The sequence below is a fragment of the Rousettus aegyptiacus genome, unplaced genomic scaffold (assembly GCF_014176215.1).
Source record: "Rousettus aegyptiacus isolate mRouAeg1 unplaced genomic scaffold, mRouAeg1.p scaffold_m13_p_5, whole genome shotgun sequence".
Taxonomy (NCBI): domain Eukaryota; kingdom Metazoa; phylum Chordata; class Mammalia; order Chiroptera; family Pteropodidae; genus Rousettus; species Rousettus aegyptiacus.
In genome coordinates, this window is record NW_023416308.1 from 22,508,138 (window position 1) to 22,634,017 (window position 125,880).

The 125,880-nt window shown below is 40.2% G+C and overlaps 3 protein-coding genes, 2 long non-coding RNA genes and 1 pseudogene across 18 annotated transcripts; 4 read left to right on the forward strand and 2 right to left on the reverse strand.

Moving 5' to 3' along the window:
- Positions 1 to 1,284: 1,284 nt before the first annotated feature.
- On the forward strand, positions 1,285 to 17,568 carry LOC107500146 (trichoplein keratin filament binding). 2 transcript variants are annotated; one of them, XM_016125055.2, is made up of 13 exons: positions 1,285 to 1,334; positions 2,809 to 3,002; positions 3,773 to 3,983; positions 4,585 to 4,641; positions 6,294 to 6,362; positions 6,977 to 7,150; positions 8,047 to 8,159; positions 8,340 to 8,406; positions 9,389 to 9,561; positions 10,336 to 10,417; positions 14,276 to 14,461; positions 15,135 to 15,278; positions 16,262 to 17,568. In XM_016125055.2, the coding sequence occupies exons 2-13, from the start codon at positions 2,809 to 2,811 to the stop codon at positions 16,292 to 16,294; spliced, it is 1,503 nt and encodes a 500-aa protein (XP_015980541.1). In that variant the 5' UTR covers positions 1,285 to 1,334; the 3' UTR covers positions 16,295 to 17,568. The 2 variants fall into 2 exon arrangements, with proteins under 2 accessions (XP_015980541.1, XP_015980540.1); XM_016125054.2 differs by lacking the exon at positions 1,285 to 1,334 and adding an exon at positions 1,341 to 1,467.
- Positions 17,569 to 17,683: 115 nt separating this feature from the next.
- On the forward strand, positions 17,684 to 19,747 carry LOC118602876 (annotated as a pseudogene).
- Positions 19,748 to 25,435: 5,688 nt separating this feature from the next.
- GIT2 (GIT ArfGAP 2) lies at positions 25,436 to 71,509 on the reverse strand. Of its 10 annotated transcripts, none has more exons than XM_016125029.2 (20): positions 71,315 to 71,509; positions 67,340 to 67,473; positions 65,701 to 65,813; positions 64,975 to 65,080; positions 63,331 to 63,417; positions 63,079 to 63,209; positions 61,065 to 61,159; positions 54,399 to 54,444; positions 53,236 to 53,287; positions 49,855 to 49,927; positions 49,507 to 49,604; positions 48,361 to 48,472; positions 45,655 to 45,797; positions 43,510 to 43,659; positions 39,627 to 39,875; positions 37,934 to 38,023; positions 33,949 to 34,031; positions 33,156 to 33,344; positions 29,264 to 29,327; positions 25,436 to 28,733 (listed from the first exon to the last, which is right to left on the reverse strand). In XM_016125029.2, the coding sequence occupies exons 1-20, from the start codon at positions 71,364 to 71,366 to the stop codon at positions 28,521 to 28,523; spliced, it is 2,280 nt and encodes a 759-aa protein (XP_015980515.1). In that variant the 5' UTR covers positions 71,367 to 71,509; the 3' UTR covers positions 25,436 to 28,520. The 10 variants fall into 10 exon arrangements, 8 of the variants coding, with proteins under 8 accessions (XP_015980515.1, XP_015980516.1, XP_036076338.1 ...); XM_016125030.2 differs by having other exon boundaries at positions 53,236 to 53,284; positions 71,315 to 71,494; XM_036220445.1 differs by having other exon boundaries at positions 43,555 to 43,659; positions 71,315 to 71,494.
- A 3,010-nt stretch (positions 71,510 to 74,519) lies between these two features.
- ANKRD13A (ankyrin repeat domain 13A) lies at positions 74,520 to 107,244 on the forward strand. Of its 3 annotated transcripts, none has more exons than XM_036220612.1 (15): positions 74,520 to 74,868; positions 84,613 to 84,759; positions 85,575 to 85,699; positions 87,895 to 87,940; positions 89,040 to 89,183; positions 89,838 to 90,027; positions 94,076 to 94,142; positions 95,457 to 95,538; positions 96,386 to 96,447; positions 97,856 to 97,986; positions 98,486 to 98,643; positions 99,295 to 99,420; positions 102,682 to 102,848; positions 104,397 to 104,455; positions 105,210 to 107,244. In XM_036220612.1, exons 1-15 carry the CDS (start codon positions 74,823 to 74,825, stop codon positions 105,403 to 105,405), a joined length of 1,746 nt encoding a protein of 581 aa, XP_036076505.1. In that variant the 5' UTR covers positions 74,520 to 74,822; the 3' UTR covers positions 105,406 to 107,244. The 3 variants fall into 3 exon arrangements, with proteins under 3 accessions (XP_036076505.1, XP_036076503.1, XP_036076504.1); XM_036220610.1 differs by having other exon boundaries at positions 84,627 to 84,759; XM_036220611.1 differs by having other exon boundaries at positions 84,627 to 84,759; positions 99,295 to 99,408.
- Positions 107,245 to 109,249: 2,005 nt separating this feature from the next.
- On the reverse strand, positions 109,250 to 113,572 carry LOC118602816. Its single transcript, XR_004950828.1, has 2 exons — positions 113,382 to 113,572; positions 109,250 to 110,565 (listed from the first exon to the last, which is right to left on the reverse strand). It is a non-coding gene; the product is annotated as an uncharacterized LOC118602816 (long non-coding RNA).
- A 108-nt stretch (positions 113,573 to 113,680) lies between these two features.
- LOC107507458 lies at positions 113,681 to 120,718 on the forward strand. 2 transcript variants are annotated; one of them, XR_004951003.1, is made up of 6 exons: positions 113,681 to 113,743; positions 115,423 to 115,512; positions 117,604 to 117,668; positions 118,595 to 118,665; positions 119,848 to 119,915; positions 120,171 to 120,718. It is a non-coding gene; the product is annotated as an uncharacterized LOC107507458 (long non-coding RNA). The 2 variants fall into 2 exon arrangements; XR_004951004.1 differs by having other exon boundaries at positions 120,174 to 120,718.
- Positions 120,719 to 125,880: the final 5,162 nt, after the last annotated feature.

Consider the following 125,880-nt stretch of genomic DNA (forward strand, 5'->3'; position numbering starts at 1 on the left):
TCATGCATGGGGACAGGGCAGACCTTGAGAAACCATGGATCAAGTAAAGGAATATGTGAAAGAACGTGTGCTTACCCAAGATGCTCCTAGGCACTTTCCATTTAAACCTTTATTTCCTCTGACGAGGGCAATCCTAGAAAGCAAGTTGTTGGTATTCTTGCTAAAAGATAAATTGAGGCACATCAAAATTTTCAAGAGTTTTTTGATCATACATCAGTTCAAACTGGGCAGTGCCAAACCTAAGGTGATTAGAGTCTTCCACCTATAGGCAAAAGCTAGGGGAGAGGTTTTCATAGAGAAGATGAGGAAGAAAAACAAGGAAATCATTTTATTGGCTATAGCTTAAGCAGTTGCCTTATTCAGGAAAGGCTAGTTAGCCGTTTGTGATCTTAGGCTGTTGTTCTTATGTTTAATTTTCTCAGATTTAGAGCATTGATTCTCCCTTAGGTTTTGGTTTGCTTGTGTAGGCCACGGAGGCATTAGAGCCACTTCCATCTAATGGCTTCCTTGTTCAATTACTTTAACATTCTATTTTCACAGATGAGGATGTCAAGAGATGAACCGACCCGCCCAACACCACACAACTAACATGGTGGAGGTTGAAATAGAGGCCGGGATGTTCGACAGGATACTATACTGCATCCAGGAAAAAGAGAAAGAGGAAAGAAAAAATAAGAGAAGAATGAGAAAAATGAAAGAAAAGAGAGTGAAAGAAAGAATGACAATTTTTCATTATCTTTTCAATGGAATAGTTGATACCTAAAATAATACACATAACACGGCGAGTCATAAAATGTACTAATAGAACCTTGAACCTGCAAGCAATCTAAGACAGTAGAAAGTTGCCAGGAACTTGTTTCTACTTACACCAGGGATTCTCCCGGCCGGTTGCACATTGAATGCACCTGGGCACCTTGGGCAACCACTGATCCCCTCAGAGAGCCTGATGGGATTTGCCTAGAGTTTGGCCTGGGCTTCTGGATTTTTTTAAGGCATCGGGATTTTTAAGACCCCCTCAGATGATTTCTCATGAGCAGCCAGGTTTGAGAACCACTGGCTTACACTCTCCTTCCCTATTGTATCCCCCTGACTTTCCCTACCCTCACCTTTATTCGCCCAAATAACCACCATCTTGAATTTTACGTAGTGAATGGATTCTTTTCCTTCATTTTTCCTTGATTTCAGGACCAGCGCTGTTTGCTATTGATCCCCCTCCCACCACCAGAGGGAGCCAGAGGGAAATAAAAACAGAGCCTTTTTTCTATTCGCGCGGTCTGTATCTTGCTGGAGGCCCCTTGGCCCTCGCGGCGCTCCGTCGGTGATCTGTCGCTCGGGTAACGAGCTGGGATACAGCGGGCTTTGGTGTAGCGCGGCCGGGGAAGGTGGCCGCGGGAACAAGTGGGCTTGGTTGGGGCATGCGGGAGCTGGGGCCGGGCACTCTCCGGAAACCCGGGGCCATAGAGAAACGTGAGTCGGAGCTTGGGCTCGGCCAGGAGCGGGTCTTGGGGGCTAGCGGAAACCGCGGCGGGCGTCCGGGACGCGAGCACGGGACGCCGTGGGGTGGGGGGCGGTCTTCCGGTCCATTCTGCTCCCGTCCCACTCTGGGTCCGACACTTTCTTCTGTGACTCCTTTTCTCCTGTATGGATGGATGTTGAGACCAAGAGAGGGACGTGACTTGTTCAAGGAGTAGCCTGGGTTGTTGGTGGCCGGTCTGGGACCGGAATCTTGTTTCCTAACACCTAGTGCAAAGGTTTATCCACGGGCATCTTACAGGGAAAAGAAAAAAGCATGTCAATCCTACTAGTCTCAAGGCAGAAATTATAAACAGGCAGTCTTAGGCTCAACTTGGCTCATAGACGCAGATTATTTCCCGTAGGTCTGGAGGACTCTGAATTTGAGACTTGGCTTGGTCTCGGGCCTGTTGCTTATTCAACAGACGTTTGTCAAGCAGTATCATAGTCAGTTACTGTGTAGACCCTGCACATGGGATCAACACAGTGCCTCGCTGTAATCGTGGTTCAGGGGAAAAGGTGTCCGGAGTGAGACTGCTCTCTGCTTTCAAGTCTTCAGTTATGTCCCAAGATTGCTCTGTGACCTGGGCAAATTGTGTACTCTCTCTGGGTTGCAATTTAACTGTTCGTAAGATGAGGGAGGGATCTGCCCTGCATGCTAACCCAGAACACTTTCAGGTGTGACTGACATCTGGACTAGGTCCCTCCTTGGAGGCTCCCAAAGCCAGGGCATGTTGGTCCCACAGGTAGCCTCTTGGGGTTAACAGAGTCTGGGTCCTGTGTAAATCAGGATCTCAGCTCTTTGATTTTTTTCTACTTCTAGGTTTTGTGATCTTGGGCAAATCACTACCTTTTTGAACTTGTTTCTTCTCTGCCAAATAACAGGGTGATTGTAATGGAAAAGGTCATATATATATATATATCAAGAGCTTGGTACACGTGTTCCTTAAATTATTATCCATGTTAATTCATGCAAAGCATACAAGTCCACAGTGTGCCTGGTCCAGCATTGCTAGGTCTGGTTCCCTGTCTCTGTCTACAGTGCCCTTGTTGATGTCTGGCAGGTTTAAATTGATAATTTGTAGCCCTGATGGCAAATCATTTTTAAAATGCTGATGCCTGAGGCCTACACTAAGACTTTTTGGATTTAATTGGCCTGGACTGGGGCCCAGGCTCCATCAGGCGATATTACTGTGCAGCCAGTGGGCGAGGACCACTAACTAAAGGGATGAGGCCAAGCTTGTGAGGATTCCCAGGGTGGCAGCAGGCTCATTTTCCTACAATTGGTGTTCATAGATGGCACTCCCCACGCTGCCCTCCTACTGGTGCAGCCGGAGGCTCCTAGATCAGCAGGTAGCACGACAGCGACACCGAGAGCAGGAGGCCCGGCTTCGGCAGCAGTGGGATGAGAACAGCCGCTACTTCAGGGTATCTGACATCTGCAGCTCCAAACAGGCAGACTGGAGCTCCAAGACCTCCTACCAGCGGAGGTAAGTGTGCAGTGACCACGGTTGGATGGAGGTGGGCGGTCACTTGCTGGTCAGGGGATGTGGCCTTAAGGACCTGGGGGAGCATGGCTTGACAGCATGTTTTCTTGAGGGAGTTTCTAGACAGCATAGATTGCCTGCCTGGTGATATTTTTCCAACTGTAGATTACAAAAAGGATCATCACTGAAGTAATACATTTGCATTGAAAAAGAAAATGATAGGAAATGTATTTAGAATCTGGAAATTTCCTTGTAACCCTACATCCCCAGAGGCAACTACAATTACCAACCTGATGCATATCCTCCCATACAGTCTTTCATTTTTGTTTGTGTGTAAATACACATACATCTGTTTTTATAAAAATATGGAAGCTAAAAGTAGAGGCTTTGGAATCAGACCTGACTGTGTTGCTTACTGCATAATTGTGCCTCAGTTTCCTTATCAGTGAAGTGAGGCTGAAACAGAACCTACTTTGTAGGGTTTACGTGCTGGTTAGTATAAAACCATCGTTTTCGCTGGTACATGGTAATTGCTCAAATTATATTTGCTAGTACAATTATCATGTGCATATATAAACACATTATACATCTTCTTATTGCAAAAACAAAGTTCTGTTATGCATAGTGTACTAACCTGCTCTGTACTTTGGCTAGAGGATGACTTCTTGTGTCACCATATTATACCTACCTCAGCCTCTTTACCCACACAGCAGAGCAGAGTGGTCCATATGGCTGTAGTATGACTGATTTATGGTGGGCTCCTTCTTACCCAGCATGCATGCCTACCAGCGTGAGAAGATGAAGGAGGAGAAGAGGAAGCATCTGGAGGCCAGACGTGAGAGACTCCAGCAGCTTCTGCTGGAGGAACAGGACCTGCTGGCTAGAGAACTGGAGGAGCTGAGGCTGAGCATGAACTTGCGGGAAAGAAGAATCCGGGAACGGCATGGGAATCTCAAGTCAGCCCGAGAAGAGCAAAGGAAACTGGTAAATTCTCATTGCCCTTAGTGTCCCCAGCCTGTCAGTGATGCACATGTGGGTCACTTCTGGGTGCTCTGGTCAGATGAGATGGCAGTTAACTCCAAAGCCAACTGGGAAAACTGCTTACTCTAAGTTGCTCTTCATGTGTGTGTTTTGGACAAATCATCTTTATTCTCTTTGGCCCTTTAAATCGTTACAGTTGAGTCTTTTTTCTTTATTACAGTTCTGTGGTTCCACAAAACCTGGGACTGGTATAATTTACCTTCCAAAGTAGCTGTGTGGAATAGTGAGCCCCAACCTGTGTTTTTAAGCCTGCTGTATGTTTTGAAGCAGATCTGTAGCATCTAGGGCCCATCTGTAGCATCAGACTTTGCCCCTCTTTCATCACTATTGTAAGAGTCATTTGTCAGTGTTGTCCAGTTCCACTCGGGTATCTGGCTCCTGGAGCTTGGGTGCAAGGCAAGGAGGTTTGAAGGGCAAGTGCAGTGCCAGTGTGCCAGTGTGTCAGCTTAGTCTGAGCTGACTTCCATTGTGTGTTACCCAAAATGTGAATGGATTTGTGATATCAGGCTTGCTTCTTTGTGTTTTTTCTTTTTCTTTTTGACAGATTGCTGAACAACTTTTATATGAACACTGGAAAAAGAATGACCCCAAACTTCGAGAGGTGAAAATCAAAATCTTCCCAATGATTTGCCTAAATAGATGAAATCCCGTTTCCCAGCCTGTTTTAAACTTGTATCTTATGCTGGGTTGGGACAGGAGGGGACACTCAAACTACCTGAAAAGAGCACCATGCAGGAGATCTGGGTTAATTTGGTTGTTTAACTGCTGTTTATTGAACATCTTACTGCCCTGTCCCATTGTGGGAATGTGGAGATTAGATGTGGTCCCCACTCTTAGGGAGCTCCTGGTCCAGTGGGGAAAACAGTGGGCAGCTTGTTAACAGTACAGGATACAGGGTGCCGGGCAAGCCTCGGAAGACAGGCAGTGTCCTCAGCTCAGTTAGAGGTTGGGGAGGCGTCCCAGAGGAGTCGCTGGGGTGGAGGAGTTTGGAAGGACATAGGCATTAACTTGATGGTGTAGAGGTCAGGAGAAGACATTCTGGTTCAAAGCAACCATACAAGAATCAAGCCTGAGTCATGAGAGCAGAATGAGTCCAGGGAGCTATAAGTGGCGGGGAGGCTAGGATGTCAAAGAGGGGAGCCCCAAGAACTGAGGCTGGTGAGACAGATGGAGCCAGACTTCAGGTCACCTTACGTATTTCCCCTGGAAGCATGAGGAATGCCGAGATGGTTTTAGGCAGGGGAGCCATAGGATCCCAGCCGCATCTCTGGGAGCAGCATCTCTGGCAGTTGAGGGTGTTACAGCAGCCTAGGTGAGTGATGGTGAGGGCCTAAACGGGTGTCAGGAGAAAAGAGGACAAATCTAGGACCTGGAGGCAGGGAGAGGGGGCGTGTCTGGGCTTGAGTGGCATTGTTCAGCAGTTTGGGCTAAAGAGAGATCCCATTACTGCATCTCAACTTATTTCAACTAATAGTTTTTGTAGACATTTGGAATGTTTGGTTTTGTATTCATAATTACATTTAGAAATTGCCAGTCACTAAGTAACGCAGCATCTTGTTGCTTTGGAGTGTATGCAGTTAGCACTAATCACAAGAAGATGCCTCTCCCTGGCTGTTTTGAGTCATGTACTCAAAAGGTTATTTAAAGTATTAAGTTAGTTGAAAATTTTCATATTTGTAAGTTGAGAAAAAAAATTTAAACTTTTATAAAGTTTCCCAAATGAAAGCTTTTGGACAGAGTACTATAATTCATTTTCTGATCCAAAAGATGCTCTAAACCCAAATCTCTTATTAACCACCCAGGCTTGTTGCATCTACTAGAGCATGCGTCTTGATACGGGGAATATATTTTCTCAGCTAATGCTTTGCAGTGGAAGTGTTGGGGAGCCAGGCAGAGTGTTGAGTGTACCCCTCACCACCTCCTGCTGCCCCAGGGCCTGGCATGCTTTAGATGACCAGGGTGGCCTTTGACATGTCTGCTGACCTATTCCTGCTCAACGTCAGGGGACCTGGGAGAAAAGTTTCTCTTACTTCATTCCAACTCTTGAGACTGGTTTAGAACTGCCTCGTCCTTTGGTTTTCTAATTGACTTGCATTCAGACTATATAAGTTGGGGTCATCCTGTACTAGACACCAGGGCCACTCCGAGTCCTTACAAAAGGACGTCATTCCAGTGTGTGGCACTGTGCGCCTCGGGGAATATGTCAGATGAACCACTGAAGAAATTAATTTTATGCCCTTTTTACATCCTTAGATTGAATCGGACCTTCACAAGAAGCATGTGATAAACTCTTGGGAAACGCAGAAAGAAGAAAAAAAGCAGGTGTGGTTTATGGCTCCAGAAGTAGTCCCATGTGCTATGGTGGCGACTGTCCCCATATCTTTGTTTTCGATGTTAATGACTCTAATCCAAGAATAGCCTCTTCCTCAGTTTACTTAACACATGTTAAAACGGAATGTTGCTCTTACATGTCCTAGAATCCTGTCATTCCCAGGGACAGAAGAAGGCCAGGTGAGCAAGGCTGGTCTATGGTAGGGGGAATGTATGTTTTAAAGGATGTTTTTGTTGCTGGCAGTCTCTCTTGATATAGTATGCATCATAAACTCTCAACCTTAGCTGATAGCTGCGCATCCTATTGCTTTGCCTCTGGGTTCACTTTGGGAAGTGTTTGTTGAGCCCCTTTTTGGAGCTAGGCACTATGCTGCAGCTCCGTCTCTCAGGGGAGCATCAGTCCCCCAGTTCCCACAGTGAGCACCGGTCCCTGGGTTTCACAGGTGAGAAGTGGCCCGCCCTGGTGTAGACTCAGTGGAATGAGGAACCAGGCCTGTGGCCGGCTGAACAGCTGTGAGAGCTGGGTCTTTGCTGGCAGCATGGTACAGATACTGACCTGGCAGCATGGTACAGATACTGACCTGGATTCATTTGGCTCCATGTAGCAAGAAGCCACAGAAGAGGAAGAGAACAAACGGTATGAAAATGAGTATGAAGTGGCACGAAGGGAGGCACTAGAACGGATAAAAGCAGAAGAGGAGAGAAGGCAATTGGAGGATAAACTCCAGGCTGAGGCACTGCTCCAGCAGATGGAGGAGCTGAAAGTGAAGGAGATGGAGGTGAGGCCTGCCCACAGCCACGCGGACCCTCTCGGCTGCTTGTTGTGGTAAAATGGCCATTTCAGAAGCTGTTATTAAAAGAGTTTATATCAGGGAGGTGGTTCTAAGAAAGGCAGCAATACTGGGTTCTCCCTTCTGACGTTTATTCCCATCTGTGATTTTTCCATTCTCCTAGGTTGTATTGTGAGCCCAGATTCTAGAATGTTAGCAATGGGAAGGTAATACCTGTTTTCTCAGACATATTTTGAGAACTGAGAGCCTTCTTAGGACTTTTAGTTGCCCATGCACTAAGCAGACTTGACTTAGTCTGATGTTTTAGCACACAGCTCTCCCTGGCTAGCAGGTTTTGGGTCTCAAGGCACAAACTGAGAGTCTTTGGTCCAAGAGGCTATTTTGAGAATACCGTGGTATTTTCTAGAGAGGGCTGGGTCTTACCATTCAGATGAAGGAAGCACCTCCTTCCCCAGACCCGAATGATTCAAGAACTAGATCTTTAGTACCCACTCCTTATTCTAGGTGCTAAGTAAGCACTGGGCTGGGTGCTAGAAATAACAGCTGTGAGCAAGGCCCACAGTCCTAGCCCTCACAGTAAGAGCAAGGCGAGGTTGAGGAGACAGGTGGTAAGTTGCAGTAAGGCATGGACAATACAGGGTCCTGTGGGTTTATCCTTGTCTGCAGGATTGTGAAAGGCTCTTGCAGGAAATGGCTCAGCTGAGTTGGGATGAATGAGTTAGCTGGGCCAAGAGGCTCAGAGCCCCCAAGGTAGGAGGGGATTATGATCACAAGGTGGCCAGGCCAGCCCTCCTTGCACAGTGTCTGCTGAAAATGAAAATGAGTAATGAAGGAAGCTCTGATTCTCATGGTCTTAATTGGGGTAACTGTCATTGTAACCACAGGCCACCAAACTGAAGAAGGAACAGGAGAATCTGTTGAAGCAGCAGTGGGAGCTGGAGAAGCTGGAGGAAGAGAGGAAGCAGATAGCAGCCTTCCAGCAGAAAGCGGAGCTGGGGTGTGTGTGAGAAGAGCTGCCCCCACCCCACTTTCTCAGAGCCTCTCTCTTTCTCGGAAGTGTCCCTGCTCTGGTATCTCTGAAACCAAAAAAGATACGACCTGTAGTAAGTAGCTGTCTAACCTCCGATTAACTTCTTATAAGACACTAAAGGCAACTCATGTTTTTCCTCATTTTTAGACGCTTTTTGAGACATCAGTATAATGTACAACTCCATAGACGTACACAGCAGATCCAAGAGGAACTGGTGAGCCTGAAGAGACAGGGTTTCTTTCACCCTCTTTTGAAAAACATGTTTTCCATTGCTCAGTAATGTGTCCTGGTAAGAAGCAGAGGTAGAACAAAGTGATTTCCCCATGGACCAGCCCCTGTAATCCCTGCCCCTCCCCAGAGTTGTCTGTCTGGCATGTATGCTCCCAGATGTATGTATATGTTATATACATAGACATATGGGCAAGTGGTGGCTTTTTAAAAAATGGACTTGAAGTCCATTTTCACCTAACAGTAAGTCTGTACTTCACAATCAGTCTATTAGATTGACTTGTTCTTTTTTGACTAGCTGCTCAGTATTCCTACCAAGTATTTTGATGGGCTCCCTCCCTGAGGTAGGGGCAAAGAAAGTGAACAAGCAAACTCCCTTCCTCCTATCCCTGCCTTCTGCAGTCAGGTGTCCTGTCATGCAGGCCCACCCTCCCTCCCCCTGCCCACCAGGACATCTTTCCCATTTCAGAGCCTCCAGAGCACCCTCATTCTTTTACAGTGTTCCTGTGTATAGATGTACATGATAGCTAATTCTTTACCTGTGAATTTTGGGTTGTTCTCGGGTTTTCTTTCTTACATAACAGCTACAGTGAGGTTTTTGTGCATGTATCTCTGTGTATTTGTGTTTCTAGTCTGTGTTCTTAGAAGTGGAATTGGTGCCAAATTGTGTTCTAAAAAGCTGTGCTACTAGACATGTCTGAGGACAGGGACTTGCATGTGGGTGGCAGAAGGGTCCCTTTATAGGCAGAGAACAGCTCCTGGGCCTCTGCGGTATCATTTTAAACCATCCCTAAGAGATTATACCCTGACTCTTCAGAAACAACTCAACGTCTTCCCATCTCTGCCTGAGAAGATCTGGCAGCGTTATGAATGTCTGCACCAGATTAGAGAGGGGCTGGCAAGAGTGGAGGCCGTGGCTGCCCAAGGGCTCTGCACCCGCCCAGTGTGCTTCCTCCTCCTTCCTCTAGGAGGCGGACAAGCGCATCCTGCAGGCACTGCTCCAGAAGGAGGAGGAGAACCAGCGTGTGCACTTGGCCAGGCGGGAGCAGGCTCTGGCTGATGTGGTGTGGATGAAGCAGGTCATCGAGGAGCAGCTGCAGCTGGAGAAGGAGCGGGAGGCAGAGCTGCAGATGCTGTTTAGGTGAGAGGCAGCAACTGTCTGGGCTGGACACTCCAAGGTTCTACTGTGGCACTTGGGATCCAGTGCAGGTCTCCATGAGGGTAATCAGTTGTTACTGAAACACTTGTTCTTGGTAATCTGTCCATCATTCACAAGGAGCACATCTTTGCAAATGAACTTGGCTTGTAGGAATGTTTCTCTTCAGTTATTTAAGATGGAAATCATTAGGGTTTAGAGTAAGGATCTGTTTATCTAATATCTTAGAAATTCAAAAGGAAATTGTTATAAATTATGGAAATGTTGAATGCTTCTTAGGTCTATAAAATGGGTGTGGATCCTAAAAATTAATCTTCTATATTAAACAACAGGTAACATTGCTAGATACTCGGGCCATGGAGACACAAGGAGGTCTCTCCTTTGCCCCAGGCCATAGGATGAGCTAGCAGAGACCCCAGGAGCATGGTGACAGAGCTCAGGCACCGGCAGTGGCCCTCCTCTCTAGAGTCCTGATGGTTTCATTCACCTCAGTGTTTAAATGGCCTGGGTGCAAATCATCACAAGTGCTTTTTGTAAGGAGATGGGAATATTTAAAAAGGTAACTTAAAGTACTTACCATAGGAATACTTTCTGTGAACTTGTCCTTAATCTGTTAAAAGCTTGTGTGGATAAAGTTATTTGAAGATTGGCTCCACAGATGTGTGCTGCCTGGTGCTTTGGAGCCCTGTTGGTTCTTTAGTTCCCTTCTGCCATCGGTGGTGCTAAGGAACCGTCTGTCATTGCTTTGTGTTTCCCTAGGGAGGAGGCCAAGGAAATGTGGGAAAAGAGAGAGGCAGAGTGGGCCCGAGAGAGGAGTGCACGAGACAGACTGATGAGCGAGGTAATCCTAGCTGCGACAGACACGGGCTGGCCAGTCCCAGGGCTGGGATCTGGGACTTAATGACCATGTATTGACTCTGCCAGATGTTCTGAGAAGAGAGTCCTGTGGTTATTTTAAATGGATTTTTAATATTATAAAAGTAATATAATCTTATTAGAAAAAATTCAGTAAAGTAAAAACAAAGTCACCTAGCCACACAACATCCGCATAGCCACGATCACTATTCCTTCCACTCTTCTGTTTCTGTGCAGAACGTTTTTCCTATATATTTCTTCCTATACTGTGCTATTTGATTTCAAGCATTTTAACAAATTATTACATCTTTGTAAATATTATTTTGACAGCTGCATAATATATCATCACATGGGTATACCATAGTTTGTTTTTCCATTTCCCTTTTGTGGGTATTCCATTTTTTTTTTTTTTCTAATTTTGAGGCATTATAAAAACATTGCAGTGAACATCTTGGCGCATAACTTTTCCATACTTAGGATTTTTTTTCTTGGGGTGCATAACCAGAAGTGGACTAAATAACATAAGTGTTTTACTTGTCAGTATTTAAGTAATGTGTATGAGACTCATCCCAGTTAAAAGGATATCTTTTTGGGAAAAAAGTCTTCATTATCCATGTATCGAAAGTTATCTTAAAGTGGTTTAAAATGGAGACAGCATCAAAATGGTGTAAGTGACAAGGCTCTGTTCATCTGCTCTTATGGTCACATCAAAGTTGTGATGGAAACATGGAGCAAACAGCAAGCAGAGTCACCTGGGATCTAGATGAACAAGCCTTACAACTAGGAAGAGAAATAAGAAATTACCCTGCAGTGATAGAAGGTAGGAGGGGGCAAAGATGCAAGTCTGCCCAGTCCCAAGCGCTGAGTAGGACAGAGGCTATGCCAGCAGGAGCCAGCAGCTGCAGACATTCCTCTTAAAGCAGCCATGTCTGTGACCGGACTTTTGCAGTGATGGACTCGCCCACTCTGAGCACCAGCACCTGGTTTGCTCTTGCAGGGGTTTGGGAGGGACTAGGGACCTATAGGGGACGCTGAGTTGTCAGAGTGAGGGCAGGAGGTGAGGCTTCCTCCTGGGCAGAAGTGCTGGCGGTATCCATTGTTCCTCTGTTGAGCTCTCCCCACCTCCAGTGTGTGGATGCAGCACTGCCATAGCTGAGATGTCCTCAAACTGGGTATTAGAAGTCACTCCACCCAGAGGATGCCCTGAAACTCCACCTCCCCAACGCATGGCCCCACCCAAGCCACACCCAGTTGTGTCCTTAGTGAGTCCTGTGCAACTTGCTGAGCAGTACCTAGACTTACACTGGTGGCAGCTGACTTCAGTTTATGATGTGGTTTCTTGAGGCAACTGTAAGCACAGCATCTGTGGATTGCTTGCTGAACCTTAACAGGTGGCCTTCGAGGGACATAGGCTGGGGCTAAACCTGGTCTGCTGCTGTACTCCTTTCAGGACTGTGCCTCTGGACACCTACTACACAAAGCTAATAAGACTGGGAAACTTAGGAGCTTTGCTTAGTACATAGAAACAGACAGCCAAAATGGGAACACAGAAACTATACAAGAGAACAGAACAGATCTAGGAATAATGGAGTCAAACAATCTAACAGATGCAGAATTCAAAACACTGGTTATAAAGATGCTCAATGAACTTAGGGGAGATGTAGATGAACTCGGTGAGAACTTTAACAAAGAGGTAAAAAACATAAAAATGGAACTGGAAATTATAAAACGGAACCAGTCAGAAATGAAGAACACATTATCTGATATAAAGAGTATTTTAGAGGGAATTAACACAGTGGATGAAGAAGAGGATCGAACCTCCAGTAGAGAGGTTGGGGAAGCCAAAGACAATCAGAACAGCAAGAAGAAATAAGCTAAGAATATAATAATAATTTAAGGAGTCGTTGGACAAAATAGGGGTACCTGAAGGAAGAGAGGGAAAACAAGAAGTGGAAAAGTTACTTGAAGAAATAATGATGGGAAATTTCCCCAGCCTGGTGAAGGAAATAGACATAAAACCCAAGGAAGCTCATAGAGTCCCAAGAAAGAGGAATAAGACTGGCAGCTGATTTCTCAGAAGAGACTTTGCAGGACAGAAGGGCTTGGCACAAAATATTCAAAGTGATGAAAACCCAGCATCTACAACCAAGAATAATTTATCAAGCAAAGCTATCATTTAGAGTTGAAGGACAGATAAAAACAGATAAAGAGTGTTTCAGACAAAAATAAGCTAACAGAATTTAACAACACCCAGCCACTATTACAGAAAATGTTCAAGGGACTTCTTTAAGAAGGAAAAACATGTATTGAAATCATGAATAAAAAATGGTAATAACTACTTAACTATCAACGACTACTTCAAATGGAAAAGAATTAAGTACTCCAACCAAAAGATAGAGTCGCTGAATGGATACGAAAACAAGACCCCCTTGTATGCTGCCTATGAGAGAGACACTTCAGATTAAAAGACACACACAAACTAAAAGGAAAGGGATGGAAAAAGATATTGCCTTGTTGGACCCTAGAGGGTATTGTGCTGAATTCAATGGGTTGGATAGAGAAAGGCAAATATTGCATGATTTCATGTACATGTGGAATCTAAAGAACGAAATAACAACAAAAGCAGAAATAAACTCATAGATACAGAGAATATTTTGAGGGCTGCTAGATGGGAGGGGGTATAGGAGATGGGAAAAGATACTGCCTTGATGGACTTAGAGAGTATTGCGTTAAATGAAGAAACACAGAAAATGACAAATACCATGTGATTTCATGTACATGCGGAATCTGAAGAATAAACAGTAACAACAAAAAAGGAAACAAACTCATTGATACAGAGGCTATTTTGAGGAGGACTAGACAGGAGGGAGGTTGGGGGGGGAGATGGTAAAAAAGGGCCTAGGGATTAAGAAATACAAATGGGTAGTTACAAAATAGTCATGGAGATATAAGTTTAACATAAAGAAAATAGTCAATAATGGTGCAATAAATATGTAAGGGGGAAGAGGGATACTAGATTTAGTCGGGTGATACTTGAACTCTAATCACTGCTGTACAACTAAAACTGATATGGGATGCTAACAGTAATTGAAAAAAAACTTATTGAATTGTACAATGTAAATATGAGTAACTTTTATTACAATAAAGCCAGAGGAAAAACATAAAGAGAAAGTGGTTTAAAATGGAAATTGTATTTTGTTTATGTCAGTATACTACATTTGGAAATCCATGGGAAATCAGGTCCCAATTTGTACCTTTTCATTTTTGTGAATACCAGATAAACTCCAGTATCTTTTGATTTTCCCCATTTAAAATGTTCCTCTTAGTTGTAGCCACTTTACATGCCCCTTCCAGAGACCTCACTGTTGAGTATGGTGGGTGGCTTCTGGCCATTGTGATCTCTGAGTCCTGGGCTGGTGGTGGGTCATAATCCTGCTCTGTAGCCAAAAATCAAACAGGTTGGGGGGATGACCTAGACTCCACCTCTGGTCATCTGTATGGCTTGTGGCTTTTTTCTAGAACCCACCAATAGGGTGTGAGACTCACCTGGTTGCTGTGTTTCTGTGCCCCTGTGGAGGGAGTCCATCCTGCTCCTTGGTGCTCAGCTGTTTCTCCATAAGGCCCAACCTGCACACTTTTTGAGTGTGACCAGGATGGGTGGATGTGTGGGCGATATTGTTTGGACCGATGCTCTAGTCTGGGCTTGTCTCCATGTGGCGTGTTTAGGCCTCAGGCTGAAGATTAGGCTGGGTCTTGGTGCAACTGCAGCCTATCTGTGGCTTGTAGAACAGGTATCTGTTAGAGTGAAGCTAAAATCTTTCCTTCTCTTTTCTGCTGAGGCTAGGTCCTGACAGGGAGACAACAACAAATACAAGAAAAGATTGAACAAAACCGACGAGCACAAGAGGAATCCCTAAGACACAGGGAGCAACTTATTCGAAACCTTGAGGAGGCAAGAGAGTCAGCTCGTCGTGAGAAGGAGGAGAGTGAAGAAATGAAATTGGCCAGGAAACAAGAGCTGGAAGCCCAGGTGCGGCCACCTCCATGGGTGGGAAGCAGCCTCAGCAAGGAGAGTGAGAGCCGCAGGCAGCAGGCCCCGCTGTGGTTGCTGCATCATTGTGGCATAGGATCCAGAGGCCCTTGATTTATTTCCACAGCCTGGCACTAGTACCTTGTCCGAGAAGCCCACGTGTGAGAGCCCAGTGCATCCCTTTTTATTTTCAGCTGAAATTCTGACTTTTCCTAATTGTAGTTCCAGCTTTACTCTAGGTCCTTGCCTCATGTGGGAGCAAGGCTGTCATTACTGTCTGCCGTCTCTTTTTCCTGTCTGCATCTGAAAGCATTTAGCTCACTGGGCTACAATTCAATTTGTGTTACTCTTCTCTCACTTTGTAAGTTACATAAATGTCTAATCACTGTTGTATAATTGAAACTAATATAATGTATGTATTTTGACGAATTGAAAATTTTTTAAATTAAAAATTTCCAAATACATGGCCACATCCAGAGCGTTTTATAAGGTACATATTACCACACATATAACCTCCCCCATACCGTAAATGCCCTTTCCAGTTACTGTCACTTGCCATCACTGTTACATCTGATTCTTCAGCTGGGGTAGATCCAGAGGCTTTCCCTCTTCATCATAGGCAGGGTTCTGCCCCACGGCCTTGTCTTATGGTGACTTTGCTCTTTGTGCCCAGGTTGCAGAGCGCCAGCTGCAGGCATGGGAAGCAGACCAACAAGAAGAGGAAGAAGAGGAGGAAGTGAGGCAGACACAGCAGCTCACTAATGCCCTGCTGCAGCAGGAGGCAAAGATGATGGCTGAACGGGGCTACCAGCCCAAGGTAGGGAGTCTACAGGTGACGGACCACCACTGCCACTGAGCCACTTAGCCTGGCCTCTGCTCTCCCAGGACTGTCCGTAGCCCTGTGCTCTGCTCTGTTTTCAAGCCAGCTCAGATTCTTCCTTGCTCTTCTTTTGTATTTTTCCTTTTCTTAACTGGGAACCTTGACACAGGGTCTGTTTCAGTGCTTGGTTGGGCTTCCTCTGGCCCTTGAGGTGATTCGCTTTGGCTCCTATCACTGCAGTCCAGGGTATGAGGTCCTGACTGCTAAGATGCATGCCTGTCAACCATGTTGGGGGACAGAGAGCAATCTAAGAAGAACGTTGGCCGTCGATGGTGAGAGGTGAAGGCAGTGGTACAAGGGCCTCTTTCCTTCCTGTCCTCTTGGCACCTGTGGTTGATCCTCTTTCCTCCTAACCTTCCTTCTTTCCCTGCTTCTCAAAGTACTTGAGTGACCCCTGTGCAGGACATCTTGGGGAAACAGAGAAACAAAGGCTGTCACCCCTGCTCCAAGGGAGCTGAAGGGTAAAGCACCCAGGAACTGACTGAGGGCCCAGCAGGCATGTCGCCTCTGCCCTTCCTTTAGCAGGGCCTCCCAGGCGCTCTAAAGTGCTGCAAGACAAAGAGGCTGGCTCCTTTGTGGTCAGATAACTCTGGGAAGTCAGTGACACGATCAGCAGGTACTACACCTATTATAGAACGTTAATGTCTTAACCACTGGGGCTCTTGAGGTACAGGGAACAAATAGCATTTTCTAAGCTTACTTGACCATGGGTCAGTGAGTGTCACACAGCACATGTGAAAGTCTTATTTAGGGCTGGTACTTAAAGTCATCGGGTGCCTCATTTGTGGCTTAGGGTCAAAGCTTTTTCAGCTGTACATGAAAACCATTTATACTGTGCTTTTAGCTCGTATTTAAAATGAGTTAATTCTCAGTGCTACAGAGACTGCTGATCTGATCAATCGTATGTTTTATTTTCTCAGCCTTATAGACATCCCAAAATTGCCTGGAACTGACTTCATTGGTACTGTAAGCACAGTGAACAAGGATGCTGAGCCCTTTGATGTGCAGCTACCAGACAGTTTTATAATGTTCTGTTCTACTGTTCATCGAGCCTATCAGGTCCGTGATTAAATGGATCAAGGGTCTGGCCGGACTTTAAGGTGCTATGGATGCGCAACACCCAGTAGGAGGCCCTTTCCTGCCCTTTTTTTTCTTTTTTTCAGGAAAGGTGCTTTTCTAGTCACAGGTTGACAGTGCTGTCACAATCTTGTGATATATTTATAAATAATATAAGATTCTAAATCAGCGCTAGGAGTACAAGTTGTGTTCCATGACAGGATGTGTGATCTCCTGTTGTCTTACCCTTAACTGTCAAATCCCAGTGAAGCCTCCAGCTAGAGATACGAGGGAAGTTTTCTAATTTTTAAAATTGCCATTTAAGCTATTCTGTTGAAGACAGACTTGTAGGGCTTGGTGTAAATTTATTTCAGGATTTATAAATCTAGTGATCTCAAAAGGATCACACCTTGTTTTCTGAAGAACTGTGAACCCTGAAACAGTCTGATGTAGCCCATGGATACTTTCTGGAAAGGCGGTGAGAAATGAGTCTTTCCTCCTTTAGGAAGCGTTTTGGTAGAATTTCCCAGAGCATTGTGTCAGGGGGAAGTCATCCCAACATGGTATGTTACTGAGCCCATAGGAGACCTCCAAAAGTCACTTAGATGGCTAACCTTTTGGCATGACACTTTAGACCTCGATGTCTTAGGAAGGTCTCAGCTACAATCAGCCTTCTAGGATTTATATGCCTTAAGGAAGAGGCACCGAACCTTAAAAATTAGATCGGACTCAAACACAAATCAGCCAAAAATTTCTCTTCCCACTGTTATATCAATGTGACAGTTCTAGATTAATCTCTACAAATAGCTATAAGTTCCTTGCAGCAATAATCATACTTTTATGGCTTGTATTCATATTCTTTCTCTGAGGTTTCAGTTTTCATAATATTATGTTCAAGATTCCATATCTTAGTAAATTACAGCTAATTACTGTTCCAGGTTATTAAGAACGAGTTTATTAAAAAATCCTGAGTTTAAGGGCTGCATTGCTTTCACTTCTATTGTTTGTAAAAACAAATTGAGCTGCAAACTATGTCCTTAATCTGTTTTTCATTTTCTTGTCTTGAATTTATTTGGATATGATCCCTGAGCACCATTTTCATTATGCATGCTCATATTTACCCTGTTGCAGATGTTCATTAATTGTGAAATAAAGTTATGGTTTGATGGCATCACTTCCAGGCTTTGTTACTTTTGCTTTTATTAATTGCTGCAAAGTGGGTTGTGTAGAATGATAGATTTTTACTAATTTAATCCACGTGTCTTACAGGTTTGTTCACATTTTCTAGGTTATATTCATTTTTCTTGTGAAAGTGGTGTTGTCTCCCCTGTCATTCCCATTGGAGCCTCTTCTAAGTAAACCACAGGGAACTAGCAGTCATATTGTGTGAGCTTCCAGTATAGAATCAATATGTACAGAATGCCTGGTATAGGACTGTGTACCCAAATATTTACTGAATATTTTTAATTTCTTGTTTTTGAAGCTTGCCAGTAATCGTCTCTATTAACATTAAAAACTTTTACACTGGTTCTTTACCCTAATATATTTAAATGTTTCCTCTCTAAAATATTTGTTTCTAAATTTAGAGCTTCCACTGTCTTACTGTTTCTGGTATAGTATACACTCTTATCTCGTATATATTTTGATCATGTTGTGGCTATATACATATATTGGGTTTATTGTTTTTAAGCACTTTTTTCTATTTATTGTAAAATTAATGATTTATAGATTATGCTTCTGCAGATTCTTCTACAAAGTTTAATTCCTTTAGAACAAATGGTGCAGAAACCACTACTGATATAAAATGATTCTTGTTTCTGCGTATATGATTTTACTCTTTCTGCTCATTCGGCATATACTTTCTCTAGGGAAGGATGCAGTACTAGGCCTGGGGAAGTTAAAAAGCTGAACAAGAACAGTGACAGGTATCAAACCAGTACACAGATGAGCAGATGTCATTGGCAGGCACAGAGCCAGTTGTAACTTGTGGGACCGAAGAGACCATTTGTGCAATAAATATACTCAGTACATCCATATTTCTTTATGGATATAATGAATATTTTTTCTTGATGTGGGTTTTTAGGTAGTTTTTAGTGTTCATAAAATAGAGAGCATCATACATCCCCTGTTTCTATGTAGAAACATTTAGAATAGAGAACACCGATGTGTGGGGATTTCTCATGTGTGTGATAACCTAAACTGTGTGGCACTGTCATCCGTCCATTGTGCTGACTTGTTACTCCTGAGCCAAATGGAGCATTCTGGTTTAGAGTTAACATGTACATTTCTTGCTCCATCTGGTTGACAATACAAATGGATTTCTTTGGGCGCTTTTGCAGAGTGAATTTGGCCATAAGGAGGACCAGCCTTTAGGTTCAGGCCTCTCTTCACTACTCAGGCCTTTCCTAGGTGATGTGAGCCAGACTTCTGGCTTACAGTGCCGTCTTCTTGTCAGTAACTCCTGGATCTGTATCTCTAATCCAGACTCCCATATCCACTACCACTTTGACATCTCTACTGTGTGTCTCAATGGTGACTCAAACTCAGCACAGGACTATCATAATCTCTTCTAAATTTCCATTAAAACAAAACAACAGACTCACTGGCCACATGTCCCAGCCAACTGAGTGATCTCTCCACATCTTCCGCCAAGACCTCACCAAAATGCCGTCTCAAAGGTAACAAGCCATGGAAACCATGATATTCACTTTTCACAAGTTTGCTGGCAATAAAGGCTACTTGACAAAGGAGGACCTGAGGGTGCTCATGGAAAAGGAGTTACCTGGGCTTTTGGAAAATCAAAAAGACCCTCTGACAGTGGACAAAACAATGAAGGACCTGGACCACTGCTAAGGTGGCCGAGTGGGCTTCCAGAGCTTCTTTTCATTATTTGCTGGGCTGACTGACCATCGTGTGCAATGACTTTTGTAATGCTCATGAAGCATAAAGGGAAGAACTAGGCAGCACTGAGTAATTCCTCCCACCTTAAGTAGAGCCCTCCCAATGGGTTGCTTAAGAAATATCTCTGCCCCACAGCTTTCCCCATACAAGGATTCATGAGTAGACTGGGACCCTTAGAAAATGTACACATAAAACGCCATTTTGACAAGAGAAAGAAAAACCAATTAAAGCCAGATAAGCTTTTGATTTTTATATTGCTTACATCCCCTTGCCCTCAATAAACAAATTTCTTTAGTTCCTAAAAACAAAGCAAAACGACAACAGAAAACATCTGGCAACATCTGGCCCTTCTCCAGTGTTCTCAAACAAGTGAATGGCACCACCATCAGTCCTGCCCACGCAGGAGCTATAAGCTTAGGGGCACTGAGTCCTGCCGCTTTGACCTGAAATCTAATCCACCACTTTGCTCCCTCTCACCACCATCTTTCTTGGCTACCGCCAACTTCTGTTTGAAGTCACCCATCTACTTCACTTTTTCTTCCATCCTGCAGTCAGAAATATTTTATAAACATACACCTGAAATGAAAATCTTCCATCTTCGATGGTGTGCCTCTGCACTTAGGACCAAGAGTCAAATACTTCTCTGGCCTATCAGGCCCCATCCTGGCTGGCCCTCAATGAGTCCTCCTGAGTATGCCATGCTGCCTCCTGGCCCAGGAAATATAAATAACAATCAGGTACAAAGATATTCTTCACAGCATCAGTGTTATTAGCAGCAAAAACTGATAATCTAGATGTCCAACACTCGGAGGCTTTTTTGAGTTTGTGGTTTTATTCAGCGCATTAAAATGAAATGAAATAGAAAGCCTTTTTTTTTTTTTTTTCCTTAAGTTCTGGAGAAATGTTCATGCTGTGTTAAAAGTTCGAAAGCATTTTTACATAATTCCATTTTTAAGAAATACTTTGTGGATGTTTCTAAAAGTTGAGATAATAAATATTTTCTATTTTGGGTGGTTTTCTATATTTCACACAGAAAACATAACCTTTGAGATGAGGGGAAAATGTTATTTAAAAAAATAAGGCAAATACTAGAGAAAATTAATAAAACTACTAGATAAAACTAAACAAGTCAGCCTCTATTCCTTAAGGAGATACTTAACCCCCTCTGGCAGGGAAAATTAAAGACTCATTCCCACATATGGGTGTGGAAGGTTTCTTGTTAGGGCATAATCCTATGATGATCTCCGGGACCTCAGTGTCCAAACAACTTGGGGTGTTATGAAAAAAGCCAGTCTTAAAAGGTCACAGCTATATTATTCCATTTATATAACATTTCTGAAAGGACAGAATTATGGAGATGGAGACCAGGTTTGTGGTTGCCAGGGCATAGGGTGTGACTAAAGGGGCAGCACGAGGGATGTCTATGGTGAGGTAGCTCTGTATCTTCACTATAGTGATAGAAACCGACATATTTAATAAAATGGCATAGAACTGCACGTCCATGAGTGCATATATATAAAATCCATGACATCTGAATAAGGTTTGTGATTGTAACAGTAACACTGTCCTGATTTTGATACTATACTACAGTTATGTAAGATGTTACCATTGAGAAAAATTTAAGGGCACAGAGGACCTCTCTACTATTTTTGCAACTATTTTGTGAATCTATGTTTATTTCAAAATAAAACATAATAGTAATCTAGTGTAGGGGAGGTTTCTTAAGACACGAAGAATACTAATTATAAGGAAGAGTGATAAATTTGACTACATTAAAAAAGTTTATCTTCAAAAGACACCTAAGAAAAGGAAAAGACATGCCACAGAATGAGAAAGGATATTTATAATATAATCAACAAAGGACTACTGTTCAGACCATATAAAAACCCCTACGAATAATAATAAAAACAAAAACAAAAACAGAACCTAATGGAATATGGATAAATCCTCAATCAGGCACTTCACAAAAGAGGAAAGAAATTTAAATGGCTAATAAACATGAAAAAGCACATAACCATATTAATCAGAGAAATGCAAATTAAAACTAAGAGATACTACTACAAACCCAGTGGACTGGAAAACTAAAATGGCTTATTATTCCACTGTTGACAGATGCAGAACAATGCGAAATCTCATATTCTGCTGGTACACCACTTTGGAAAATGGCATGAAAACTGATACAGGTGTGGAGATGCACATACTCTTATGACTCAGGAGTTCCACATCGAGTTATAGACCCTACATAAATATAGTCATACATGCACCAAAAGACATACTTATCATAGCAGTTATTTTCATAAATGCCAATGATTAAAAGTAACTGAAATGCCCAACAATACTAGATAAATAAATCAGGGTATATACATTCAATCAATACTACAACAATACTACACAACAATGGAAAATGAACTAACCAGAGGTACACACATTGGCTTATTTGAATCTCACAATGTTGAGGGAAAGGAAAGACTACATCAATAGGGTTCCATTTACATGTTTGAAAACAAGCAAAACAAAAGCTCTTAGAGGTTAGTGCACATGTGTTGAACCAAACACAAGGAAGCAATTAGTACTAAAGTCTAGGGGAAGGAGGAGCCCATGGGACCTGGGTAGTGGGTATACAGATGGCTATGACATGGATGTGTCTGATACATTTCTGTATTTAGAGTTCACAAGTGGGGGCAGAAGTGTAGGGGTGAAGAGCAATGGCTGTGGCCCAAGCTGGATGGGGTTCTAGTCCTGACATGCTACCTCTTAGAGGCCAGGTGACCACTCTTTGGACCCCATTCTTCATCTGTGAAATGTGAAGAATGACAATGTGCAGATGAGGTAAAAAAAACTACAGAAAGCTCAAAGCTCAATTGGACCTATTTTTCCTGCCAAGAGGATGCCACTTCACATCCAAGAAATATCTTGTCTATGGGAGAAGCATCCTTTTTTTAATTGAAGAAGGAGATCAGACTCAGGTTATACTCCCTCTCAACTGAGTCAGGCTCCCACACCTAGTTGGGGGAACTCACCCCCTACTCTTGAGGATGGGGCGGACCTCCCTCATACTGTGCCCTAAACGGAGGCCTCCTGCTTCTAGTAGCAGGCACAGGGCTGCTCCTTCCAGAATGGCAAACTTGGGGTGAGTCAACGTGTCTGTGAAGGCTCCGAATCACTGAGATGGTTGAATTAGGCAACATCGTCTACACGCAGAGCAGTGTTACCAAGTGTCTCAATTTGAAACAGAAAAGATAAAGAATATTTGTGGCAAAAACAAAGAATTGGAAGACAAAACACAAACTTGGCTACCCAGGCTCTATTTTAAGCCCCCCACTTCCCACCCCTACTCACAAGGCAGCCAGAATGGCATCCCACTTCTCCCTCCCACCTTACCTCTGCTGAGGTCGAGGCCATGGCCATTCCTCATTCTCTCCAGCTTCCAGAAGTTCTGCCATCAGCCATGTTCCTTCAGTCCTCTTTATCCTGGATAGTTCACCATGCCAGTAGAATGCTGTGGCTAAGAGCACAAGTGTTGTGCTCTAACTTGCTCTACCATCACTAAATGGACTCCGAGGGCTGAGCCTCAGTTTCCTCATCTGCAAAATGGGCGTAGTTTCAGTTCCTACTTTAGAAATTGTACTTATCCCAGTGACTGCACACAGTGAGTGCTCATGTTAACTCAGCCCCCCTGGTCTGAAAGGAATAGGGCAGGGTAGGGTGGGGAGGTATTGAGAGGTCCTGGGAAGGAGAGGGCTGGAAGAGGGAAGCAGATGGCAAGATGTGGCGCAAGGGGAGGCTAAGATGTTAATCTTAGACCTCAGGGTTGGGGAGGGTGGTCCACGTTAGATTTCAGAACTTCCTGTTCCTAACTTGTTTGGGGGCTCATGAGGAAAAACAAGATCTGGAGGAAAGATGAACCTTACAGGCCTAAGCCAAGAGAAATGGTAAGGGGTAATTACTTGGGGGTTCTGAAAGGGAAGGGGAGGGAAGAGCTGGGTAAAGTACAGAAGGACACAGAGAGGTCCATTCTATAAGGTTTAGGGGGAATGGGGGGGCCTGAGATGGAAGAGGGAAAAAGGGGAAAATGAGTTCTAAGAAGGGAAGGTGTTGGGAAGGCGTGAGTGGTGAGAAGAGGGATTTTGGAGGAGAGAGGTGTGGGTCCTCGAAGAAAAGCTGCGTTTGGGAGAAATGGGGCTGAGAGGTTCCTAGTATGTTTAGAGCAGCAGTCTCTAACCTTTTTGGCATCAGGGACCAGTGCTCCTATGAGAATCTAATGACAACCTGAGGTGGAGCTGAGGGGGTGATGCTGGTGCTGGGGAGTGGCTGCAAATACAGATGAAGCTTCACTGGCTTGCCAGCCGCTCATCACCTGCTGCGCTGCCTGGTCCATGCTCCAGGTATTAGGGACCCCTGGTTTAGACAGTTTAGAGGCCTGGGAAGACAGAAAGCTGTGTGAGCAAGTGCCTAGATGTAGGAGAGGAAAGATAGCCATTGGACAGGATGAAGCAAGGATTCACAAAGGCCTCTCCTGTCCCCAGTGGCCCCTAACCTGGGGACCTATTCTGTGGAGAGCTCACATTACTCCTGTAAAGTAATTAGAGTCTGACCCACCTCTTGTGGCTGACTTCTGGCTAGATGGCTGGCTGGCAGAGGTGGGGACCACGGTCTCCTCTGTTTGGCATCCATAGGCCACAGGGACTGGCTCCTGGACAGTGTTGCACACAGCCTGCTAGGCAATGGGTCACCCTCAGGTCTGAGCTGACCCTGTGGTGAAGCCACCCCAACTCAGCCCCATGGATAGGAAAGTGCTACTCCAGGTACCTGAGAGCCAGAAGACGGTCTTTCCAGTTGGTCACTCAACAGGTGCTGGAGGGATTCTGGTGCCTGGGGCTCAAGGATGAGACAGTCTCCATTTAAGGTCCACATGCAGACTGTGCCCCATTTATCCAATAAAGCCACACATTCACATAGTCACATATCACTCAGTGGCCTACTCTGATCTAGAGCGTCAGGGGAATGTAGCCACCCTGAAATTTCACTTCCACATGAGGCCACATTCTCTGGGGTTCCTTATCACAGACCCCGATAGGGTCATGAAAACCCACTTGGCTGATTAAGACAAAGTAGGCTAACAGTAACTCACATGCTCCCCTCTTCCTTCGATGTGGGACATCACGCCTTTGAATGTAAACTTCCTCATCTGTACAATAGGAACTAACTCCTCCTGCTTCACACCCAGCACAGCGTCTGGAGCACAGTAACTAATTAATGCTAGTCATAATTAGAATTATAAAAACATGTTTAAAAGGAGCCAAATTGGGGGGAAGAGGAGCCTGGAAATGGTCTACGGCAGTGCTTCTTTTCAGAGTGTGGTCTCAACCAGCAGCAGCAGCAGCCCCTGGGACCTTGTTATCAATGCAACACCCAAGCCCCACCCCCGAGCTCCTGAACCAGAGCTTAATGTTGGCTGTTTCAGCAAGCCCTTTTGGGTGTATGCTTGCTCATTTGAGAAATCTTGCCCTCAGAGGCACTTCTGGGTATGAGCTGGCGGGTCTGACCAGCTAGTACTGGGTCCTCAGACAAGCTGTATCACACAGTGAACATGTTCCATCTTCCCCAGACTTCTTGCTTGGAAAGACATCTGTGATGACAAGGTCCTACCCCACCTTTCCTTCTGTTTGGGAGAAGAGCCCCAAGTCACCTCTCCAAGACAACTGTTGGGGACTGAGGGTGGTTCTGATGAACTCAGGTATAAATCTATATTCTATAGCCTCTCGTGTGAATCTGCACAACGGGCCTTGCTCTGAAAGTTTAAGAGACCAGTGGCCTTAAGAGACTAAACTAACTCTACAACCAGGTCACTTGTGCTTGGCTGGCTTTCGCTGAATTTAAAAAGTTAAACTTAAGAAGTAAATATACCATAAGATACCTGGAACTGATATCCTGATGCAGGGTTTCTTTTAATAAAGCTATCTGCTAAGCTCAGAGAATGAAAAAGGTCATCATTCCTGTAAACTGACAGTGTTCAGGGTGAAAGCATATTTAATACTGTCTCATTAAAGATGGGGTTATGTGAGAACTTTCTTGGAACTTTGACAGAGTATCTGTAAATATCAACTAATTGATAGGAAACAAAGAATTACCACAAAGACACTTATAGAGCCTGTTTATTGCATAACTAGCAGGCACAAATTCCAAAACGATTTTACAATGCTTAAAGGGTTGTACGATACTTACAGGAATAGAATGTACACTAAAAATGAAAAATAAGTACAGAATAATGGGTGACATGGATAAAACATCTGAATACAAGGCATTTCATTTTTCCTATGCAGCATTTTCTTCTGTAAAGACAAGGGTGACCTTCAACTGGGACGAGGAAAGAACGAAAATTGTTTGGAAAGCTCACAGTTGCTGTGGAGGACAAACATATGCTAGTCTCACTCTTGATTCTATAGCTTAAATTGCTTGAGGAATTGGATAACAGCTCTTGAGTTGTGCGTTTACAGTTCCAATTATATGAAGTGCTGTATTTGATCTTTGGGCCCAAATTCATTGTTCTTTGGCAAATAAGAACTATTTGCATGTTGAGGCAGAAGATGACATCGGTTAAAGAAGCTTAGGGGTGGAGCTGTCTCCTCTTCAGCAAGTGCCAGTTTGTAAAGTGCACCTCTGTCCTACCTACCAGCTTTAAGAGGGGGATGGGGAGTTGAGAATAAAAGGCAAAAAAATGACATTCCAGAACACAGACATTAGTGCAAGGCTATGGAACCCATGTGCAAAAGGCAGTGAACAACCGTTCAGACAAGGTGCGATTTGCCAACAGGGCCAGAGAACTTCCCACACCAGATCTCAGATGAGACTGAGGCAATGTGCAGGGCACTTGAAGAGAAGGACGACTTGCAGCCCTCCTGTCGCCGCACGTCACTCCGCTTGGGAACTTCTTTCCAGAGTTTTGGCACTGTGAGTTAACAGCAAATTTTTGTGGTGTTCTTACACTTGTTGAAATGCTTTGTTGGTCCCCAAATTCTCTGACTTTCACTAGGGGCACAGAAACAGTGTCCTCTATTGCAGGACTTTGAATACTCAAGTGAAGACATTGCTTCATCCACTAGATGACTCATTATTCAGAAGCCTGTCTCCCCCAGGAGGCCAAGGGCACCAACTCAAAACTGCTGCTGAGCCTTTCCTGAAGACCCCACATGGAGCAACAGGAGGGCAGGCATTTGCAAAACAGAGGAGGGACAGCTAAGTACTTGCAGATGGTGCTTGAACTTAAAAGTAGAAGACATTCTTCGAGAAGGCATCCCCTCGTCATCCGATGGGAGCGTGGCACTTAGGGTTGTGCAGACAAGCAAGTGGATGAGTCTTTTGGAGATGTGGACCCTTTCCCCATGCTACTCAGTGTAGCAAAACTTGGCAAAAGCATCCATACACAGTGACTTGGTAAACCAAACACCATCGCGGTGCTCCTCTCATGACAGCTTACGGTCAGCTACAAAGGTGATTGTGAATCAAACAGTTCTGTGAAAATACAGGCTCATTTAACATGTATTTAGGCGACTTTGATTATTTTGACTCCTTCACATGTGTAAATGAGCACGATGGGACAGAATATATGGGTAAAACATAGACTAACAGCAACTTAACACAAAGTAGGGTGGCCACATTCCAGGTAAGGCTGAGGCCAAAGCAGGTGTGGCCAGGGAAGCCAGGCCCTCACACTGCAGTCTAGAGGGCCCTAGGGCAGAGGCTGTGAGCTAGCTAGCAGGCTAGAGAACACAGCTCTCACACATGTGCACTTGAAAATGTTGAGATCAGTCGCCAACATTTAGAAACACGGATGGCACAAAAAACATCCAGATTTCTGGGGTCTCTTGAGAAATGAAAGCGCTGGCAACCCCAAGCCCACTTTTGCACCTGGCTCACTTTATTCATCTTTGTCACTACTGCCTGGCCCCTCTGGTCTAGGTCAGGGTCTGAGCCACACCCACAAAAAACTGCTGCAATAACCCACAACAGGAATATGTTTTAGCATTCAGAACAAGAAAGGTCTCCTGAACAACTGAGAAAACTCAGTATGTTCCAGAACTTAAATCTACTCTTTCATAGCTTTGGGATAGTAAGTAGTCAGTCAGTTTGCTCTAAGGAATTCTTGAAAGTCGATGTCTAATTTTTAAGTACCAGCAAGGTAATGGCGGAGAAACAAACTCAGATGGTTGTATAAATCTTACCTTATAAGAGGTCCTTAAAGGAAATGAGCTATGTGAAGCAGGTTGTGTGAGAAAACTTTAAGTGGTTAAAGGAGTAACCGAGTTTTGGATGAGAGGTACAATACAAGGTCAGGGAGTAGATTATTTCTTTCCTTGGTTTATGGCAGTGATAGTGGAACGAGGTGGTAGAGAATGAGTTATGGCCTGTGGTACTGATGTTCCTCTTTGCTGTACGTCTGGAATGAAATGTCAGGTTTCCTGTGGTAAGGCAAGAGGAGTGGACTGCATGTGACAATGTGGCGGTGTGCCTACCTGGACATGGCCAAATGTCACACGACGTGGAGGATGAGTGCTTATCTGATGCGACAGAGACTTCAGGATGATAGTAAAATAGAAAGAGAAGATCAAGATAGAAAAATTAAAAAACATCTGACATGATAGAACAGTTAAAAGAAATGGAACAATTCATTGTTTGCTTTCAAGAGAGACCATTACACTATTTTTAGAAAGCAGCAAAATCCTGTCTCTACATAGATGCTCAGAGATACTCCAAACTTAGAGATTCTTGCAACAGGGTAGAAAATTCACTTATTGCACAATGCTTGGTAGGAAACAGATTTTTTTTTTAACCCAACTCTCTCAAGAAAATGTTTCACTAAAAATTATCTCATTTATAGTTTTAACCATAGTCAAGGAGTTTAAAGGGCTAGAAGAATTCTAACAAACTTGAAACAATGAAGCTATGCTTTTGGATGTCTATGATCATTAACTCAACAGTCACTAACAGCACAACAGAACATCAGAAAGTAAACTGGCAAACAGGCACAAAATAAGGCAAGTGGGTTAAATTAATAGTTGAAAATTTGTTAGAAAACATGCAAAAATAATACTGAGTTTTTTTTAAAAAAGTTTTAAACTTTCATTAAATGTTTGTTTCTATAAAAATTGGATGAGTTCCATGTTTAAATTTGAAACTGGACTTTGAAAAGCCTAGAAAATAGAAGGGCCAGCACTCTACTATTCAGTTGTTGTTCTCTTTGGTGGTGATAGTGACCAGCTGTTTGGCGGCCTTGGCGATGTCATACGCACACTGGATGACCTGCTGTGTGACCAGCTGGACGTCCGTGGGCGGACTGGAGTCCCCTGGGAGGGTCTTCTTGCACTCTGACTGAAGTCGGTAGGCACTGGATGTCAGTAGGCGAAGGGAAGTCCTCACCATGTCAGACTTGGGTTTCTAAACAGAAAACACAGCTATTCACCAAGAACTGCAGGGTGGACATCCAAGAGCAGAGACAAGCATTCCTCTGAAAACAACTTAGCCGGTTCCACAGTGACCAGCCATTTTTGGCACTATTTCACAGGAGGTGCTCAGAACACTGAAAGCATTGCAAACCAGAGTGTAAGAGATGCTCGAGCACTCTAACTCAAAGGTCAAAATGCGTGCAGTGTCATTTTAGTAGTATGTGCTATACTGAGGCTGTTTTTAATTAATATTAATATTAATTAATATTAATCCACGTGGAAATATTCCATGTGAATTTTTATTCTATTAATGTTTTGCTTTTTGGGCTCTGACACTATTATCTTATTACAACCAATATCCATGTAGAACAAAAATGTTTTAATGCCCAATATGACATATGACTATTCACATATTTAAGACTCTCTGTGCTACAACAAGATTAATATGATGTGAAAGTCATAAAGAAATTTCTTGCAGTTTGTCTAAAAGGATCTGAACCAAGCAAGTAGGAAGTGACTTACTTTGGGGAACAATGCTGCCATTTCTGTAACAGCTACATGTATCCTCTCTGAGCAGGGAATATAACTGCAAAAATATTGAAGGGGTTATTCAAAGACAGTAAAAATAATTCAGAGACAGAGAACATTCAGAGGCTAGCACAGGTTCCACTGATGTGTTCTTAATGAAAGAATTGAGGCCACGGCCAGCCTGCTGTGGATCCCACACAGATAGAAGGCACTTGGTTTTAAAGCAGGGTCCCCATGTTTTTTTGAAAGTTTATTCAATTTTATAAAAAGTCTCCAGGTATGAAACACAGGCATCATACACTACTAGCCAGGTGAGGCCGCAAAACAGTTAATCTGTAATGATACTCATTTCTCCTCAACTTGGACATTTATTTCTCATGTGTTTCATCTTCCTAATTTCTCAAAAGTGAAACAGGGATTTCCATGCAAGAGTCCCCAGAAGTTAAAAATAAAGGACTGAAATATATTCCTCCAAAATGGAGCCTACACCTCAACACTCACATGTCTTTTAACCAACAGACACTTCTAAATTCTTTCCATTCAATGCATTTGAATTGGGGTGTCAAAAGTTTTACTTTGAATAATGAGGAAACACTGGGGTCAGCTTCATATACTTGTTCAAACACTTATCCACCACTTTCTCATGAGGTCGCCATAACTTTGTAGTAAAAGGCTACGAGCTCAGTCAACATTTTGTTTGTTGACAAGCTCAAAAAAGACAAAACATATTAAATTTACCTGTCCTCATCCTTTCTTCTAGGCCACATGACCTCCTTAAGGGTCCCTAAGATGACAGCATGAGAAGGGAGCACTGGCTACATGCCAGGTTCCATTCTCAGTGCCTCGCAGAAATTCATGTAATCCTCCCAACGGCCCTATGAGGTTGGTACTATTATCGAATCTATTTTTCAAATGAAGAAATGAGTCCTGGAGAGATGGAGAACTTGTCCAAAGTCTTACAGCTGGTAAGAGAGAGCTTAGCTTAACCCTGGCCATAAAACATCTGAGCCCGTAACCCTCACTGTCACACCACAGGCCTCTCCAGGAATCAGAGAGGTAACAGATTCGCATTTTTTTTTTTTTTTTTTTTTTTTTTATAGCAAGCCTCTTTCCACTGATGACTTTTGATTGTGACTTCTTAGGTGATGAGAACTGGAAGAATTGAGACATTGGTTTCATTCAGAATTCTTAAACTTAGTACTGTGACAAGCGACATATGGGGTTTTTTCCCTGTACCTTAAAAATGTTAGGTTTCTGCCCGGAGTAGTATGCATTAAAATGTGCAGAGACAAAAACAAATTGAAGATAGTATTAAGTGACAGTTCTTAAATACCAGAGACAGTTGTTAAATTGCCACCAGGCCTGGGTTCTGCTTCTAGAGGTGACCCACAGAGCCCAGGAGGGAAACTGGACATGGGAAAGGCACTTTAGGGGCCTGTTTTTATTTTACTGTGTTGGGAAATACGGTGTGAATACACAGATTTGGTCTTACACAAGAATCCACATGGTGTGTTTTAAAACTTCCCTTCTAAGATACAGAACTGAATGTCATTCAGCATCCAGCCTAGCACTTAAAGCCCTCAAGTGACATTCTTTCTCAATTTTTTAAGTCTTGAAGCTGACTTCTGTGTAGACTGTCATCAGCAACCTCTGTACTTCATCTTTTAAGAAAACCAGCATCAAAACTATTTTAATGAAGACTGCCTATATTTTAATAAAACCATTACATTTCAAGAAAATGGTTTATATTATCCCGAAATGCCTTCAAGTGGGAGATCCTTTTACATTTGTGAGCAATTAGAACCATATACCATGTAATAACAAAAATGCCAATGGCATGAGTTATTTAACTTGCAAACATGAAAGGGCAACAACTCATCTGGTCACATAGAGAGAGAGAAAGGTGATGTCCACAGTGACCACTCTATTGGACATCAATACATCAATGTATCTTGAACCAGTATGTCCATTAATACCACATTAACTGAGAACCACACCGAAGAGTTTTATGTTTTTCTGGGTAGGGTTTTCATTTTGACCCAGAAATATGATTCATCCTTTTCCCTGCTATATAGAGAAGAAAGTTTTTCTAAGGATCTCTCAAAATGTCCTTCACTACAAGATATTTTGGAAAGTCTTCAGTAAGCCATGAAAGAAAGTACACACAGGTTACTAGGAAAGTCCTCCTCTACCAGAGGGCGTTCATGTTCACAACTTCGAATTATCCTTCCTTTTGTGCATAGTATGTAGTAATCCTTAACTGTGTGATTCTGTGTGTGTGTGTGTGTGTGTGTGAGAGAGAGAGAGAGAGAGAGAGAGATTCTTTGAGTCTTAAAAAAAATCAGATTGTAAATGAAATTGTACATTAAAAAAAAAATCCCCAAAATTGTACCAAGCAATCTTTGAAGCCAGAAATGGGCAGATATTTATATTTTTGACAACTATCAAAGAGAACAATGTAACATAAGCACATTTTTTTTGTTTGTTTGAAACATAAGCATAGCACTTCTAAACTGGAGGAAATGAAAAGTAAAGTACATTGTTCAATGGATGAGAACACTAGGAAAGGAGTTCATCTGGTATCGAGATTACTCTAAAGACTGTATTGGTAAAGCTGAAATATTTTGCTCTAGTAATAAGATAATGAAGTTGCTTGTTGCCAAGACTGAGTTGTATTGAGCAAAGGGACTAAACACCTGTAGCATGTGATGCATGAAAGGTGCATGATAAAGAGGACACCTGGGTAAGGAGGGCGATAAACAGTTCTATCATTTTCCTGGAAGCTGAGAAATTGTGTAGGTCTCTCTTTCTCTGAGGATCCTCTAATGGTCCAGCCATGAAGACTCTTAGTCTTCAAAAAACACTAACTCTTCCTTTCCTACCCAGTGGGAAATAATAACACTGGGAAAAGTCTGAGTTGTTTAAAAAAGAGAAAAGATAATAAAAGGAAGGTTAGCATGGCAGGGACAGGAATGCAAAGAAAGTAAGAGACCAGTGCATCTTTACATGGAAAGAACAGAGAGGAGAGAGAAGGAGCAGTACTCTGGTCCTTAAACAACTTTTGTTTGTGCAAGGCACGAAACGAGAAGTTCTTCACTGAGGGCCCTAAACTCTGCTGACCTAATGAAAATAAGAAGATTGTTCTTGGGTTTTGATCAAACTCTTTCACTTTCTTAAACTTGACAGGATGATGTTAAACAATGTTTCATGAATGTGTCCAGATCAGGCCAGCCACATGAAACTAGGACAACACCCAGGACAGTTAACAACTTACCCAAAGTTCTTAGAAAACAAAGGAGTTAGAACAAGAGCCAATCCTCTTCCTACGGTAAGAAGTAACTCTGCTGGATATGGTTTTGCTCAAAGTGAGCAGACTCTTTTTTCATGAGCAGAGAGTTACTTGGGTAGTGATTTGATCAACTTTTATTTGTAAACTGCTTGTTTTTTAGATGTTCACACATAGACAGATAAGAAATAAGGTTCATTTCAGGATACCTTTTGTCAGCAAACTTGTTCCTAGCTACGGAGATTATAGGCAGCAGCAGTGGCGGAAAGAATCAACTACGAGTTCTCAGGCAGCTTCTCTGCCCCTCTGCATCTAGAACTAGGAATATCACGACCCCAACTACACTACAATTCTGTTTCAAGAGACATTTATTTTCAGAGCAATTCATAATAAGATGAAATTGAAAACACGATGTAAAAAAAAAAAAAAAAAAAACACCCAAATTTAAAAATTTGTTCTTGAGCCTGTTATGTAAACCTGCAATTTCAAAAACTTTTAAAATCAGCACACTGAAAAAATAATCCCTGTTCATAACTGGAGCAGCATCTCTTCAGAGCATGTATAAACATTCTCCCAGGCAGGATTTTCAAGCCCCCTTACCTGTCGTGTTTATTTTCTTGGGCAGCTCTTAAGAGCTCCTGTATGTTTTTGGTGATCTGCTCAGTTTTCCGGATGACGTCTTCGGTGCTGGGGAGAATGGGGCTTGGGGCCATTGGGGGGTCTGCTGTACCTGGTACTGAGCCATCACCTTGCCACACCATACTCCTCTGCCTTCCCTTCCTGCTTGACCTGTGAATATTAAAAAAGTGGTTGAATGCAACAGGTGTTTATCAGCTGCTTCTCTGCTTCTATGAGCCACTGCATGTGCATCTGCTGAATGCACAAGTATGCTGCTTTTGTGGTTTCCTTTATCCTGTCTGCTCATGGTAAGGCTGTTTCATCAACAGGCAGCCACAACTCATATGGAGGCTTTTATTCTACTATAGGGCTGGAAAATATGACTCCCGTAGAAAGGGTAAAGATGGAAAAAGGAAGAGAAAAACTGGAAGAGGGAAGGTATGTTGTTATAAATCCATTCCTAATTGAGCCAGTTCCTTGGGGAACAAATGCAGAACATAACCAAACATCGACTAAAGAGAAGTACTGATTTTAAGCACATTACAGAGACCCAGACATGTGCACAACATGTCGATAAAAGAAAAAAAGTCCCTGTGGCAATAATGGGAAAGGAGAAGAGGTGTGAACTATGAACTTATGCCTTAAAATTTTAAGATCTTATGGGTTTGAAAATAGAAAACAGGAGTGCAGGGGATGAACTGCACCTCCTGACCATGGCCTGCTAGGTCTCTGGTTTAAGAGCCCAACCCCTGGTACATCCTTCCTGCAGATGTACCCCATGTCATCTGGGTCCGTGTCATTGGGAGTGTTGTCATAGTCACTTTCAGGTGTGCTGTTCTGCTTCTCCAGCCTGGATGCCTACAAGAGAGAAAAGGTGACCCCCATTAGTTTAGAGTACAAGATATTTGTTGGGGACCTTCCCCAGGAATCATTACCTGTTAGGCTCTAGGGTTTTCATGTCCCAGATCTCATTTGGGACAAGAGCCAATCCTTTATTGAAAATTTAGTAAAAGATGAACAATGGATCCAGAATGGTTTCTTTCCTTCTTTGCACCATTTTCTTCTTGGCTCAGTGGCTACTCCATAAATAGATTCTTTGTACAAAGTAACAGACACACAAGGCAGCACACCCACATTTAGTTCTTTAAGGAATACGAGTTTACTAGAATGAGACCTATTTAAATAGCAAACATGACAGCACTTACAGACTCATAGACCTTTAGCGCTGGAAGCTACCTGCAGATTATCTAGTTTAACACCAAATGAGAAAATGACTCACCCAAGGCCACAGAGCCAGTAGAAAAACAAAACCAAGAACCCAGGTCTCCTGTATCCTGCTATCTCCTGTATTCCACGCCTGGGGCTCTGAGGGTCACCTGTGCTCAAAACATGTATGGCTCTCTCTAAGAACTACCCTCAGAGATAGTTTATGTGAGCCACACACACAAAAAAACAGTATTGTTAACATGTTGTTTGTGAATCAGAATGGGTTAACCCAGTCTGACACTTAGTTTCCAACTGCTTTTAAATGTTTCCCCAAACATCTAACCCTCAAAATACAAAGATTTGGGACAACTGTGGAGATTGAAAAAAGGTACAGATTCAAAAGAGGAATCCTAAAAATATTTTGAGCAAATGGCAGCACTGCTAAATACAGGGCCTCCCAGGGTAACAAAATTTGAAGGGGACCACATTCCTTTGATGGGGGTTATTAGTTCCGGAGTATTGTTTTATCCATACTTTTTGAGAATTTCTTTATCTAGAACAGAAATAAGTGGAAGCTGATTTAAAACCTAAACTGATTGACTTGCAAAATACAAACAATTTCCAGCTCCGTGCCTTGAATTTAATACCAGTTAATCAAACATGTGACTAAGGAATTTTATGATGCTACAATAAAATGTTGCTAAAGATATAGGTGTATAGTTGATCCTTGAACAATGTAGGTGGGAACTGCACGGACCCATTTACATGCAAATTGTTTTCAATGGACCTGCACGGCTCAATTGACACATGCAGTTCACACCCACATTATTCAAGGGTCAACCCATAGTTGAACATCTGCATACATGAAGGGCCCACGTTAAGTTATAAGCATACTTCTGAAAGCAGGGGCAGTTGGTGCCCCCTAACCCCTGTGTTGTTCAAAGGCCAACTGTAAATTCAGAGCTCTGTTTAAACATATAGGGACCTATATTTTCATCCAAAAAAGTGGCTACTTTAGAGTATTTCAGTTTAAGAAAGTCTACCTAAAATCTAATATTTGCTCCTTACTGATAATGCTGCCTGGCTCTCTGAAGGACCTATGCAGATAGGCAAGACAGCCAGGCCCCAGGCGGGGAAAGACTACTTATTTACATCACATTTTGCTTACTAGCTCCATGGCCTCTCTCTTTCCTCTCCCAGGGCAAATGCTCTCTTTCTCTGTCTGCTGAGGTCTTTCACATTCCCCTAAATGATCTATTTGGTCCTAGCTACTAGAACATAAAACACTTGCACTGGGCTCCTAAATTCAATATGAACTTTATCTACACAAGTTCATCTGGCAAATGATTAAAAGTATTAGCTTGGAGCTATATGGAGAGTCTGTAAAGCTAAGTTCTGTAAAATCTACAACTTGTAAGATCCCTTTGTTTATATTTCTTGCCAGCAAGCAGTTATGCTTCACTTGCTGCCTTATTTTGATGTGGCTTTTATGAATCAATCAGTGAGATACTGGCGACTGGAAGTCTAGATGGAAGACCAAAGGCAGGCATCGTATCCAGTACAGGGAACAGTGAAACCAGGCTCTTCCAGAGGAGATCCCCAAAAGCCCCCAAAACAAAAATCCACCTTACCTTTCACAAGGAATGTCTCACTAATCTTTAAATTCCTTTTCCTTTAGTTTTTATATATATACACACACACATGGATGAGTGCATATGTGTGTGTACATACACACATACATATACATAAATGTAATATAAAAAACTTGCATTTAAATAATTATTCTGGAAAATTCATCCAGAACTGCTCTAGTAGAAAAATCTAGAAAACAGAATTAGCCCAGAAAAATCTCACATTTTTATAATAGATCTTTTTGCCCTCCTTAATGTAAATTTGATACTTACAAATCAAATGCATTACCCCACAATGATGGAAAGTACCAAGTTTCATTTAAAATTTTAAATGAGTAATAACTCAAATATCTAATAAAAGTACTCAGGAAATGTTTCTCAAGTGGTGAAAACAACGTATAGTAGTAAACACCTAGAAAATCAGTTACTTACACATTAAGTCCTTCATCGTTGTTGAACAAAATATACGTACAGGATTTCAAATTAGCCAGCATTTAATTTTGTGAAAATTACTGTAAACATGCAGAGCTAAGATCTATTAGTTAAAAGTGCTGCTCTTTCAAAGATGTTAATAGAAAAGTTATCATATAGCTGGTGCTGGTTCAGTTTACTTAACAGAGTTGCAGTTTTCCATGAAAATCTAAACTCATAAGAAGTTGCTAAATGCTAATCTTAATTGCTAATCTTGTATAAACTCTTATCAGCAAGCAGTCCTTGCAATGATTCTCGAAAGTAACAGAAAAAAATATTTTTAGAAATTTCACAGTGGACAAAAGAAGTTTACTTGACTCTTCTTAATGAAATTTCAAATGAAGTATTTCGTTTCTATTAATTGTCCCTTAGTTTAACTAAAATGTTGTAATAAAAACACTGCAGTTTCATTTCAGGACTGCTCAGAAGATTAAGTATCATAATACCAAGAATTCTTTTTAATAGACTACTTCAAAAGTGCAGAAAGGAACACCCAAAGGGCCTTGATGAGACTTATGGGACTGGCAGTGGGAGAGAACTAGTCTCCATTGTTCCTAATGATGTAGAAGAATGGACAAAGGCCAAGTGCAAATCCCACTCACTGTGTCTCTAAAGGTACTTTCTCTCCTCTCACCTTAGTTGCATTCCCCATTAAAAAAAAAAGAAAAAGAGTGAGTCAAGACCTGAATGCAGGTCTTCAAACTTTCCACGACTTCCCCAGCTTGCTGTCATGTAAACTTCACGCAAGAAAGTATTTTTTAAATTGACTGTGCCTTTGGGAACAGGGATGTCATCTAAGTCCCTAAGACCCTTTCACTGGCTACTCTTAAAGAAGCATACCTGAATCATGTACTGTTACTGGGAATGTAAGTTATACACCAGAAAACTGGACTTGACCAATAAAGTGAACAGCTTCATATTAACAGCTGCCTACACCTCCAATGCTGCTTTGTGTTGCAATGCTGACGTGAGATGCAGGGAAGGCGAAATCTTGGTTTGTCGAATATGGTGCTGACATAAAATATGTCAAGAAGTTTAAAAAAGAGCACGACGTCCTAGTGTTTCAGTTAGTCCAAACGTACTAGTTTTAATCTGATAACTAAAGCTCTAAACAAATTTGACAGATTTGCCCAATTACAATATTTAACCAGCAGCCAGCTAATTTTCTGATTGTTTAAAAAGACAGTATGCTCAGAATAAATGTTATAGGGTGAAATGAAAATTGTGTTAAATAGTAATTGAAGCTGGGCAATGTGGAGTTAGACAAAAGGCAGGCTGCCTCCTACAGGCGTGCGTGCGTGCGTGTGTGTGTCTGTGCACGCTGCTGTGCTGTGAGACACCAGGAGGGAAGCTCTGTCTCATGCATGACAGAGGACAGGAGGGCCAGAAGCACAAAGCACCCAGGAGCACTGCCCCTCCTCCACAGAGCAGACCAATCAGAGTGTACTTAACCCTTCGGGTGCTTTCATCCCTCGACCAGGAAAGTGTAGAGGGGAAGGAAGGCAGAGATGAAGAGGAGGTCACAAGCGCACTCCTCCCGATCTGGAAGGCGAAAAAGAAATACGCTCGGAAAAATACAAATGAACAAAAACCCTACCTACCACCTACCCTGACTTCAGCCCAGATTTCTCAGTAAAAGAATCCTAAAAAGCTACTATGTGAGATAAGTGCTGAAACTTCTGTGACAGGTGGGCTGACTGCCATGCTAGCCAATGACAGATGCCCAGAAATATGTAATTCCTTAGTGAAATGCCTCCCAGAAATTACTTGGAATTCAATGGCTATTTTTCTATAACAGAAAGCACAATGCCTTGCATAATTTGTCAAATTCGCTAATAGTTTTTTAAAATACCCTTAAGCAAATATTTGTTTTTTCATTAGGACAGATAATATGAAATGAGAAACTATATGATTAAAAGTTGGTATACGTTACCAATCTTTGTAGTATGGATACAGAACTTTTGCAATGATATGATTCTTATATTCTAAATGTTTCTAAAGTGAAAAGTACACTGTGAAAATTTTAAAAGTTGCTTTTCCTACATTGTTTTCAGTTATACAAAAATATTCTTAACTTAGTTCAATAACACTCTCATTACACCAAATGTATCAAATCAATTACTTTAGAATGTTTAGCTCAAACAACTTAAAAGCTGAAGTAATAGACTCCCAATTATAATATAACAATGCTATAATTTCACCACACTAAAGCTTGACAAAATTAAACTAGGGTTTAATTTACTAGACCATATCCTTTCCATTTACTCTAAGAATTTTTTGGAAATCCTACAAAATTTGACTGATAAAAATAACTGATGTTCAAAAAAGTAAATATTACTCTCTGAAAAAACAGAAGTTCAAAACGTCTGTAATATTTTGTCAAAACAGGTTTTAAAAATAAATGAATTCAAAAGAAACATAACATTTGAAAACCTCACAACAAAACACTTATCCCATTATAAAATAAGATTGTTAGCAGCCTGTTACGCAATACAATCTTTGGAATATGACACTTGTAAAACTGAGGTAAAGTTTTCACACTTCATTCTTTTGAAATGACAGCAATTCTTTCTCCAAGAATGGGAGGAAGAGGATACAGAAGCTAAGCAGGCATGCTGACCACAAGTGCAGAGGATGAGGAGGCTCCTAGAACCCTGTGCGCCCAGGCCATAGATGACATCTGTCCAACTAGAAGCAGGAAAGGCACCCTGAATTCTAAGGGCTCCCTCTAGTCCATAACAGGGCACGTACCTGTCTACCTTGAAGAAGACGGCACTGACTTCTGCAGGTGACCTTTACAATCTGTTTTTGGTTTTGGAAGTGGGAGAGGAAGTTTCTTATAAAAAATAGTTTCAATACTGGTAGCTGGCTGGGAAAGATATTATAGATACAGTGGAGAAAAAGGGGAGAAAAACTGTATAAGAGCCAGAATCCCAGCCTTGTTGGAAAACTTTTGGCCAAGGGCCCTATGTGCTTGTGGGAATGCCGCAAGCATCTGCTGACATGTTAACACAGCAAACACAAGGACGACTCTTGTACACAATTGGCAAAGCAGAGACGTGGGGATATGCAGGTTCAGAAGAGGGAATGTAAGAGTCAGGCTGAACAGAGAGTAAATACTGGAAGCGCCAGTGATGTTACTTACGTGTGCAGGGAAAGGTTGGAGTCTTGTCCTGCTCTCTTCAGGGTGGTTCACTTCTCCCATTGGGAGATATGGTTTCTGACCTGATCCCGTCTCGTACATGGACATGGGCCTACTGCCCCGGGCAGATGGACGTCGCTTTAAGGAAGAGTGGTTGGAAGTATCTGTGTATTCAGAACCAGTTTGCACCTGATATATATTGGTTGTGGCCTGTTTCCTGAGGTTCGAATTTTCACTCTGGAGTGTCTGAAGCTGAAAGAAATGTTTGGCAGTGGGACTGTGTTTTTCTATAGCAAGCAGAAAAAGCAAACACTAAATAAATGCATATAACCACCAGCTTTAAACAACAAGAACAATAACAGCTAGCTAGGCTGAAAGTAAAAGGCAACTATCAATGATAACTCTCTTTTTCTAGAATGAACGAAACACAATCAACTCACTTCATCACTTAAGCATATTAACTAGCTTAATTTCTGAATGTGGAAATGTTGCAGTTTGGACTTTCTAAAAATGAAAAATCTAATCACTTAAAGACTGGTCATGGTGGACCTGGGAAATGTTTGCAGGCAAGCTGGACTCTGGATTATTCAAAGGCTGTTTCTAGCAAGAGCTTGAGAACATTAAGACATCGCTTAGGTAACTTGCTTTTCAAAGGAGCCCTGAGCAATTTGCAAATGCCAAAAATGCCAGCAGACACCATGGAAGCAGCACAAAGATAACTAGAATTGCTGCAAAGCAAGAAAGGCAGTGAAGTTCAGTTTATGAAAAATCTGATTAGCTACTGCTTCCCAAAAAGTCAACAAGAAAATTTATGATCAACAGGTTTTTATTACATAATACTCTTGATGTTTCAAACAATTTAGCACTTTAAAAATAGAGGGAACTGAAACATATATAGCAAAATATATGTTTGCTATATTAACATATCATGAAGAAAACTGGAGACCTACTGAACTATGTTAACATCTTCATTTGAATGCTCCACGTAGCACGCTCATTTCCTCTGGTGATCGATCAGCTTTCAGCCAGGGCCGGAATATGTGGCCTCTCTCTCCTTTGGCTTTGTCACCCAAAATAGCGACCATGATGGTGTGAGCTTTAAAACTCTAATCTACCTGGCAACACCCCATTTTAGTTAGATGCTGTCACTTGGAGACCCTGAATGCTCTTTGCACTCCTCACGTGCAGGCTGTTTCATGGTGTTTGATGAATTAGAGTTAAGGGATCAGCAAGTAATCGTGTTATTCTTTGGCGTCTGGCATTTTAACACAATCAACTGAGTCCAGTCTGCACAATGTCCTTTCCCTCTGGTGCTCCTTCATCTTCCATGACATTTTATGAGCTGGGTGTGGTGTGAGTTCAGCTGTCTACTCTTTGACAGAGATCGTAAAATCTGACCAAATTTCCCACCAGGGCCAAGGCTTAAGTCCGCAAGCAACTGTATTTGCACCAGAAGATCATTACATTTTCAATGGAAAACCCATTGTGTTTCCAGTGTTAGAAGTTACTTTCAATTTTTAGTTAGGAAGCACAGATCTGTGAAAAATACATCATAGTGGCTGCTCCTCTTCATTAATTAGCATCTTTTCCAAGCAACTGTTAAAATGTGAAAGAGCAGATACAAATCACACTACTTTGTCAAATATATATATATGTATATATACATATATATATACACACACACACATACACACACATACATATACATACATACATACATACACACTTTATCTAACTTTGAAATAAAATCAATAAATCTTTGTTAAATAAGCATATTTCACATACTTTATATTAATAATGCCCAACTTTTGTGAAAGCCTGACTTACCGCCTCTGCCACAGAAACATCCTCAATATGTTTTCTCAAAGAGCGATCCACTAAGGAATGATAGATTGCTTCTATACCACAAAGGCTTTCAGAGTATAACTTATATCTGCAACTCCCTTTCCAAAGAAGAAATAGCTGCAAAGTGACAAGTGGCCACTGAAAATTCCTATGTTCCAGGATACAGATGGGCGTAAGGTGCCTGTAGAAACTATGTATTAGGGAACCCACATCCTAAAGTGAAATGGTCAAGGTCCATAGAGTAAGGAGCATGACTAACACATACCTGTCAATGAAGGACCAGGGTGTTTGTCTATGTAAAAACCTTCTCTTGGGAGTTTTAGACAAGGCCTTGAAATCTGAAACTTTATCTTAATGCTTTTCATGCCTCTGAAGATCCAGCCTGGATTTTGCTTGCATGTGTTTTGATGAGCACAAGGTTCTGGTCTCTATTTTTAAAAATTTTAGTATTCTGTATTTAGGGAGATGTCCTCATGTAAATTTGAGATGCTTTTCTTAATAAGAACTAAACACACTTTTTTGTTTGGAAGGAGTATAATGGGAGATAAAAAGTTATAGATAATTTGATAGTTTCAGAATTCAAAAGCATTTCTAAGAATTGAGGAGATAATCTATGAGCAACGGCAAATAATTTCACTCTGCATTTCTTAAAGAAGCTCGAGACATTTGAGATAGATTATTTCTGACCATTTCTACAAGTACAAAAAGGAGCATTATAGAATAAAAAAGGTGATGCTTAGCAGCTGATTTACAGTGGCAAAGTTAGCATGTTTCAGAAAAAGGCACCTTAACAAAATTATTAGTTCAACTAATGGGTCAAGTCAAAATTCATTAAGCTAAAGATATTTCAAAAAAGACAGAGGAGGTGTAAGCCCTGTATGTTATGGTAAAAGGGCTACTTGTCTGTTTTGTTCACAGCAGCACAGAACAAATGTTTGATTAAAATTTTATTAATCTTCAGACATTTTTTTCCCCTTCTTTTATAGGTTGTGGAGCCATTTATCTCAAAAGTCTCAAAAAATGATCTAGAACTCAATACCAAAAGAATCCTACACCAAGCCCCAGGCCAGGGTGCACTGACAAGCAGAGGGACACAGATCTCTTTTTAGTCTGTGGGCTTCCTTTAGGAAGTACCATTGAAAAGGGCCCAGACACAAGTTCTCATTCTGTAGAGAACGGTGAGAACAGAACCCAAAAAGTCTTAGGCAGAATTTAGAATTTTTCAACTTCCTTTTCTTAGCAGTCTCATAAAGAATTATGTGTGTGTGTGTGTGTGTGTGTGTGTGTGTGTGTGTGTGTATAAAACCCCCATCTTAGGCAAATTCTGTGCTACTATTAGCCACATTCCTTTCAGAGTTTAATATATTCAGATATTTCTGGCTCTCTCAAAAGGGAGTGAATGAGAAAATGCTGAGCAAATGGGATTGTTTCTTACCAATGTATAAACCTGCCTACTGCAAAGAAAATGCTTTCTAATATTATTGAGAACCTGCTCTGTGGCTGTTCCAGGCTCTGAGGATATCATAAATTAGTGGTTAAGTACTAATGAAAAATAAAGCAGGGACATGGGACAGGGTTGCCAGTGCATGGGTGAGTAACAACTTATAAGAGTGAATAGGAAGAGCAACCCTTGCAGGGCATGGGGCAGGGTTTGTCTATGAAAATGCTGATAAACATACATCTGTCCAAGGCTTTCATTTGTTGTGTGTCTTCATGGTGTGATTATTCTTTAGAACGTGCATCAAGAAGAATCACATTCATGGAATGGCACCTAGGATCTCAGGAAGCACAGAACAGTGCAAGGGTCACTACACTGGTACAAACACTAGGTTGCTTCTACTTGGGAAGCTTTCTCTCGATTTATTTCTAATGAAAGCTATTTCATCTGAAATATCCAAGTACATATTGCTTCCAAAAAGACAGCTTGGCCCAAAGATTTTTAGGTCTATTACAATAACTTTTTTCTTCCCTCTGACCTTGGATTCTTCCTTATACTATGGGGTTAAAGAGTCAATCATCCTGGCATTTATTAACATGTTACCTTTTTCTGCATAATTCTCAGCTCGTCACTCAAGTTGTTATTCACCTTCATTAGCTGTTGTATCTTGGCCTCAGAAGCCACTAGGGCGTTTTTGACCTCCATAAATTCCTGCACAGTGACTGGTCCATCTGATAAATCTGAATCTAGACTCTAAAAATAAATTGGGGAAAATGTTCACAATCTGAGACGATAACATTCAAAACTAACAGCTAAAGAATTTCAATTTTGACCATGCCAGATGGATTGCAAAGTTAATCAAACCAAATCAAGGCTTCTGAGGATAATGCAAAAATAAAACATAAAGGTGGGCTTACTATAGTATTTGAAAATTTTTAAAGTCAATGTTTTCTAACAGAATAGGCAGTGGGGCTACAAATCTACTCTGACACTGACTCTCTAAGTGCATTTGTCTGCCTTTCCCTTGCTCATTCATTTTTCCTTTTTATTCATTATTTTCATTAAGTCATACATTCCAAAAGATTTTTACTGTGCATCAGGGAGAGTTATAGGGGCTTTGGATATGCAAGAAAAGAGACAAATATTTCTGTTCCATGGCATTTATACCCAACAATGAGGGAGGGAAAAAGCAAAAGTAACTATATGGTATGAGAGAAGGTGATAAGTACTGTGGGAAATAGAGAAAATGGAGCAGGATAAGGGGCTGGGGAGCTGAAGTAACACTGAAGGCGAGTACATTTTAATTAGACAGATGGGGTAAGCCTTTTGGTAGATGAGATGTGAGCAATAGCCTAAAGGAGGTGAGGACATTAGTCAAATGGCTGTCTAGAGGAAGAATGTTCCAGCCAGCAGCAGAGCTCAGCTAGAGGGAGCGGGTATGCAGCGTGTAGAAGAGATGGCAGTGGCCTGTCAATCCACAGACAGTGCCATCATATAGGGTCCTGCTGTGACTTTCACTTTTACCCAGTGAACCTGCTGCTTCTGGGGAGACTGGGCAGGGGCATTTCGGACAAGTGACTTGCCATCCCTTCTGCATTCCCTTCATCTGCAAATGCCACCAATATTCCCATAGTCATGTGAGCTGGAAATCTCTGGACACATCTTCTATAAGTCTATCTCCCCACTTCAAACATCCAACTTATTGCCAGAGCCTGCCTATTCTATCTTCCTGTTCATCCATTCTCAAATGTTTGCTGAGCCCCTCTGTGGGCCGGGTCTAGGCCAAAGTCCTGGAAATTCAGCAGTGGGCAGCCCAGCCAGACCCCTGCTGCCCTCTCCTCAGGCTTATACTCTGCTACAGTCACCTCTCTCCCATCTGGACCTCCTAGTTCAAGCCCTGAAGTGGCCTGGGTTGGCTCTTTCAGGAGTCCCCTAACTGGATTTCCTTCCTACAGTGACCCTCCAGAATACTCCTCCCAAAACAAAGGACGCGAAATGGCTGACCATCCCCTCCGGCCCTGTCTAAAAGCTTCCTGGGCTCTGCGCTGCCTGCCGAGGTCCATGCTCTTCAGTCTGGAGTCATGTTCCTCCACGGTGTGATCCATCTTCTGCTGTAGCTTTGAGTCCTGTTCCTTTTAAGCCGTCTCTACACAGGACCAGGTTTTCCCCCAGACACCCCTGATTCACCTTTCCTTTGCCAAGACCACCCTTCCCTGCCTCTCCACATGCCCAAATCCATGTATCCTTTAAAACACTCATTAAGAGCCATCTCAATTACAAAGCCTCCACATATTCCTCCTTAGCAACAAATTATCTCTTTGCACTCTCACCCCCCTACCGTTTGTGCTTCTTATGACACATGTCACTGTGTACCTTTTATAGCAGACATCTATCTCTATTAGGCAATGACAGCCTCATGGGAAAGGGACTAAACCTCATTCAGGAGAATATCATCCAGAGAAGTCACTCAGTAAACATTTGTTGAAAGAATAAAACAAACCACTCCTTCCTCACAAGTTTTATGAAGTCACAATCGCAGCGGGGCTGTGATTCAGCAACTGACTCAGGGAAAAGGACCCCGTTTTAGAACTATTTACCTTATTTAACCTTTGCTTGGTTCAAGCTTGTAGTAAACTCAACTTTCACTTTTCACAGGGCTAGTCCTCAAGTGATTTATAATTAAGGTAGTTTTGCAGGAGGAAAGATTTTTAAAAGAAACATAGTCTCCCTTTCTGTGTGTGACCTCACCTTCTGTCTGTTTGCCTTGCTTGCAGTGGCTTCCAGATCTGTGTCTTCGTCTGATGCCACGCTGTCATAGTCCGGTTGATCATTGTCTTGACTCTCAATAGTGTGTTGGTTATTGATTGTTTTCAGTATGAGCTCCACATTGTCTATCAACAAAAGCAAATAACTTTACTTAGGGCTTAAAAAAACCCTCCTTTCCCCATAAAAATTGTTGAGAGAATTTTTGGGTTTAGTAATTTAAAAGACAAAAATGACAGAAATAACAATGTTATATTCACACTAATATAGAGATAACACTGCAAGTTATGAATCAACTAGCCTACTATAAACTGCATAGAGTTTTAAGCATCCCTCTGAGCTACTCACCAAATGTGGGCAAATTAATTAGATGGTTTAGGAAATAACTTCTCAGGTTAAGGAGGTAGGTTCTCAAGTTTCTAATATTCAGTGAGATAGTGTGTAGCTCCAAATCCTAAAGTTAAATCTATACTCATACAAGGTCAACTATGAGTCGATTATAACTGTAACTTGTTTACACGGTAATATCAAATCGAAATAGAAAGGAAATTGTTAAAGTTTAGCTTAGAAACTAGGTATTCAAAGAACAGGCATTTTGTTATTTACTCAGCTGAATGCCAGTGAAAGAGAGGGGAGAAGGGGAGAAGGGGAGGGGGAGGGAGAAACGACCCCTAGTGGACACGCATACATATCAGGAAGGTATGGTCCACAGGGGAGCAGGGGTGATTCTATAGGCGCTAACATATTTTGAACAAAAGATTTCACAAATTATCTGAGTCTCTCCAATTTATTTTAGGCAACATGAGCTACCCTCTAGTCTTCAATATTGTTTCTGGATATTTTGATGAATATTATATGGGATAAATTATGGTTACTTAAAACAAATTTTAACCTTTAAAATTAGTATTTAAAGTATATGTACCTGATTATATTCAATATAGAAACTGTGAAATTAATGATAATCATTCATAGCCATTAATATATGTTGTTCTATTTCCTTCCAGTCTTTTTCCTAAGCATATACATACACTCATTATTTTCAGTAGTTATGGTCTATGAAGTTACTGTGAAGGCTGAATTAGCAAATATTAAACCACTGCTCTGAGTGGAAACAGGTTTAGGTTCCTATGAGCCTCAGTTCCCAATATTTTGGTTAACTGATCAATGTATAACCTTGTTTTATGTGTGTTTCTGTTCAGAGATCCATATATATAACTATGTATATATATAGTTGATTCATTGACAGCAAACTCAAGGCCAACAGCACTGTAACTCATGCCTACCTAACACATGTATTTTCTCCATAAGGCACGTCGCCATCTTGTTCTTAGCAACCCTAGACAGCATTTCAGAACTACACTTGGGGGCCATTTTTAAACAGTAAAATCATTAACAGAAAGCATACATATGTGGAAAATATGGCACTAAATAGACATCAAAAAGGACACTGTTTACAACATAAGAGTTAAAACAAGAGGCAGAGTTTTGTCTTGTTCAGTCTCAACTTGGAATGTGTTTTAGATGACTCAAATTTTCCATAAATTACCATGAAAGTGCTGTGAGGACTGATTTGGGGGTTAAAAATACATTTTAATGAATGGGTAAATTTGCAAATATGAAATGGATGAATTAGAACTGTATATTTATACTACATGTGGTATAGTCACTTGTACATATGTATGCATATAAATGTTTTCCTTACAAAACTAGTAGTATAATAAAAAAATTACTTTCTACTATGTCATTACATATTCTCTGAAAGTCTGTGCACTATTCAAATATGTGACTAAGCATTGCTCTATTATCAGTTTCTAATGTTTTCAGTATTTCTATATATATATATAAACCATCTCTAATTATTTCCCCTCAATGCCTAGAAATGGAACCACCAAATCAAAGAATATGTATACTTCGAGATTCCAAATTTATGAAAGGACTCTCATCATTGCACCTTCACCAAAATTTTATAGACTTTCCTAGAACTTATTTATTTCTGGTAGAACCAGTAAAATCAAGAACAACAAACTGTTGTCAGTTAATGATTCCTTACTGTCTTTGACATATGTGACATTGACCAAAAACTTAATTTTATGGTTTAAAAGCTTTATAATAAAAAATGTATTCTTAATTGAAAAACAAAAACAAAAACCAGTAAGGATATAGTATTGGGGCTGGGGAGGAAGTGTGTTCTTAAGCATGGAAACAGGACCCTGACCTATTGATTTAGACTCAACAGGGCATCTCAGAAATAGGGACTTGGTGCTCTATGTACAATTCTAAAACACAATAACTTTCACTGTAGACATCTAAAGTTTATAGATGTTAATATGTGGAATTCATGTTAGGTAAGCAACTAATTTCAATCAAGAGGGTTTGTTTTCTTATGTACTTTAAAAAAATCTAAATCAGACCTTTGGGTTATTTTCAGAATGCTAATTTTATAGGGAAGATAGATGACTCAAGAAGAAAAAAATCATATAGCAGTGAGTAACACTGAAATATTTACAATTTACCAGCACTCAAAGAGGCAAACTTCTTGTTACACTATATTTATATTACTGGTAAAACTTACAGGGCTTTAATTAAGCTGTTGTACTGATGACTGCTTTAATTTTATAACTTTAAATCTAACACTTGTGTGAAGTTTATTAAGGCCAAAGAAACAAACATTTAGAGGTCCGAAACAGTTACCTTTTGAACTAGAGAGAGGACTGCCCTGCTGTCTCCTCTTGGCATCACTGAGAATGTCGATAACCAGTGTGGCAAATTCATGGGCATTAAACCGAGCTAATTTCTGTCTGCCCTGAGGGCAAGAACATAATTGGAAATATTTCCAAATTTAAAAACACATACAAAAGTATACACATAAAACTAGTCGTACTATTGTTAGGCTTTAGTAAAGAACTTTCAGCATGATTAAGGTATTATCAATCACAGCTATAACTAAATTAAACATTACCTTGCAAACAGTTTAAAAGCATTTACATAAGAGAATGATATAACATTTTTAAGTTCTCACAATGCATATTTATTTTGGGGAGCAGAAACAAAATGGTTTTACTTAATTTTTTTTTTTCTAACATCAATTCAGTTTTGAAGTAGACTTAGTAATGAAAAATTAATTTGGATGAAAATTTTAAAATTCCAAGATAAACAAAGTTATATTCTAGATGCTGGGACTCCATCATTATATATAGCTTTTAACCAATAAAAATTAAAAGATCTTCCTAATTTACTCACCTTTTCTACTCTTGATGGATGCTTAGGCTGTTTTTAATGCTCTGCTATTATACACAGAGCTTTGATAAAAATCACTGTGCATGAATCTTAGCATTTTTACTTTACTAGAACATAATCCCAAATAATTCCCATGTGAAAGCTACACTTAATTTTGAGGCTTCTGAAACCGGTTAATGAATTGCTCTTCTGAAATATGCAGCAATTTAAACTCTTATCTGCAGCATTAGAGAGCCCATCTTACCACATCCTTACCAGCTCAGAGTATCCTTTACTACATACTTTATTAATTTGATTGATGAAACTTTCATTAATGCCTTTAGGTTGCTTTCTTTGATTACTAAGAGGTTAAACATTTCTTCACATTTGAAAGCTATTTATTTCCTCTGTGAATTGTTTTATGTTTTTGCCCAGTCATCTATTCACATCTACTGCTTTTCTTATCAATTTCTGAGTTTTGTGGGTATGTATAAAGGATATTAACATTTTAATCAATCAAAAAATGTAAAAGACCTGTCCTGGGAAGATAAAATACCAAAATATCAGCTATTCTCAAAATACCACTACGAGTTACTTTTCAGACTTGGCCACTTGACTTGCCTGGTTCCGTGTCGATGAGTACTCGGGATTGACCGGAAGGAAGGGGACGACGGTTGTCTCAGTCACCAGGGTGCTGTGGTTTTGCGTGGCAAGCCAGACTAGCCAGAGGAAAGAGCCAGAGATAGAATCTCATCACCACCGGTGTGCTACTGCTCTTCTGAAAGCCGCAGTCCCCGCCTTACTAGGAAAACTCGGGAAAGCACACTCTGAAGCCAACGTATACAAAAGCAAACATCCACACGCGTTATCAGGACAGAAGAAATTGGGGAAGTAAAACATTGAGGCTGGCAGCTTGTCACTACCCACTGATAACAGAAGCTTATTAGATAAAGCCACATGTTAAGTCACCTGCATCAGTCTCTCGCCTGTCAACTTCATCGTACACATCCATGGCAAGTTCTTCAAACAAATGATTACTTAGCTGAAAGTAAAAAATATCAGGAACACAAGGGACAAGGATTAACACTAGCAGAATGAGTGGGGACTGTGACTTATTCACCCCTTTATCTCCAATGTCTCATCCAAAGTCAGTGCCTATTAGTAAATACCCAATGTTACACAGACAATAACATTTCCAATACAGTGCAGATTCCCTACAAATACCTGCCTCCCACAGCAACCTTACTCCTCGATGGTACTCAAATAAGAGGCATCTAAAGTGCATATCTCAAACAAAGTCTTCAGTTCTCTTTATGTGGTATCAACTCTTTAAGATGCTCTGCTCTTGAGAATGTTTGCCAGTTCCCCCAAGTATAGGGGATCTTAAACCCTTGGCAGGATAAAGATGCCAGACATGCCATTTTAAGAGGCTAGAACATGCTATTGTATGAAAACATCACCCAGATATATGCCTCTTTGATCTCTTCTTCAGTAGCAGTCTTCGATCCCTAGAACTGAGCATCCCCAACAAAAGAAAAGCCTGTCTATTCAGTACACTGTGCAGGGTCAGCCAACAAAACAATCCCCATACACACTGGGTGCCTGCCTGGCAGCAGCCGGGATGGATAGGGTAGTCAAGGTCTTCCTCAATTCAGATGAGGTTAAGCCCCTGCCAGGGTGGCTCCTGCTCCCTCTGTGCTTTTGTCCTCATAAAACACACGTTGATACTTGGTGGCTGTTACTTTTAAGTTGACTGCTTTCCCATTCTGTGAGGGTAGACAATGAATCTGTTCTATTCTCTACTGTGTTCCACACATACATACACAGTACCTGGCACTGAGGTGGGGCTCAGTACATATCCACTCACGCATTGACAAGGTATTTTATGCAGCAATTTTAAATGCTGGCTACCTAGACATCTCGGGAACATGTTAAAATGGGTAAAATACATTGTTGGGTGAAGAAAAGCAGGATATAAAATTCTATAACTAGGACTGAACTTCAGTTTAAAAAAAAATATGCATCTGAAACAAGAATTAGAATATTGAGTCTGACTCCATTACAAATATAGTGAATAAGGATAATTCCCTTTTTCTATTCTCCAAATTTTCTCTAGTGTAGTTATATTATGTTTATAACTAAAAATAAACTCTGAGAGCCATTTGCTGGATAAGGTGATGAAGGACTGGAAACTTAAACTTGCATCATAAATACCGTCTCTTTCCTCTTAGGGGCTATAAGCTAATGTTATTATTACTAACAATAACTACAACAGCAATACTGATTGCGGGTTTACATTCCAGACACTATGCTAATATCATATTTAATACTCACAATACCTCTATGAAGATAGAAACTATTATCTCACTTACAGACAAGGAAATTGAGGCACAGAAGTTCGTAGCTTGCCTAGTCACAAAGCCAATAAATGATGGATATGAGATTCAAGTTTAAGTCTCTCAAAATGTTAACATTTGCTAATTCAAGGACTATATTAGTCTTATTATATTTCTTTCAGCTTTTCATTAGGGAGGAGAAAGGCGGGAGGGAGAAATGAAGGAAAAAAGGAAGGCAGAAAGGAAAGAAGGAAGGTAGAAATGGAGATATTGTAGGATAAACACTGACTTGGCAGTGATAAGAGCTGTGAGGTCATTCTTCTCACCTTTAAGGAGACCACAAGGTGGTCAACAATGACAGCAGCTCACCCTCACCGAGCAGGTCTGATCTGCAACCCTTGCTGGATCATTACCTACCTTCCTAGGAGGACACCAAGGCACAGAAAGGGCTTCTTAGCTTGTCAGGGCCAAGATCTATACCTGACCAGTCTGACTCAGAGCTCAAGTTCTTGAGAGCTGTACTCAACTTTGTTCCAGATATTTATCTAGTGCCTGCCACATGCTAGATATTGCCATATACCAGAGCTATTACAGATACAACTCCAGCTTTCATGTAGCTTTCAGCCTAGCAAATACGGGATAGTCAAAGGGAGCTTGGGTTTTATTTACGATGTTGGAATTAAAATTAAAATTATAGACTATAAGTAACTAAAAGGAAATCACAGAATATTTAGTGCTATCTGACTCCAAAGCTTACCATCTTAACCATCTTACTACATGACCTCCTTAATTTAAGAAAGGCGATAAAACACAGACACACAGAACCGTAGATATAGAACACAGGGACACCAAACAAATTGCATAAAATACATTTATTTCATATTACAGTTAAATATTAGTAATGATAAATTCATTTTCTGTAATATTTAGTACTTTATATGCCATTCTAATAAAGGGTCTCCAGTGAAAAGGGGAATGAAGAAAACGTCACAATTTTTAGGAGTTGCAATTTCAGCTGTGCTTTGGGAAAACTACCTACATTGTGAAGGTGGTCATATTTCAACTGCTTGGATGATGAAAGGGATGGAAGTGGGAAAGGAGAACACTGTAGGCAAAAGAGGATTCCTGAAAGAGGACTCAAAGGTGGCAGCTCATAGCCTCAGACAGGGGCTAACCCATAATGAAACATTTAAGCACACGTGCACACACACAATGGGAACCAGATGGGAAGTAGGGCAAGAATGAAAAGGTGAGAGTTGGATAACACCATTAAAAGTTACAAAAAGAATCCTGGTTCTGATCCCAAGAGCAATGAGAACAGCTGAGGAGTGTAATCTGGTGGTGAAAACAGCTGGGGAAGTGCTCTGGTGAGGCTTCATTTGTGGGGACTAAACTAAGAGAAATCATTCCCAGGGAAGTAGATTCCTGACTAAGGCTGAGGTGGGCAGCCTGGAAAGAAAAACTCAGATTAAAGTGAGGTTTGACCTGTAGAACCTGACAAACTCTGAGCACATACCCTTGGGCAGGACCATCAGCTTTCTGAAGCATATATTTACAAAGCTCTGATAAATGGCATGGGATATGAGAGAGAATTACAATGGTGGCTGGATTCCAATGACAGCAAGTAAATCTATGGTACTCACCATTCCAGCAACAACTTTTATCATTTTTTAGCATCCTCTAAGACCACAGGAAGTAATCCCAAGAAGTGTCCCACTTACTCATTTACATTGGGAAAAACAAGGAACTCTTACAAGGAGAAACTTCCTAATGTCAAAAGCATTTAAAATGACAGAAAAAAATGGCATCTGAAGCAGAGCCAATAAACTGGATATACTAAACTTAATAGCACTTCTAGTCTTCACTGCTACATACTCAATGGTCTGCTTCTGATTTAACAAAATCTAAGAGTACGAAACACAGTCATCGGATGCAATAGGTAACCAGCTGAGAACAAGTATTTAGCAGGATACATTTCCAATTCTGGAGTTCACTAAGAAACAGAGATACTCACAGATTGAAGTTTCTTCTTAGCAGCTTTTGCCAAATCAGACAAATCCAGGCTGCTAAGAAAATGTACAAAACTAATAAGCAAAGAAAATCATTTTCGTGAGTTCTACAGAAGATTAAGATAGCCAAGGGATCATAATATTAATTATAGTTCATGGACATGGTTACAGCCCCAAATTCTAAAGCCCAATAGAGCCAGTGAGAAAACTTTAAATATAACAACTTGGTGAAAAGTAACTCTTTCTAGAAATGCCATAATTATGTAACATGGTAAAAAGAAAAATAATCACCTACTAAAAGACAAAAACTACTGCCAGGTTAGTCCCCAGGCCCTTTGTGTGAAAAATCACAATTTTTGATGTGTTAAAAAAAAGCACGATAGAAGAAAATACAGAAAGGGCAGAATGTGAAAAACCAGAATGGCATGATTACACCTGGAATAGCAATTAATCATTTCTTAAAGTCTTGACAGTATTTGTACAAAGAATTGGCAAAATTAAAGGTTCATTCCTACAGCCATGAATTCATCTGATCTTACAGACCAGGGGTCGGCAGATTATAGACTACTTTGTGTTCATCCCATGAGCTAAGAATACAGTTTACATTTAAATGGTTGGGGAAAAATAATACTTTATAACTTGTGAAAATTATATAAAATCAAATTTCTATATCCAAAAATAAAATTTTATTGGAATAAAAATGCCCTTATTTACACAGCATCCATGGATGCTTTCATCTACAACAGTAGAGTTGAATAGTTGTGACAGAGGCTGTATGGCCCACAAAGACTAAAATATTTATTATCCAGCCTTTAACAACAACAAATAAAACTTGCAGATCCCTGTCAGACTAAGAATATACTCTTTTATAATATAGAATATTCTGTGAATATAATCTATAGACACAATATACTGTCACAAACTGGCTAAAACTATGACAATATCACTGACTCCAATTTCCTTATTAATAAATTTGTTACTTGTGCTCTTTCCAACTTAAGTTTTTACATGGTGGTTTACTTACAGCCGTCTTATTTCCATACGGTATAGCCATAAAAGAGAAAAATGTATGGGCGTTGTTAAACACAAAATATAATACACTTAAACACTATACAACCAAGGAAATACTAGTGACAAATAAAATTGATCAGTATTTCAATGACCTTACCTCTCTGCCATTTGAGGTATTATAAAGTGCTGTCCATTTTTGTGATCTGAAACAGAAACCAAGCCAAAGTTTTGTTGATATAAATACTGATAAGATCTATAAAGGAACACCACTATTATTTTCTCAGTGTTTTCCTATAATTATGAATTATGTGAAAGAACAGAAGTTGCCTGATTGGCTTCAAATTCCAGAAGACCTGGCCAGTAGCAAGGATCATATCCTCATATTTTCTTCTGGTACAAAGGTCCACACATCATTAGGCAGAAAGCCTACACTCATCCTAATCCTTACACTTTGCTCATCCCCAGTGTAACTGATGATCTTCAGCCATGAAAAGAACATTTATGGAGTTGAATTAGCTCACAGCAGGCTTCTATTAACTCTCCATGTGAGATGAGTGGAGTTTCCTTGAGCTTTGGTGGCTCACCTTCAAATTAATCAATTAGTATAAAACAGTCAGGGCTGGGGCAGTGGTCGTGGCAGATGCAGGCAGGGGCTCAGTTTCCTAAAATGCTAGCTGACTCAGTCCTAATCTAGCTCTGGAGAACTCTAATCACAAACTAATGAATAAAGCCAATATATGCATTCGTGTTTAGATTTCTGTGTAAACATGTCTTTATTTCTCTTGGTTAAATACCTAGGAGTGAGTGAGATTGCTGGGTTCTAAGTAAATGTATGTTTAACTTAGTAAGAAACTGCTGGACTTTTTTCCAAAGTAACTCAATCATTTTGTTTTCTATCCAGCAATGAATGTCAGTTTCCCCCATCTCCCTCAGCACTTGAATTGTCAGGTTTTTTGTTTTTTTAATTTTAGTAATTCTAACAGGTATGCAGTGCTATCTCACTGTAGTTTTAATTTGCATTTCCCCAATGGCTAATGGTGCTGAACTTCTCTTCATGTGCTTATTTATTTGCCATCTGTATATTGTTTTTGCCCAGTTTTTACTGGGTTGTTTTCTTACTGCTGAGTGTTAAAGTATTTAAGTATAAATATTCTGGATCCAAGTCCTTTGTTGGATATGTGATTTCCAAATATTTCCTTCCAGTCTGTGGCTTTTCATTACCTTAACTGCAATTTTTGCAGGGCCAAAGTTTTAAATTTTGATGAAGTCCAACGTATCAATATCTTCTTCCATGGTTTATGCTTCTGGTGCTTTATTCAAGTACTTTACCTAATCCAAGATCACAAAGATTTTCCCCTACATTTTCTTCTAGTTTCATAGTCTTTTGTTTTACATTTGGATCCATGACATATTTTGAGTTTTTCTAGAAGGTGCGAGGTTGAAATTCATGTTTTCTGCACATGGATGTCCAGTTGTTCCAACACCATATATTGAAAAGACTATCCTTCCTGCATTAAATTGCCTTTGCACCTCTTGTCAAAAAATCAACCGAATATACTTATGTGGTTTTATTTCTGGACTCCTATACTGTTTCATTGATCTGCGTCTGTCTCTTCACCATAACCACGCTGTTTTGAGTACAGTAGAGCTTTACAGCAAATCTTAAAATAGGGTGGCGTGAGTCCTCCCATGTTATTATTATTCTTTTGCAAAACTGTCTTGGCTATTCTAGCTCCTTTGCTTTTCATAAGAATTTCAGAATAACATCAATAATAAATTCCTGAATTGCATTAGATTCACAAATTAATTTCCAGAGAATTGACATCTTAACTATACTGAGTCTTCCAACTCATAAACATAGTGTATCTCTCCACTTATTCAGGTCCTCTTTAATTTCATCAGCATTTTATAGTTAAATACATATTAACTGCGCGCGCGCACACACACACACACTCACACACACCAGCATATATATCCCATACATATTTTGTTAGGTTTATACCTAAGTATTTGACCTGGAGCTACTGTAAATGGTATTATTTTTCTTGTTTCAGTTTCCAATTGTCCAGTTAGTCTGTAGACATATGATTGACCTTTGTCTACCTTGTATTCTGCAACCTTGCTAAACACAATTAGTTCTAGGAACTTTACCATAGATTCCTTGGGATTTTCTACACAGAAATCATCTCATTTATGAACAGAGGCAGTCGTATTTCTTCCTTTTCAATCTATTCCTTTCATTTATTTTCTTGTCTTATGGCGCTAGTTAGGATTTCCAGGTCGATGTTGAATAGGAGCGGTAAGAGTGGACATCCTACCTTTGTTCCTGATCTTTGGGCAAAAGCACTCAATTTTCATCATTAAGGATGAAGTCAACTGTAGATTTTCTAGAGATACTCTTTATCAGATTAAAAGAAGTCCCTTCTATTTCCAGTTTGCTAAGTTTTTTTTTTTTTAATCATGAAGTGGTGTTGAGATTTTGTTAAATGCTTTTTCTGCATCAACTGATAAGATTATACAATGTTCTTTTTTAGTCTGTTAATGTGATAGATTATAATTATAAATGATGCTCAATATTTAATCAGTCCTACATATCTGTAAATCCCATTTGTATGTTGTATTTTTCTTTTTATATATTGTTGGATTCAATCTGCTAACATTTTGTTGAGGATTTTGGCGTTTGTTTACAAGGACTACTTTTTCGTGCTGTATTTCCTGGATTTACTATCAGGGTAACGCTGGCCTCACAAAATGACTTGAGAAGTGCTCCTTCCCTTTCTATTTTCTAAAAAATATCTTGTAGAATTGATGTTATTTATTTTTCAAATTTTGATAGAATAGTCTGTTATGTAAAAACCTAAAATGTGAATTCCAAACACTTAAAAATATGCATTAAGAATCATAATTGCAAACCCAGCAAACTATGCAAGTCGTAAACCATATTTATTGTATTGCTACATAGAAACAACACTTCATCTCCTTTAGACTTCACCAGTGAAATCATCTGGGCTAGGGTTTTAATGTAATGTTTTCAAGGACAAATTGAAATTCTTTAAAACATAGGATTATATATTTACAGTTTTTCTTTCTTCTTAGGTAGATGTTGGTAGTTTGTGGCTTTTGAGGAATTGGTTCATTTTATCTAAGTTCTTTGATTTACATGCACAGAGTTACATTTAATATTTTTGCATTACCTGTTAATGTCTGTGGGGTTTGTAGTAATATCCTACTCTGTGTAGTCTTTTTTTCTTTGCAGTATGGCTAGACATTTACCAATTGTACTTATTTTTTGAAGAATCAGCTTTTTGTTTCATTGATTCATTTTTTTTTTCAATTTCACTTATTTCTGCTCTTATCTTAACCATTTCCGGCTTTCTGCTTGCTTAGGGTTTCTTTTGCTCATCTTTTTCTAGTTTCTTAAGGGGGAAACTTAAAAGATTTTAGACCTTTCTTCTTTTCTAATGTAAGAATTTATCTTCTTAGACCCAGGGATTATTTAGAAGTATATTTTTTAATTTTCAAGCATGTAGGTATTTTCCGGTTTATTTTTATTATTTATTTCTAGCTTAATTCCATTACGGTTAGAGAATATACTTTGTAGAATTTTAATTCTTTTAGATTTGCTAAGGTTTCTTTTATGACCCAGGATATGGCCTAACTTGTGAATGTTCAATGTGTATTTTAAAGAAATGATGTTGGGTAGAGTATTCTATGGATGTCAACTAAATGCAGTTGGTTGATGATTTGGTTTCAGTTAAATATCCTTGCTGATTTCTCTTACTATTACTAAATGAGGACTTTTAAGCCTCCGATAATAATTGTGGATTTGACCTTTTCTCCTTTTTCTATGTTTGCTTCATGTATTTTTCGAAGCTCTGTTGCTGAATGTGAACATATTTAGAATTGCTATTTCTTGGTGAACTGATTTTTTTTTATCACTATGCTATATCCTTCTCTATCCTTGTTAATTTTCCTTGTTCTGAAGTCCATTTTGTTTGATATTAGCCACTCTAACTTTCTCTTACTTAGCATTTTGCATGGTATGTTTTTATAACTTTTTGTTTTTAACTTAATTATATCATAATATTTAAAGTGGGTTTCTTGTAGACTGCATATAGGTATGCCTTGTTTTTTGTTTTAAATCCATTCTGACAATCTCTGCTTTTAATTGGTGTGTTTAGATGATTAATATTTAATGTAATTATTGATACGTTTGGACTTAAGTCTATAATGTTATTATTTTCTGTTTGGGCCTCAGTTTTTTGTTCCTCTCTTTTAATATTTTGTATCAAAATATCTTTTGATTATTATTTGAATAACTTTAATTATTCCATTTTAACTTATCTCTAGAGTTTTTGACCATATATCATTGTATAGTCTTAGTCATTGTGCTAAGGATTATAATATACATAAGTTTTTACAATTTACTTAGAAATAACATTTTACCATTTTGAGAATGCAATCTTACCTCCAAATTTCTTTCGCCTTTTACGTTGTAGTTATCAAATGTATGACATTGACATATGCTAAAAACCTGACCAATTTTAACTTTTACTTCAAACTCTCATACATATCTTAAAGAATTTAAGAGGAAAACATAGTCTGTTATATTTATCCAGATACTTATCACTACTGTTGCTCTTCTTTTGTTCCTTAAGTTCCAAGGTTCCCTCCGGTATCATTTCCCTTCCACCCAAAAAACTTTCTTTAGCATTTTTCTTAGAGCAATTAATTCTTACTTTTCATGTTAAAATGTCTTTGTCTTCATTCCTGAAGTTTATTTTCAATGAAAATGGAGTTCTGTTCTACTTCCTTTTCATCTCCATGGATTTTAATAAGAAATCCAGTCATTCAAATAATGGTTCTTTTGTATGTTATATGTCATTTTTTACCTTGGCTATTTTCAAGATGCTTATCTTTGGTTTTTAGCGGTCTAAATTTGATGTGTCTGAGTGAGAATTTCGTAGAGTTTACCATGTTTAGAATTCTCTGAGCTTCTTGAATCTGTAAGTTTATGTTTTCTATCTAATTTAGAGTTTTTAGCCAATATTTCTTCAAATATTTTTTTTTGCACCACACTAGTTTCTGATCTCCTTCTGGGAGTCTGATACAAATGTGACCTTTGGATATTGTCTGATCATAGGTCCATGAGGCTCTGTCCCGTTTTTTTCCCTCCTACTCTTTTTTCCTTCTCTATTGCTCAAACTGGATAATTTCTAGTGATTTATTTTCAATTTATTTGCTCTTTTCTTTGTCATCTCCAATCTGCTAATTTAGCTCATCTAGTGAGTTTTAAAATTCCAGTTATTATATTTTTCAGTTCTAATATTTCTCTTTGGTTCTTCTCTATATCTTCTGTTTCTCTGCCAAGACTTTCTATATTTCTACTTGTTTTAAGAATGTTCACACTTTTAAAAAAATGATGTTACTGTCTGCCTTTTAAATCTTTGTCTCATTATTCCAACAACTGTATCACCTGGGGTTGGCATCTGAGGACTGCCTTTCCCCTTATAAGTTTTTGGGATTTTCTTGGTTCTTCATATGATAATTATTGATAGTACCCTGGATACTTTGAATATTATGTTATGAGACTCTGAGTCTTCCTTAAATTCTATGGAGACTGTTAATATTTTTGTTTTAGCAGGAAACTGACCAGGTTAGGTTTCATCTCCTAGACCAAGTGGTGAGTGAATAAAGAGAAAAAGAAAAGCAGTCAGGATTCCCCTCATGCTCTTGGTCAGAGATTTAGGCACCTGTGATGCCACTACTATAGCCACAAGATTGCCTAGGGGTTAGGGTAGGGGAAAAAGAAAGAAGAAAAAAAGAATGAGGGGATTCCCTTACTCTCTGTTTGGTAGGAGTTTCATTTCATGCTCCTCGGACCAGAAAAAGAAAGAAGGCTTCTTTGCATCTGTGATGCAATTCCAAGTTTCAGGCTATTGTGGAGGCCATATCAGAAGCAAAATAAACAGGATATCCACCACCAGCTTGATGGTACTTTGAGTTCCCTACACCACTAGCTAGAGTCCTTAGATAGCTACTCCATACCTTTTGTCCAGGTGTTTTTATTGTCTTCAGGAGAGACAGAGTGGGGTGTGCTTACTCTATTTCGCCAGGAAATAGAACCACACCAGGGGCTCTTAACTCTATGAACAACCAGGATGGAGAACCACTACATATATGTATGTGGATATTCTACATCAGGGATTGGCAAACTTTTTCTGTAAAGGGCCAGACAGTAAATATTTTAGGCTTTGTGGCTACATGGTCTCTGTCACAAATACTCAACTACTCAACTCTGCTGCTGTAGTGCAAAAACAGCCACAGACAACATGAAATGGGTGTGGCTATCTTACAATAAAACTTTACCAAAAAACCAGGTGATAGGCTAGATTTGGCCCATAGACCATGGTTTGCCGACCCCAGTTCTACCTTTCAAATAAAGGTGGTTAATGGCAAAGTTCACTTTTGATTTTTATATTACTTAAATAGCAGAATTCTTCAAGTAATTATAGAAGTGATTGCTTTGCTCTTCTATTCCTAGTCCCATTATGCGCAAGAACTGTGGCACACATTGAGTTTTGGTTTGATTATGTTCTTTGATACTTAAAATAGTCACTACTCTAGAGCTAAAATAAAGTTTTAAAAACTGAAAGTCAAGATTTGACTAACATCTTTTACATATAACTAAAAATGCTGGAGTTATCCTTATTTGCAATCTTTTTGAAGGTATGTTAAAGTAGAGGTCAAAAATAATAGTGTTCCAACTTGTTTTTCCAGAGACTGAATGAAGGTGTGGAGAGGCTTCTGTCTTTTCACTCACCTGGTTTCCTGCCACAGAGATAGAAGGCTAGTCTGTCAGTCAGCTCATACTGTATTTCTACAAGGCGTTCTGCCAGCTCATGGTGCCCTCCTTGCCTACCAAGAGAAAACAAAGTACCATTTGTATTGCTTACCACCCACTGGCTCTAGAATAGAAAAGTACAGAGACATCTCCTGAGATATCTAAGTGACTGATTCAATATGACTTTTTAGAATCATCAACCTTTTTGTATGAGGTAAACTGTCAAGGTCTACTTTGACTCCCACAATTATAAACTGTTTTCACAATCTGAACTACTCCCTCTCCTTTATTAATTTATAAGACAGAATACTTTAATAAATGCTCTAGGGTAGAAATTCTCAAAAACTAACTAGAGTGCTTTAAAAAATATACAGATATCTAAGCCCCACCGTTGGAAATTCTGAATCAGTAAGGATGGGATGACCATGGACATCCATATTTTAAAGAATGTCCTTCCCCTAAATGCTTCTGAAGACCAGCCTCACTCTGGAAGAGAGTAAGCACTTCAAGGTCTTCCATTCAGGGAGAGACAGACTAACCTATCTACACCTGTAGCTACTTTCACCTCCTTATCTTCAATTTCTGTAACAGAAAATATTGTTTCCCTCTCTTTGTTCATGAAATAAATAACTAAGCTGTATGAAATCCTTTTAGTAATAAGGCACAAAACCACATTATTATGCTGAGAAACAATTATATGCAAGATATACATGAAAAAATTCCAAAGTAAGTGATAAGTATCATTTACTGAGGGCTCTCTTCCTCTTAAAAGATGTCGTTTCTGTCAGTTTCTTTCTTCTCCTACCATTTAAGGTACTATAAAATATTCTCCAACCTACCACACATCTTTGATTTCTGTGACACACATCTTTTTTCCTCATTTTTTAACATCTGTGAAATCAGGAAGCATCCTACAATTGATGACACATCATCATTTAATTGGCCAAGTTTTTTCTTTTTAGTGATATATGAAATAATGATGAACCATACAAACAGTGGAGTCTTAGATCTGATGAAAAACTGTATTTGTCAACACCTTAGCTCTCATATTCCCAGACACTTTCCACTATGGAGTCAGGTCCCCTGCTGTGGCAAACATGCCCTGCCCATCTTTCCCTCCTGAACTTGACTCATGTCTTTCTTTTCACATGGAATGCCTCCCAAATCCACCCAAATTCAACGCATTCTTCAAAGACCAATTAAAGAAGTTTTTTAATTATCTGAGTCACAATGAAGAAACCTTATATATGTCTTTTAAGACCAGTTATCCATTTTGGCAATGAATCTACATTATCTTGCCTCATTAAATTCTTTCATGCATTTATAAATCATTTCTCCAAGAGACAGTAAATTCTGGGAGGGCAGAGTTTTGTCATTTCATCCACTTCATTTTTTGTAGAGCATAGTATAGTGCTTTGCAAGTTAACAAAGTTAATTTTGAAAAAAGAAGGAAATATGATTCACCCAGTCACTTAAACGATATTCAACACTAATCTATAGATTAATTGATTCACCTTCCTAGTATTTCACAAATTTTTTAAACAAAGAAAAATTTAAAGAATTTTACAGTGAGTACCTAGATGTCTACTACCTAAAACCTACAATCAACATTTTACTGTATTTGTTTAATCACATATCTATCTAGCCATGCGGATTTGTTTTTAAGTATAAGCAATGACTAAAAATATTTTTAAAATGAGGAGTAGATTTTGCCATTACTGACACTTGATTTGGACTCCTTGTTTCGAATTCCACAACATTATAAAGGACTACATAAAAGACTGGAAACTAAGCACACTGGCTAATGGTTCTACTTTCTCTGACTTTGCCAGGCTCTGAGCTCATATGCATCTGAAATGTCATGTGCAAAATAAATGGAAATCTTTAAAGGGGTTAAATGTTAATCCTACACAATTTAGCCACTTAACAATGAATCATACACAACACAAATAAGCCCAAACCGAGAGAAAAGACAAGAATCTAAGTCTCTCACCTTGCGTAATCAACAGGAGTTTTCCCACTGGAATCTTGTGTCCCTGGGTCTGCTCCATATACTGCCAATAATTCTGCCTGTAAAATCTGTCCTGCTTTGGAGGCAACATGGAGTGGGGTGTTTCCTTTTTCCTAAGAATCATTAATAAAAAGCAGACCAAAAAAAAAAAAATCAAAGTAAATAAATAAAAGACTACACAAACAGAACCACTTAGTTTCAATTTAATATGTGGATTGATTCATGCTTTCTTACAGGGTGAAAAAAGTTGGCTTGTGCTCCTAAAGATAACAGCCTCAAACAGGTTTCAAGATTCCCTGTTCTCACGCTTGAATGGAGTTGCTGAAAAACACACAAACAAAAAAGAATATTGTTAAAAGTGTAAAGAGTGATGTACTACAGCATCTGGCAGACCATTTTAATATGTTATGTTAGTTATACATAACCTTTCTTTAGCTCAGTAAGGTGAATGAAGCAGTCTCTCTCTTGTTGGTCACAATCAGCCCTGGGTACTAAGGTGGGATCTAGCCCATTTTATGGTTAGGGAAAATAGGGTAAGAAGGCTGACCTGCCCAAATGCATAGTCTACTTAAGTAGCACAATTAGACATTGAATGAGAAGCAGTATGAGGAGGTGACTGAGATTGGCTCTAAAGTCTGAAAGACCTGAATTTCAAAACATATACCCTTCAAGCTATGCAACCTTGAGGGAGTTCTTTAAGCAATCAGAACTTTGGTTTCATTGTATCTAATGGTAATAATAATGCCACCTATTCACAGGGTTACTGTAAGAAGTCAATGATATAACAAAGTGCTTAGCATGGAGCTTGTACATAGGAAATGCTCAGAGAATACAGCTGCTATTATTATTATTGTTGTTGTTGTTATTGAATCTAGGGATTTAAGGTTTTATATCCTACACTGTGCAAACTACAGGGTTCTACCTTATACCACACCCCCTCCACAACACTACGTATTTTGGCCTTGTATACAAGGCTTTAATGAAGTCTTTTTGGGTGGGAAACAAGCCTGTAGTATACTAAATTCTGTACCATTGAAGAAAAGTGTTTATATATTCAGAAGATGAACAGCCTTCCTTTATTCTAACCTAGAATTGTAGATAATGCGAAAACCTTTACCATATATATGAAGAAATCTACCCTAACATCTGTATCTAAGTCTTATTTTTTTTCAGTTATTTTATTTTTAAGAATTGTGGTAAAAACACATACCACATCTTCTTCCGTAATGGAAGTAACAAAAAATGGAAGTAATGAGAAACAAAGAAATATATATTTCTATACAAAGTTTAAAATTCTGAACTGTGAGTGCCCAGTGCTCTGTGTGAGCATCTGCCAAAAGCAGTACTTTTAAAATAAAAATGCATATTTCTTGTAGCATCTCTCAAGAACATGCAAAGGCCCACATAAAGAAAACCATCTACTCATTTTACAAGTATAATAAACCATTCTGTGTACTACAGCTTTGAGTCACACCCTGCTTCCTGAAGATCCTACTTAGTATGCAACCTAGAAACCTGAAGAAATCCCACAAACTTTCTAGTCCCTACTAGAAACAAACTCGGAGGTGGTTCCTATTTCAAAATCAACAACAAAAAACTCCTTACAGAAATACAATTTTCAAACCATGTCTGAAAAACACAAACTGTTTTCTAGATACTTATTTTTCCTCTTTGCCCTTACTTTTGCTAACATGAATGGCTGCCATCTGAAGAAAGATTAAAGACAAAACCAATTGCAAAAAAAAAAGCTGTTATAAATTATTCGGTCAATAGTTTTTGTTTTGTTTTTCTTTTCTTCCTTTTAAAGTTTTCCCCACCAAACAAAACAATATGCTGTTTCATCCAGCAATTTTAGAGATTTTAAAAGGTGTGACCCACCTTACTAAGATCTTTGGCAGTCACACTATCATCATCCCGGCAGGGCAAGCGATGAACAAATGCTAACATCTGATACTTGGCTCTGATGAATTCTGCTTTATTAGGACTGGTTGAAAAACAAAAAAACAGTTCACTTGCAGTTCAGATATAACATTCCCTATTCTTTAGACTATTAAAAGATGAGGAAGTGACCCACATCCCCACTCAAGAATAAAATGGACAATACTGAAATAAGTTTCAGCAGTGCATAAATCAGCAGTTTGAAAACATATATTAGTCATCACAATGGCCAGGACTTCAGAATGACTGCTTGTTATAGCATCTTTCTTCTCTGTAATTTCCTTAATTGACCTTATAACCTTTGAGGAAGCAGCATTTCATCCCATCTTATAGGTGAGGCATCAGGCAGACTGGAGCCCAGAGCCTAGATTTCCAGTCTAACAGCCTCTTATTTGAGCGCACAAGCTTAAATCTTTTTACGTCAAAAGCCTCTAAGCCTTAGTCTCAAACTGGAGAAACCACTGACTCATGTTGGGTAACCATGCAAAAGAGATGGTCCAGTGCCCAGTCTTGTTCTTTGCACCTAATAACAAAGAGCTCAATGAACAATTGGGGTTACCACCTCCTGGGTTGCCCTTGTGGAAGCTGGTCAAAAATAGCTGCACTCCTTTCAGTGGACCTCATGTGTTATGAAGAAATAAAAGTATTTATAAACATTCCACTTACTGTACTTTATCTTGTGGATTAGCTTTACGTCTTCCACTCATTATAGAGGCAGGGTCCAACAAAGAATGCTCCCATATAGAATTAGCACCATTATTATACAAGGTTTCAACCATCTAAAACCAAGCAATATAAAATCATTTTAAATTTCTTTCCACAATTATTCAGTGGGAATTAGTAACTGGGAAAACAAAGGCTCATTACAAACACTGGCAAGACTGGGATATCATGCACTTCATTATTTTAAGATTTCAAAACGTGAAAGATGACCCCGTACACAGGATTCAGGTTTGACTAGTAGGACAATAAAATACCTAAACTGGCTGGAATATATTGTTCTTACAGATTATGAAAGAAGAGTACTTTGACACTTCAGGGCAGTGTTTTCTAAGACTGATTATTCAAATACCCATTTGCAAGGTTCTTAACTAGCTATATACTGTCTATTCACTTAATATTTTTCTTTAAATCCATTCACTTTTACTAGCAATTATGGTTTGAAGTGCAACAACTGTCACACACACATTAAAATAATGCAACCACTAAATTACCGACATCTGTCTTGAGTACTGCTGGTGGTACATGTGCCATACTTTGGGAATTGTTTTAGGGTTAACTCTGACATTTAAAACTACTCATCTATGGACTTTATTCAGATTCTATAATAAAATCTGTAAACACAGACTTGAGAGCAGTAAACACCCACTTTAATATGAGCATGAGCTGTTAGAAACTTATGAGCAAAAGTTATTTATAAACTATATCTTCCAATTTCATTTTAAAGCATGACTCCTAACATGGCCCCATCTGTTTTTTTACATCAGGGGAGTTTTGTCACATTAGAAACCCAAACCCACTTGTTCTGGTCCCTTCATTCATATAGGCATATTTAAGAGATATGTTGTGCAGCTGCCCTAGATTTAGTAAAATATGTACTCAAGACAAATGAAGGGGAAACACATGCTTAATTCTTAGTTCCAAAAGAACTTTAAGAATGTGTACCCCAAAATAGAAGTACAGGTGACATGACAATGAACCCCCCAAAAAACAACTCACTTAACACTTAGTAGTGTGTTAGGAAATCAATCAAAACATGTTAACTGAATTTGGTCTCTACCTAGTAATGAGAACTTTAAGAAAATTTAAATCAGATGTTTCAGAAATTTCTGAGGAATCTCAGTCCGTGTTTCTATTAAAGCAAGAAAAAAGTGTTCTAAATATATTATCAGGTACTCAGGAGTAAGTACATTAATGAAAAGTTTCTAAGGCAGTAGCTTTCAGAAATATTCATCATAGCATGTGGAAAAGATGGACTATTTAAAAACAATTTCTGGAGACATTTTAAAAAGTCAGCAGTGAAACGGTATCAAGAAATTTTAACTACTATTTATTTTTTTCTTTCTATAATTGAGCTATTGTGACGAGATTTATGTTAGGAAAAAAATATTAAATAATGAATTCAATATATATTTCTATAGATATCTACTGATACACACATACAGCATTGATGGGCATAGCACCTCTATCTAGTTATGATTCAAACATTTTTGTATGATTTAAGGAGTAGGAAAATTTTAGTTGCTAAAACAATGAGCTCTAAAAATTTAAATTAAAAACCCTGAGAAAAATTCTTATCCTTTACCTGAAGCAATGTTGGAGGCCACGGTGTGTGTTTAAGATGCCTTACTTGAGAGATATGGCGCCCTAGACTCCGATGGACACTGCAGCACTCGTCACATATAAAAGTTCCCCTATTTACTGATGCCCAGGAAGGATCTGAAAGAAGAATGAAATCTCAGTGATGAGGACCAGTTAGATGCTTTACTGCCAGATGGCAAAAGATGAATGAGGTATAGTGTTTTTTTAAAAAAAAAAAAAAGACATTTTTGTTGTTTTGATATGTTACTCAGTGTATCAAGCTGGTGAGCTTGTCCGATGATCCCACCTAACTTGGCTGATTCAGTACAATGTTAACTGAGACTAAAAACATGAGTTGAAGTCCTAAACAAGCAGTTACCTCCTTTATGGTTCAGGGCCACAGTCTGAAACCCTAATGGGATCTACTATATCAGATGTATGCTTTTTCATTCAAATTAAGAGAAGCAAAGTTGGGAGGATACAGATGAATCATTTTAAATCCATCAACACAAATGGCAAGATAATATAATTGCGACACTGAATAATCCACATAGCATTATCTAAAGAAAATAGTGAGAAAACTGCTACAAATCTTTCTGCTAAGCCTATCTGCTTAGCAGAAAGCTGCAAAGTGACAAAACTGTAAAACTGCTCAGCTCCTGTGGTTCTGGGGACAGACTGGGAAACCTGGCGTCTTCCACTAAGGGGATGTTCTAGGCCATCTATTGTTGTAAAGAAACTACTGAGTCTAATACTGCAACTGATCTAGAAGAACAGATCTGTAATAACAGCGGCTTAACAGAAGCAAAGATATAAAATAAAAACTTCATTAGATATACATTAAAACAAGGAATAATTTACACTTAATAAGCAATAAAAATAATTCATACTGGGTAAGTAAACTGAATATTTAGAAGCCAAAATCAAAACCAAAACAAAACGAAACAAAAATTGACCTATATTTCATCAGATTCACAATGGGATGACAATAGGTGCCACTTAAGCTGCCTGGTCTAAGGGTTATATTTAAAAATTCTTCAATGTCCACAAAAATTTCTAAAATGCATATATACCATCTTCACTATTTTAAACAGTTTATTTAAACCCTTTCCAACCATATAATGAAAAGTTATAGGATTTCAATCAAAGACAAATCCTAGGAGTCACGCAGTGTGGTGGTCAAGAAGATTGGCTCTGGAAACAAGCAGTCCAAGGTTTGAACCCCAAGTCTCCCACTTCGCACAGTGATCTCAGGCCAAGTTATTTTTTTGAGCATCCTCACCATGGATCAAATGGGAATAACAACACATCTCGGGGTAATCAGGATATAAAAAGTAAAGCTGCTTGCATATAGTTAAGTACTCAGTATTGTTAGTTGTTATAACTTTTCTTAATTAATTTGTAAGTGCCATTCAAATATTTTCAAGAACCCAATGAAAAGTGACCACTGGAAAGTTTTTGCTTGTTAATACTTCAAATATCAAGTGTTTCATGTGAACACTGTATTACTATAGCGAAAATCACAGCAGAGTTTTAAGGTAGTTAAACATGGATATATTTAAAATGAACTAGATTTATTTTTTTAAAAAGTCAAATATTCACTAAGACGTGATCATGGTTAAGCGTTAAACAAAACAGAAACAAAATAATTCAATGAAGTACAACTCTGTTAGTACTACTAAGCCATTATAAAAAGCAAAGATGGGAAACATTAAGATGAAGAATCCCTACAAGATACATAACATTCCTTTATGCAGTATGGTGCCACTACTGATGACAAAAAAAAAAAAAAGACCTGAATACAGCTTTAGTTTTCACATATCATTCAGAGGATTCACAATGTTCTTGGAGGAAATTAAACAGGAAGAAGTCAGCAAGCATTTAACACACATTAAGCAAGATTCTCGATTAATTACTTTAATATCATAAATCGGAATCCCATGGAAAAAATATTAGAATGTTAACAGCACAGTAAAATCCAAATTGTATGAATGACGTTAGGTTAGGTGAACTCCTTCCAGTGTATCTGAATGTTTAATGCCAGAGGTGCTTAACTTGGGCTCCAGGAACACAACATATAGGCTTCAGAAATGTCTGTGACCCCACTAAGAAATCTTAACATAAATTCTGTATGGAAGAGTCAGTACCTACCTGTACATTTTCTGGGGAGAGGGCCTTAGCATTCATCGGAATCTCAAAGGGACCTCTAACCATAAAAGTAACTTTCACCGGGGCTTTGCAGAAAAAGCAGCACAAATTCCTAGCTGCTCAACTTCACAGAACATTTCAAGGTAGCGTAATTACACTCAAAACAGGAAGGAAGTGAGTGACTCAAGTCTCTGTAGGTTAGGCATATGAGACAACTAAAATGATACGATGGAAAAGAAAATGTTCTGAAACACACAAAATGCTACAGAAGTGCCAAGTAGTATTTAGGGTAGCAATGGAGCCACAGTTTTCCTTTGCTCCAAATCATCCATTGAGAAGTAAAGAATACACATTCCAAGAGGAAGTTTGAATCTAGACTCATGTGAATCAAACACATCACAGACAGTTCAACTGAAAACAGGCAAGAAAATAAGGAAGTGGAACAAATAATGTTTTTAGAGAATTGATGGAGTTTGTATAACACACACTAACTTGGTTTATAAAACACCTCTTTTAAACTCCTTCACCCTTCTATCTTCAAAGGAAACTGGTAGCCCCACTGGCACTATACAGGCTATGAAATAACCACATGAGGTTTGAGTTATCACCGTATTAAAATCAGTCTCCACTTTCATACGACAAGATAAAGTTCAGAATAGTTGCAAAAACACTGCTGCTTAAAGATTTCTTCAAGATTTTTATTGACGCTGTTGTGCCAAGGAAGCCATCTTATCTTTGAATTACTTCAAATTCAAAGCAGATAAATCCAAGCACAGGAAATATAGAGCCTGGTCAATTCAGTTCCAATTGCTAAGATGGATGTGAACTCTAAATCTGAAAATTACACATGGGAGGAATGGTTTTTTGGCTTTTCAATGCCCCCATACGCCTTTACTGCCCCAATGCCAAAATGTGTCTATTTACCAGTGATTCTGCTTTTTTTGTTTTGTTGTGTAAGCTGTAATTAGTGTGTGATTTAGAAATTCAACTCTACCTTTAAAGGGCTGCAAAGGTTCTGTACTGAAGAACACAATACAGAGAGAAAAAAAACTTAAGATGAAATGGTCCCTAGAATATTCATTGAATCTTCTAACCCCTGAGTGCGGTACTCCCAATTATCTCCATCGGAAAATTGAGGAAACTAAGCCTTGGCCAAACTAAGTCAGCAGTCCAAGGTCATCCAGAGGCAAAATCTAGTTTGAACTCAGGCCTTTCAGATCCCAAAATTTGACATATGCATTGCCTCTTAAGTGCTGGTTACGTTCACAAGACACCGACATCCTGCAGATAATCCTCGGTGGAGCAGGAGCCCAAATGTCAGGAGCGGAGAAATCATTAACGGGTCCTTTGGCGCGTTTCGGTGGAGGGAAGTGGCGAATGTCGCTCACTCCGGGTAGGGCCCCCTCGTGGAGCGGGGCTCTGGGAGGTGGGGGGTGGGGGAGAGAGAAGGGTGACACCTGCAGCCTCTGGGGGCCGCGGGCGGGAGGACGCTCGCATTGTGCTTCTGTTATTGGCTTTCCTGTGGATTGCCCAAGCCCCATCCTGTTGAAGTAGCAGCCCCGGCCCCGAACCCGCCGCCTCCCTGCTCGGCCTGGGACAGAGAGGACAAGAGGGAAGAGAGGGACGAGAGGGCGGCGGCCCCCTCCCCGCCTGCGTCTGACAGGCCCGAGACGGCTTCCGTCCCAAGGCCGCCTCGGTTCTTCCTCGTCGCGACCTCGGGCATGGAGTGCGGAGCTCGGCCGCCGGGACCGCAAAACCCAAGGGGTCGGTCCCGGGGCAGTGGTCCGGGTCAGGAGAGCTGAGGGGAGCGGGCCCGGCCGGTGCAACTCACCCGGCCCACTGCAGTCAGCGCACACTTCGCTACTTCGGAGCCGCTTCGACATGGCTCCCGCCTCCTACCTGCCCGGTACGTGGGGCCCCGGGACAACGAAGGCGGTGGCGGCGGCAACAGCGCTTCCGCTCTAACGGGTCCCCACCGCGGCGCTGGCGGCGGCGCCTCTCCCCTCAGCGCCTGAAGCCGCGGCGTAGCACGCACGCGCGGGGAGGTGCCCTTCGGAGTCGAGCAGTCATGAGACCGGAAAGGGCACGTTGCCTTGTCTCCATCTTGAGTGAGGGCAGATATGTGTCCCAGACTCTTACGTCACACTTTTAAGTCTTCATAATGGGTCTTCCTCCCTAGAAGAGGTTCGCTTTGTCCCAGCATTGATTAATACCAGAGCAAGCAGCAAAATCTAGTGACCAGACTTTGTAGCCACAAGCTTTCTGAGGCACTCAGTAGTCAAGTCATATAGTATAACTATGGTTCAGTTCATTCATTTAGTCATTCCTTTACTCAAAAACATTTATTGAGTACCTACTATGTTCCATACACTGTTCCAGGCACTGGAGAAACAGCCGTGAGGAAAGAAGACAAAATATCCTGTTCTTATGGAGCTTACATTCTACTGCTGTAGACCTACAATAAAATAAGTAAAACACAAATACGTTAGATGCTTCTTTAGGCTGCAGTTTTAGTCTCATCTGCAAAATGGAGATAATGTGTTATCTACCTTTAACCCTCAGTTTGCTTTTGTATGGCCTACTACCTAAGAATAACTTTTTACAATTTTAAAGGGTTGTGAAAGGGAGTGGCCCTTTTACAAGAAAAAAAGGAAGAGGAAGAAGAATATTCAACAAAACTCTTACATGACCTGCAAAGCTGAATATTAACTATCTGGCCAAAGACAAATGGAATAACTTACAAAAAGTGTGGTGTGCCTGTCACATAGTAAGTCCTCAGTAATTATGGCTCCTGTTAGTATTTCTATTGTTCTTTACTCACAACTTTTTGGGGGGAGAATAAGAATAGATAACCTAGAGTAATTTACAGGATACTGTGAGATAAACACAATGAGATGAGTTTAATCAGTGTAAAGGAGAGATGTGGCCCTAATACTAATGAATATTTATAGTGTGTATCTTATATGTTACCGAACACAAAAGAATTAAGAAGCTTTGACTACAAATAAGTGACAAAGATTTATTCAAGAGTATTAGGCTTTGCAAATAGAAAACACTACCAGTTAATATCCAGAGTGTTCCAAAGAAAAGAGAAAAGTTGAGGGTTCTTATAGTAAAAAGTACATTCTTGAGAAGAATCAGTCCCGTAGTCCTATCTTCTGTATTGATCTGAGATGGTTATCTTCCAGAAGTCAGGCTGTCTGGATAATGGATGTTAGGAGGTCTGGACACATGAACATTTTTTTCTTAGGCGTTCAGAGGTTATTTATAGGAGATACACACACACGCACACACACACATACACACATACACACATATGTATGTATGAATGGATATATACATGTATGTGTGTGTATATATATCCCCAGGCATTGATGCACAACTGAGAAGTTCAAAAGTTAAAGTCTTCGGGCTAGTTAAAGTAAAATAAAATCTATTCTTCATGCTTCAGCCCATTTGGTCTGAATCAGTTTTGTCAGTTTCACTATACAGACTCTATTTTTAGTCAGCTTAGCTGACTTCATTTTGTTTTCTTCACCCATTCCTCACACAACTATGAGCTCCATTTAGCAAATATTGGATGCCTATTATGGACCAGATACTGTTTTGACTTTAGGTACTTTGGTAAGCAGCCATTGTGGAGTTTTTCAACTAATGAATAAGAGAGATGTTCAATAATAATGAAACGATGAAGAGAAAGAAGATTAAGTTGCACAAGACTTCTGAAAGCATAGAAAGTCCTGGGAGAGGGTCTCAGAAGCTCTGTTCTTTGGTCCATCTCTCCATTTTGGTAAATGTGTGATGTAGGCATAAACACATAATTCCTACACATTCCAGAGTTAGAGCCTCTGGGTGCCACCCTGATGCTCCTGCATCCTGTTTTGGTTTGCAGACTCACACGTCTTCTGGACTCAACATGTGTAGAGAATGGATTAAGCCAGGATTCTTGAACAGCTGTTGTTGCAGGCATCTGAAAAGCTGGGTGTGCACAAGCAGGAAAGACAGAGGGTAAGCTTTCAGGATGTATTAAATAACTTCGCCCAGCTATGTGGTCTAGTCGTAGACAGCTGTGCAGAAAACTCAGGCTGGTGAGTAGCTGTAAATTGACTTGGTTCTTCATTCGGTCAAGGATCTGTAGTGTCTTAGGGTGAAACTCAAAGAATGAACTTTATACTTGCAGAATGTTGTCCAAGTCTGGGTATTATCTACTAGTCCTTTCATCTACATACACAAATTCAAATTGCTAGCTTCAAAAATAAATGACACTCATATGTAAAATAAACCACCACTATAGGTAACTGAATCATAACCTAGTTTGTAGTTCAGACAGAACAGTGATTTTCAACTGAGGATGACTTTTTTTCCTCTAAGGGACAATGGGCAATGTCTGGAGACATTTTGAGGGGAGTACTATAGACATCCAGTGGGTAGAAAGTCCAGGGATGCGCTCTTTATCCTACAAAGCACAGGACCTCCCCGCCCCCGCCCCCTCCTCCCGAATTGTCTGGTTCAAAGCGCTCATCCTTGAGAAAACATGAGATAGAACTATCTACATATAATATTTAATGTTCCTTCTCCAGGGTTTATAGTTCCCCTTTTAAAATTGTTTGGTTTTGCCCACTTCCAAAATGGCTTCTGACCAATCATGGAAGCATCTGCCCAGGTCCAAAAAGGCTGCAAGGGTGTCAGCAGCTGGAATGGTTTGGCTCAGGCCCTGTTGTCACCCCCTGACCGCACAGCCGTTGGAAGAGGCCCAGTTGTGGACTGAACCATATGAGGTGGGTGGAGCAGGGGAAAGGGGGTGGTGAGGGGTAGACTGAGTTTTCCATGTCCACATCCTGGGATAAAGGAGAGAATTTTATCTCTTTCTTGGGGAGCTAAACTGTGTCTTCCGATGTGGAATTGGAGGTGGGTGGGATTGGGCGGATCCCAGGCCGGGTGTCTGGCCTCGCCTTCTCCCCACCGCGGCGTGCGGTGGTTCGCTCCCGGCACTTCCCTGTTTGAGGCAGTTGGGCCCGCAGAAGTCGGTTAGGGAGCTGTCAGCACCGGCGGGAACACGGCGGGGCGCGGGGTGGGCGCGGCCGACAGGGTCCCCGACCCAGCCCGCGACCCTTGGCCTCCCGCGTGCCCAGCATCTGACCCACAGGCTGCTCGCAGACGTACTGCGTCCCCCGCTTGCTCGCCTCGCTCTCGCTTGCCGGCCACGGGGCAGGCGGGCGGGCGCCGGAGACCCCGCCGGGGCTGAGCCTTGGCAAGCGGGCAGTGAGGGCCCAGCTGCGGCTCCTCGCCATGTCCTCGGCCAGTGACGCCAGTGGCCACTTCCCTTTGCACCTCCTGGTATGGAACAACGACTACCAGCAGCTGGAGAAGGAGCTGCGGGGCCAGGTGAGGTGAGGGGCGGGGTGGGGTCCGCCCCCGGCAAGGGGGAAATCCGGAGTCGTTTCACCTCTCTGAGCCCATCCCCTGCCCTCTGCCCTCGGTGCCGTGCAGACTCCTCAGTTCCGCAGTCGTGGGTCAGTAATAATAATAAAACATGGATTGGGTGCTTACTATGTGCCAGGTCCTGTGTCAAGGGCTTTATTACAAGATCTCGTTTGCCTTTCCAGCGATCTTAGGAAGTGCTATTGTTATATTTGACAGAAAAGGAAACTGAGGCGCTCAGAGGTTATATGCCTTGCGCAAGGTCTCCCACCTTCGAAATACCAAGTTGGGATTTAAACTGTGGCTGGCTTGTTCCAGGGTGCACCGTCTTAACCACCAGCTAGGCTCCATTGCCTCTCCTAAAGATGTTAAGAACTACACATGCCACTCACCCCACCCACCCTTTTTGTAAGGAAGTGCGTGGTTGGGTTTAGAGTCCGGATTTGGAGTCCAGGTTCGAACTGGCCCTGTGACCTTGGGCAAGGCATTTTTCCTATCTGGCTCCTGGGAGGCTTATACATATCAAAATTTGAGAGGCTGGTATATACCAAAATTTGAGAGTCACTGGTGCCCAAGATTCTTAAAACTCTTTCTGTTCTAAAGTGCTTTGATTGCTTGTCTTTTACTCATTGCCATCTCTTTAAAGCAGTGGTTCTTAATTGGAGGTAATTTTGACCTCTCACTTCTCTAAATGATGTTACATGTAGACATTTTTGGTTTTTGCAAATGGGGAGTGGTTGCTACTGGGATATAGCGATAAAGGCCAGGGATGCTGCTCAACATCCTACAATGCACAAGACAGCCCCCTACAACCAAGAATTAACTGGCCCAAGTTGGCAGTAGTGTTTTGCTTGAGAAATCCTTGTTTACAGGCATCTCAATTCTGGGAGTTATTGGTGTTTTCAAGTTACAAGCTAACAGACTTAGCAGTTAGAATAAGGGTTCGTACTTATTTGGTATAATTGTATTTGTTGGCTTCATTTTATCCAGTGTGCTAAAGTCCTGGGTTCTGAGTGGCTCAAAACTGACATTATAATTGTCAAGAAATTTTGAAGGAAAAGGGAGCATTGGTTTTCTTTTGGTTGACAAAAATTGAGCAAAGTCAGCATCACCCCATTTGATGAAGGGTTACTGCTAAGCATGTTTTTATACCCTGCCATATTTCTTTTAAATCTGTTGAGCACCCACTGGAAATCCAAAGTTGCTCTTTTTCATTGAAATCCTCCATCCATGGAGAATAAACTTCTATTATAAGAGTCGTTGGTCTTAATTAGATCATGCCCCCAGAGTAAATGATTCACCATTAGGCATCCTAGTATACCTAATGATTCAATTATCTTTCTGTTGCTAGACATGGCTCTGAGGGAGGACTCCATCATTTTGTTCTTAACTGTAAATCTTATTCACCTTGGAAACGTTGAGATAAAGTTAGAGAATTAACATCTCATTTGATAGAAAGGTTCATCAATATCATTAAACCACATGCTCTTTCAATACCAGTTTCTGAAGCTAGGTATTCTAGTCATTGGAGGTGAAGAAAAGTTTAAATGAAGTGCAGTTTTTCTTTATTAAAAAAAATTTATTTGATAAGAATGAAGTCTTGGTTTATAATCTAAAATATGGCATAATAGTTGAATTATCTCTCTTTTTCTGCAAGCTGCAATAAAAATTGAAAATTTTCTGTGCCCCTCACCTTGAAGAATGTTAAGGATATTTGTGATTAGAGAATAATAATATTGCAGCAGAGTTTCCTGGAGTAAATTGGTCTTTCATGCCTTCAGCTCTCAAGGAGGTCAAGGTAGAATATTAATACTTGCTAAATTCTTTGGCTTTGACTTTGTTATTGGTAATCACTTTAGATCACTTCACACTATATCTATTTTCTTTGGGGAAGAGATAGTTGAAATGTATTCATAAAGAACATCTTGATCATGCAATTCAATTTCAATCCTGTAACTTGGCCATTGAAAGGATCAAGATGGGTTGGCTTCCGGGCCATGCTACCCATGCTCAGAACAGGCTCATGCATAGTTTAAAACGCTACTTTTACTGTCTTGAAGTTTATTTTTTTGAATAAGGGACCTTGCATTTTCATTTTTCTCTGGGCCCTGTAACTTCTGTGGCTGGTTCAGGGTCAAGAAGTCGATAATTGATATTAAAATATGTGGCAAGAAGTATTTTATCGCTTTCGTATTTATCGAGCTACTTGTTGATTATGAAACAGCTACTTACTTCTGTGACTTGAAGGCAGTTGGATTAATGGCCAGTACTAATGCTGATTAAGTTGTGAGAATAGATGTGTTATTTACTCTTGCTGAATTGTTTTATCACCTGTAAAAATGGAGAGAGTAACACTGAAAGCTTACTATTTTGCCAGGTGCTTTGCTGAAAAGTTTCATGTGCAGTTTTATGTTTAATTCTTGCACCAGTCCTCTGGGGTGAGTGCTATTACAATTCCCATTTTACAGATTAGGCAACTGAGGCAGAGAGACTCAGTTGCATGCTTAGCCAGTGGCTGACCCAGGATGTGAACACAGAAAGTTAGACTCTGCCCTAATCTTGTATTCTTAAGCCTTCTGTTATACTTCGTTCAGCAGAAATGCCTCCATTTCAGGATTGTGGAAAATAAGGCAGAGCAGAGAACTGATCTGAACATGCAGGCACATAGTAAATGTGTGCGATACCATTTACTGCTGTTATTATGATCATGGGTCTTTAGCTTCTTTTATGTATGTTCCAGCTTTTCCACAAGGAAAACATATTGGTTGTATAATTAAAAACAAAAAATTCCTACTACCCTAGCAATAAAACCAGCTGTTTCACTTAATATTTTGTTTGCCAGTAAGTTTCTGTTGTCATTCCTTCATTCTTTCCATTTCACTAGAGAGAATTAAGCAGGCATACTGGTAACTATAAGAATTTTATTTTGTTTTAGGAACAGTAACGCTGAAAGAATCAAGTTTATCCAGATGAAGCAGATAAGCATGAAGCACGTATTTCTGAGTGTGTGTGAGTCAGCCCCGCTTCTTGCTAATAGCTGGAGTTGGCTGTTTATATAACTTTGTCAACTACGAGATTGTTTCTATCTTTCAACAGAGGCACTTTATTAAATGCCTTTTAACTGGTCACTCTACTGTCCTTGATATTCAGTGGGTCCTTGATGTTGGTTGGTGCAGTTGAAATACTTGCGTTACGGTTTTGCCATTTGTTATTTAGTGAGAGAGGTCTGTAAAACATCTTTGGTCTTACCCATGCTGGGAGAATGAATGAAAACGTAAGGGCACAGTTGCAAAGGTCAGTCAGTGCACCTTAGACGTGGGAGGGAAAATCCTGGGACTGAGTAGAGTAGAGGGTGGCAGACACTGAGGGCCGGTAACCCAGTAGGTGAAAGCACAAAATCCAGGCAAGAGGACGAGGGTGGTTTAGGCATCAGTATTTGGAACTACAGTGAGGTGCTCACCCCAGCCTATGGCAAGGCTGGGTGAGTCAGTGCCTGTTTACTAGAGGCCTGCCAGGGGCTAAGCATCCAAGATAAGAGCCTAGAGCCTAGAGCCTGTTCTCAAGTGCTCCTCCTCAGCCCTGGGGATTCGGGCTCACCTTAGGAAATCAGGCCTGTGGATACCTTTATCCCACTGACCTGGAGTTGGGGAACCAGTTCAGGCCACAGCCACAGAGAACAGGGCAGTCTGAGAGTGCACAGGAATGAGGGTGGTGGCCTGAGCTTCCTCCCTAGAGGTAACAGTGATAGTTTCTGAAGCACTTACTTCATGCACAGAAGGGTTGAGTAATTCACCTGAGGCTAGTAAGGGACCCAGTGGAATGGGCCTATTGTTTGCCTCTGCAGCCTGCACTCAAAGCTCAGCCTTTTACTGCCTCTGGAGGACAGCAGGATAGTAAAGAAGGCTTTCATCAAGAAAAATTGGTGGGCTTAAATTAGCAGATAGGAAGATGTGCAGACATCTCATTCCTTTTCTTTGTTGGGGGGCACAATTATGGTTAAAAGGGGTGGGTATTTTTTATTTTGTGTAGCTCATGACTAAAGAAACTTAAAACGATCAGCTTTGAAAATGAATTCCAATGAAATTGAGATAGCTCTTGCTCACTGAACTAATATCATTAGTTGAAGACCCTAAGCCTCACTATTACCTATAATGAAATTTGAACAAATCCCTGTTAGGAAGAAAGTGACAACTTATATGAAACTGCATAGCGTGGGTGTATGATAATAAGAGCTGACTCTTCTTAGTGCTTACTGTGGAGTTAGGCATTGTGTCTTGACCTTTGTAAGAATTCTGTAAGGTAGATGTTTTTTATTCTCATTTTACAAGGGAGCAAACTGAAGCTCAAGAGAAATCAAGCAACTCATCAAATAGTATATAGATGATACATTCATTTTATGTATTACATAAAACACATACATACATTGATTTTAAAATATCTATATTGAGATATAATTCACTTATACAATTCATCCATTATAGTGTATTATTCAGTGGTTTTAGTATATTCACTGAGTGTGCAACTATCACCACTATCAAATTCCAGAACACTTCAATCACCCTCAAAAGAAACTCCATTCCCTTAGTTACTCCCCATTTCCCCCAAGCCCTTCAGCCCCAGACAACCATTTATCTACTTACTATCTTTATAGATTTGGCTATTCTGGTCACTTCTTACAAATGGTATTGTACAATATGTGGCCTTTTGTATCTGGCTTCTTTAACCTAACGTGATGTTTTTGAGGTTCATTCATATTGTGGCATCTATCAGTATTTTATTCATTTTTATGGCTAAATAATAAATATTTCATTGTTTATGTATCACATTTTGTTTATCTCTTTACCAGTTAATGAACATCTCCCCTTCCCCCCCCAATTTTTGGCTGTTGTAAATAATGTTACTATGCACATCTGTGCGCAAGTTTTTGTATGTTTATTTCTTTTGGTAAATACCTATGAGAGGAATTGCTGAGTCATATGGTCACTTTACGTTTAACTTTTTGAGGAGTCGTCAACTTTTTTTCAAATTGTACCATTTACGTTCCTGCCACCAGCGTATGAGGGTTCCAGTTTCTCGATGTCCTTGTCAACACTTGTTATTGTCTGCCTTCTGATTGTAGCCATCCTAATGGGTATGAAGTGGTATTTCATTGTGGTTTTGGTTTGCATTTCCCTAATGATTAGTGATGTTGAGCATCTTTTTATATGCTTATTGGTGATTTGCATATTTTCTTTGAAAAAAATGTCTATTCAAATCCTTTGCTCATTTTAATTGGGTTGTCTTTTTATTCCAGAGTAGTTCTTTATATATTCTGCATGTGAGCCCCATATCAGACATATGGCTTGGTGATATTTTCTCCTAATTCTGTGGGTTGTCTTTTTACTTTCTTTGTAATATAATTTGAAGTACAAACGTTTTCAAATTTGATGACATGCAATTTTTCTGTATTTTTCTTTTGTCTCTTATGCTTTTGGTGTTATATCTGAGAAGGCTTTGCCTAACTGAAGGTCACAATGGCATACCCCTATGTTTTCTTCTTTAACCCTTCACTCCTTTCTTCCAGTCTCCCAACCCCTTCCCCTCTGACCATTACCAGATTTTCCTCTATATATTTGTGAGTCTGTTTTTGATTAGTTTGTTCTTTTTGTTCCTAGATTTCACATGTAAGTGAAATCATAGTATTTGTCTTTCTCTGTCTGATTTATTTCACTCAACTTAATAACCTCTGGGTCCATCCATGTTGTTGCAAATGGTAGGATTTAAATTTTTTTAATGGCTGAGTAATATTCCATTGTATATATGAACCATAACTTCTTTATCTAATTGTCTGATGATGGGCATTTAGGTTACTTCCATATCTTGGCTATTGTAAATTGTGTTGCCATGAGCATAGGGGTGCATAGATCTTTACAAATTATTGTTTTGGTTTTCTTTGAATAAATACCCAGAAGTGCAATGCTGGGTCAAAAGGTATATTCATTTTTAATTTTTTGAGAAACCTCCATACTGTTTTCCATAGGGGCTGTACCAATTTGCAATTCCACCAACAGTGTATGAGAGTTCCCTTTTCTCCAGATCCTTGCAAACTTGTTTTTCTTTGATTTATTCATGATAGCCATTCTGACAGGTGTGAGGTGATATCTCATTGTAGTTTTAATTTGCATTTCTTTGATGATTAGTGATCTGGAACATCTTTTCATATGTCTCTTGGCCATCTGTAATTTCTTTTTGGAGAAATGTCTGTTCAGGTCTTCTGCTCATTTTTTAATTGAATTGTTTGTTTTTTTGTTGTTGAGTTGTATGAGTTCTTTATATATTTGGGGCATTAACTTTTTATCAGATATATCATAAGCAAATATCTTCTCCCGTTTAGGGGATTGTCTTTTTGTTTTGTTGATGGTTTCCTTTACTGTACAAAAACTTTTTAGTTTGATGTAGTCCCATTTGTTTGTTTTTTCTTTTGTTTCCTTTGCCCGAGGAAATATATCTGAAAAGAAATTACTTTTAGTAATATCAGAGTTTACTGCCTGTATTTCCTATGTTTTCTTACAAGAGTTTCGTTTGTTTGTTTCAGCTGTTACATTTGGGTTTATGGTCAATTTTGAGCTAATATTCATGTAGGATATATGTAAAATGTCATTCTTTTGCATGTGGATATCCAGTTGTTCAAGCACCATTTGTTGAAAATACTTTCTCCAATTTAATTATTATGGTACTTTGTTAAAAATCAGTTGACCAGAAATGTGTAAGTTTATTTCTGGACTCTAAATTGTATTCCATTATGCCAGTACCATGTTGTCTTGTTTGCTGTAGCTTTGTGTTGTAAGTTTTGGAATTGGAAAGTGTGAGTCGTCAAACTTTATTCATCTTTTCAAGATAGTTTTGGCTCTCCTGGATTCCTTCCATTTCCTTATGAATTTTAGGATCAGCTTGTCAGTTTCTTCAAAAAGCCAGCTGAAATTTTGATAGGGATTGCTTCGACTCTGCATCTCAGTTTGGGGAGTATTGACATCTTTGTATTAAGTCTTCTGAACCATGAATGAACATGGAATGTTTTTTCATTTATTTAGATCTTTATTATTTTCAGACTATAAGTTTTGTGCTTTATAGTTTTCAGGCTCTAAGTTTTGTATGTCTTTTTTAAATTTATTCCTAAATGTTTTATTCTTTTTGATACTATTGTAAATGTAAAATACAATCGATTTTTGAATGTTGATCTTGTATCCTGCAACTTTGCTGAACTCTTTTATTAGTTCTAAAAGTTTTTTTAACATCTTTAAGATTTTTTTATGTATGAGATGGTGTTGTTGTCTGTGAATAAAAAGAGTTTTACTTCTTCATTTCCAATTTGGATGCCTTTTTTTTCTTTTTCTTTTCTTATTACTCTGGTTAAAACCTTTCGTTCAGTGTTTGACAGAAATGACAAAAGAGAACATCCTTGTCTTGTTCCTTACCTTAGGGGGAAAGCATCTAGTCTTTCATCATTAAGTATGATGTTAGCTGTGGTTTTTTCATAGATGGATGCTCTTTGAGGAAGCTCTTTTCTATTTCTGGTTTGTTTAATTTTTTTTTTTTTTTTTTTTTTTTTGGTCGAGAAGAGGTGTTGGATTTTGTTAAGTGCCTTTTCTGCATTGTCTTAGTCTGTTTGGGCCGCTGTAACAAAATACTACACACTGGGTAATTTATAAACAATGGGAACTTACTTCTCACAGTTCTGGAAATTTCTGATTTTATTAACATGAATCTTCTCACTTTTTTTCTTGGTCAATCAAGCTGAAAGTTTGTCAAATTTGTTGATATTTTCCAAGAACCAGCTTTTGGTTTTGTTGATTTTTCTATCCTCTATCTCGCTAACTTCTACTCTAATCTTTATTCATCCATTGTTTTTAATCACATTGTCACTATAATGTATCATAGCATCCCTTCTCACCTCTCAAATGAGAAAGAAAAGTACAGGAGGCTCAGAAGAGTTATAATTAGCCATGCAAAGTATGCTGCTATGGCTCATACATATAGTCTTCCCTGTGGTCCAAAATAGAAGAAAGTCAACAATTTAACGTATTTGGCATTGGTTTTATATGGTCTCTCTGGAGCTTGAGAGTTAATCTTTAGTCTGAGATGTTAGTTTTGTTCTGAGGTGTGAATTGCAGTAAGTAATTTCCCCTTTTGTATGATAAACATTGTTAAGCATCTCCTGTATTTTAGGTTGTGTGCTAAACCTAGCACCTTTCATGTAGATTGAACTTGTTAGGTAAGAAAACAGTTTATATAACAGATTTATAAGAAGATAATAAATTTGCTAATTATTTCTTTCTTACTAAACTTCAACTAAGTTCATAGTTTTTCGTTATATTACATAAAAAAAATACAAAACAGTGATTTAATGCAAATTAGATACTAGGGTGGCAAAAGCTAGGAAATATAAGACCTGGATCTTGCTCTTTGAAATTCTGCATCTCTTTGGTGAAATGGACACACCACACTCTTGAGAAAAGTCAGGGAATCCTAGGAAGTAGTGTGGGCCCAGTTTGAGGAGACATGTTGCTATTTCAGCACTTGAGAGAACACTGAGAACTGGGATTGGTGCAGGAGGATGTGTGTTCACTTAGCAGAATATCTTCAACCACCTCTATTTTTCCTCAATGGCATTCCTGTCTTCACTACACAATAGCCATGATATACTTAGCAAACAGGGAGGTTCAATAACTGTTGGACAGTCCCATATACCTATTTACCAGTCCTATTTACCTTCCTTCCCTGTGGCCTATAAATGGAACATTCTGGATTTATTTGGAGGCCACAGTTAGTACCTGTACAACTAGCATCTCGAATCAAGACAAAGAACATTTTCTAAGAAGTACTATGGCACTTAACGTTTTTATATTCCAGGAGTCCCATGGCAGTTTTTCGCATCCTTGGAAGAAGAATGTTCAGAGCCATCTTTGGAAGGCAGGGACCAGCCATTCAGATTGAGCTCACATCAGAGAAATAGCCACTTGGCTCTGGTGACCCAATGCAGGTGCCAGAAAGAGGGCCAGAATAGGAATGAAGAGGAAAAGCTAAATGGGAATGTCCAACATGGGAAAGAAAACCCTTGCGGGGGAATGGACTGATGTTGGGTGCATGTTATTACATTTATCTATAAATATGTCCACATGCACACCTGGCAGATCATTCTCATTGTTTGGTAGGCCTGCGATGCTGCTACTTCTGGCTACTTGGAACTCAAAACATAATAACGAGAGTGGTGTTTCGCTGGAATCCGGCTAGAGAATGTAATTTTATTCTGATCCAAATTACCTTCTGTATATTCAGGTTTGATTAGAGGCTTGCATTTCCTGTTCTAGACTTCAATGCTGATATGCACTTAAGAAATCCCTCACATTCCATGTCATGGAGTAGTTGCATTTCATGAAAGCCCCTAGTCTTATTTAGACTTAATTTGAGTGTAGTTGAGAACTTAAGGTTATGTTTGATACTCTGAGGCCTATTGCCAGCATTAGACACTTAACTTTATAGAAAGAGGAACTCAGTAACTATCATCTTTGTTAATAGCCCCCAAATTCATATTTCAACCATGCCCACATGCAAGTATTCATTTTTACATATATTGCTGTAATTAATGTGTAAATATTGTTTTCTATTTTTATATTCTCTCAAACACATTGCTACATTTTTATATAATATTCCCAATTATATAAATGCCAGTGTTTACTTTACAGAATGTAGAGGCTCTGGATCCACGAGGTCGAACCTTATTGCATCTTGCTGTATCTTTGGGACATTTGGAATCTGCTAGAGTCTTGCTCCGGCATAAAGCAGATGTTACAAAAGAAAATCGTGATGGATGGACAGGCAAGTATACTCTTAAAAATTATTTAAAGACTTTTATTTTGGTTTCTCTTTCTGAATAAAGGCCAATCTCAATCATCATTGTTATCTTTATCTTAAGACTTTCTCTCTTGGGACTAGGGGCCAGGATAAAGAGAGAGCGCTTTGGATGCTGCTGGCTGATTTGCAGCACAATGGCCTGAATTGTGTCCTGGGCCAAAAGCCCTGGGTAGAGAGTGGCTCCTCATCTAGAAAACAGCTCTCAGTCCAAACTCTTTCCATCACACACCAGGGTAGAGGCCAGATTTTCTGAGGAATGGGATGGTAAGGCCAGTGAACCCATCAGGAGAGGCAAAATCAAAAAGAAATTATGGCTAAAAGTGACCTTTTCAGTGAAATCTTGGCATGTCACTTTTTTGGCAAGCTCTCTTATTATCGTTCAGAGTAATTTTGTGTTGACTAAACTGGGATATGCACGAGCATGAGCCCTGCCTGCCCAGTCTGCATGTAACCACAGTCGTGTGGTCACGTAGTTAAAGCCAGCTCCTTGAAGACATCGTCAGGATTTCAGAACCAGTGGTAAGAAAGGGAGATAAGAGAAGGGTGGAAGGGTTTTGACCAAGAGACTAGGAGTGCTCTAATTTCTTCTTTTCACTCATTTAAGAGCTAGGAATAAGTCATGGTCAGAAAAGAGACCATGGGACTGCAACCTTTCTCCCTCTGGGAAGAAAATGTTGGTCTTTAATGTATAGAGACATTTTTCAGACTGGCTTTGGAATTTGTCAGAAAGTTTGAGAATGAGAGGTGATTAAATTTCACCTTTTTTTTTTTTTTTCTAGTTTTACATGAGGCTGTGAGTACCGGTGACCCCGAAATGGTATACATAGTTCTTCAACATCGAGACTACCACAACACATCCATGGCCCTTGAAGGGGTCCCTGAGCTGCTCCAAAAAATTCTCGAGGTATCTACAAATGTGGCATTGCCATCATTCAAGTTAAATGCCGACATGATAATTGAAGGCACAGTTTGACATTCTTGTGTGCCTCCCTGAAGAGTTTTCTGAGTTGTGACTATGATATATTGAATACTAAATAGCATTATTTCTTGCCTTTCCAACTTATTAAATTTCTGAGGTCTTTTGCAAATTATGTTTCTAGGATACTAGACTTACTCTTTTAAGTGCTATTTAAAAACTAGAACTAAGACAAATGGACATCAAACAATTAACTTGTCTAGGCGCCTGATTTCTTAAGAGTAGCCTCCCGAGCGTAGGTCATCTTAGGGAGATTGTGATGGGCATCAGTTATTGGACAGGGATTTTCAGGGTCTACTGAGGTTAAGAGGTCTGTGTGCAACTTCTCCTTGCCACTCCTTAATTAATTCATTGCTTTATTTTATTGACATTTTTTGGCTTTGGGGCACTTTATCTCTCTTGTGAATTAAAGTGTATGGGCTCTGTGACACTTAGGGAACTTTCTTAAAAAGTTTTATTTTTAGGCTCATGGATCATTTTTGCTGGTGGTTGCCATTCTTCAGATAATCTTTGTTGCCTGCAAAAATTGTCTAATTGGTCAACCATGTGCAATATCCCCAGGGTAGGAGATGAGAAAGTACCAGTGATTCAATTTTAATGTCATTTATTCTCAATTTAAGCCCAGAAGTGAGCTCCCCCAAATAACTCCAAAGGTATTTGCTAGATAAATTGGCTTTATAATTTTAGTCAAAATACATTTCTTGAGAAAAATGAACAGTTCTGTTGTGAAAAGGAACAATTTTACTGGAAGTAAGACAGTCACTGTTTGTTATCTGAGTAGTCTTTTTTAAAAAATATTTCTATGGCACTCAAGCTAAATCCTGCATAATATATTAATTTTCCATGTACTACAAAGAAACCTTCCATGACATGTAGTTACATGCATTGTTTTTGAAATAGGTGTGTGTTTAAGTATACAACAATCTCATGGATTTATTGTTCTCTTATCTAACCTCCTTCAGGAGGATCAAAAAACAAAATGACTTACTTAACATGGAGTCACCCCTCATTTAAAAAATTCGATGTAAAGGATTTTCTTTCTTTTTACCTGTATTGAGTCATAACAATGAACCGCATTGAATTGTATTCTCTGCTTGAAGTTGTAGGCCACCCGTAGATGATCTGTGTGCTTAGTGACACCAGAGGCGGTTGTTGACATTTTGTTTCCTTATATCATGCCTGCCTTATCCACTGACCTTGGAGAGTGTCTTCACTTATCATTGGAATCCTGACTGGTTTTACTCCAGGGAAGACTCTTGGTCTTCCTAGCCTGTGCTTCTTTAAAAACCATGGCAAAGCCTTGGAGGTGGGAGGGAACCGAAAAATACCTGGAATTTCTTTTATGCCTCTTCGTGGATGGTAACTTGAAATTAAGTAAGATGGCACTTAAGAAATTAAGTAGCTCTCCAAGAATCCTCTATAAGAATTCATTGTGGGTCAGAAAATCATCTTAAATAGATTTCTTCCAAAATCTTATGTAAGGCAAATTGACTGACAGTAACTTTCATAGATGTTCTACTTTTATTTCTAGATTTATTTTATCAGTAAAACTTTAAAAGTCCAAATTCTAGAAGTTTAAGAAGAAAGCGGGGGCAAAGTCTTCTGTTAGGGAAAGGAAATATCAACTTTTTGGGGAAGTAATGTCTAGCTACCTCTTTTGGTTTTACAGAGTGGTCTCATAAATATGAAGCACTTTCCCAGAACACAAAGGCTTTTACAGTCAAGTTCCCCATGGAATAGATGAGATTGACATTCCTTTCTCTTTGCTTAGAACAGCCTGTTACGCACATTGTGTGACAGTACTTAAGCCCATCCTCCCAGGCTCATCTCTCTGTTACTGTTAGGAACCTGATCGAGCCCCTAAATTAGATTTGACTTTTATCCCCCCTCTAACTTTGTTGCTTTCAGTTAACTTTATTAACTGTCTAGACATTTTATATCAAATTTGAATAACAGCCTGAATATAAAATAAGTGTTTATTTCAGTGGGTTTGCAATTTGTTTCTTTTCATTTTCTCTGTTCTCTCCCTTGCCTCTGCTTTAAAAAAGCCCTATTAACCCTTCCTATGTTTGTGTTTAGTTAATAATGACAAGGGTAATTTCTTTTAAACCTTTGTCCTTTAGACTCCGGATTTCTATGTGCAGATGAAATGGGAATTCACCAGCTGGGGTGAGTAGCTGTGGGCTTGTAATTTATTTCTTTTTCACGTTTATTTAGCTTGAATATAGGTTTATTTTTTCTTTATGAAAGTTGCATGTATTTTTAATCTAGGAAATACATAGGTAAGAGTAAGGAAAAATAGTCACCTGTGGCCCTACTTAAACACAGCTACCATCTTTTCCCTTACACACATTACTTTTCCCCTCAAACATCTATAAATATAACATATGGACAGTATTTTCTCTTTTGTCACTTATAGCTGGGTTTTATCCATATTATTAGTGTTTAAAAGGCTAATCTTTTAGTAAGTAGATTTCTCATAATTTAGTTATTCATTTTCTGATGTGGTTCAACTTGATCCCTTATTTTAAGGAAGGTGAAATAAATATTGGAATAGCTTGTTTTTTAAAAAATAGATGTATTTTTCCAAAAATCTTATATAAGGCAAACTGATTGGCAGTAATTTTCATAGATGTTCTACTTTTATTTCTTGTAGATCAGTTAACGACAGCTCCTGAGTTTTCAGCCATTTTCACTTCTAGACTTCCCTTTCAGGCAAGAAGTTATATTTGTAATGAAACATTTAAATTAAGTAAAAAGTACATAAGGTCACTTAAGATTCTTCTGTGAAACTGAAGAGTTTTTTTTTTATAATGCAGATAATCTGATTTCAGGTTTTATTAAAAAGCGGCAAGCACATTTTAGACATTTGGTATTTTGAATGGTGAACATGACAATGTGGTAGGCTGCGGCCATATGGCAAAGTAGCATTTGTGAATGAAAGGCCAGGCGGACACAATCCAGCCCTGATGGCACTCAATGATAGGGGTTCATTTTGGAATTGAGAATACTCTTAGGAAATTCATTTCGAGTTTTCTCTAGACAAGACATAGATCTGCACTTTTATAAAGAGCTATATCACAGAAGACCCATTTTTATTTTTAAGACTGATTCCTATGTCAAAGTGTGGGAGCCAAGTCCAGTTCTATATGATGGGCACCATCTTGCCACTCTTTTCCTTTCATTAAAGTCAGAATCCCAATTTCTGGGACCTGGATGTTCCACTTGACCCTTAGGTTTTTCTGAGTAGTGTGTTTCTCTTCTCCAGTGCCCTTGGTTTCCAGAATATGCCCAAATGATGTCTGTCGCATTTGGAAAAGTGGTGCCAAACTGCGTGTTGATATCACATTGCTGGGATTTGAGAACATGAGCTGGATAAGAGGGAGGCGTAGTTTTATATTTAAGGGAGAAGGTGAGTGATTCTGTTGCAGTGATCACTGCTCGTGCTCAGTTACAGAGTGACTTTGAACCATCAAAACGTGTTCACATTCATGTGTCTTATCTGATCCTTTCTGGGGAATTTTTTGGTTATTCTTATTAATTATTCACCTCTCAATCCTATCTTATTTGTCTACATAGTTCTTTTGTATTTATCATTTACCACTCTACACTTACCCTCTTGACCTGTGTTTGTCTCACGTTGCAGAGCCTTTGAGTACAAGACTCTGTCTTGTATCTCTATATATTCCCTCCATAATCAGGCATGACCCTTTTAATGGAGGGTGTGAAATGGCATGGCTTACCCAGTGTTTTGCACAAATGCTTTATATTATGTAATTATGTATTTTAAAAAGTACACAAATAAATGTGCCACTAACAATGCCAATTATTTTAATTGTCTGCATCTTTGGGGAAGATGGCTCAGAAACTCCTATGAGTTGTGAAAAGCTGGCCAGATAATTCCTATGCAAAGTAGGTAATTGATAATCAATAGTCTTTAGGTTTTATCAGATGGCACTTGGTGGGAGGGATGTTTGGAAAGGTGATGCATTTTAACACATGAGGCTTTCTTCTTTTTGCATCTTCCTACCATTGTGCTTACTTACACCCTTGGTTCCATTAACAGACAACTGGGCGGAGCTGATGGAAGTCAACCATGATGATAAAGTGGTCACCACTGAACACTTTGATCTTTCCCAGGAAATGGAACGCCTCACTCTGGACTTGATGAAGCCAACAGGCAGGGAGATTGAGAGGCGGCTCACAAGCCCAGTCATTAACACCAACCTCGATACTAAAAGTATTGCTTTTGAAAGGTACAAATTTAGGTTCGGCATTTTAATGTCTTTTTCCTTTGCTGCCTTCTTTAGTGGTGTGTATATATTGTTTGGAAATTATGGGTAGATTGAGATTTTTCTAATATGGCAATTTAAGCACCAGTGGGTTTTAAATTTGATCTCTGCTCTAACCAAATAGAAACCATAGCTGATATCCTCCATCATATATCATTTTTGTAGCACATTGGTTAAGTCTTAGAGAAATATCTTCATATTCTTTATGGGCCCTTTCTAATGGACTTTACTTGAATTTTCTTTTTGTTTTGGTATTTGGGGATCCATAAGACTCCCTAGTTCCAAACCTTGAAGTTTTGAGTTTCCAGAAGCTAGAACTGATCCAGTATTGAATATGATGTTAGTCAAATTGATACTTAACTTATAGTTAAATGTAGTTCTCTAATAGTTTAGAGCAAGAGTCTGGAGTCATTCTATTCCAGACTCTACCTGAAGAAACCTCTGGAGGGGCCTGGGTCTCGGTTAACCCAAATGAGAGCACTGTCTCTGATCATCTGCCTTGTCTCTGGTCATCTGCCTCTGGGCTGTGCAGAGGTGTGTAGGGCCTTTGTGAGGGAAGTAGAGGCTGTCATGGCTGTTAGCCTGAGTGTTTCTACTATAGAACACACAGAGCCCGGGGAATCTGTAAGAGCCCTGAGTGTTTGCCTAGGATGTCACATTCCAGCTCTCTGTAAACCAAAGTTGCAAAACGTGAGCTAACATGGACAGTACTATTCTGGATTTAGACTTTCTTTTCTCTTGATAAATTTACTGTCTTCTTTTTTCTTTTTCTTTTCTTTGTTTCCAATATAATATTTATTAATATAGCTGTGTTTTCTACTGAGTCAAACATAAGACTTGTTAAGTGCCCTTTTCTTCTAATTTAGATTGAGCTGTGGAATTAGGATATTTGTTTGCAGCAGAAGAGAAACCCAGAACATCAGGTGTGCTGATGCTTTGGTAGTGGCACCGTCCTGAGGCAGGGTCAGTGCCCCATCTCCACCCTCCTCGCACTGGCCTTGCCTTGTGACAGCCACTGTCTTCCAGGGACAGCAAGGTTGAGACTGGCTTTACCTGGAAGGGTCTTGGGAACACATATCGAAGCTTAATCATATGGCTCTGCAGACAGGGAGGGCACTTCAGCTTAGGGCTCAGTTTTCAAAGCTGGAAGGTGGAAGAGCCTCCCCTCACTGCTGCAGCACAGCCATAGCAACAACAGTTAGAAGAACCGAGCATCAGCAGCAGGGCTGCTATCTAACTGTGCGGCTTTGGGCAAGTGGCTTCACCTATCAGGGTTTCCGTTTCCTCAGCCGAAAGAAAAAAAACAAAACAATGTGAATCTAGAGATGAAGTCTCTTAAGTCCTCAGTTCTAATTTGTCATCAGAAGAGCCACTGGTCCCTTTAGTTCTTCAGCAGAGTTGCTAGTCATTGTTCTTCAATGTAATTTACAAAGAGTGTGATGGTTACTGGCCGTTACCCACTCAGTGTACATGGGAAATGGTGGCACATTCCATTTGTCCCAAGGACTAGGTCATATTTCAAGTTTGTATTACCACAGGGCTTTTAGATTGTTGAAGCTAACCCTCCTTCTGCAACTGATAGTGGGTTGCTCAGAGAGAATTTCTAGAAGACAGTTGTTTTATTTTGTGGTGCTCAGGATTCAATTATGTGATTAGTGAGTTTCTTATGCATTGAGTAAGGATTTGAGCCACTGTTGTTGAGTGTGAGGTTTGCTGATAAAAGCGTGTGCATACCTACTGCTTACAGGAAGTGTGAGCGTTCATGGGATTATATATGGAAGATGTGACTCTTTTACATTAGTCATTTTTTTATCCATTTCTTTCTTCTAATCTGTTACTTGGAGCTTGATGCTTGCAAGTTAATACTTTCCTGCATGACTTTTTGGTCTGCTAGTATATACCCTCTGGTTGCAGTTTGGATTTTTCTCTTCTCTGAAATATTATGCTCTGCCTGCCTTAAACAAGTTGTGTAGCAGCCTTCAAGCCACAGTGCCTGCTAAGTGGCCTTTGGCGTGGTAGTCTCAGTGGAGATAGGCAGAGGGAAACTGGTTGTTTTAGCATCTTCAGATGCCTCAGCATGAAAAGTGAATCGAGGCCAAGGAGATATTGGGATCTTGGTTTTAAACTAGGATGTAGACATTGAGTGTAATAATTAAACTGTCCAGAGCACATTCAGTCAAGATGGCAGAGTAGTGGAAGGCATTCATGAAGGAATTGGTGCCAGACTAGTGGATATTGCTATCTGGGTTGGTAATTGTTCGGATTATGCCTAAGGAGATGCCTCTACTGCATGGAATTTAATGTCTCGCAACATTATTGAAGAGCTTCCAAAATAAATTCTTTAATTTTCAAAACAAAAAAACAAAACAAAAACACCAGAAAGCTAAACTGTCAGAGAGTGGGAATGGAAAAGGGAGCGGAACAGCCAGGATTGCCAATAGAGCAAGTGGAGGTGAGTGAGCAGGTGGAGGTGAGTGAGGAGCTTGGTGGTTCCCAGGGAGAAGAGTGCAGCCCTGTTTTCTTAGCATATGTGAAAGATAAAGTGGAGCAGACCTAGTGATCTTTTGGTATCTCGGATGACTGTGTGCCGGAAAAGGATTATTTCCCATGCTGAAATCTCAAGTGAAAAACAGGGAACTGAGGATTGAATTCTTGAACCAAAAGGAGTATCTCAATTTTCAATTATTGAGGACTAAAAGGGGACTCTGGTTTTTTAGTTAGTTGGGATTGGTTCCTAGCCCCCTGCACCACAGGATAATTTTGTTTCTGAAATGTTCGTTGGAGATAGCCAGCAGTTTGTGTAATCCTTTAGGCTTCCTTTCTTTCCCTCTGTGAGTCATGGTGCATTCACTGGATAACTAATAGGAAAATTAAAGCTCTGGTCCCTCCTTTCTCTAATGGGCTATAATACACATAAAACTCATATACCTCGTCTGACCTAATGTCATTGACCAGATCCCATTAGAAGAAGCGCAGACTGGAAACACAATATAGAAATAATTGCATACCTTCTTTGTGACTTGGCTAACCTACCACTATTCCTGGAGCTTCCTGTGTGATTTTTGACTTCACTCCAGGGTCAGAGCAGAAGGCAGACGGTTGCCATGTACAGGGCCAAGTGCGGCAGTCACAGTGGAGCTAGGATGTGATGTCCTAGACAAAGGGGCACTCTGGTCAGGGCTCCCCTGTGAGTGGTAGCATTTCCCAGGGTGAGCTGCTTGGAAAAGAATCAGAGTGTCTTGGCTGGTCTTGGTTCCTAAATGAATTTTTTCCAGGAGCATGTTGAGTGGAATAACTGGGTTTTTGGGCACTTTACCAATGATGCAGCTGCTGCTGGAATGCTGGGCTAATGTAAAAGCAATTCCACAGAGCTGGGATCAACGGCTGGGCTGAAAAACTGCTTTTAACATCCTTTCCCCCTGCTGCAGCAAACCTGAGAAAATGCTTGACTCCCATGGCATTTTGCAGGCATTAATGGCTTCTCCAAGCAGCTCACCCCAGTGATGAGTTCTTGCCCCACCTGATCTCTTCCTAGGAGCAGGATGGTCTGTGCCAACTTGTTCTAAGAATTCCCCGGTGGAGATCCAGCCGCTTATGGGGACAGAGCTGCTGTCATCTGTGCTCATAGTTAAGGTGACCCAGATAAATGCTCTGACCCAGGTGCCCCCTTGTGGTGAGCCCTTGGACACTGGTCATCTTCACTCACTTTTTTAGGACAGCTGTCCAATAAATGCCACCATCTTTGTGACATGTGCTGGCCGTTTTTGTAAAGAAGCCAAGAATACAGGTTTTCTTTGCCAGGGGTGAGGCAAATTGATTAATAACTGTGGGAGGGGGCAGGGGGAAGCTTAAGCCATTTATCATTGATAACATCCTTTTGTGGACAATCAGACCATAATTTCCAAGTGTCCTTCACTAACTTAAGCTGGGGGAAAAAACTATAAAGGCTGCAGGGATAAATCTGAATGGCATATTGTACATGTAGAAATTTGTGGTGTTCACTTTTTATCAGAACTAAATCCGGATTCTGGGGCTGGAGGACAGATAAAGCAGAAGTTGTTAATGGTTACGAAGCAAAGGTAAAAGGAAACTCTTAAAATAAGATTTAATATAGCTATGTAGCTTCTATGCAAATGAGGAGTCTGTTCAGATATTTTTTAATGCATCTGTGCCATGGAGATGCTCTGGGGACTAAGTACTGTCTAGTGCGTCTCTCACTTGGATTTTTATCTTATTTGACTTTCAGAAAATGGGATAGCATGTCCTGAGGAGGTCTCTAGTCATGCCAAAGAAAAGCAATGTTGTAGAGAAATGAGGACAGGTACCAGTTGTCCTGGTAGAAATGGTAATTCCTTAATTCTTTAAAAAAAAAGAAAGAAAGGAAAAAGGAAAGAGAAAAGATTAGACTTAACATGCTGGTTCATATTTTTTTATAACCCAAGTTTTAAAAATCTTATAGGAGCTTTTTTTAATGAGTCTCCATTTTTTTAAGTTAGCCTAATAGTAACTAATAGGCTTATAGCCCACTTCCGTGAAATCGGTCAATTTAGAACATAGTTGTCATAGCGGAGACGACAGCTGGCATTGTCTGCTGGAAAGCTCTGCTTCCTGGCCCTTCCTTGGCCCTGCAGTATAGTGGCGATTGATGGCTCATGGTGCTGGAGCCAGGCACTGCAGAACCCTCTGGTGACCTCTGAGCTAGCAGAGAACGCTTACATCGTGCTCGGCAAGGTGCATTTAGTAGTTCCACTGCTGTGTGTGTTGCCTGAACCATGTATGGCAGATACAGCTAATTCTGTGTCAACTAAGATATTTGCTTTTTCAGACCCCCATAGTCTCCAGTCAACCTTGATTACAGAGCACCTGCTTTAGCAGTTAAAATAATTTTTGTCAATATATGGCATAACTTTTAAATAGTGACTTGCTGGTTGTTTGTCTAATCTGCGTAGAGAACCTAGTGTTCATTTCTGTTTCCTTCTGTCCAGCAGATGGCTGTCTAAGTCAGTCCTATTATAAGAGGACCACAAATCAGTAGCAGTACTCGAGGAAGGTTTGGGTGCCTTAGCAAAATAGAAATCCAGCAGGGAGGCTTACATTGCAGGACATTCTTTGAGAGTGTTTAGCAACAAGAAGGGCAATTAGGAAGATGCAGCCTGTCACTGTTTACTCCTCAGTATGTAAAACTCTCAGAGATGCAGAGTGACTGCTGATGCATTTCTAAGCTGCTCGCTAGTGTATTTTCTCTGAAGGATCCTAATGATTGTTAACCATTTCTCATTTTTTATTTTGCTGGATTTTTTTGTGTGTGGCTTCAGCATTCTTGCTTTTGCTATGCTTATTTTTTGAGTTTTGATTCCCTGTGTCACTGTTTTCTCTTGCACACGTTTCTCAAGGTTTACACAGTAAACAATGTGAGTGTGATAACCAAAATCAGGACAGAACATCTAACCGAGGAAGAAAAAAAGAGATACAAAGGTAATTCTCCCTCCACCCCCTTTTTTAAGCCTGGAGGGAACTTTTGTTGGTTTTGTCAAGTTTGGGGATTAATGTGATGGAGTGGTGCTAATCCTAACCCTGACTTCATTTTTATATTTTCTTAGTCTGACTCATTCTTGGAGGTAGTTGGCTTTAGCTGTGCTGAAAGCTATTCATGAGGGCTTGTTTATGTGTTATGAAGAACCATTGTTGAATTTGACTGAAAAGGTAGATAAGAATCTTGGAGAATATTTATTACTGGAATGAGTGATTTCATCCAAACTATCATGATGAAAGGTTTGAACAGAACTTAGGCTTTGAGCCAAAATGTTGCTAATACATGGTTGCCATATCCCAACTCATTCACTGGCCTTGAGAGGTTACCTACCCGCTGTGCCTTAGTTTCCTCAAAAGTGAAATGGAGGTGTTCCCAGACCTTCTTTAGAGTTTTTGGGAAAATTGGATAAGTTACTACATGGAAACATTTGGAGCAGTGCCTACAGTGTGACAGATTAGAAAACCGAGGCCCAGGACACATGGGCAGTGACCAGCCAATGTGAGAATTGAAATCCAGATCTAGTTCATTCCCGAATCCAAGCTCTTTCTTTCATCTGTTCTGCTTTAATTCTTGTACCCGCTGTTCATCTAGTTTAGAGAGCCTAATAAAAAAACGTTCTACAAAGGATAAATTAGCTGATGCTTATTGTGATTTGGGCATCAGCCTGTTCATAAATGGATTTCCTAATGTATGTAGCTTGGATCAGAAAATTTAAAATATGATGAGAATTTTTTTCTATAGTCAAGATAAAGTATCATATCAGGCATTAAACCTTTCCTTACTCTGTAGCGGACAGGAACCCACTGGAATCTCTGCTGGGAACTGTGGAACACCAGTTTGGTGCTCAAAGGGTAAGTTGAAGCAATGAGCTTCTGTTACCGCACAGGGTGATGTGAAATCCACCATTGCACCAGTGGATGGTGAGGGTCCTTGGTTCCTCTCTGCCAATTCAATAAAAAATTACAGGTCAGCAAGATTTAGGAAAAGTAAGATTTGTTGAAAGTACATTTTTAGAAGGAGACCGGCCTCACAAGAAAGCCTGTAGCCCCATGGAATTCAGGAGGTGAAAATACAAAAGATAAGAGTATGCTCCAAGGGAGATGTGGGTTACAGTGAAGAGGGCTGTAACAGTGTATAAGTGGGAAGGTCTGTTTATATTTGGGCTGTGATGGGAGGTTACTAGGGTGATGCTGGATGATTAGCATGCGAAGTCATTTTGATTGACAGTTGGCTATTACATAACCCTTTGCCTATTGAGCATGCGCTTACCCAGAATTCAGTGTTATTAGATTCATGAACTTCTAGACATAGGCATGCTATTGTAATGATGGTATAATGAGGCTGAAGTTAAGGGCAGGTGAGGGTAGTACTTGTGTGCAAACCCCTTTGTTACTGATTTAAGCTAGTAGCTTTTATGGCCTTTGTGCCTTAGGATATAGTGGTAATTTATAATCATAAAATCGGTGTTTCAGGGAGGTCCTTAAGGGAGGTTTCTATGGTTACAGAACTGGGCCTTTGCTCCTATTGCTCATGACCTCCTAACTACCTAACATTTTCAGTGTAGTTTAAAGAAAGGAGATGGCTTTTCTGTGCTTGGGATGGCATTTGCTGAACAAGCCACTCGTATCTGAAAAAGCTAACGAGTATTCCCAAGAGGGAATTTGAGATACTGTCTTGGAAGAGAATTAGATAAGCAGGTCTTTGAAAATAAAGATATTATAGGAAGGGTCGTGGTTAATCAGTTGCTTTCTCTCTTACCTGTTATGAACTGGGATCTCTGTAAAAATGGAACATAAAGAGGATTCAGGACTTTCTATTTTAACAGAGCACCTTAACAAACATTTTCTGACTTGATCCTCACAATAACTATATAAAATTGCTACAGTCGATGTCACTGAGGGTCAGAAAAATGAAATAACTTTCCAGTGTCACAAGCTAGAGAGTGACAGAGCTGGAACTTCAACCCCAAGTCTTCTAGATCTCACACGCGTTCATGTATTTTTCTCTCTTATCATTTCTCTAGTAAGGAGATAAAAATAAAAAGTAGAGCAGAGAAATATTTTGAAATGGAGAAATCTATGAGACTTACACCTCTGTAGATTTTCTTATCCTGTGCAGTAACTTAATGAAAAAAAGTTAAGGCTAGAACTTTCTGATATGTAGCTGGTTAACATGTCCACCTCAGAGACTGAGTGCCATAGGCCTCCAGTTGTGAGCATCACTTGTCATTTCTGATTCCCCTGAGTTCTGGATCGGCAGGACCCCACCACAGAATGTGCCACCGCAAACAACCCCACAGCCATCACTCCTGATGAATACTTCGATGAAGAGTTTGATCTGAGAGACAGGGACATTGGGAGGCCGAAAGAGCTGACGATTAGAACACAAAAGTAAGAGATTCAGCGGTCATTTTCAGCTTATGGATTGTTACAGAATTGTGCTATTTTATGGTGTCATCTTCATTCTTCTGTCCTCTTTCTTAAAAAAATTTTAAATTCCTTTATTTGACAAAAGGTAATAGTAGATTGGCCATCTTATTAGCCTTTCTCCAAATGGAAGATAGATTGGCTTTAAGAATTCCTTATTTTACTGTCAGCAAGCTTCAGCTGATTAAATGAAATGGTTTCCACTAGCTAGCAGTTTCTTTATGCTTGCTGTCAGTTTAGGTTCTTGCAGGAGGTTGTAGTGGAGGTCATTTTCCTGATTGGCCGATTTTGGAGTGATCTGAATTCCTCCTGGGCCTAGTTCCTTCATAGCTTCAAATTATGAGATGTAAGATAACTGGGAAGACTGGAGTAAGGAAGCTGGTGTTGTGTAGCCTACTGTATAGAATTCAGTTTCCCCATCTGGTGGAGGTGCCCTCAGTTTCGTATTGGTCAAATCCTGCAGGTTTAAAGCAACGCTGTGGATGTGTGAAGAATTTCCTCTCTCTCTCGTGGAGCAGGTCATCCCCATCATTGACCTGATGGCCAGAACTAGCACTCATTTTGCAAGACTGAGAGACTTCATCAAACTAGAATTCCCACCTGGATTTCCTGTTAAAATAGGTACAGTTAAGGGAACCACAGGAGCACTTGTAGGTCCTGCCCTTTTTGTAGTGACAAGATATGCTTTAGGGCATTGGAGCACTTTAAGTTAAAGTAGTGTACAAAAGACATAATTGAAGTCAGAGTTATCCTCTAGATTAATTTGGTTTAAAGTGTCATGATTCTTGGTTCATTCTGCATACCAAAATTAGGAGATTCCCCACCCATTAGTTCTATTTTATTGATGTTGCGAACAGATGTAAAAATGCATAAAAAATGTGACAGTCATCATTTTAATATGACACCCAACTTAAGTGAAACCCTAAATTCAGTAGTTAATTGAAGAAGGTAATTGACACCAAGATCCTTTGATGGGCCTGAACGAGTACATAATACCATATACAGTACATATTACTTGAGAGGAATTTACATTTTTTATAGTTGTACATTCATGACACTTCAATCCTGGCTCTCACTGAGACCTAGGAAGAGTTGCTCAACCTCTCTGAATCTGTTTCCTCATCTGTATGTTGGGAAGGGTTGTTATAATGATTACATGAAATCATATTTATAAAAAGTATTTAGCATATTAAGCACTCACGGTTAATTTTATTAATGGCGGCTATTATTATTCTCAGTAAAGTGTATTTATACAAGCTTTTATTTTGTTAGAAATTCCCTTGTTTCATGTCTTAAATGCACGAATTACATTTGGAAATGTTAATGGCTGTAGCACTGCTGAAGAAACTGTATCTCAAAATGTGGAAGGGACCCAGGCTGATTCAGGTAAAGATTCCGGTAAGAGAAGTTGGGTTTTGAGATTCTTTAAAAAAAAATTTGTGAGCTATTATACTAATTTTGTTTGAAATTAAAGTATCTTCTGAAGTAGATCTCTGTGTTGAATAAAGGAAAGTTTAGATTTAGTTTAGATTAACTGAAAAAAATAACTTTGAGAATCTGTATGACTCCACTTGTATTAAAAAGATAGCATAGTCGTAAACAACTTTATTCAGGTGTAATGTATATATGTAAAATGCTCCCATTTTAAATATGACAGGTCAGTGCATTTTGACAAATGTGTACACCTATATAACCACCACCACAATCAAGATAAAGAGCATTTCTGTCCCCCCAATTTCCTCAGGCTCCTTTGCCATCAATATAGTTAATATTTGGATTCTACCGTAAATGGATTTATTACCTTAACTTTTATGTTCCTATTACTCATTGCTAGAATACATAAACATAATTGAATCTTTTTTTCAGTTTTTAAAAATGGTGGTGAGATAGTGTTCTGTGTCTTAGGCTAGAGATACACAGGTGTTTTATATTACTTTCAGTTTACAGATATATGTATACTCTTTTATATATTATATTTCATAATAAAAAAATAAAAAGACATTAGCGTGACTATGTGTGTACACATTACATTTCTCAAAGGACATATGAATAAACACTGGTTACCACTGGAATTTGCAAATACGAGATAGGTGTATGAGGAGAGCTCTTCACTTTTCATTTTTATAGTCTTCTGTATTTTTTTTATGACTATGCATTGATTTTATCACTAAAAAATATTCAGGGCAAAAAGAAAAAAGCAACATTTTGGTACTTTTCTCTGTCAAGATTATTTATTTATTATGTATGTATGTATGTATGTATGCATTTATTTATTTATTTATTATATTTCCATGGAATCCGTAGTTATTTCTCCTCTTTCCTTTCTGATATTATTTATTTATTTCAATTTTTATTGAAATTTATTGGGGTAATATTGGTTAATACAATTATATAATTTTCAAGTGTACATTGTCATTTGACATCTGCATATTCTACTGTGTGTTTACCACCCAAAGTCCAGTTTCCTTCAGCTACCATATTTTTAATCTATTTTACCCAGTTCACCCTCCCCTGAAACCCTATATTTGACCCCCTTTACCCCATCTACCTCCCCCTTCCTCCCCCACCCCCCCACCCTCTGGTAACCACTAATTTATAGTCCATGTCCATGAGTCTCTGTTTGTCCTGATCTTTTGTTGCTTGTAGGTTTATATCTCACATATAAGTGATATCATGTGATTTTCAACTTTTTTGTCTGGCTTATTTCGCTTAGCATGATCATCTTGAGGTCTGTCCATGTTGTCGTAAATGGCAATATTTCATCTCTTCTTATGGCTGAGTAATATTCCATTGTGTATATGTACCACAGCTTCTTTAGCCAATCATCTATTGTAGGACACTTTGGTTGCTTCCATGTCCTGACCACTGTGAATAATGCTGAACGTTGGTGTGCAAATATCTTTTCGGATATGGGTTTTCAAGTCTTTGGGGTAAATATCCAGTAGAGGGGTTGCTGGATCATATAGTAGAGCAATTCTTAGTTTTTTGAGGAACCTCCATACTGTTTTCCATGGTGGCTGTACCAATTTGCAGTCCCACCAGCAGTATATGAGGGTTCCTGTTTATCCTCATCCTCTCCCACCCTTGTTATTGCTTGTCCTGTTGATTATAGGTGTTCTGACAGGTGGGCGATGGTACCTCATTGTGGTTTTGATTTGCATTTCCCTAATAGCTAGCGATGTTGTGCATCTTTTCGTGTATTTGTTGGTCATTTGTATGTCCTCTAGAGAGAAGTGTCTGTTCAGGTGCTCTGCCCATTTTTTGATTGGATTGTTTGTTTTTTTTGTTGTTACTGAGTTGTATGAGTTCTTTGTATATTTTGGATATTAGGCCCTTCTTGGAGGAGTTGCTTGCAAATATATTTACTCATTTGAATGGTTGTCTCTTTACCTTGTTGATAATTTCTTTTGCTGAGCAGAAGCTTTTTAGTTTAATGTAGTCCCATTCATTTATTTTAGTTATTACTTCCCTTGTTTTTGAGGTCAAATTCATAAAAATCCTCTTTAAGTCTAAGGTCTTTGAGTTTAGTGCCTATGTTTTCTTCTATGCATTTGTTTGTTTCAGGTCTTATATTCAGGTCCTTAATCCATTTTGACTTAATTTTGGTTATAGACAGCAGTCTAGTTTCATTCTTATGCAGGTGGCCTTCCAGTTATCCCAGCACCATTATTGAAGAGGCTTTCCTTTCTCCACTGTATGTTTTTGGCTTTTTTGTCAAAAATTATTTGCCCATATACATATGGGATTACTTCTGGACTCTCAATTCTGTTCTGCTGGTCCGTGTGTCTTTTTTGCTGCCAATATCATACCATTTTGATTACCGTCACTTTGTAGTATAATTTGAAGTTGGGCAGAGTAATGCCTCCAGTCTCGTTCTTTTTTCTCAGGATGGCTTTGGCAATTGAGGGTCTTGCTTCCATACAAATCTGATGATTTTTTTGTTCTATTTCTTTAAAAAATGCTGATGAGATTTTGATGTGGATTGCATTAAATCTGTATAATGCTTTAGGTAATATGGTCATTTTAACTATGTTGATTCTTCCAAGAACACAGACTATCTTTCCATTTCTTTGTATCTTCTTTGATTTGTTTTAATAGGGCCTTGTAGTTTTCATTATATACGACCTTCGTTAAATTTATTTTTAGGTATTGTTTTTGCAATTGCAAAAAGAATTATTTTTTCCACTTTTTCTGACAATTCATTATTCAAGTATAGGAACGCTATGGATTTTTGAATGTTGATTTTGTATCTAGGAACTTTACTGTATATGCTTATTGTTTCTAGTAGTGTTCTTGTGGAGTCTTTAGGGTTTTCCATGTAGAGAATCATGTCATCCACAAATAGTGACAGTTGGACTTTTCTCTTTCCCCTTTGGATGCCTTTTATATCTTGCCTGATTGCACTTGCTAGGAACTCCAATGTTATATTGAATAACAGTGGTGCTAGTGGACAGCTTTGCCTTGTTCCTGATCTTAGAGGGATAACGTTGGTTGAATCTGTCAAGATTATTGTTCCTCAAAATCTCTCACTTAGTTGCAAACTTGATTTTAATCATTTTAATCTTTTCCTTTTTTAAAATTTAAAAATGTTTATACAAAGTCCAAGTGGAAGTTTATTTTACTGACTCAGGCACTGGACTGTCATCTTTTGTATTTCAGCTACCACTACCCCAATCACAAACTTTGAGGTTGATCAGTCTGTTTTTGAAATTCCTGAATCTTACCATATTCAAGACAATGGCAGAGATGTACATTTGCAGGATGAAGATTATGAGATAATGCAGTTTGCCATCCAGCAGAGCTTACTGGAATCCAGCAGGAGCCAGGTACGTTTATCAGAATAAATGTCAGGGCCCTCTAATTTGGCCTCAGTTTTGAACTAACCTGAAAGACTTACTTTAAATAGCAAGTTTGGTATATTTATGGTATCAACTGAGATTATTTTGTATTTTATACACCTGGTCTTTTACAAAAGCTTATTATGTGAGACATATATCTCATATAATCTGTATAGCCCCATCAGCATCATTCGTAACATGTCTCCTGACTTTCCTTTTCTTCATATTCACCATGTAGCTAATAATCATGCATCTTTCAAGAGTATGCTGTATAAATTTCTAGTATGTAAATAGTAAATTCATGCTAGTTTGCACCATTGTATTTTTCCTAGAATATTATCTATGTTTCAGTAGTCTCCTATAAAGTTATGCAGATTTTAATTTCAACTTTATCCCCAAGGAAGACCAATCGATGTCTTGCGGTTGCTCAGTAAGGGGTGTGATGTAAACGTTGGTTGATTCTTGGTTATTTTTTCTTTTTTCACTCAGATGTTTTATTCTGTTGTAAGGGGTAGAATCCCCAAACTCTCTGAGTCTCTAGCTAAAAGTAGAGCTAAGGAGAGGACAGATCAGCAGAAGAACAGTTGCCTTTTGTCTTCTGATGTGGTTCCTCCTCCAGGCCTCACCTGCTGGGGAGTCTGGGGATTGAGGTCCTCCTCCCCCATCATCAAGCCCTTCCATCCTTTCCCACCTGTGGCTTCCCCAGCTCAGGTTTTTGACATTCTGGCTTCATTCTTGAGCTTCAGAGCTCAGGTAATGTGAGCCTTTCATATCCCCTTCCTATGGACCCGTTTTTGGAGCCATTCTCTTTTCTGAGGCTGCAGGCCCAGGGCCCAGACCCCAGAATTGTCATAGTCCCTTTGGGAGGCCTCTTGGGAGAAGACCCAGCCTCTGGACATTACCATCAGTCCTGTATGCTTTTTCTTTCCCTGTATAGGTGAGCTTCCCCCTCCTCCTCCAATATCTATATAAACCCAGTTGACCATCAATTTTGCAAAGGGGAGTAGCCAGAGTCATAGATGACAAATTCAGTTATGTGCCACTTAATGATGGGTGATGGGGATATGAAATGCGTGGTTAGGCAATTTTGTCGTACGAACATCATAGGGTGCACTCCACGAACCTAGAATGGTATAGTCTACTGGATACCGAGGCTGTGTTATATACCACCATTACGTGTACAGTCTGTCTTTGACTATAACCCTGTTATGTGACACATGACTATATTGAATTATGTGTTCTAATCTTGCTCCAGGAGAATTACCTGCTTTGTTCATTTAAATTTTGCCCAAGGTTAACTGTTTTAAATTGACTTTCGTGTCAAGAATGAAAAGTTGTTCATTGGGATAGTGTACCGTATACTACCTGACATGTAGGTGTCATTTTAGAGATAACTCAAATTCCTGTTAGTTTTTCACATAGCACTATGAATAATGAACATGTCAATATTTTTATTGTTCTGTTTTCATTTTCTTATCAGTATGACACCTCTTTCTTCTAAGAGGTATTCATGTCCATCATGTTTGTTTTTCCTAGGAACCAGCTTCGAATGGAGGGATCAATGAGACACATGCCTACGACTCCCAGTATGAGAGGTGATTGACATGCCCCTTGACGATTAAACTGAGGTTGGAACAGGCGCTTTGTGTATGCAACATAGTGCCTGGCAGGAGAGTCTTGACAAAGTGTTAGCTCTCCTTCTTCCTCTTCTGGCAGTCATTTATTAAAATAGCTTTAAACTCTTGGTGGCTGAGTTTCCAGGAATAGGTGATAGCATTGCTGACTTGTTTATAGGCCAGAGTCATTGGCTGACAGGCCCTGAGGAAATGTTTTTTGATTGGTCTGACCTGAGAAGACTGTATGATAGATCACACAGGGTCTAGATGCCCTCATGGAAAGTTTATATAATTTAAAGGATGATGACATTTTAGGGAAGAGCCACAGGGATGATAGTTTTTTGTTTGTTTGTTTTTGTTTGTTTGTTTGTTTCTTAAAGGAGGGAATTTAGAAAAGGTTCATTTTATGAAGCGTCTTCCTATACTTTGGGCATATGTGAAAATCTGTTAAAGAACTTGAGTTTTGCTTTAAAACAGGTCCAGGTTCAGTTCCTAGCCTCATTAATTAGTAGCTGAGTGATCTTGAGCAGGTTTCTTAACCTCTTTGAGCTTCCAGTTTGTCATAGTACCTACGCCCAGAGTTATGTGGGATTGAGTGGCATCATGCACATAGAGGGCATATAAAGGGCCTGGCACAGTGTGCACTTGGTAAGCAGTTAAGAAATGTAGTTGCTGCTGCCTCCATGATGATGGTGGTTATCACTGTTTCTTTTTCCCCCCTTTTCCAACTCAGGGCCATCCAGGAAAGCCTCCTTACCAGCTCAGAAGGCCTGTGCCCTGGTGCCTCAAGTGAGACAAGCCGTTTTGATAGTGACTTGCAGCTGGCCATGGAGCTCTCTGCTAAAGAGCTGGAGGAGCAGGAGTTGCGGCTACGAGAGGAGGAGGCAGAGCTCCAGCAAGTCTTACAGCTGTCTCTCACGGAGAAATAGACCTTTCTGCCCACACACTGCACAAAGCAGAGGCTCTGAGCTGCAGGCGAGTGCTGTGTCACCAGGACCTTAGGGCTGAGAGACTGTACTTTACATGTACACAGCAGAAGGCAGCTGTCCCCTTCTTTATGCAGAGGTGCAGGACCAGGGACTCCAAGCTCCCTCCACGACACTCCCTGGTGGAGGGGCTCGGGACAGGCAGGCCCCATCTCCAGGCTAAGGGGTGGGGAGCATCGTCACTTTCCATTAGCTGTATTGGCTTGCAGGTCACATCTTTACTACCAGCTTTAGACAAAAACCCCAATCCGTGGGGGTTTGTAGATTACTTTTTACCAAGGAGTGATAACCAAACAAGCTATTGCAGAGTCAGGGTGCTTTTATACGTGAGAACAGCAGCCTTTGTAGAGTGTGGTTTATGAAAATTTATGAGATACTTCTTTACACTTCACCAAAGAAATGGATAATCTATGCCGATCTACTCTTTTATTTTTACAGGGTTTCTAGGATACTGTCACTCTTCCTCCTCCACCTCCACCATATTCCATTCCTTTCACCCTCAGCTAAAATTAAAGAGGAGATACATAAAGGATCTATTTTAGATTAGGGTTAACTATTTGCATCAAAATAAGATGTACTAATAACCACAGATGTTGCCTTAGCCTTAAAAATTACTAATAGTTTCAAACCACCTCACTCCACTTGTTGAGAGATCTGATTTGAATTTGTAAAGGCAGTTGTTTTGAGAGCAGGAAGGATCCTCCACGTGAAATCCAAGGCAGCTAATCCTGGCCCTGAAGAAACAGGGAGGAGAACCCGAGCTTTGTTCTTGAAGTGGGCAGGCTGTCCAAAATACCAGAATAGCACAGAACTAAACCAAATGTGAGTGTTCCAGGCTGCCTCTAGTACAGGACGTCCATGTAGAGGTCTAGGAAGACCCACTATATGCCCTCGGCTCACTGGAGAGGAAGGGGTGCAAGTTACAAAGGGAACTACAAACAGAACTCAATGGCCCTGAATTCAAAAGGGAAAATGATGATTCCACATTGCTTTTTAGAGTTCAAATCAACATCTTTCTGGATAAATATATTTTTTAACAGAATCTTTTTATTATTTTTAAAAGATATAAAATTGACTACTCCCGTCAGCAATACAAGGTTATACATTTTAACCAGATTTTCTCAGGCCTTTTTTGGATACCTTTAGTAGTTAACTATTTTGTCTACCACTTCTGTAAATAACCATCGCACAACATACAGGACCCTGGGGAATACACCTGAGGGCACCCTCACTCCAGCCTTGTATTCATTCCCACAGGCTGCACTGAAATGACCTGGCAAACAATATCCGCCTGTTTTGCCTCAGTTTACTATCTGTTGAGCTTCTTTTGGGATGGGAAGAGAAACTACTGTTCCAGTTGAACTCTATTACACAGTTGTCATTGCCAGTAAAATGTTCCCAATCACAAAGAATTGTGCTTTTGAGTCCACATAACCATCTGCCTTTTATGTCATGGTCTAAACAAAATTCCTTCTCTGCACACGAGGCCAGTATATTCAGCATGATATTTGTTTCAAATACACACCTTGGCAATTTGTTTAGTATTTACCTTGAGTAAGGACACTTCTTGGAAATGGCTGCTGTCTGGCCACATCGTTTACTAAGGTGAATCATAGGTAATCTTTATGTTTGCATTCCATTGTGCTGCTTGCTGGCGTCTGACTTTATCCCAGGAAGTCAGTTAAAAAGGGACCGAGCTTTTTGTCCATGTCTGCAGCGTTTTTCATATGTTCACTCTTAAAATGCAAATAAAGACTGCTTCCTGAGAGGGTGCTCATACAATACCTAGACAGCCTTTGAGTCTTTTTTCATTGTTTTTCTAGTCACTGAATGTACCCACACTTCCTGTCACGTATATTATTGGAACATTAGAATGCCCTCCCAATGCTCAGTTGTATATTACAAAAGTGACATGCTCCTTTCAGCCTTCCTGCCCAATCATATAGTGCGCATGCCCCATGCTGCTTGTCTCAGATGGGAGCTAAAAGTGAGCCGGTGTCAGGGCTGCTCTGAGACACTTGTGCAGTCCTCCTCTTGGAGATGGACTGGCTCTTGTGGAGTCAAGGGAAGCCATGCCAACATCAGCTCCCTAACGTGATCTCTCCTTTGAAGCTTACGTGTTTTGTGAGGCTATTCTTATAAGTTCTGGTGATAGTAAGGGCTTCCAGACGTACCCTATGCCAAATATACTGGTATTAAACAAGGCAGGAACCAGTAAAACAATATTTGGTTCCAGAAATGAGGCCTTGGTATTTCTGGGAAAATGAAGAAGCTCCTTTGGATTTGGTGGGGAAGTAAATAGAAATACTTTGAGCCAGTGGAGCACTATGAAGAAAACTGTTATTCTTCTTCGGTTGAGATGTAATACCTATGGATTGTTTGATTAAAATAAGTTTCTTTAGGTTCATTAACACTTGGGTGGCTCAATATTGGCAGCAAATTTTGAGTAACTTCTGCATGTGAGACACTGCTAGGAACTAAGTAAACTTCCTAAGACACTTTGTTCCATAAACAAGCTCATCACACCATATATAAGGTGAGGTGTCAAGGAAGCTAAGTCTATAAATAAGGACAGGAAAGGCTTGAGCATAACCACCAGTTTGGTCCCAGTTTACTGCTGAAGTTAGATGACATCAAAGATGACAAGTTGGGTTATGACAACTTTAAATGACTCTTTGCAGTGCAGTAAGTGATGGAGTTCAAAGTCCAAACTAGGCCCATGTCTAGAAATATGTGTAGATTTAAGATTGAGGTCCAGCTGGAAAAATTTGTAATATACTTGTAAGACTCCAGAGCCCCTAAATCTCAAGCAGCACTTGCAGACTTCTTAATCTTAACTTTCAAGAAAGTTAAAATAGCTCACTTTTATGATTGGTGTAAATCATTGTTCATTTGGGTACTCAGCTGGTCTTCTGAGTATAGTTCAGTGTATGAGGTCCATGGTTTGGCTGCTGCCTCCCCTGTAGATGAAGGTAAGGAAAATAATTCCACTCGAAGGTACTAGTTGGTCAGCTTCTGGTGCATAAAAAGTTTTCAGTATAATTCTCTCTCCCAGAACTGATGTTTTTGTCTTTACTCATCTCTCTGTAATAAGCCTTTCTATGGATTCTGTCTTTCTCTAGCTTGAAATCTCATACTGAACAGATGGTATATTGGAATGAAGATGTAGGCTGGGGTTTGCATTTGTATGTGGAGTAACTATTGCAAGGTTTTTTTCATAAAATGAACGTGATCCCAGTACCTGGCTGGTGATTACTGAATAAACAGGTCGCAAGGTTTATGGGCCTGGCAAGTTTTCACTATTTCCTTTGAAAATCCTCAAAACGATATATCAAAATGTAGCATTTCAGATGGGACTTTGCCAATGAGAGTCCTACTCACTCAGAATCGTTCTCACTCCTCCCTTCATTAACCACAGATTTCTATGGGAAAGGCCAACTGTAGTAATCCTACCTTCATTTGTATTAGTTTCCCAATCATTTCATCTTTACTGTAATTATAAAATATAAAGTTGTGTATCACCATTTTACAGATAAGAAATGACTTCAGAGAAGTTAAGCCTATATATAATTGGAACTGGGATAAGAATCTAGGTCTTCTGACCCTTTGCCCAGCCTGAGAGATTATGGCTCAGTTTTCTTGAATAATGCCTTGCCTTGAGGCAATAGTGTTATTTCACACATGAATTTAAAATTTCACGTCACAGTGCTTCCTTAAAAGATTAAATCAGATTCAAACACGCACCTGCATTTTAAGTGCTTGGAAAATAATTAGGAATAAAACAGCGTGTAAGATTTTACTTTAATTTTAATTGATATTTTGCTGATAAGCACAGAATAGTTAACATTTTAATGGCTCAATGATGGGTTACAAACAAAATCCTTCAGTCAAAGAGTTACAGGATCTCGACTTTGTTATTTCACATTAAGTATGGGTTGTTAAAAAAAAAAAAATCAGTGCTGTGCTTGGAGCACAAGATTTAAGCATTTCAATTTAATAACAAAATTAAAGCTAGCACCTTTAAAATAAATACTGATAATCACTTTCTAAGTATGAAAGTATCGTTTCAATAGTGGGGAAAATCCCATTCGCCAACAGTGCAAACAAATAGCAGCATTTTCAAAGTTGAAATTAAATTTGTGTAAACACATGCCCACCCACCATTCTGCCTGGCAAAATAAACAGGCTCTTCTATTGACTGAGCCCTCCTCACGCACAGCTGAAAACAAAGAATTCCTGCTGAGTATTCTAGATTCCAAATCTGAAAAACTGCCACCAAGTGTTAGGCCAAGAGCTGGGCAGACTTAAGTGCAGTACAAGAAAGATCAATATGTTTGAGTAGAATGAGTTCTTTCTTAGGCCAACTAATAACATTTCCTGTCCAACCCCAGCCTTCCAGCCCAAGGGTGCACGCAATCATAAGCTTGACTGATGTGAGCCTGACTGATGTGACCCATCTTAGTGCAGAGCACGATGCTGCAAGAAGACTGATGGCATCAGTTCCCTACAGCTGACACTGCTTTGCAGCCAGAGCACCCTAGGCCAACTGTGTGTAACTTAAAACATTTGTGATTCTTAACCCATTGTTACCAAATGATTCTTCAGTAGAGAATATCTACATGCTAAGTCTTTCTCATCTTAATATTTTCAAACATTAATGATTAGTCTTCTCCAAAGCAGTTTTTATGTAACTCACAAAGTTACTGAGTTTTCTTTCTCACGAGTATTCCATCTCTGATCTGAAACTTAGAGCTTCAGGTCATATTTTTAAAAAGTACAGCCAGATAGAAAAAGAAGCACTGAGAAGCAAATTCAGTGGCCAAGTTTTGCATTACAGTGTTACGAAAAAATAACTGCTAGATGTTTTTTTCTAAATAATTTAGCATTTACCAACTATCTAAACCAAAGAGCATGCTTAAGCAGCAAAGTTCTGATTCCAACTTCTCCATTGACCCATGTGCAGCGCAACTCATTCTGTTCCCAAATACTTGTAGGAGAGAACTTGCTTGCTTGGCTGTCATCGGCGCTGAATGGGCTTGTAGACACAAAATGCCATAAGGATCATGGTTACCAGCAGGATGCAGAAAATGGTTCCCATCAGCACTGCAAAAGGAATACAGGTTACCTCCTAACGGAAACTCCAGGCTCTGTAAGTCATCCATTCCCCAGCGATGATTTACCAGATGCCACTCAGTGCCAGGTAGCACTGTGCCAGGTGCGGGGAAAACAGCCATGAACAGACCCTCTCTCTGCATGTCTCCATGTATGGGAAGGAGAGGGGAAGAATGTAAACAAACAAGAGCATTTCACTTAGCATGAAGGGCCCTGAAGAAATCAGTAATGTAATAGTGATGGGAAAGGGATTGGCAACAGTCAGTGTGGTCATGGAGGAACCATCTGAGGAGGGGACACACAAGTTGAGAGCTTAATGAAGTGAAGGTGCTGGCCATGTGAAGATTTGTAGGGACTGCGCTACAGGCCCAAGGATTAGCAAGCAAAAGGCTGCAAGGCCAGGGCAAGCAGACAGCTAATGAACAGGAGCAAGAGTGGCAGAGGTAGCAGCAGTGAAGGAAGAAAAGCAGGAAATGAAGCCAGAGAAGAAGGCTGCAGCTGGTCCATGCAGAAGGAAACATGGATTTTATCCTAAGTTTAAATAGAGGGTTGTAGGCAGAGAATGACAAGTGAAAAAACAGCAGGGAGCTCAACCATGTTTTTAAAGCCATTTATAAAAAGTGGAGATTCAGTATTTTAGTCTCTATATGAGTCTTGGCAAGGGCCTTCTGATCAAAGAAGCAATACTATGTTTTTAAGAGTAAATTTCTCATCTAAAATTTACAAGGTGCTCAGGTGAGAAATGGGACCTACAACTGATAATTCAAGTTGATCAGGACTAGATATAGGGACCTGGGCTTTAAGCTAACATAACCAGCATCCTGCTGGAAGTGACATGCAATTCCATGTATGTGACTATCTCAGGGTCTGTGGAAGGAGTTCAAAAATGTTACTTTTAACAGGCAAATATATGTGTATGTGTTTGTAAGAATGTGGACCCATCCCAAGTTCCAGCTGGAGCCTAACCATGGTTATTCTCCAGTCTGGTTACTGTTTCTCTCAAAAATTTGACCACAGTTTTGTCTAAATCAGTAATTTGGGGGTATTTGTGACCTCCCCTACTTAATTCCCCCACACTTAACCCAGTTATTAAAAACTGACCATTGTTTTGGTGAGGAAGGAGGAGAGGATGAAGAAGGTGACAAAGACAGTAGGTCACAACTCCAAAAGGCCAGAAGTAATTGTAAAGGGCTCTGTTAAACAAAATCTGACTTACATGAGCTAAATGTCATATCTCAAAATAGCCCTTGCTACCTAAATACCTGTCCTAATTTTCAAAGTCCTGAGTTACACAAGTTTCTAAGGTTCTGACTGCAGTTGGACCTAAAGTTGTCGGTTCCATTTAAACCATTTTCTTGCACTTTTGAAAGGCTCTTAACAAATTAAAACTCCCATAGCAGGAATGTAGGGGGCTGGAATTGGAGAATAGAAATCTTAAAAGAAAAAAAGAATGATTTTGAAACCATGAGTTGTTAGGTACCTACTATCCATTTGGATAGCTATTCATTTGGGCAGGGCTTGATCAATTCTCCCATCTTTACCTTTTCACCTGTCCCACATTTTGCATGTATTATGAGTTGCCTGAATGGCAGGCTCCAGCAGAACCTTAAGACTATTTAGTTCCTTCCTTACAGTCACTTTCCATTCCTGAGCTTCATTTTCTACATCTATAAAATGGGGAAAATGAAACCCATCTCACAAAGGTTTCTTTAAGCCGATGGTAACCCATGAAAAGCATTTAATACAGTACGGGACATATAATAAGCACACGATAAATAAAAGCAGTTATTATGACCAAGACAGGCAGCACAGCACACTGGTCAAGAATTCAGGGTTTGGGATCAGACTGTCCAGGTTCCCATCTACGTTTACAGGCTGTGTGACCTTACGTAAGTTATACAACCTGTGTCTGTTTCCTCTTCTGTAAAAACGGAGATAAAAATACCCACTGCCAAAACTGTCTAGGGCAGTGTTTCGCAAATGACCTGTGGTAAAAAGACTAGTTTTTGTAACTTCTCATCTATCCCAGGCCATGACATAGCCCTACTGTGCATGACTAACAAGCAGCTCCCTGTATCTGCAAATCATTTTAGTTCAGGGACCTGGAACTGGTCTCTACTTGCTTGGATGTTGCAACAATGTCAACATGTTAAGTTTCTACACACTTAACTTCTGTAGTCATCTCTTTGCAAATGACAAATACTTTGCAGACCCCACTGGTGAGCAGATCACCCCCTGAATAGCACTGTTCGACAGCAGTGGTTCTTACTCAGGGCGATTTTAACCCCAGTGGACATCCACAATGTCTGGAGATATTCTGATCACTTGGAATGGGAATGGGATGTGCTACTGACATCTAGTGGGTAAAGGCTGGGGATGCTGCTAAAGATATTACATAGTCCCCTCTAAGGCCACACCGGGGATGATGAAGCCTCTGACATACGGAGCATCGGTACACGTAATTGCCTCTTCTTTCGTTTATCATCCATTAGGATTGAAGGCGTGTAGGTTATATTCTATGCTCCTTGTTGCTAGTCTGGGTCCACACAACCAGAGTGGAGGAGGCCCAGAATGAGACCCAGGTCACAGACTCGGAGGTTGTTCATGCAACTAGCACATACTGAAAGCTTCCTGTGTACCGGGCCTCGTACTGAGCGGTAAAACTCAGGCCTTCCTAGAGGAGGCCGCACGGGCAGCCCCAGCCCTCACTCATTTCTCGCCCTCTGTCCGCGCCTGCCAGGCTCCAGCGCCCCAAGAGGCAGAAGCGCAGGCCCGACCCTGCCGCCCATTAGCCCGCAGTCTCTCACCCAGGTTCTGCCCACGCAGCACCGCATATGGTCGGCTCCGTTCCGATGACTCCACCGGACTCGGGGCCTCTGTCTGCCCTATTAGGTGACCGCACAACCCGAAACACAGCCACCACCACACTGCCCGAAGCATCTTCCAGGTTTGTCTGCCGCGGAGAGATCCCTTCCGCCAAAAGCCCCACCTTTCGTCTCCTCCGGAAGTTCCGCCTCCGCCAGAAGCCACACCCCTGTCTCCGCCGAAGTCCTGCCACTGTCTCCACCAGAAGTCACACCTCTGTCGCCGTTGGAGGCCACACCTTGTCTTCAGCCGCCCAACGGATTGACTGGGTGCTTCCTCTCCCGAGGCGCTCGTCCTTGCCACGGTAACTATGTAGCTCGCCCGAGTGCCGCCCTCGTTCCACCAGTGTCGGCGTTTTCCGTGACCAGCGTTTCCGCCGAGCCTCACTGTTCCTGGCGGGACAGTGGACAGGTCTCCCCATTCTGTGGCGCCGAGCGTTCCCCTTCCGTTTGGATGCCACGCCTCTTCCTTAGAGATCTCTTAGGTCCAGGTCCAAGTGGACCTATGGAAGATTGTTTTAAAAATCTGTGTCTTCATATTAATCATCTTCATGAGCCTGAGAAATAAGACACTGTATTTCCATTTGAGAAATGCCACCTTCTCTAGGAGTCTTACCAGACATCCTTTTCTAAGTGGAAATTAAAACCTCCCTCTTTCTCAGAATACATACTCCCTACTCTATTCCATTTTTCATCTGCCATCCCTCACTTTTTATCACCATTTACCTTACACGTGTTTTAACTGCTCTGCTCTGTCCCAGCGTCTAAAAGGTAGCATATTCAGTGTCCAATGATTTATGGCTTCTGGATAAATGAGGAAATGAACTTAGTGAATTATTTGGCCCAAATATTAGAATTTGACCCAGTTATAATTCAGAATCCCTCGTTTGTACCGCCTCCTGTACTGCCTCACCTTATTGTTAAGAATTAATTTGTAGTTGGGTCGATATCACCTTCATAATGGATCTGCGATGTGAAAAAGATGGAAAAGTTTTCTGTCAAGAATAGTTGGTTATATTCAAGCTCATGAAATCTCAAAGGGGAGTATGTTCAAAAAGTATGACGTGCCAATCACTCCCCTGCCCTCACATAACTTACAGTGTAGTTAGGAAGACAGGTATTTCACAGTTACATAGAAAATTAATATAATTCAAAGTTGTGATAGATGCCAGAAAGAGAAATAATGGTAACGGCAGGGTGCTAAATTGAGGCGTCAGGGAGACAAAGTATCATCAGGCTGGTAGACTGTGTTTGTAGAAACTTGTCCTGGGAAGTGGTAGAATGTGGGGCATGCAGTGAGCCTTCACCTGAAAGGAGGAAGGAGAAAGCTTCCATTTAAATAGGATCAGGAACCTGAGACGGTGACTTCTCTTAGAGATGTTTCATGGTGGGTTAGTCAGTCCACCCTAATATTCATGGAGTCCTTTAAAAGTAGAAAGAGGCAGTAAAGCATAGTGACAGGCTTTGAATCCCAGTCATGCAGGGTTTGTATAATTCGGTGATTAAATATACATGTATATGTATGTATACATATGTAATTATATGCTTAATAGAGAAATATCACTTTAAAATTGAATTCCTATTAATATTACTTTTTATTTCATCTGGAATGTATTTTACATTGTCCTGGAAATGTCTGGAAACTCAGAAATAGTAGAAATGTGTGAAGATGGTATTTCAATCAAGAATGGATGCACTTTTTATTCTCAACATGTTAGCTTTGTCCCTCTTCACTCTGAAATTCTCACTATCAACTATATTTTGGAGCCAGGAAATTTTCTCTCATAACTTGTTTTCATAAATAGAATAATAATATGAAGGTCTGGGATTCAGTGTTTGAAACAAAACATGTACCCTTAAATGCCACACAATCCATGTAAACACACACATGTCTACACAGCAGCAGTGTGCGTTCACCCTGAAAGTCCTTTGATGGCCCAGCACTATGGTTGTGTGATGATGTCCATCTTTCCTTTCATTCCAGCTGTCTGTCTATGACCTGAGAGAGAACAGATAAGTTATTAGCTTCTCACACCTCAAGTCCTAAAGGTGGGAAATCGGAACTGTTGTGCAGGTATGTTTCTACTGATATGAATGTTGTTCTTTCAAATGGGCTGCTTAGCATTTTCTGAAAATTATTCCTCATTTTTAAAAAATTATTTCTACCACTCTGGATTTGTCTAGAGAGTTATAAATGTTTTAAATTTTGTTGTATTACTTTATTGATATTTCTGATTCTTCTAACAAGCAGGCTGCCTTAAATATTTTTCTAAATTTAGAAAAATGTATTATTTCCTAGTGCCCATTTTGTATGTACTTTCCAGTGAACAGATGCAGAGGGAACACCTCCACACTGTTTTCCCTGGGTCAGGAGAATCTTAATACCACCTCAGCAATAGACATGACAGGAAAGGGGGAAAAGGTCAACTCTTCGGAATGTGAATGCCAAAATTTGACACCACACATTAGCAGTCTAAATCAAGAGGTTTTACAAAGAGAGGAAACTGGAAATTCACAGTGAGATTTCCATGGTTTGATGTGGACAGAATTCCTGGGTGTTTAGGTGTTGCCTTGGAGAATGGTGAGAAGGGGCAGTGCTTTTGAGTAAGAGGAATGAACATTTGGTGACGGAGGTTAGGAGGGTCTTGGTGGTTCTCTGCAAGTGTCCTGGCGTGGGGTCAAAAGCTATCACTAAGGAGAGATTACTCTCAGAGGAAATGGGACTCAGTCCACTACCACTGCACTGTGTAGGGTTGGAGGAGGCAGTAGAAGAGACTGAATTTTGTCGAAGATGGGCTTGGGTAGGGAAGGAGCACACTCAGCCAGAGCAGCCAGAGTCTGCTCTCAGCCAGGCCTTGGCACAGGCTGCTCAGACAGTTGCTCAGAACAATAGTCAGCAAACAGTGGAGCTTTCAGCCTTAATTCATTGAATCACTAAGGTACCTCATTCTTGGCTTGTGGGTATCAACTCCAGATCCAGGGTTGGTCATTAAAGGGAAGCTAAGTTTTCCAATGTTGTCGTGTGGCAGCCAGTTGGTCGAGAATGTTCTGAGTTGGCTTGGGAGTCACTCAGAGACCACTGGTGACTCAGAGTGGTCCCTTGTTATGGAGAAGGCTCAGAGTGAGACAGCTGGAGTGGACAATGCTGAGGGAGGATGGCCACAAATGGGGACATCCCTGGTCCTCTGAGGAGCTGTGATTGGAGGGAAGTGTTGTATGTAGAGTCAGAGACTGAAAGGTAGGAGCTGGAGACTGCGTGACAGATTTGGACTCTTTGTGGCTCAGCCTCCCCCTCCTCCAGGGTATCACCTCTCTCCCACAGAAACCTGGTTCATAAAGGCATTATTCACAATATCCAGACAATGGAAAGAGCCCCAAAGTCTACCAAATGATGAGTGGATCAAATGCAGTGTGTACACATAGTGGGGTACTATTCAGCCATCAAATTAAATTAGATGTTAAAATAGGTTACAACATAAATAGACCCTGAAAAAATATTGAGCTTAGTGATGTGAGGCCTGTACAATAATTTATGATTCCACTTATATAAGATTTCTGGAAAGGACCAATTTCTAGAAACAGAAAGTAGAGATTACAAGGGTGGAAGGAGGGTCAAGGCAGAGTGATTTATTCCTGGGAAATGTTTTGAGTCTAGACAGCAGGGATGGGTGCACAGCACTGTGAATATCATCAATACTACTGACTGATATAGTCACAAATGATTAAAAGCAGCATAAATATGATGCAAAGTCATCATGATAAAAGCAAACTATCCAATAATATACATGCTGAACACTAGCAACATGTATGAATGCATGGATGCTGAAATGGTTCTAACATTTGAAGAAAAAGTGAGTATTTGGCTGGGCTTTAAAAAGGGCAGGAGGAATCAGAAACTGTCATTGAAACATACATTTTAGATGATTTTAAATGGATTAGGTTCCCTTGAGCTAGAAGTCTGTCTAAGGCTCTATTTCTCTTTCTTGCCTGCTTCTTTCCTTGGCTTTCCTTTATCCACTGTGAGGTTATCCCAGCGGAAACTCAATCCGTAGTGTTTATCATCCAAATCCACATTCTCCAGCCCCACAACCACCTCAAGCAGAGGTCTCTGAGACAGTCCTGAGCAGCACCACCAGTGACTGACAGTGACTCTGTGTCCCCGTAGCTTACGCCACGGTGGAGCAGCTTCCTAGAGTGAGGTCTGGTGAGGAGGTCCCATCTGCTTCTAAGGTAAGAAGGTCTTCCACCCTTTGAAATGGAAGTGTTGCTTTATTTTTCAATAAAATTACAGTCTAAAAATGTGAGCACATACCTGCTAGATGATAGAAACAATCTACTAGGTGGGAGAATTTTGAGTGAGAGTCTGTGACCACCTGAAAGCTGATTCAAGAGAACATTCAAAAAGGACAGCATTACTTTCACACTGAAGCGCTGCAAGCAGTGTCTTCAGTAGCACCGTTTCCGCCTTGAAAAAAGAATTTCGTAATTGCCAATTCAAAGGGACTTGAGCCAGCTTCCATGAAGAGCTCAAACCTTTCCCACAGGTGTTCTGTATGTTTTCTCGTGGGGTGTTTGACTCAGGCAGTGTTTCCCATCTGGAGTCCTAAAGTCATCAAGAGAACAGAAGGCCTGGGCAAACAGTGTCCAGGGGGATTGTGAACCTCACAGTGTTTTCTTATGACACGTAGATGAAGGACCATTTGAAAATGTACATATTGTGCAATCACTCACTTGCTGAAGCTAAGTCTGCATGCTGGTCACAGTAGAACTTTCCTGCCCTTTTGATCTGGAAGCCTCCCTGAATTTGTGTTCCTGCCTGAATGAGGTTTGGAGGTGTAGTGGAAGGGAGTGATTGTACAGGGAAGAACTCTGGCTAGTTCTGCAGAGCCTGGCAGCCGTGATGACTTTTAGGTGGCGGGGTTTGTGTGTTTGAGGTTTGAGGGAGTTTTTGTATGAGTGTGTGTGGTGTGATTGTAAATGTAAGTGCGTGTGAGTGTGAGTGGTGCATGTGTTTCTTCAGGACTTTACCGACTTACACAACATATTACCCAAGTTCGCTTTCTAGGAAGATTCTCATCTTCACAGCCCACTTTACATAAGTCATTCATCCCTCCATGGCTATATCTGGTGGGTTGTTTAATATTCCATGTCCTCAGATGGGGTGGAGCAGAGATAAATGGCCCAAGCTCTTGACGTCCTACGCGGAGGAGACAGCGTGTGAACCCAGGTATGGGTCCCTATGTTGATGCTCTGGACCACTGACCGGCACTCACCACTCAGCTATGGGTTCATTAGTCACAGAGCAGGGAGTTCCAGCAAATGTGGACACGGCTGGAAGTGCTAGTGTCTACACAGCTCCCAAACGTTGCCTATCAAGAGTAGATGTCCTTGTTGGTCACACAGGGCAGCTGTCAGTGCCTTTAACAGCAGCCTTTGGCATAGTCGTTGGCATGAAAGGCACATATAAGGTCCACATGTTGCAGGTCAACACAGAGATTCCAAGAGGTGTGAGGCCCCGTGATGAACTATCTGGATCAGCACCTGTCGGTCCTGAGGTTACCCCTTCGCCTCTGTCCCAAAGAGTAAAAAACTCAGAAACATGGAAACCTGTCACCACGCACCCAAGGGATGGTGGCAAGTGAGAACTCAGAGTAAAACTGGAGGTGTCCTGGTGCCCATCCCCCTTGTTGCAAACCTCCTGCACAGCTGGGGTAGACAGAGACTGTGCCCCCCATGCCTCTCCCATGTAAGGAACTGTCCCACTGTCTATGGCCTGTGCGAGAGTAGACAGACACTGACTCAATGACACACACACACTGTATAGAAAAAAATGAGAAGGAGGAGATTATCACATGATAGCATCAACCCTATATAATGGGATTTCACTGTTTACAATCTTCTGTATTTTATTCACTTAATGAAAAAGGATTAGTGAATAAATGTAATAAGATAGTTTGCATAGAAGTGAGTTATGTCCCCAATAAGTTTGCTTTTCATTACTTAAAAAACCTTACAGAAGTGTTTTGATGAATACAGCAATAGCATGTGTGGATTGTGCAGGAATAAATGATCTTGGGGGAAATGAAGAAGACACTCGCAATTTAGCTAAATTTCAAAACAGGCGGAAGGAGTCAGACCTCTGTCTTTGAAACAGCATGATTGTCGTGTTGATTCTTTGTTAGATTGAGTATTTCTCACTGATTAGGTTCCTTCCAGAAAGTCATTTCTTCTCTGCTCTTCTCCTTGGCCTTTCTTTTTTGAGCAAGGGGGAGGGCCCAGCAGCAGCTCAGCTCACACTTACCCACCACCCTCATCAGTGCACTCTCGCCCTCATCAGCACTCAGCAGAGCTCCCTAGTCCTTCATAAGCAGCAGCACCAAGGACTGACAGTCACTTCGTGTCCTCACAGCTCCCCACAAAGGCCTGTGAGAGGAGCCTCCCAGTGAGAGGGCAGATGAGTTGACATCCTTCACCACGGTAAGCTCTCCCTTCTTCTCCTGCGAGAGAAACGAGGCTTTATTGCTTTGTCAGTAAAATTAAGATATTGAAAAGTGGGCATGTGCATTCTGGATAATACAGACATTTGCTTGGTGGTGAGAGTGTTGAGTGCGAGTCTAGTACCAACTGATAACTGATCCTAAAGGGCCTTCAAAAAATGACAGCTGCAGTTTACAGACTGTATGAGAGGGAGTTGTTGTTGTTGTTTTTTATCTTAGCAGTTTTTCCTTTTAGTAGAGAAGTTTGTAATTGCTCACCCAAAATGGCCTTAAGAACAGAGTTCCTCCAGGAAAGTTCGTGCCCTTCAAACTGGGTAGGTTTGTCCTGTTCTTCCTGGTGGGTTCTGTTGACACTTCCAGCATTTCCCATCTGGTTTTCTAATGTCACTGAGTTAAGCAAAGGCCTGTGCAAACAGGACCTGGTATGATGTGACCCTCATAGTATTTTCTATCATTTCAAGTGGTTCCACTTGCCCTTGAAGGTGGTGCTTGTTCTAGAGTCCTTTATTTGCTGAGGAAAAATCTAGAAACTGAGAAAGGAGTGGTATTCTTGCTGGTTTTACTGTGGAGAACCATTTTGATTCCAGCTTCAGGCTGGCAGTGAGAATCGGGGACGTGGTGATGGAAACTGGTTTTCTAGGTAAAGAACTGTGGCCGTGATCTCCAGTTTCAGGTGATGTAGGTTCGTGTGCATGGGTGTGAGTGTGTGGGCATGTGAATCTATGTGGTGTGATTCTGAGTGTGTGTGTGTGTGACTTTTTATGTTTTTTAATATAATTTTCAGGTGTACATATAATTTGACATCTATATATTCTGTTGTGTGTTTACCACCCGAAGTCCAGTTTCCTTCAGCTACCATATATATAATCCCGTTTTCCCACTTCATCCTCCCCCTTCCCCCCTATATATGACCCCCTTTACCCCATCTATATTTCCCCTCCTACCTCTTGTTAACCACTAGTCTATTGTCCATGTCCATTGTCTCTATTTGTCCTGTTCATTTGTTGCTTTTAGGTTTATATCCCACATATAAGCGATATCATGTGATTTGCAACTTTTTCTGTCAGGCTTATTTTGCTCAGCATGATTATTTTGAGGTCCATCCATGTTGTCACAAATGACAGTATTTTCTCTCTTCTTATGGCTGAGTAATATTCCATTGTATATATGTACCATAGCTTCTGACTTTTTTGTGTTTTGAGTGTTTCCCTTGATTCTTGTTACTGTAAAGACCACAGTTGCTGGTGCCAGCTCTCTAACATACATGCCCCTCACCATCACATCATGAATGGATAGGTACATAAGTGTATATATCAATGACCTTGCAGAATTTGAATGTGTGCATTCATTATTGCCAAGTATATACCTCAGCTAACCTGGACACAAATCCCATCACCACTCAGCACGATATTCGCTGGCTTCTTAATGGATAAACATACTTTAGAATCTGTTACCATGCCATAAAAAAATTCATTTAGTACAGAACATAACCTCTCAGTAGGTCTCATGGCATTTTGAATGTTCATGATGTATCAATGCTGCCACTTCCTTCACAAAGCCTTTCCATTAAAGGAAGGCCTCAGAATGACTCCTCCCTGCTCTCTTCACTTAGCTGAGTGCTGGGCAGAGCTCCTCCTATTTGCAGGTGGCCCCCAGGGTAGCCCCATGCCACAACCAGTTCTGGAGGAATCTGAGTCAGGAGGAGCCTCTAGGGATAGTGGGGATCAATTCCCTGTGACTTTCTCCATAGAAGTCTAGTATTTATCTTCAGACACTCTTGCTGAGAATACAGTGTCATTCTCGTGGAAAATCTGTCTGCATCACTCATCCGTTCTGTGGACTTTGTGTGCTGGGCAAGGAACAGTGTGTCCAAGGAGAAGAGAACCGAGAGTTCTTCCTCAAAAAACCCTGGGGATGGAGGCCCGAGGTCACCTTCTAAGGTCTGAGGAGCCTTCTGGGCCCTGCACGCCCAACTCCACGAGCGCTCCTCCTTCTGTTTCTGTGGCTTCCCAGTGATTCCAGCACCTGTGTTTGTGTTGCTGGTTCTTGTTGACACCTGCGATGGCCATGACCTGGAGGCCTCAGCCAGGGCCTCCGAGGGGATGGAGCTTCCACAGTGTCAGGGACCTTCAGTGAGGACCAAGGACAGGAGTCTCCCTACTGCTGCTCTCCCGGGGCATTGCCCTTAGCAGGAGTTTAGTTTTGTATTGTATAGATCTAGTGCTAGTTCTAGGTACCTGTATATTTGATATAGAAATTTTTTATATGTTAAATAACATTTATCACTTGCTAGTTGCTTTAAAAGCATTTTTCGATATAATCAAACACAGATATAGGAAAATACCTTAGAGTTGGAACTGAATGCATTACTGTGAGACAGTCACCCTAGTGACCACGCCAGGATCACTCCCTATTTCATACAACTTTCATTGAATCTTTACAAACATAATCCTGACCAGCCATCCTATATCAGTGTCCTTCTGCGGACTTTTTGTTTGAGGTTTCTTTATTCTGTTGCTTGTGGGATACGATCACACAAGATCTTCTCGATGACTTGGGTGTCAGGGCCTCTTATACCTGAAAGTCAGCTTGGCTGGTATCGAGTTCCTGACTCTCCATTTCTTCCATTGAGTATTTCAATATGTTGTTCTATTTTCTTCTGACACAGTATTTCTTTCAATAAATGTTGATAAAATTGTCATGTTTTCCCTTATAAGTCATTTGCTCTGTGATTCTTGATGCCTAAATGATTTTTCCTATCTTACAAGCGCAGTATTTTGCTAGCTTATCACTTGCTGTTAGTCATTCCAAATGGGTGCTTTTAATAAATAATTTCAAAGCATTTTGCATTTTTTTCTTTCCAGAGAATACAAATTATAATTGTTAATACTTACTTTGTATCATTGCTTTGGTTTTTGTCTTTCAGGCACTCAAATTGTTAGATATCAGATATCTTCTCATTGATTCTCTTCATCCTTAGATCCTTGTGACCATTATTTTATACTCTCTTGCTGAATTTCTTTTGCAATAGTGATCCCATTTTTTAAAATCTTCTATGGCATGATTACCACCGTGTTTCTTTTAGTTTCTATTTTATTTCTGCAGGGATTTTTAAATTTTGTTTTGATCCTTTCCTGGGTTCTATCTTTTCATTTCTGAATTATTCTATATCTGATCTATGATATACCTCATACCTAGTATCATTTAAAAAAAGAGTTTCCCCTAATTTTTGAAAAATTGCATTACACAGTACTTAAAACATCAAGATGGGTGTGTGTGTGTGTGTGTGTGTGTGTGTGTGTGTGTGTGTGAGATATACATTGATTCGCATCAATGCCTGGTGACTCTGTGAATGAGTGTCGTTCATAGTGTCTTGTCCCCAACAGTCCTGCCCAGCTCCTGTAGACGCGTGTGTGTGGCTCCTTTGATAGAATCAACCTATATCATGTTTGAGCTTCCTCTTTTCCTTCTGCCTTCTATTTTTTCCAGTATTATTGTTTTTTCCAAAGAACCCTGACTTCCCATGATGTGTCTGAAGTAGAATCGCTTCTGCTTTGTCATTTTCGCCTCCATCGCTGTTTCAGGTTCCATTTGCCCTAGAACCCGCCCGTTCGTTTGTCTGTCAGTCCTGGGTATTTATAGAGCTTTCCTCAAATGACATATTGGAAATGCATCATTTTCTTTTTCCTGTTAGCCTTCTTCACAGGCCACTTTTCACATCAGAACAGGGTAGCTGGGCATAAGATTGTACGGTTGACGTTGGTCACTAATGACACAACCTTGTTTGTGGTGATCTTTCCTAATCCTTCCACTACCACTCTTCTGAGTCTCAGCTTTCTCTTGACTTCTTGGCTGCGGTCTCCACTTGAACCGATGACAGAAACAAGGTCAGTGACACCTTGGGCCATTTCAGCATCTTCATTGTCTATGTGACAGTTGTATATTTCTTCTGTGGTCATGATTTTGTTGTCTTGATGTTCAAATCCTACTTTGCTTTTGCACCGTATTCTTGTAATTTCATCAGAAGTTGTGTCCAATCATTGCTACATTCTCCTAGTAAGATGGAGTCATCTGCATGTTAAGATATTTCTCTATCTTCCACCAATTTTGACACCTTCCTCTGAGTCTAGTCCACTCATTTGTAGGATACGTTCTGCATACAGACTAAACCAATAGGCAGATAGAATGCACCCATGTCTGACACCTCTGCCTATAGGAAACGATCCCATGTTTCTTGTTGTGTCCTGACATTGGCTTCCTGTCTACAACACAGGTCACACATCAGGACCATCGAGTGCTGAGGCACACCCAGTTCTTCCAGAGCAACCTACCAGTTTTCATGATTGACACAGTCAAAGGCTTTCCAGTAGTCTCAAAACAGACTACCCTTCTGGAATTCTTTGGAGCACCCCATCATTCATCGAGTGCTCAAAGCAGTTTTCCAGTGCACCTGCCTTTCCTGAATCCATCCTGATGGGTCCTCTTCATGTTCACTTTGCAGTGGCATGACGCTGTGCTTAGTTCTTAGTCTTTTCCCCTTCGTATGGGTACCATCATAGTCCCATCACTACTTCTCTGTTGGACAGTATATGTTATATCGATGTCTAACAACTATGCTGGTTACCCAAAACAATTAAATGAAAATTCTAATTGAAAACAATGTGAAATTTTAGAAATTCAATACTGTGTGCAGCACTATTTCCCAGGCACATATCTATTAAAGATTTTAGGCTTTAATGTACCTTAAGGTTGTAATCAGTACACAGACATTCCAGAGTTGTCAAAAGGTGTGTACCTGCTCTTTTTACCAATGTGTGTTCCCATCCAGTTCACATGAATATCACCTACCATGATACACTCTCCTGGTGCCTGCTGATCACCAAGGGCCAGGTACTTGAGAGGCCATGGCAGTGTCATCCGAGTCCCAGCTACTTAGCCAGGTGTTATGTCCAGCCTCATCCTCTTCCACCTTACGCTGAAGGCCGAAAGAAGGCCACAGATAGAAATCTGGACATTTCAGTATTATATTATGAGACTCTCAGTCTTATTTAAAGGTTCAATTTAAGCTGGAATTTCTTTATAATTATTATTATTTTTATTTATTTATGGTGACATTAGTTAACAAAACCCAATAAGTTTCCGCTGTACACTTTAACAGTAAGGCATATATATATTTACACTGTGTGTGCACCTTCCATTGTGAGATTTCTTTCTGTCACCACAGATTTGACCCCTGTTGCTCCTACCAACTCCCGCATCCCTCCTCCCCTCTACCCTCTGGTAACCACTAGTCTATAGTCCATGTCCATGAGTCTGTTTGTTTGTCCTGTTCATTTGTCGCTTTTTGGTTTATATCCATCCCAATATAAGAGATATGTGATTTTCAACTTTCTCTGCCTGGCTTATTTTGCTCAGCATGATTATCTCAAGGGCCATCCATATTGCCGCAAATGGCAGTGTTTTGTCTCTTCTCATAGCTGAGCAATACTCCATTGTATATATGTATCCAGCTTCTTTAGCCAATCATCTATCGTAGGATACTTTGGTTGCTACCATATCCTGGCCACTGTGAATAATGCTGCTATGAACATCAGTGTGCAAATATCTTTTGGATATGGGTTTTCAAGTATTTGGTGCAAATATCCTGTAGTGGGATTGCTGGGTTATATGGAGGAACCTCCATACTGTTTCCATAGTGGCTGTACCTATTTGCAGTCCTATCAGTCATATATGAGAATTCCTTTTTCTCCGCATCCTCTTCAACACGTTTATTTCTTGTCCTGTTGATTATAGCTATTCTAACAAGTGTGAGGTGATATCTCATTGTGGCTTTGATTTAAATTTTCCTAATAGCTAGCGATGTTGAGCATCTTATCATATATTTGTTGACCATTTGTATGTCCTCTAGGAAGAAGTGTCTATTTAGGTCCTCTGCCCATTTTTCT

What these genes read in the sequence shown, in the direction of transcription:
- ANKRD13A (XM_036220610.1), top strand. Translation starts at nt 74,773, where the DNA reads ATGTCCTCGGCCAGTGACGCCAGTGGCCACTTCCCTTTGCACCTCCTG. An exon ending in AGAAGGAGCTGCGGGGCCAG is followed by an intron (nt 74,869 to 84,626) that starts GTGAGGTGAGGG and finishes TTTACTTTACAG; the next exon opens with AATGTAGAGGCTCTGGATCC. An exon ending in AGAAAAAAAGAGATACAAAG is followed by an intron (nt 95,539 to 96,385) that starts GTAATTCTCCCT and finishes CTTACTCTGTAG; the next exon opens with CGGACAGGAACCCACTGGAA.
- LOC107500146 (XM_016125055.2), top strand. Translation starts at nt 2,809, where the DNA reads ATGGCACTCCCCACGCTGCCCTCCTACTGGTGCAGCCGGAGGCTCCTA. An exon ending in AGAAAGAAGAAAAAAAGCAG is followed by an intron (nt 6,363 to 6,976) that starts GTGTGGTTTATG and finishes GGCTCCATGTAG; the next exon opens with CAAGAAGCCACAGAAGAGGA. An exon ending in AACAAGAGCTGGAAGCCCAG is followed by an intron (nt 14,462 to 15,134) that starts GTGCGGCCACCT and finishes CTTTGTGCCCAG; the next exon opens with GTTGCAGAGCGCCAGCTGCA.
- GIT2 (XM_016125029.2), bottom strand. Translation starts at nt 71,366, where the DNA reads ATGTCGAAGCGGCTCCGAAGTAGCGAAGTGTGCGCTGACTGCAGTGGG. An exon ending in ATACCTCAAATGGCAGAGAG is followed by an intron (nt 53,288 to 54,398) that starts GTAAGGTCATTG and finishes ACATTTTCTTAG; the next exon opens with CAGCCTGGATTTGTCTGATT. An exon ending in GGGATGAAAGCACCCGAAGG is followed by an intron (nt 34,032 to 37,933) that starts GTTAAGTACACT and finishes TCTCTCTTGTAG; the next exon opens with GCATCCAGGCTGGAGAAGCA.